Source organism: Falco cherrug, chromosome 17 (genome assembly GCF_023634085.1).
Source record: "Falco cherrug isolate bFalChe1 chromosome 17, bFalChe1.pri, whole genome shotgun sequence".
NCBI lineage: Eukaryota > Metazoa > Chordata > Aves > Falconiformes > Falconidae > Falco > Falco cherrug.
In genome coordinates, this window is record NC_073713.1 from 6,646,251 (window position 1) to 6,768,146 (window position 121,896).

The 121,896-nt window shown below is 50.3% G+C and overlaps 8 protein-coding genes across 19 annotated transcripts; 6 read left to right on the forward strand and 2 right to left on the reverse strand.

Moving 5' to 3' along the window:
* The first annotated feature begins 54,439 nt into the window (after window positions 1–54,439).
* TMPRSS5 (transmembrane serine protease 5) lies at window positions 54,440–59,332 on the forward strand. Its single transcript, XM_027803147.2, has 13 exons — window positions 54,440–54,712; window positions 54,849–54,975; window positions 55,201–55,308; window positions 55,627–55,749; window positions 56,215–56,350; window positions 56,673–56,786; window positions 56,993–57,036; window positions 57,187–57,349; window positions 57,458–57,636; window positions 58,010–58,108; window positions 58,398–58,540; window positions 58,904–59,056; window positions 59,221–59,332. The coding sequence occupies exons 1-13, from the start codon at window positions 54,710–54,712 to the stop codon at window positions 59,227–59,229; spliced, it is 1,401 nt and encodes a 466-aa protein (XP_027658948.2). The 5' UTR covers window positions 54,440–54,709; the 3' UTR covers window positions 59,230–59,332.
* A 28-nt stretch (window positions 59,333–59,360) lies between these two features.
* ZW10 (zw10 kinetochore protein) lies at window positions 59,361–73,107 on the reverse strand. Its single transcript, XM_055728536.1, has 16 exons — window positions 72,900–73,107; window positions 72,558–72,688; window positions 71,621–71,722; window positions 71,364–71,441; window positions 71,079–71,238; window positions 70,227–70,376; window positions 69,362–69,553; window positions 68,544–68,707; window positions 67,565–67,747; window positions 66,825–67,063; window positions 65,752–65,823; window positions 64,848–65,017; window positions 64,082–64,212; window positions 63,453–63,584; window positions 62,300–62,502; window positions 59,361–61,308 (listed from the first exon to the last, which is right to left on the reverse strand). Exons 1-16 carry the CDS (start codon window positions 73,018–73,020, stop codon window positions 61,188–61,190), a joined length of 2,349 nt encoding a protein of 782 aa, XP_055584511.1. The 5' UTR covers window positions 73,021–73,107; the 3' UTR covers window positions 59,361–61,187.
* A 765-nt stretch (window positions 73,108–73,872) lies between these two features.
* On the forward strand, window positions 73,873–77,248 carry LOC102052093 (T-cell surface glycoprotein CD3 gamma chain). The gene is made up of 5 exons (XM_005437678.4): window positions 73,873–74,180; window positions 75,265–75,477; window positions 75,963–76,094; window positions 76,509–76,552; window positions 76,928–77,248. Exons 1-5 carry the CDS (start codon window positions 74,108–74,110, stop codon window positions 76,988–76,990), a joined length of 525 nt encoding a protein of 174 aa, XP_005437735.1. The 5' UTR covers window positions 73,873–74,107; the 3' UTR covers window positions 76,991–77,248.
* Window positions 77,249–81,128: 3,880 nt separating this feature from the next.
* On the reverse strand, window positions 81,129–86,797 carry LOC102052256 (T-cell surface glycoprotein CD3 epsilon chain). 2 transcript variants are annotated; one of them, XM_014278735.3, is made up of 8 exons: window positions 86,642–86,797; window positions 86,415–86,524; window positions 84,963–84,983; window positions 84,645–84,665; window positions 83,920–84,117; window positions 82,976–83,128; window positions 81,789–81,835; window positions 81,129–81,433 (listed from the first exon to the last, which is right to left on the reverse strand). In XM_014278735.3, exons 1-8 carry the CDS (start codon window positions 86,704–86,706, stop codon window positions 81,377–81,379), a joined length of 672 nt encoding a protein of 223 aa, XP_014134210.3. In that variant the 5' UTR covers window positions 86,707–86,797; the 3' UTR covers window positions 81,129–81,376. The 2 variants fall into 2 exon arrangements, with proteins under 2 accessions (XP_014134210.3, XP_027658980.2); XM_027803179.2 differs by having other exon boundaries at window positions 86,619–86,659.
* Window positions 86,798–89,069: 2,272 nt separating this feature from the next.
* MPZL2 (myelin protein zero like 2) lies at window positions 89,070–96,334 on the forward strand. The gene is made up of 6 exons (XM_005437622.3): window positions 89,070–89,718; window positions 91,874–92,040; window positions 92,682–92,892; window positions 93,144–93,288; window positions 93,753–93,840; window positions 94,387–96,334. The coding sequence occupies exons 1-5, from the start codon at window positions 89,640–89,642 to the stop codon at window positions 93,811–93,813; spliced, it is 663 nt and encodes a 220-aa protein (XP_005437679.2). The 5' UTR covers window positions 89,070–89,639; the 3' UTR covers window positions 93,814–93,840; window positions 94,387–96,334.
* Window positions 96,335–96,525: 191 nt separating this feature from the next.
* On the forward strand, window positions 96,526–104,189 carry MPZL3 (myelin protein zero like 3). 2 transcript variants are annotated; one of them, XM_055728635.1, is made up of 6 exons: window positions 96,526–96,692; window positions 98,122–98,288; window positions 99,309–99,519; window positions 100,155–100,320; window positions 100,927–100,990; window positions 103,037–104,189. In XM_055728635.1, the coding sequence occupies exons 1-6, from the start codon at window positions 96,683–96,685 to the stop codon at window positions 103,061–103,063; spliced, it is 645 nt and encodes a 214-aa protein (XP_055584610.1). In that variant the 5' UTR covers window positions 96,526–96,682; the 3' UTR covers window positions 103,064–104,189. The 2 variants fall into 2 exon arrangements, with proteins under 2 accessions (XP_055584610.1, XP_055584609.1); XM_055728634.1 differs by having other exon boundaries at window positions 96,527–96,758.
* A 1,227-nt stretch (window positions 104,190–105,416) lies between these two features.
* Window positions 105,417–112,363, forward strand: JAML (junction adhesion molecule like). 9 transcript variants are annotated; one of them, XM_055728631.1, is made up of 9 exons: window positions 105,417–105,605; window positions 106,983–107,245; window positions 107,908–108,135; window positions 109,467–109,630; window positions 109,981–110,206; window positions 110,356–110,485; window positions 110,842–110,902; window positions 111,571–111,666; window positions 111,880–112,363. In XM_055728631.1, exons 3-9 carry the CDS (start codon window positions 108,093–108,095, stop codon window positions 112,039–112,041), a joined length of 882 nt encoding a protein of 293 aa, XP_055584606.1. In that variant the 5' UTR covers window positions 105,417–105,605; window positions 106,983–107,245; window positions 107,908–108,092; the 3' UTR covers window positions 112,042–112,363. The 9 variants fall into 9 exon arrangements, with proteins under 9 accessions (XP_055584606.1, XP_055584605.1, XP_055584607.1 ...); XM_055728630.1 differs by having other exon boundaries at window positions 106,983–107,223; window positions 107,849–108,135; XM_055728632.1 differs by having other exon boundaries at window positions 106,983–107,223.
* Window positions 112,364–113,809: 1,446 nt separating this feature from the next.
* On the forward strand, window positions 113,810–120,699 carry SCN2B (sodium voltage-gated channel beta subunit 2). Of its 2 annotated transcripts, XM_027803204.2 has the most exons (5): window positions 113,810–114,491; window positions 116,017–116,165; window positions 117,191–117,357; window positions 117,799–118,009; window positions 118,184–120,699. In XM_027803204.2, exons 1-5 carry the CDS (start codon window positions 114,322–114,324, stop codon window positions 118,381–118,383), a joined length of 897 nt encoding a protein of 298 aa, XP_027659005.1. In that variant the 5' UTR covers window positions 113,810–114,321; the 3' UTR covers window positions 118,384–120,699. The 2 variants fall into 2 exon arrangements, with proteins under 2 accessions (XP_027659005.1, XP_005437680.1); XM_005437623.3 differs by lacking the exon at window positions 116,017–116,165 and having other exon boundaries at window positions 114,383–114,491; window positions 118,184–120,697.
* Window positions 120,700–121,896: the final 1,197 nt, after the last annotated feature.

Genomic DNA, 121,896 nt, shown 5'->3' on the forward strand with positions numbered 1-121,896 from the left:
CAAAATATTTATTCTAAAAGTAATTGTGGTGGGTTGACCTTGGCTGGAGGCCAGGTGCCCACCAAGCTGCTCTATCACTTCCCTCCTCAGCAGAACAGGGAGGTGAGAAAATAAGATGGGAAAAAACCTCCACCTTGTATGTCAAAACAAAGGCAGTTTAATGAAGCAATAGCAAATGTCACACGGGTGGAAGCAAAGGAAAAGACATTATTCTCTACTTCCCATCAGCAGGTGATGTTTGGCTACTTCCCGGGAAGCAGGGCTACAGGACACATAACAGTTGTTCCAGAAGACACATTTTGTAAATAACAAATGCCCCCACCTTCCCCTTCTTTCTCTTAGCTTTTATATCTGAGCAGGCGACATATGGTATGGAATATCTCTTTGGTCACTTTGGGTCAGCTGTCCTGGCTACGTCCCCTCCCAAGATCTTGCCCACCCCCAGCCTGCTGGTGAGGAGGGGAGCGGGGGGCTGGGGAGACAGCCTTGGTGCTGTGCGAGCACTGCTCAGCAGCAGCCAAAACACTTTCTAGCTACCAACACAAGCACAGCGCTACGGGGGCTGCCATGGGGCTCAGCCAGGCAACACAGCACCAGAAAGTTCTAATAATAGAGAGAGGACTGGGAAAAGGGAGCTCTGACCTGCCTCTGCCACCAAGTTACTGTGGGGCACTGGGCAAGTTTTTGCCTTTTCTCTGTCTTAGCCTAAAGTTAGGACCAAGTTTCTGGGTTGCTATGGGCTTGGAGTTTACATATTAATCAGCATCTCACATGTTCAGCCAAGATTCAGCCCAGTCTGCGTTCTCTCCCTGTTTCAGTCAATAAAGTCTGTCTCCTGGCAGACAAAGTTCCTGCTAAATACTTGATCTGGACAACGTGACTCAAACTGCCCTCTATGCCATTAGTGAGTAGCCTGGCACAACCAGCCATAGGTGGCCAGACTTGGCCCTGCTATTTTAAGCTGAGGCCACAAAATTTTGAAACACTATGTAAGTGCAAGTATGGTGAACACATTGCCATTCATCTCTCTGCCATGGATTTCCTTTCCTTGGCATAAGAATAATAAAACTCACATTTACTTTAATGCACCGGGTAGTCTGAAGGCTTTGTCACTCCATTTTACTTATTAAAATATCCCTGAAGCTAGAAGAGCACTACACAACTTCTGTTGTTTCTCTTTTGATCATTTACTATTTCCTATAGTGGCTTTTATCCTCTAAAGTGGTCTGGTCAATTCCCACAGGATCCCTGACTGGGGAAACGCTATCAGTGCACATCCAAACAAAATAAAATTTGCTGTAGCTGTGTTAAAAAAATATTGGCTTAGCTCTTTAGAAAGCAAATCCAGGTTTGATGCAGAGGGTCAATAATAATTTGTAAGTGAATAAAGGGTTGAAATATGCATACTGACACCCTGGAACTTGCAGAGCACACTCTTCTTTCTCAGAGTAGCTTTTTGGAAACTAAAAACTCAGTTAATTTCCTTCTTGTGGATAAGTATAAAAGATGCACTGCTGAAAGGGGTCAAGATTTCATGGCATTGCCATTGTTCTTCACCAGTTGGTGCCTTTTGTGCTGCATACTCATCTCACTGCAATATTTTTAACAAGAGATAAGGACAAGACTATGATGATTTAGAAGCACCTGTCTAGGTGCAGTTTATGAATTCTGATTAACCTTAAAAAAATTCAGTACTTAAATATGCCAGTGCCGATGGAGCTGATCAGGTGCTGTCAGACCTGTGTCACACATGCTTCACATCAGGGAAGCAGAGACATGTTAAACTGTGATGGCTCTCCTTCAGCTGGAGACACTTGTCATGTACATGCATAAATGTCCCAAATTCTGAATGTTAAAGAGAGAAGAGTCTTCCTGTTCTCTCCATCTTTTGTCTGGTGCTTTTTGTCTGCTAACAAAAGCCCTTGGGAACCTTGAGTGTTGGCAATCAGCTTGGAAAAATTCACCTGGATTGCAAGAGCCTCTTTTCTGCCTTTCCCTTTTTTTCACCTCCTTGTTATTTTTCCAAAGCTCGGCAGCCAGTGGAGACATGTAATTAAAGTTAATTGTGATTGCTCAGTGATGCAACAGCCCCCTCAGTCACATGGCTTCAGGGTGCCTCTGGCTCACATAGGGCTACTGCCTTCGAGCATGAGTGGGCATGCTTCAGGGCTACAAGTCTGAAAAAAAAACCAAACCACTCTTCTCTCCAAGCCACCACAGCCCTGTGCCAGCATCCTCTGTTGTCCAGCCACTGGCACCGTTTGCTTTTGGGCACAGGAAAGTCCCTCCTGGCGCTCTGTTCCCAGAGGGAGGTGGGCAATGCCACCTTGTCCCCCAGGAGTCTCCATTTGCATGATGATCAAGTCAGGCCACGTTGTCAGCACCTGACAAAGTGGAAGGCTAAGGTGCTGGTCTGGCACTGAAGAAAATGATGGCTGTGAGTACACTGCAGCAACACTGGGAACCAGTGGAATTCCGTTTCCTCAGGGTTTTCATGCCTGCTTTTCGTGGCTGCCTGTGATGGATCTATGGTAGAGCCTCTGGTACTAATCAAGACTTCAGCTGCAATTTTTCTTCCCCAAGGCAGAGGAGGAGACTGACACCGCTTTGATATAGGATGAAAGACAATCCTGCCATGTCCCACAGTTATATACCAAATCCAAAGCTGACTTCTGGCCTTTTGCCAATCCAGAGCTCACTGGGAATGTTGCTCTGTTGTGCCTCTTTGACACACCATAATTTCAGAAGTATCTGCATTAAATAACCTGTCTTGGTTTCTGGGAAAAAAAACAACAAAACAAACACATACCTAAATAGTCCTCCAAAGAGCGATTTTCGCATCATTATGAGCTGGTGTAGCGGCTACTCAGTGGGCTGCAACACAGTCAGTGTAAAGCAAGGCAGTGCTTCAATGGCCCTTCACCGTGCTGACAGCAAGCGCATCAGCTCTTGCTGATGGGTGAATTAATTGCTGGATTCTTTTTAAATGAGGCCCACAAATAGGACGCAAATTCCATTCTGACACTAGAATGAAGGTTTGGTGGCAACGTTAAATTGCCACTAGACAGGTAATAACATAGTGCCAAATTCAGCCTCACAAGGGACTGTCCTGAAGAAATGTTCATCTGCAGTGAGCTTTTCCTTCCTAATGAAAAACAGAGCCACAGCCAGCTCCCGGTAATGAAGGAGTCGGTAAACCTGATTACGCAAAAGAAAGGTTAGACAATGATTTGCAAGAAGTGATCAATAAAGGACACAGCAATGAGCCAAACAGAAGAGCCAGTAAATACACGGTACAAGATGTATTTGCCTCAGTAGCTAAGAGGTCTTTATCCATGTGGCATGGAGCTCAGCAAGCTTCTCTGCCAGACATCAGCCATGGTATACCACCTCCAGAAAAGTAGCTACACATGGGCAAAAGTCACCGTGTCTGTATCTAGCAGTAATGGCACTGCAAGCAGCACAGGCTAAGGCTCTGGCACAGTGAGTAGCACAAGCTCAAGAAAGCCCAAAAGGGAGGCACAGGCTCACGTCATCTTCTCCGTACCATCTGCGGTCACCTACAGTTTGTGTCCCAGAAGTTTAGACACATGCCAACGACGGGTTCACACCTGTGCTCCAAAGGCAGTATCAATTTTGCTATTGTTTCATGCATCCCTAACTAATGTGATTGCTGCTTTCATTAAAGTGCCAGTGGAATTGGCTGGTAAGAGGTACAGGGTAATCTGGGCAGTGCTGTGCAGGGTTCTGGGTTCAAATTCTTCATTTTGCTGTGAATTAGAGAGGAGCAGAATGAAGGAGTGCAGAAGGGCCCACCTTGGTGCCACACACACATCATCCAGTATGTAAAAGAAGCAAAACACTTAACTAGGAGTGGAAAATGGGGGTGCAGCTCAGGTACTGCAGAGCTGAGGAGGCTGAGAGCCCTAGGAAAAGCATATTCACAACCAGGCAGAAAAGCTGCAGGTGCTCAATATTAGGAGAAACTCCAGGGATTGGTACCCACAGAGAGGACAGCTAGCTCCTAATAGGCTGGGAGAAAAAGCCCATCAAAAGTTGGATGACATTAAGTTTTCAGACCCCACAGCAGATTCAGCACATCACACTGGGAGGGCCCTGCTGCACACAGTGAGTATCAGCTGCAAAGAAGATTCTCTGAGAGCTCTGCATATTGCTGCTAGATCAAACATAATCTTCCTTACCCTGGCTAGCCTCTAATTGCTGTAGTTTATTTCCCCAGATTGCCTTTTTAGCAATTTCCCTGCAGACACAGTAAGTATAAAGTTTGTATTAATCACAATGATTAACATTTATTGGTGCAGTAAGTCCTTGCGAAGGAAACAAGTTTTGTCTTCTGTGTTTTGCAATCAACGGCCAAGCTGCTTAATTAACAGCCTGGTCTAGCAGAAATCCGTTCCCTGCCTGCCTCATATCCAAATACTAACTACCCAAATTTACTTTTTCAGGATTACAAAGACCTTTCCCAACCCCGAACCCGGCGCTTTCCCGCAGCTTGCGCAGAGGGCGCCCTGCCAGCAGTTTTTCAGAAATGAGATTCACGAGCTACCTGGATCCTCTTTGCAGTTAGGGAAATAATTACTTTACGCGATATAATTTGCTTAAAACCATGACAGTTTTAACTATAGTTTAAGGCTAAATGACTGTTCAGCAAGACAGCTGATAAAATTCACCCTGTAATAAGACTGAAGCAATGTAAACAAGCCCAGCCCATTTAGGGCTTTGAGTTAATATAGATGTCAAATACTTCTTTCAATATCTAAATTTCCCGAGCCATCAGATATTTTCCCCCTTTATAAATGTATTCATAATAGATCTCATCCTTTATCACCTAAACCCACAACATATGGCTGTCCTAAATGCCTATAATTGGTTATGTTGGAATATAAATTAACCTCAGAAGAAACATCATCTAATTTGTTGAAATACTACAGGCACCTGTGAGACAGTGTAATGGGAACTGCTGCAGCACAGCTTTGGGGAGCTCCAGGCCTGGCTCCCTTCTTACTTGGAGTGTGGCTGCTCCAAAGAAAACGCAGCCTGAAGCAGCCAAAAATGTCAGGGCTTTGCCCTTTAGAATAAAACGTGCCCCGAGATATTTTTCTCTGCTCTGCCAGGCTCCTGCAGCAGCTGTGCTCTGCTTAAATGTAAGATGTTATCTGAGTTTACCTTCTCTTGGATGCCTGGCTGTAATAAGGAGCTCCTTTTAAGAGCCACCTGGAGGAACGGTGACACTTCCCAGGCATTTGCACAAGGGCACGATGCACAGAAAGCCAAGGTCACCTTTATGTACAGGTTCTCATGTGCTCTGCTGAGCCACGCTCGGGACCGTAGAAAACCGTAGCTGATTAAGGGTGACAACCCACCCGGCTTTGGGCAAGAGGGGCTGGAAGAGTTTTTCAGCTCCGATTATGATAATTTCAATAAATGGGGGATTAGGACTTGGTTTACTTGGTATCAGTAGATATCAAGGTTTACTGGTGTCAGCAGAAAGGCTGCTATTTGCTTCCACGTGCTTTGCATCAGGTCTTTGGAGTGAATCAGCCCAAAAGCAGAACACCAGGCTGGTGGAAATCATACCTGTAGAGAAGCTGAGTCAAATTACTAAAAACTAAACCCCTTCCCCTGCAGCCTCTCAGCAGGCTAAGTAATGCCAAATAATTCTAATGTAAATCACAACCAGCAGGGAAGTATCTCTGGGGCCTGATGTCCTCTATCCTGCTCGGTTAGTAACAGCCATACAATTGCAATTGCGGTGATAAAGCTCAAAATTCATTTGCAGTTGCTTGAGTTGTGGTGATTTATTGTTTGGTAATTATCCTGCTGGAGCCTTAAGGGTGGAGTAATGTCCCCGATTTACATAATCAAGGTATCAAAGTCTTTAGAGCAGGGCATGCTATCAGCAGATGGCCCTACCACGTGTAGTAGGGTCCCATTTTTTTAATAGCTCGTGTTGCACTCAATCTCTATCTGTTTGCCTTTAGGAAAAGTTCACTGTCTTCTACTAATTAAGCGTCATTTACATTAACACAGAGAATTCTTCCTGCTTTACTGTCAGCCAGCTAAAGGCCCGTTCAGTGGCAGTCCTGACCCATCTCTGTGGCCGAACAGGGGGTGTAAGCGGCAGGATCTGTGCAGGCAAGACAAAGCTGGAAATCTACTCTGAGGACTTGACCACTGTGGACTCTGCATTTCCACAGCAGATAGAGTTGAAAAGGAAAATCAGAACAATAGCTTTGTCAAAAGCTGGTAGAACAAAACAGGAAGATCTAAATTCACGGGCAGAACAAGTACGTGGATCTTTTTTTATTATGGCTTAGTTTGTGTCACTAACACAGTAGGTGTTGGGTTTAGAAGGGTTCTTGGTGTAGCTGTACCGAACACCACCAGATACCAAAATCCTTCCTGGCATTCTATAAAGCTCTTAGAGCCCCTCCTTCCCCAGCACAAGCCACACATTATGGTCAGTTGCAGGAAAAGAAGATGAATGACATCAGGACATATCAGGTCGCTGCAATAACACAAAATTTGTGAGGCTGCACCATGCAAGTACTTTGATCTGGGCCTGTTTCCACTTAGAGTGCTATTGAAACTGACTTTTTTTTTTATTTTTTTTCCTCTCATTGCTCCTGTAAAATTATTTGCGTTTCTCACAATAAATACAGAGCCAAAAAAAAAAATCTGGTTTTCTTAATATTTTTGTAAAATGAAGTGCATTTTTCAATCTGAGTAAAAAAAAAAAAAACCACACAGAAAAAAAAACCCCACAAAAAAACCCACCCAACTTACAAATACCCAGCTGCTGACCAAATCTCAGCTGTATGGTTTTTCTTTGACTGAACTGTTGGAACACTTCTGTGGGCCCCCATCAAGTGTTCAGAAAGTGCAGCTTAACCTTGGGGAATAAACTGCTGAAAGATAAAAATCTTTCTGTTGAGCTTTAATAACAGGCTAAGTGATAGCCTTTAAGACTATCTGGCATTGGGTCTTTTTCCTTTTTTCTGTAATATTTCTGGCTTCAAAAAGAATGTTCCTTGTGGAGGGAGAGACATGAGAAGTTACTGTGGGAAAATAATTAATAACAAAAAACAAAATATCTGGGGGGCATCTACTGCACTGGAAGGAACATGTAACGTTTTCCTTGACTAAAATGAATATTTGAGGGAACTTGGGTGCCTGTGCCCCATGGTGAGCACTGAGGGGCAAAAGGTTCTTCCCAGCTGTCGGGAGATGTGTAAAGGACTTTCTCCCTCCTGGTGGGGCTCTGTCGGAGCCGTAGGCATGCATGGTGGGGGCATGCTGAGCTGAGGTGGGAAAGGGATGGGGTGATTCTGGAGGAAGGGAGTGAGAAAGGAAATAAGAAGACAAATCTCAAAAAAAAAACCCAAAACCAAAAAAAAAGTAGGCCAGCATGAACGATTACTGCTTTCTATCATCCCTGCTCTGACAGTAATTCTCTCCCTCTGGGGATGTCTTGCAATTTGATGATCTCAGCCCTGCGCCCTCCCTCCTTGGCAGTGGCTGGCACAGAAGGAGGAAGAGGCATCGTGTGGAGCATCGAGGCAAGAGTGAGCGAGCCCAGAGGAGCGTCGTCGGGCTGAAGAGTGGGCAGGAGCGAGGTGTTCTGGGCAAAGGGCCCTCTGTGGCGTCACCAGGGCCCGGTGATGTGTAGGCTTTGCGCTGGGTGACCTTCCTCGGTCTTTGCTTTTGTGGTCGTTGGTCTTTTGGTGCCTTGCTCCTTCGGCTGCCCGGAGCGAGTGGCCACCCTGTAAGGAGGGGAGAGCCACCGCCTCCACAGCCGAGGGGGAAACGGAACTCCCTGGTCCCCAAGGCCACCCTGTCTGCAGGGGAGGGCTGTTTCCTCGCTCAGCCCCAGCGGTGTGGTCAGTGTGACAGCTCTGTACCTGGGGCACATGTGTCACAAGCCGTGGAGCCCCAGTCTCTGGAAGAACATGTTCTGGAGGAGCATATCTGCTGCCTAAACTAGTTTCAGTCCTGTAGAGGAGTGAAGGCAGTGGGTTGATTAGCACTGATAACATGCAGCTGTGGCCTTGCCTGAAGGCGGTGGGTTGATTGACATGGACGATGTGGATGTGCAGCTGTAGCTTGTTCCCACTAAGTAGTTAAATAGCCCTGAGGCTGGTGGGAGAAGGGGTTGGAGGGAGGAGGAGCATTGTGGTCTGGCCTCTGGAGGAAGGAGAACCACCATGATGGTAGAATCTGATAGTAAAAACCTTGTTGCAGCCTACTAGCCTGTCTGTGCTGCAACACTGTCCTTTTCCCATTTGGCTAATATTATGTTGACTGAACAAAATTATTATTTTTTTTCCACTCTGGTTTATTTGTAGCTGCTCTTATGCACAGCTCTGCTTTTATTTATGCTGCATACAATTTTAAGTTTGCATCAAAGTCTTTGCAGTTGCGAGGCTGTATGTGCTTGTCCCAGGTGTTTGCAAAGGGAATCCTTAGGGATGGGACAGTAATTTCCAGAGATGAGTTTCGTAGCTTGATGAGTACAAGAGTACTTGTTTTGTCTAGGGTGGAGTTTCATAGTTTCTATGCAGCTCAGTTTGCATTTAGTTGTGAGTAGTGGAATATCTTATGCCTGAATCTCTGTGACTTTGTAACTTATGTTGTGCGGGCGCGTTTGTACTACCAGCTTTATTCCAGTGAGAGCTGGCAGCTGGGCTGTCCGCTCTTCTACTGCTCGGCTCGTTTTCTGAAGCCCATCAACAAAGGTTCTACCTTGCATGTCATTAAGAGTTTGTCAGTTTTATTTGAAATGGGGCTGCTGGGGCTGTGTGTGCATTAGGAAGGAAAAGGTGGGTAGAATCACAGAACTGTGGAGGTTGGGACAGACCTTTGTGATCGTAGAGTCCAACTGTTAACCCGGCAGTACCAAGTCCAGTGCTAACCCAGGCCCACAGGTAATGACTCCCTTAGTGCAGGTTGGCAGAGCCCACCCAAAAGAGCACTCCCAAGGCATTTGTACTGATGGGTGGGACCTGCAAATGTGGGGCTGGGACCACTGCTTCCAACGTTGCAATAATAATTTTCAGAGCTGTAAAGTTTGCCTAGAAGTGAAAGGGGAGAAAATGCTGGAAAAGGTCTTGTCTGCAAAGCTTTGAAAAGTCAAAATAACAGAAAACAGATCACCTTGTTCATCACTACACATCGCAGCCACAAACCTCTGTGAATATTGAAACTTGCTTCTTTTAGATGGGCTCTTTTCTCTTCTGTCTTGTCAACGTGGCTTCAGGTACCTGCCTTGTGATGTCCCTTGCTGTGTGTGATCCCTGCCACATAGGGATGCTTCCCTGCCTGAGGTGAGCACAAAGATAGAGACCACATTTCAGAAGAATTCCTTGCAGCGTGTTTTCCTTGGGTTTGGTATACAGCACTCCTTCCAATCACCATACAGAGGTTTGTATGAGGGCAGAAGCCTGTAAGCTGCACTTCCTTGTGTGGAAGAGCTCACTTCTGTGCACCACGTGGCTCCCTTACTCCCAAGGCAGCTGGGGAAATCAACAGCAATGCAGAAAACATGGTTTGTACAGAACTGAACTGAGTATATATCTTAAGGAACAACACATTGCCCTTTGAAAAGGGCATTTGCATCTTTCTTGAAGTATGTAAACCAGAAAGATGACTCAAAAAAACTGCAGGAAATTAAACTATTCCTTTTAGTTGATAAGCTGGCAATGGGAAAAAAGGTGTAGAGTATTACAGCAAAACAGAATTGCACCCCTGAAGTTTCACAAGCCCCCAGTGAGAATGCAGCTTTCCCTACGGCAGGCACAGAGCAACCGACTGAAAGGGCTCTCACAGAGAGCTACAGTAAAGGATGGAGTGCTGTCCCTGGAGTCATACACAAATGGGGAAATAATACGGCATCTACTGCCCCAGAACACTGCTCAGATGCAGGTATGTGCTCTGTGTTGAGCTGCTGCTGATTCAGGGTGATCACGTCTGAAGTTCTAGGTGCTTGCAAATACAGCCAGCTGGTGATGTACTGAGCAAGAGAAATTAAATGCTCAAGACCAAACCTTCCTCCATGTTCAGGTTTCCTCTGCATATACTTACTAGCATCATCTCTTCTGCCAACTTTAGCCCTCACATCAGCTCTGCACTTTTTCCAGAGTCCTGGTATTGTCTGAGCCTCTTGATAAATCACCCTCTAGCCCAGAAGCCTGGCAGCGTTCCTCACTGTTTGACTGAGCTGTTGCTTTATCTCATGTCTTTTGGTATCCCACTTTTAGACAGGAGTCATGGTGACCACAGACTGCAGTGGGTTTGTTTTGTTTGGGTTTTTTTTAATATAAGGCTTTTTATTTTATATCAAAGAATTTTAAAAATCTCAAAAATTACTACAGAGGGCTGGGTCAGAGTTGTAGTCTGACTGTACCCTTGCAGGGAAGAAACAAGATACAACAGCAACAAAAAAATACAATTTATAAAAGAAAGCTATTCCAGCTTGTCATTAGATTAAAACCCACACATATAAAAGGCTTGGAATTGTATTTTAGGATGAAATTTTGACTTGACATTTCTGAGCCTTGTAACTCTGTGCCTAAAAAATGACACCAGCACTTTTCATCTGCTTTTAGCATTGGCTTTATACCAATAATTACCACCACCTTGTAATTAGCTGAGTGTTCTGAATCTCTCTGCTTGTCATTACATAAATTAGGTTGCTCCCATGAAAGCGTGAGCATTCATGTGTTCTTATTTGCGTGAAGTCTCTGAGTTTTCCATTCTTGATTCAAATGTTTGTTGTTAAGGCCACTGCATATAAAGCAGCAATCATCAAAAACTGTAACTCTCATTAGACTCATTCAGGGATATTTCATCTTCATGACTTTATGGAGGATGGGAAGAAGGGAAGTTACGTATGAAAACACAGATTTCTAGACTATATACTTTTATCTGCAGTGCAGATGATTTTTTTTCTCAGTACAACCTCAGACACCCTGTGTGTGTTTCTTCCCAGGGTCCCTCTGTATTTCCCATTGATCCCAGCATGACCTGCCAGGGCCGGTGTCCTGATACTACAAGACAAGATGAGCAATGAGTAATACAGGTTGCCTTGCTCCTTGCACGCTTGTGCCTTGTGGTTGTGTTCTTGGCTTGCGCTCTGAGAGAGGATTCCCCTGCGACTGAGAGTTTTGCCCTGACTTCTCCAAAGGGGTGCACTGATGTCCAGCAATGCCACTGGATTTCTGAAGGGCCTTTTTTCTGCTGGGATACTGATTTGGAGCACTCTTCTTTACTCAGCTTCAGACTTCCATTAAATGGATAGAAATACTTTCTTTGAGAGTCCTTTCTGACTGTCAGGTTAGTTTGAAGTCGGCTGAGGGGCTCAGAGATTGCTAAAGCGAACTAAAACCGTTTTGTGGGTGGACTCATGGACAGCCAGATCGTGTTTTTATTAGAAACTGGGGAGAGGAAAAAACCAAAAAGGAAGGAAAGCAATGGCACACCTTGAAACAATGTTATTTATTATTATAATAGAGTTAATGTCTATCCAATGTTTTGCTACCCAAATTGGAGGAGTGAGCAAAGCAATATTTGATACATTGCCAAGGGTAACATGTAACATGAGTGTTAATTAGCTCTTACAGAACCAAAATTAATTTTCACTGTCCCTATTCGCATCCTAATTAAGTAGCACTGTCAAAGATGGCCCACCTGCACTCTTGGTTAAACAAAGTCATTCCTTGAATGTGGCACAGCAGTGTGTGCCTCCCTTGCCTATCACTAAGCGCATTGCTTCCTGCTCCGTGTTAATTTGCAGAGCCTTTCTGGATTCCTTTTCAAGAGATAAAATTATGAGCATCTGAGACAAGGCTTAAATGATTTCTCAAGAGATTGGAAGATAGAGACGTACAACTTAGCCTTGAAAGAGGAGTTTGCTTCGATTGTTCAAGATCATATTAATTCAGCTATATCTGTTTCCAAAGGACTTACCAGTGTAGTTCTTCTCATGCAATCTTGCTTTTAAACTGACGTTCAAAGGATTTTTATTCCCTTAAATGGGAAAGTAGGAGAAAACCTTTTTTTTAAGCGTAATTTTAAATTATGCTTCTAATTAGGGGAAAACTGTCATAGAAATTATGCCTTTGCATTGTCACACACAGAAAATTCAGTGCCAAGTTCACACTCCTATTGTTCCTGCCTTTGCCTAACAATTTGGATAGCTGTTATACCTGGAGCATTTTGTTGTGCTAACGTAGCCTGTGAAATGCAAAATCCCTGTGCTCAGGATCCTGAGATGCTCTGAGTGAGGGAGACTGGAAGCAGAGGATACAAAGCCGGGGCTGCCTTTCCACCTAGCTTGTTCCGTTATTGAGAAGACGTGAGCTATTTATTGTGCTTGTATCAATATTGGAAGAACCTTTGTCAGTGGAAGAAAAACCCAGTCTGAACACAGCTTAGGCTGGATTCTAGCTCTGCTTATGAGGCTGCCCCAGGTAGCACCTGGCCTGCAGAGACCTTTCTGTTCTAAGTGTCCCTTCACTTGGCTCCTTGTTCTGTGAAAACGAAAGGGACGGACGGGGCTGTGGTTTTACCAGCCAGCCTCTGGGCACTGAACTGGAAGGTTTCTCTTCGACCTTCCCAAGCCTGCTCTCCCATTGGAGGTGGAGCTGCAGGCAGCAAAGTTTGCTGGTGGGCTTATGGAACTTCACAGCAGGGCGATCTCAGCCCTCCGTTCTGCAGGACTGAAAAATGGGTCATATATGATTTATTTAAAGAACAGGTGTGCTCATGTTTATCTGAGGAGACCCTTATTGTTGACTTGAAGATATACTAAATCTCTGAACGGGTGACACGGGGAGTGTGCTAGTTGTCCAGGCATGAGATATGTTAATGTCGTTAACTTGAAGATGCACTAGGTCCTTGAATGGGAATGTGCTAATTGTCCAGGTACAAGATATGTTAATGAGGTCCCGTAAAGTTAATGAATAGGTATGAGTGATTTGTATAAAGAGGGGGCTGAAAGGTTCCCTTGGGGTGCATGACTTTGGTGGAGCCATCCCCCATGCACCCAGCGCTGCTGAGTAAAGATAACCTCCGCTCACTCGAATATTGGTGACTGATTTGATCAGGACACAGCCCAGGCTAACCACCAGGATGTCTTTTAAGACCTTCTACTGTAAAAGCGGTGCTTGTTTCTATGAGCAATATGCCCTATAGTCCATTTTCTGTGTGAAGATCTTCATTTGGGGTATGTTTGAAATTATATAGCTGATCCTACAGCTTCAAGTGGCTTAGACCCATCAGTGTCAGCTACCCAGCAGCTTCCCACACAAAGACAACACGTGTCCAGATCCAGGAAGAACCATTTTGCTGCTTCAGAAACATCGTTCTGCAAAGAGATACTGATTTAAAGAATCAGTCACCAATATTCGAGTGAGCGGAGGTTATCTTTATTGGGCAGCGCTGGGTGCGTGGGGGATGGCTCCACCACGGTCATGCACACCGAGGGGATTTTTCAGTCCCCTCTTTATACAAGCAACTCGGACCTATTCATTAACTTTCCAAGAACTCATTTACTTATCTCACTAAACTAGTGACCATGATTTAAGTCCTTGTCTTTGCCACATTGTATAAACAACAGGAACTTAGGACCAGATAGCCTTTTTAAAGATGACAAATCCAAGGACTTAGCAATTAGTACATCTGTCATGTTGGCAATAAGGGCCCTTGGACGTTTCCCAACTTTTAGATAAACAGAAGTACATCATCCTATAGATAAGTGGCAAATCATTCATCATTCAATACGCAGTTGTGTCTGACACCAGCGTGCCCTACCGGAGAACTCCTGTGGGCTATAGGGACCCTGAGAGCAATAGTGGTAGGCTGGGCATGCACTGCCGTCACCCTTGGGTTTAGCACTGTAGCTCCTGTTATACATTTTTACATTTTAGACATTTATATTTTTACATATTATACATTTACATTTTACCAGGTCTAAGTAGCTCCCTTCTCAAACCAGACCTGATATTGGGGAAGAACAATTCCAGAAGTAGCAGCTGCAACATAGATCTGAGCTCTTTTAGACCTTAGCGGACCTAAAAGTTAATCTTTTGCTTTAACTTTAATAGCAAATCAAAAGCCTAGCAGTTAAGCCTGTAGACCATCTGGGTCTTTTCCTAGAGTCTACAGAGCTTTTCACCCTTGTAAATCCATTCATGCTTTGAAGAACGAGTGACATGTTGCTGGGGGCTAAAGGATCCTTTATATTGTATGAAACTTTTCCTGTAAGTCCTTCCCAGAGTGGCAGGGAATGCGACACGGTGCTGGGTTTGACTGTTGCTGGGTAGGCAAGCTAAGAAAGTCTTCTCCTCATAATCATCAGTCTGCATTTGAAAGGCACGCTGGGGTTGAAGCTGCAGCCTCTGCTTGTTTCCAGGGCACGCATGAAGGGGTTACAGGGCTCGGATGCTCATCCCGAACACGCGCCTTTGTCTCTCCACTGGGAATCTCTGCAAAGTTCAGGAAGAGACTCCTCTCTGTTTACAGTGAGCTCACCTGCTGTGATGAGCCCAAGCTTCCCTCCCATAGGAGACTCTCATTCTGGTTAAATAAAAGCCAGTAAAGGTCAATGCCGCATGCCAGATTAGTTAGGTTGGAACTTGCAGGATTTTACCTGAGAGATGAGTTGACTTCGGGTGTCCTGCATTTGAGGCCAGCATCCCAGAGCCCAGGCTTTTCTTCTGCTCTCTCCCTTAAGTTTTGTTGAAACTCACAGCTAAACTGTAAAACCCAGCATATTTAGGAAAAAACATCTTCTCAGGAACATTCCAACCATCCCCATTTACCAATTCCTCCCGCCTCTGGTAAGAGCAAAGGGTTGTTTTATAAGTTAGTAAATCACTTTTAATAGGCAAATTGGTGCTTGGAGATAATCTGCACATTTTTTTCCTTTTATTTTGCATTCATTTCAGGCTTAACCATCAAGTCTGCAGAATGTATCACTGCCGCGATCAGAATACTTATGTTATTAAAAAAAGGAGAAGGATTTAACGGCTAATTGCGGAGAAATATTCTGCAGTATGCACCTCGCATCTAATTTAGATTAAATCAGCAGATAAATATGGTAACAGGCTGCTTTTTATTGAACCAACAAACAAGAAAACTCTCTCTCTTGGAGCTGGCTGCAAAGCTGTGTGAGCAGTCAGTACTGACTGGACAAAAATTCACCTGGCTGGAAGTCTTAGGCAAGGCTCCAGAAATGCTGTGTGAGAGGGAGTGCTGTTCCTTGCCACTCTGGACACATCTTTCCAGGCTCAACAATTTTTCATTGCAGCCAACTTTATTTCTTTATGGTGTTAGCATTGTTGTTGTTATCAACTGGGAATGGTGAAAGGGGTGCCAGGAAGAGCTGCTCTTCCTTTGGACTCCATGGGTTTGTTGCTGTCTTCAGGCTGAAGCTCTTGGGCTGACAGTGAAGGTTCAGGATATTTGCCTGCTGTGGGATGTTCCTGGGTGTACGGCTGGGTACCACGAGGACTCGTCTTCTGCTGACCCTTGAAAAACATCCCCTCACTCAACTGTTTACAGAAGAGGCTAGCCAGTGACAGCTGCATTAGGTGATAGAGATATTCATGCTAGAGAGCTCTTTGGTAGGTGATTTCATATCATTTGTTGTGCAAGAAGTTGGCGCTTCTGATTAGAGAGCAGGGGATCTGAGCTGATTTGAAAGTCTCTGGTGCGAACTTCCCGCATGGCTGTGTCTCTTCAAACTTTGAGTTCCCAACCTTAAAATAAGTCGATGACAATAACGTTTCTGACCTTACAGAGACCTAGGCAGGAATAATCTCACTGGAGGTGAAGCAGTGCTCGGCAGTACGAGGTCTGGTGCCTTGGGCTGCCGGCTCTCCAGGGAAGAGGGCTGGTTCCCATTACGTGTCTGTACAGGACCCTGTAAAATGAGGCTTCACTTTCAGCTGCGAGCCTGGGCACTGCTGTTGTGCAACACTGCACATAGTGTAGGAAACACCTGTCTGTGTAAGGAACTTACCTTGCATTCACAAGGTAAGCTGCTACCTTTATTTGATTCCTCTTCCTCTATTAATACATCCCTGGTGCTCAGTTTGTTCATGGCCAGCACAGTTTACTGGAACACGCAGAGTTCTTGTCCGGCTGCTGGGGTGTAATAAGGGAAGCAGGAGATTCTGTCAAGCAACTTTGCAGCACCCAGGATATCTCCAAGCTTTTCTCTCTGTCTGTGACATCTTGGGCTGCCTATCCACTTCACTTAACAAGACCAAAACCCCTTCCCCTGCTTGCTTCTGTCTCTGCTCTGCCCCTGTCCTCTTGTCCTGCAGCTGGCCTGTGGCAGTCAGAAATTGCCTCTGATCCCAGAACTGGTGAGCACGTGAGCCTGTACTGATCAGTTGGACTTGATGATCTTAAAGACCTTTTCCAACCTAAACAATTCTATGATTTCAATATGATTTCCAAAAAGCACACCCGCTCTGGGAAACTGGTTATTCTGTGGGAAAGCAACTAAAGAGAACAAATATATATGAGCTCTGGCAAACATGGAAGCTGAAGGGTACGTTACCAGAAAAGCCAGCAGGCTGTTTTCCAAATGCCTGTTCCTGGCCAGGACTGGAGCAGATCCGAAATACCCCGACAGGGCATGCGCAAACGGCATCCTTCCCTCTGTGACTCACCACCATAGCCTGTGCGTACCCTGCATCTCAGCTGCCGAACCTCCTGATTCTAGCCGGTGTTCAGCACAAGGTCAGTGCAAAATAATCCCTTCTCCACATCCCAAAATGCTCAGGTGTTGTTTTCCTTGTTGACATTAATAGTAACTCTGGAAGGCAGAAAAGAGGAACAGAAAGACAGGCCAACGAGCAGGGTGAATATTGCCCTGCCTTACTTGAGCTTGTGCAGGAAAGGAGCTGCAAGGTCAGAGGATGCCAGGACCAAAGCTCCCATGGCTTCCCTGGAAAGCTGCACTGGGGCACCAGTCGGTCCCACTGCCCTACAGATGGAGCAGCACTGCACGTCGCGGGAGTCACAGACCTGTCTGCTCCCTGCACGACCCTCGACAGGCGAGTGTGAGCTGGAAATGTCCAGCGCTGCAGACGCGTGTCCGAGCAGTCTGTAGGCAGGCATCTGGTGCCAGTTTGTTCTGGAACAGTGGTCCTAGCTGTTACCGCTTTAGTTGCTTCTTGGTTTAATGAGAGGCTTCACAAATTGCTGTGGAAAGGGGAGCCTGAGTTAAGCTGGGGTTTGGGTCAAATAGGTTTGATGCCTTCCTCTGACACAGGCTTTTCCGGTGTTCTTTGCCCTGTCGCTTATTCCCCCTGCACCTTGGTTCTGCAGTGATGAAAGTAACGACAAGCATCCTTTGTTCCTGCTGTAAATGAGTGCTGTGCAGATGACAGACAGGGCTGTGAGGCACTGAGATGCTATGGTAACAGCTGGATAAGTATCATAGATGAATGAAAATTGCTTTAGCACTGCCATTATTTGTTGGGAGATGAGATGCCTTCCACTTTCCGGGTGTCCTTTGTGTTAAGATTTGCCCCGATATTATAAAAAGAAATCTCAGTGCCATTAAACAGTGCACAAAATAGGCTACATGGATATTGGCAGCCAGTGTCAATGAGCTTAATTAGAAAAATATTTTCAAATTAGAACTCTAAACTAGGGACTTCTATTAACCCTGCAGCAGTCCACCTCCGCTCAGCATACTGAGCAGGCCATCAATGAAAAAAATACCAACTTGTTAAAGCAATAATGTAACTAGTTCTAGTTATAATTGCTGAAATGTGAAGCCATCCTGCAGCAAGGCGTCTGTGGTTCGTATGACTTACAGTCATCACCAACTGCCCAGGGCCCTTGGCTGCAGACATGTGCCAAACCGCAGCGAAAGCAACGAGTTAGCTGTGGAGCAGCTCTTTAGTAAGGGGCTCTTGCTTTTATCTGTGGAATCTGCAGGCTGCTGCAGGCTCGCTGTTGACTCACTGGTCTGGCCAGCTGATGCAGCAATAAAGCAGGAAAGTTGTCAGATTTAACCACAAAAACTTACGTGTGAATGTATCAGCATGGGTGTCCTCTACAGGTCCAGTCATTTCAGAGGGAAGTGCAACACCCTCTGCAGTTGCAGGATTATTTAACCAGGGGAAGTTTTCTTCTCCCTGCTGGTGGAGGACTGACACCTTGAAGCAGGAAGGTTGCTATTCTAAAGCATCCAAGTTTCTAATCAATTTTCACAGTTAAGAAAGTGCTCATCTGGACATCCCACGTCATGTTCATTCCACGGCTTTGGCACTTCCCATTTCCCACTTGCTGTACTTGTCCTGGACATGTGTTTTTTGCAGAAAATCAAATAATAGTTGCTGACTGTTTCTTTTTTCTCCAATTGGTTTTCCAGCACCAGGGAAAAATACAAAAATCAGTGGCAGGAAGGAAAGGGAGCTAATTGGGTAACAAGACCTAATTAGCCAGGGATCTCACAGGGGAGTCCTCCCTGGGTAATTGCTACTCATTTTCAGCTGTGAATACAGGAAGACAAAATAGTTTTAAGAAGCTTAATCAAGTCCTTGCAAAATACTGCTAGCACCCAGTAGCTGAACCATACTTGATCAGTGCTTGAGTGGGGAGGGTAAAAAGAATGTATTTACAAAGGGCTCTTGAAAAGCTCTCTGAGTATCTAATTAGACAGATTTCCACTAGCAGCTCTCCCAGGACCTGATTTCTGGTCCTTTGGTAAACATTCAGAAACCAGCCGAGTGGTTTCAGCAGTTGTGTTTTGGGGCAAGTTGGTTTCTTCTCCACTTGGGGAATATCCTTCTGGACCGAAACCACCATCCCAAGAAGCCCCAGGACCGCAGCCTGGAAGTCGTGGGGAGCAGCCTGCAGTTGGCCTGAGGTGGTGGGTGATCCTGAGCACAGGGCAGTGCTGGGAGGAAGGACGGGAGCCTGCACTGCTCTTCTGCAGCAGAGAGAAAGGTATGCATTGCATTTGGAGCATCAATAATGCAGCAGCTACACACAGAGCTTGAAGCTGGGTTTTGTCTGTTCTGACCCCAGGTCTCAAGTACCTGGTCACATTTGTCTAACGCTTGCACACCAAAAAGGTGATTTTGGGGTGCTGGGCAAGGGGATACCAAAGGATTTGCCTCCAGCGTCTCCTGGTTATCGTGCAAGTGCCAGATGCTGCTGTGTACAAGAGTGTCTGGTGCTATAACACAAACCCATTTTCTTTAGAAATATCGTAGTCTGAATTGAATTAGCAGCAGGACTGCTCCTGACCTAGCACAGACCACCCTCAAAATGCCAGAGAGGGAGGCAATTGTGGGGCTACACAGTGTCAGGCACAACAGAGCCGCTGACAGTAGCCAAACCATCCCAGTTTGCTTACTGGTATAACTGCTTCTACTCCTTGCAGAACAAACCCAGCAGTGTTACAGCTGCAAAAGGCATGTGTGTTCTTGCAGCTCATGACTCTAACCCTGTGAGCGACTTATTCTGTTAGCATGATAAATACATGCTGTAGAGGAACGGTACTAATTATGACCCTGTCACCTTCATCAGCTCCCCACTAATTGTTTTGGCTTTTTTTAATCTCAGTGCCTGGAGATGAAACATGATGTTTGGTTCTGCAAAGGAGTTGAAAAGAAAAGAGAAGAAAGAATTGCATTTTAAAATAGAATCATCAGGTAGATCTTTCTGTTGGATTTGAAATTCAAATGACAGAAATTATAACTAATTTTTGTGTTATTAAAATAAGGCACAGGAAATTTTTAGAGGACTTTCTGGGACTGCCCATATTGACTCTCAGTCCACTGACCCCACCTTGCTTTGCGCTCACGTAATGCTCCCAGCCCAGAAAAGTCTCCGTGTCATATCATAATAAAACTTTCCCAAATCTCTCCAGGCATTGTCAGTTCAGAAACCTCTCCGGTAGTGACTCTCTTCCTAGATTTTGAGGATGAAGGGTAATGCCAGCTTGTCATGAAGTCTGTGGATCCTGGAAGAACAAGGATTAGGATTCAAGCCTGCAGGTTAGGGGGGAAAAAATAGGATTTGTTCCTCCAATCCACCCAAAATAACAAGTCAATGGAGCAGTATCGGAATTTTCTGCTGGACATTGCTGCAGGGTGATGTGCAGCTGTTCAAGACCATATAAGACCAGTGCGCAAGCAAAAGACCAAATACCTCACAAAGTGAAAATCAGCACTAAGATTTATTTAGGGGTGACACTGGCACTGAAAAAATCTTCCCAGGTGCCCTTCAAAAGATCTGCTTACAAGAACAGTCATCTCACTGCCGTGGGCAAGTTCTGTCACTGCGCCAAGACCAGAGTGTAAGCAAGTCAGCAGTAGCTGCTGTGTTGACTTTCATGGCTCAGAAATGGTTTGAAAATGATCTCCAAGATTTCTGTGGGAAAAGAGGATCTCTGGACGCTGTTAGCAAACCTTGCAGAGAAATTTTCAGCCACTTGACGATGGCAATGAGGATGTTACTGCTGCTGCGAGAGCGGCGAAGTTTCTGGAGCATCTGAGCACGGTGTAGATCAGACTATAACAGTGCTCAGCTCTTAGCAGAAAGCTTAACACAGAGTGAGGCGGGTTTTATTTTCAGCTGTTCTATGCTTTGCTTATCTGGGAGTTTGTTTCCTTTTTTTCCTGGATGAAGCTACAAAACATTTTATGTCATGTCAAGGCTTTAACTCGTGTTCCGGTTTGTTTTGTGCAAGCCTCTAAAGGCATGTTGTAGCCACAGTTGGAGAAATTGATAGATATCACCCGCTGCGGAAATGTATAGCAGCATTTTGAAGGGCCATACAGCAAGATGGATGGGCAGAGCTTTCAACGCCTGCTTTATCAGTTTTATTTATTGCTTTTACCACTTTCTCAGCCATCTACAAGCTCCCTCTTACGGGACCGCCTTTGTCAGCAGAGGCAGGTGTGAAAGGCGCTGTTCTGCCTTTTCCAGAGCAGGATGGGGAAGGTGCTCACCTGACACAGACCCACCATGGGACACCCTCGACTTCAGCTCTCTGCTCCTCTTCTAACCTTTAGGTCTGCCATAACCTGTCAGACTTGAAGTTCGCTGGAAGAGGAGCCTGTCTCCCTGCACCTGCCCACCACAGCAGCGTTCGTGTGGACCCTGGTGCCAGACAGCACAGCACGCTGACAGCTCCTTGCTACGAGGCCAGCTGAACGGGGGATTACCTTTCTTCTCCGAGCTCATTGGGAAATCAACTTTACTCGTGATTTGAAGGTGCCTTGCAAGGCACCTTTACTGACAATTTTGTGGCCTCATCCTTCATAGCTATTGAGCATTGATTTAATGTCTAGGCATGTACTCCCTGGCTGGTGTGGTTTCCTTTGGAAAGAGCAGCACAGCAAAAATATCAGCACAAGGCCTGGTACTCTCCACCCCCGTGAGATTTAATGTGGCAAATGACCTAATGATTTAATTGGCTTGTTCAGGTCTTGGTACAAATACTTCTATGAAAAAAGTGCCAAGATACCCATAAAGAAATGAAGCCAACCATATAAATAATGATGAAAGGTGTAATTGCAATCCTCCTGCACGAAGCACATGAGTCCAGGCCTGATTTCCCGTGGCTGCCTCAATCTCCACGAGCCGCTGCTTCAAGCAGCCTATGAAAGAAAAGGAACTTGGTATGTGAATGCAGCGTTTTGCACTTGTACACGTTTCTGTTTTACCACGTATTTATAATGGAAAGGGAATGTTTCTGTCTGCTGAACCTGTAGCAGAGTTACCATTTTCAGAAACACTTCCCCCTGAATGGAGGATGCAGGGGAGTGAGTGTGGATGACAGAAGAACCCGTGTCCTTTCCCATCCATCTCCCAGTCTACAGCCAGGGGAGCTTTGACAATAAGAGGCACAAAGAAGGTAATGTATGAAAATGTGCTCTGCTAGTTCTGCTGCTCACAGATTGTTACATGCAAGGCTGAGACTGGCTATTTTTAGCTGTTGCAAGGTATGCAAACAGAGGAACATCAGGATGCAAACAGAGGAACATCAGGATGTTGACCAGGAATCAGGAGATGTGTCTGTCTCTAGATCCAAACGAAGAGGCTCAGCCTGTGCTTCTTGTGAATTGGCATGGTTTGGAGGCAGAGTCATGCATATACATGATTTGCTCTGCAATTGACGCACAGCAATCAAATGCAAAGTCATTTATATTTTAAAATCCGGCCTTTAATTGCCAGCCCACGTTTATCTATGTGTGTAGGCAGAAGGGAGAACTCTTCACCCAGCTACATTTGGATGCTGGCTTTTGGGAGGGAAAGAATTGCTAAGAGCTGCCTCCATCCAAGGCTGAAGCTTTTTTTGCAGAAAGCCTTGTGCAAAAAGTCACAAGCCTGAAGGGGGCTGTTATCTTTCAGGAATCATCTTCCATCTAGCTAAGCCCCTTGCTGAGGCCACAAGCTATTTTGTCATGCCTCTAACTTTAAATACAGGTTCGCCAGCCTTTCTTGCTCCAGTCACTATCCCAGGCTACCTTGTCTTAAGGTTTTATATTCAATTTTCAGATCTTTAAATCCCATCACACACAGATGCGTTGCCCTTCCTAGCCACGTGTTAAAATATAATTCAACTTCTTTGTCACACGTGTGCATGTGTACACACACACTCTCTCTCTCTCTCCTTCCTCCAGTGACTCAGCCTTCCCACACTACGTAGACAAGCTGGTTTCATGAAGCCTTCCTGCTCGGACCTGCATGACACCATGTCACCACCAGCTCACACAACCCAGCTCCAAACCTGTCTGAATCGCACCAAACCCCAGGCCCATGGGCTTGAGTGGTGTGTCAGCAGCAAGAGGGGGAGCCTATGGACCCTGAGAGCAGGGGAGAGACAGAGTTATTCATGATTTAAGGGTAAGGCTGGAAGGTTTGGAGGTGAGAGGAAACTGTGATAACTTGGGAGACCTTGTCAAAGGCTGATGACTAGAAAAGTGAGAGAAATAAGGCCATTCAGAACCTCGTCTGTGGTGCTAGTGCAAGAAGAGGTTCACTCTGCCTTGGGGCTCAGCTGCTTTCCAGTCTAATAGTAAGAGATGGGCGCATTTTCAAAGTGCTTGTTAAACCTCCACATCCTTCTGGTTTGGTCAGTATTTCACTGGGTTAGCAGAAATGTGTATGCCCTGGGATCACTGGTGTTCCTAGGTAGCCTTTCAACCTTCACAAGTTCAGTACCTTGTTTTTCAGTGCAAGTACCGGCTTTCTCTCCGAGATGCCAGGAGCCTGGCTAGCCTGTCTGCTGGGTGGGCTCTCCAGGGGACCCAGCAACCGCTTCAGTCTTCCTAATTCTACATCCCTTTGCTTATCCAGCCTAGTGCCCATGTCTTAACACCAGATACAGCAGTGGAAATCTTTCTTTTGCCACGTCTTGTTCATAACAGGTCTTTTTCTCAGAAGAGCTGAGACACAATGGAGTGAAGCCTTCCAGCTGCGTTGGTGCATTTCTACCGGGCAGTGCTGGAGATTTCAGTCTTTTCTTCTCTGTGCCACAGCCAAGCTGTTCATGGAGATCTCATTTCCACCTCAAAAGCATAAGGACTGTCCCACTTGTGTTGCATGTCAGGTACTGAAAAGGAAGATCAGAACAACAATTAAAAAAATGTATATTAAAATTCTCTGAGTGAAGTTCAGCGCTGCTGAGTGCGGCAGAATTGAGAGGAGGGTGATCTCTGTGATATGGCTCGTTACCCTTACCTTGTCCTTTTCTTTCTAGAACCAAATTAGAAGTTAATTGTTGTATAAACTGGCCGAATGGGAAGGACAGCAGATGTGGCGCTTAGGGATAGGGTTGGTGGTGGACTTGGCAGTGCTGGGTTAGTGCTTGGACTCGATGATCTTAAAGGTTTTTTCCACTCTAAGGGATTCCTTGGTGCTGTGACAGGTGAGGCTCAACCCCAGGCAGCCCCGTCACACTGGGACTGTGCTTTACAGCCAGAAAGTCAGGACCCCTCCTAAACGGAGTATGTGCTGCCTGGGGAAGCCTTGTACAAGCATCTCGTCTCTTATCAAGGTTCTGGTCAGCCACTCTCTTGCATGATTAAGCAAAACAATCTTCAACTCTGCAAAGGAATGAGGCAGTGGTCATTCAGGTGCCAGATCTCATCTTTCAGGCTTGTGGAGGGACATTTATCTCGGTAACTTTATTTTTTAGCTTGAAAAGATTCCTTTCCTTTTTGATGGGTAATCCAGGCGTGGGGAAAGATGACAGCCATTCATGGTTTTTTGGCTATCCCAGCCAAAACCAGTACAAATACCAAAAGCAAACTTCCAGGTGAGCAGGGCACTGTCCAGAGACCAGGGAGTTGCTTTCATCCAGGGCCTGGCTGGATACACCTTCAGTGAATGAGGAAAAGGGCTTTTGTTATGCACCATTTTGAGTAAAATTGATCCCTCTTCTCGACAGCGATCGAAGAAATCGAATCGGGATGGGCAGGTACTGTAAGTCTCGTTCACTCAGATTAATTCCATGCACCTAATTCCTCATAGAACCTGGCAGCACCATTTCATCCGTATTGAAAATAATGCCTGGTAAAGCCATGTATAGTTATGTAACTTCATTAATTCGGATGAAAGAAGCTAATTCCATATTTCCTATAACTTTTTTCTCATTGCCTTTGGCGGCCAACCAGCAAAGCAAACGAACTGTCCTCTGATTGATTTTCTAAGAATAAACCCCTATTATCCTGTCTCTGGCTAAACCCAGTTTAGTGCCCTGAACTGGGAAGCCATCTAGAGGCAAAGGAGAAATACTTCACACTTCCATGGGTTTAGGGGAGGGTGGTAGAGCATCGTTTTTGCACACATCCACGCTGGCAGTGGTGTTTGTCTCTGCCAGCCTCCCTGGCTGTACTGGGCAGCCCCTTGCCCAGCACCGCTGCGTTCCCTTTCTCCTCACCTGGTCTCGTGCTGGGCTTGGTCTGGCCAAGGTGTAAGACAAGCGTTTAATTTTCCAGCCACTTGTGAATGCACCAGAGATTTTGCTGCACTTTATTCTTATGGAATGGCTCCCAATAGCTAGTAATACTGCGAGCACCTGAAAATTATTTTTTTTAGTCACAGCCTAAACCACAGCTTGGACTTCTCTCTCTGGCTTACTGTCAATATTTTGGCAAAATATCTGAGCTGCCTCTTCCCAGCCTGCTTCCCTCTCCCTGGTGCCTCCTGGCAAATGGATGTGGATCTGTTCAGCACCACAGGCAAGCCTCAGGGGGGAGGGGAAGATTAATTGAAGACTTAATTTCTTCTATTTTCATTTGATTAGCTAAGTGGAAGAGGCGTGAGTCCCTGCTTATGTGCTACTGGGGGCCTCACGTCAGCCGTGAATCACAGCTCCCAGCTGCCACAGTCTGGTTGCATGTCAGGTTAATTACGATATTGTAGTAAATAGTCTTGCAGGCAGAGTCCATCAATTATAGCCCTCCACATGCAAGCTGCACAACTCATTCTCCATCACTTACCCAAGACAGGACAAAGATGAGAAAAAGGAGTTCAAATAAAACTGGGATGGGTCAGGGGTTCAGGAATGTCTCCAGCAGGAGGGTTGGGAGAGTGGAACAGGTCTGAAGGGTCCAATTCTCCAACAGGCAGCAGCAGCCAGCTGGAGCCAAAGGAGCTGAACTCATTTGGCCAGACTGTCTTGGGTACAGTAAATAAATCAAAGTTAGCCAGCGATCGATAAAATGAAATGTGCTTGCACAGAGTCTTACAGGAAAGCTAGATAATCCCCAACGTGTGAGGGCCCAGCAAACAAGGAAACAGATTTTCCTTCTTCTCCGTCTTGACAGCCTAACATCAAGCTGCTGTTATTGCCTTGGTACCACAATACCATCCAGCTCCTGCCCTTCCAGACTGTTGCAAATCAAAATTTCTTTTTGTGGCTTAATACTGTTCTATGAGTGCCTTGAACTAGGATTGGCCTAATCGATGCCCAGCAGGGCCGTCAGCAGAACAAAACCATAAGCATCACTACTGCGTGCAGTGAATGCTTTTCAAAAACTAGAGCTTTACTCTGTGCAGTGTGAATGCCAGAAGCCCTTATGTTTCCCCTTCCCCATTTTGCCACAGGCCTCTCGTTCTCTCTGTTAGCAAGTTGGTGCTGATTTCTTTCTGGTTTTCATTGCCCTTATCTTAATTTTAGAGCCTGGTACATCACAAATAATATTTTATTGGTGTTTGTTTAGAGACAGATGGAGGGGCAATGAGAAGGTACAGTGAGGAGTTACTGTCACCTTCCTTTTCATTATTAATCCTGCAACTGAATCAATTAGTCGCTAGCATGTTGGTAGCTTTTGACAAACCTCCCGCTGCACTCCATCTCCTGAGCTGTGTCTCATGCCAGGGACTAGCACTCTTAAAGGAGACTTCCACTGAATTGACTACTTTCATCTTCCGTGCATTGCCCAGAATCTTCTGGCCATGCTGGCCTGTGCATCAGCCCCAGTGAATGCTAAACATTTAATTTGTGGCCAGGAGGGAGCACAGGCCAGCCTTGGTTAGCTCAGCCTGATGGCTGCAAACACACAGGCCACCATATGCCATAATTTCAGCCACCCCATATATAGCTCTCTTAAAATACCAGCCACCTCTGCCCTTCCGCACTGTGCAGTGCGTGCCTCCCAGGAAAAAGATTTTCCAAAGATGTATTCAAATCTGGCCACCAAGGAACCCTACCTGGTAACATTTTGCCTCCCGGATCTCCCTCCTGTTTTGTCCATTTGCTTATTTTCCCCATCAGCAGAGGGTTTTCCAGTGGAAAAGCGTTGCAGCCCTCCCTGGAATTCAAATCCTAAGGAGAAGCAACGAGCACACAGAGCCTCCATCCCTGACGAAAAAGCAGGGACTCCAGCTGGCAAGAGAAATCCAGGCTGAGAGCTGCCTAAGGCTTTCTTGGAGATTTAGAGTAATTACAGGGAACAAAAAACTTCATACTTTAAAATGTCAAGCAGTGTTTATCTGAAATTCTTCCCAGCTAAGGGAAAATGAAAGAAGATGCAGCAATAAAAAGGAGGGGTGTCAAATCCGGCAGCCTGGAAAGGCGTGGGCTGGATGGATCGCCTGCCAGACTGACCCTCTGGGCTCTAATCCATAAGCACCATCCAGTCCTCCCTGGGGTCACAGAGGGGTGTTAACACCCCCAATTTCAGGGAGCATCTTAGAGTCAGCACTCTAACAATTTTTTTTCTGCCTCAGTTTCACTTTTCTGTGCATGTAAGGTCAGAAACCTCCACTTATCCACAGATGCCAGAAGAATGAGTCTGGAAAAGAGAGCCCAAGGCCACCTCACTCGGAGACACGTGGTTCGAGGCAGCGGTGAACCTTCCCATACTGAGCGAACTGGGATGTGATGTGCCCATCGTATGACTGGACCAAAGAGAGGTTGAGCATCGTGTCTTCCTCACACTGCAGCTGAGCCTCAGCCACCAGCCTGGCTGGGAAACGGCGAAGGGCAGGGTGATGCGGAGTGACAGAAGGTAACTATATTGCAAAGCTCCTCGGAGCATTAGATTTGAAAGATTGTCTCGGAATGTATGAAATGCTCCAGTGCTTGTTACAGCCCTGAGAGAATGCCAGGCGTGACGCAAAGCAGAATTGCAGCTACCATTGATATCTGGCAGCGGTGTCTGGGCACAGGGGGCTGTTGTGGGAGATTAAATCCCCCAGCCTGGGATGTCTCTTCTGGGCAGTGAGCGCTACCACGTCTGTGCTTGCAGAATCCAACAGCACCAGGAATTTGGCTGCTCCTCAGACAGCAGATTCCCAGATTCCTCTTTGATCCAGGCAATGACATTTGGGCCACCCTTCTGCACAGGAGAGCCAAACCGGGCGATCAGCTGATGGCAGCAGGTCTGGGAGGACAGCACCCCTACCTGCAGCTGCCACCCCGCGCACAGAGCTTTTTAAATCCTTACTCTGGCCTCAACAAAAAAGCCTTTGGTTCATGGTTTCCGCTGAGGCCAGCGCAAAGACGTGCAAAGCTCTTTGTACAAATGGACCTGGGCATCTGGCATTTCAAGGCAAACCCCCACATCAGTCCCATGGGCTGCAGTCGGGGGCTGCACAGCATTTAGTGTCTGCAATGCCCGATGGCCTGCCAAGGATGCCAGGGACACGCTTGCTGTGCTGCTCCTGCCCGGTGTGCTGCTCTCCTTGCCAGCTTCTGAGCAAATAAAATCAGCTCTCGGAGGGCATCCGCTGGGTAAAAATGCTGTATTTTGCATGCATCACCTCCCTGCTGCTACCAAAAGAATCCATGGTGTTTATAAAAGCCTTTTCGTACTTACTACCCTGCACACCCTTTACCTTGTATTTGAGGAAGAAAATCTGAGAATAACGTCTGAAACAGACAACTGAAGTGGGTGAGCTCTGCAAACACTGACCTAGAAGGTGTTTCAGGCCATGAACAGGCATCGACTCAGTCAGATAGCTGCTTGCTCATGTCCCATCAGACAGCTGCTTGCTCATGTCCCAAAGCGGCAGGCTTGGCCACGCGTTTGTTCCAGCCCAGGTGCTGGAAGCAGACAGACCCATGAGACTGCATCTTCCCAGCCCAGTTCCACTGGCATGAGACTGGATTTCAGGGGCAGCAATACCCAGTGAAGAATCCTGTTCCTGAGGAGGGCTAGTCCTCACCATCCTGAGTCAGGAGCAGCATCTCTGCTGGTATGCCGGCGATCCCAGCTGCATGCGCTAAAACCCAGGAGTGCAACACACTCCTCCTTTCCAGGAGTTATCCGATGTTTGTGAGGTGCTTGAGCTCAATGTTGCCCAGAGTGTATAGGAAGAAACTTCTTAAATGGTAGTTACGTGGCGGGGAAAGTGGAGAGGATGTGGTATAGGCGCATCACAAATTTATTTGATTTTTATTTAGCAAATGTGTTTAGGTGCCATAATTCCATGAACACACTTCATATCACTGTGTTCTACTACACGAGCGTCCCTTTGGGAGAGCTGTTATGTTCCTAATACAGATGCTGAGAGAGAGACAGTCACGTTTGCTGCACTAATGAGACTATGAATTTCAAACTTACCCAAATAAATGTTGCCGTTAGGATCCCACATTTATTTTCTTTTATGTGAGGATGCTGAGTACCTATTGATTGGATTTGCGTACACAGTGGTACATTGTGTTTTCAGCAGGTATATTTGCATATGCAATTGAATTAATATGCTCCTGTGAGTGCAGTGATTGCTGTATGAGTCTGGTGACGTATTTGTCTCTGACTAAGAGAAATTTGGGCTTTCTATCTTGTTGAATGGATCTAGCTGCTACAGGTCGTATGGAAGCAGGAACCAGATAGTAAGATGGAGGTGCATGATTGCATACTGGCAGCGTAAGAGCATCTTGTTGAGCAAGAGTCCTGTTTTGGCAGATCCTGCCAACACAGACGTTTTGAGACAGTCTGAAAGACAGGGAAAAGACAAGCCAAGAAGGGATGTACGTGAGTACAGCAATAAGCAGGAACAAACAATGTTCTTCTGTCATACAAATAGTCTAAGGCAGTGTGTGGAGGAGAGTTGGCCTCTCCCAGCTCCTGTCGCAGGAGCTTCCCCCACTAAATCTCTTAGTCTTTGCTTGTGACTGCTCCCAGCCCATAATCGTATCATCGTATCCCTTCACCATTTCCAGCTCTGACGAAACAGTAGTTCTTCCCGTTAAAGCCTTTTGTCTGGACACAGAGAAGATGGTGTCAGCATGGATGGATGGTGGACAATTCTTTTGCGTTTATTTAGCTGCGTTACAGAGCACAAGGCATTGCTGTCCTGGCCGCACCATGCTTCTGGTCACAGTACACACGGATGGCAAGAGGTGGGCTTTGTCCCCAGGGGTTTACACATTTCCCTGAAGGTCCTTCACCTCCCAGGTTCACTGGCACCCTGGGCAAGCCTTGGGCAAGCTGTTGGGTGGCAGCAAAAATGCCCCTCTGGAGAACATTGCAAAGGTCCTCGGTGTTCCATACTGTTTCCAACTGAGAGTTGATCCGCGTCTCTGACCCTGCAGCAGGCGACCGGTGGGGATCCCCCCCAGGATTGTCTCTCTGTCAGTTCCAGCTTTACACAACAGGACAAATTTGCTGCCTCTGCTTTGTTGCGTGTTGCCAAGTGATAGCGGTTTTGCAGGAAAGAAACACATAGGAAAATAGACCCTTGAGATGAGCCCAGAGGAGGTGGCAAACTTCATAAAGGCAAAGCTAATGAACTGGAAACCGGCAGCAAGGCAAGACTCTGCCAAGTTGCAGTTAAAATAATATCAAATAAACAAGGTCTCTTGCGTACAAAGAATAAAAGTCCCATGTGGAGAGAAGAGCCTGCCTTGTTCTGTTGCACAGCAGGAACTTCAGAAGGATTTTTTTCGCCTTTTTGCTCAGAAGTTTAACTTTCCCCTGAGGCTTTGGCGTCTGTGGGCATGGAGACAGTTTTTTTGTCTGTTGCAAACCACTGTTACATCCTCCCTCACCTTACTTCTCTGTCCACAAAACATGCAGCCTCACTACAACAGACAATTTATTGGTCTTCTCAGTACTTTGCTGCTGCTAGCAACTTTTGGAAGGTTATTTGTCCTTAAGTACTTGTAATTCTTCCTCTGCAGGAGCATAATCAGTCATTATTAGCAGCAGTTTCAGACTCTAATCATAAAGCTGTTATTTCTGCTTAATCCTAATCATGCTAAATATTAATTTAACATCTAATCCTCCAGGTATCTAGCAATATTTTGCTGCTGCTATCATTATTATTATTATTGTTGTTGTTATTATTGTTACTATTACTATTATTCCTATTAATGTGACACAGTGAAAAACTAGCACTGTAGTAATCGCATCCTTATTTATTTACCATTGCATACATCTGGCTGTCTCTCTTGTCACCCTGTGTCATGCAGTCTCTCAGTGCAACATCCACAAAAGAGCATCCCACATGTGGGAGGACACCCGGAGCAAGGGACAGGGTGATGCCCTTAAGGAAAGAGCCTGGCAGCACAAGGGAGGGTGCAGGCACCTGATCCCACACCGTTGCAGTCCCTCAAAGAGCAAAGGGTGAGGGCACAGGGTGCCCAGAGCTGGTGGCAGACACCCCATGTCCCTGCTTCGCTGTTTTTTTCTCTCTCACCTGAATCATCATCTAAATGGTTAGAGTTGAATTTGGATCTGATATATATGATCATGGTTTGTGGGAAAATGTCACTCCAAACGCACTCTGCTTTTCTTCTTCCTCTACCATCTTTTTTTTTTTTAAAAAAAGGGGGGGGGGGCATAGCAAACTTGTTAAGCTTTCAAACACAAAGCAGCAATTTACTATCACCGATGGAGAAGTGACAAAGCCACTGCAGTAAATTTCACAGTAGGAGCATTTACCAGGAGTGCCATTATTAACAGGTAATTATCTGCTGTGATCAATAAAGCTATTTTACAAATGAAAATTCAGAAGCCCTTAAAAACTGGTGAGGGAGCAGGTAGCAGCCTGCTGCAGGCTCCTTTCATGTGTGGGAAATGCCATCATTTCCCTAAAACAAGAGGCTGAAGAGCTCTTTTTGATGCGGTGATGCTCTGAAGATGTGGTCCGGTATTCTGTCCATCTTTGAAAAGCGCAGGAGGGCAGCTGTGCCAGACATCCCATCCTTCAGTGAACTCGGTCCCTGCTGCTGCTCCGTAACGTCGGCACAGAAAAGGGAAGGAACCAGAGGGAGACACTGCATTTCATGCCAAATCAAACCCTCCTGACCCCTCAGACCCTATGACTCAGTCCAACCTCTATTTCTCCACATGTACTGACCTAACAGTCCTTTCTAACGGGAGCATCAAGAGTCTTCCCTTCTCCAGACACATTTAGTGAGGGATGAGAATCACTGCGACCTCTAAAGCATCAGCACCGAGCACAAAAGGCAAAAAGACCTCCTAGTGGCTGACCTTGTGCCATTATTTAGCACTCGCTGTGCAAAACATGGCTATTTGTCACAGCCCCTTCCTTCTTTTTGCTCCATCATCATCTTTGAAATGAGTTACGAGGACCCAGAGCCATGAGGCAGCGCTGACCCTGGGCAACGAGCAGTGCAGACAGTCCCAGGGCCCCTCGGGGGACTGCTGGTCCATGCCTGACACCCCCCTCCCCCACCCCACCCCCAGCTGCTCTTTGGAGGGTCTCTGACACACCAGCTACAATATTTGATCAGTATCTGACAGTCGTGCATCCTTGCTGTTATTTTCCTTGCTTTAACAATGACATCTAACGCAGGAAATGTACCTGGGGATTCTTGCGTTTATTTTTACAATAAAACCTGTGATTTCTACTTGAGGCTGCGAAAGAGCAGCCAAGTGACACAGAGGTTGGTTCATGTGATTTGGACTTTGTTGCAGTGTCCAGGAGCCTGGTGTCCCTGCTAAGCAGCACTTCCTTTACTATTTGGCAGATGTAAGATGAACCACCTAGACCACAGGAGGAAATTTGCTCCTTCTGTGGTTGGGAGTGAGGATACAGCAGCATCCAACTCCTCATTTCATTCCCTGTTCAGAAAATAGAGCCATTCTTTGGGGGCAGCTCCCCTGATTAGCGACAGAGTTGCCTGGGATCCCACCACCAACTTTCTGGAGCTTCCAGACAAACCCCGCAGCTTCTCCCCACGCTCTCTCACCTTCCCCCCCGGTGTGAGTGAGCCTCTGCAACCGGGAACCCACCGCTCACCAGACCCTGATCAAACACCCTGGTAAGTGGACGTCTCTCTTCCCCTGATCAGGATGGAAGGGGCAACAGTGCCATTTTGATTATTTTCAGTCTGATGACTTGCTTTTTAGGACATAAAGAGCTGGAATTAAGCGGCAGTGAAATGTTTGTGTGGGTTATTGCCCACGGGGAGGGTAGCAGAGTAGGGGGTGCCTGTGCACAGCGAAGATGTGAATCTCTTGGGGTCTGCCGGTGCCGCAGGCTGGCCCTCTGCGACGGCATGGAGCGTTCCTGCTGCCAGCACCCACGTTGCTGCCAGCACCCAGGTCAATGTGCAGTTACTCACCCCACAAGCCAGCCGTCGTGCCAGCAGTGTGCCAGGCAGGGCGTGCACATGGTGACACGTGTGCACAGAAGGACACACACGCCGCAGCGCAGCTGTGCCGCCGGTGCTGCCGAGCTGGGCACTGGAGAGTAAAAGAAAACCAGCAGGAAGCTTGCAAGCAGCAGCTCCCTTTGTATGAATTATGATACAGTCTTTGTTACGTGATTATATGGTAGGGTATTTCTTAACCAGAGAAGAAAAAGACCTCATTCCCAGCACTGTCTAAATTCTGAACGTATAACTTTGAAAGCTTAATCATATCCTTTTCACAGTGCTTTATGGTTTATATATATTTGGGTTTTTGTTGCTTTTTTGTATTCACTCCTTTCGCTGTCAATTTAAGCTTAATATTATTAAAATTGCTCTGGTTCGCTCTGCTTAAAATTCTCCAGTTACAGTGTTTTTTGGAAAGAAGTGCTAAGTCAAATTCTTTCTCCTAGTTCTTATTTGTCTTTAATGACTCATTAGATTAGCACCTTTGAAATTGCCAGCAGGAAGCAATAAGCCCGCTTATCAGGAAGAGCCTTGCAGGAGCCAGCAGCAGGGAGCTTTGCAGGGACAGGACCATGCACTGGACCTCTGGGCTGGGGAGCTGATCTTCTCTCAGGACATAAATACACGCCACAGATGTGTGACGTGACTAGCGCTCCTGAGGAGATGCTACAGGGTGCAGGCAGCAGTGGGTTAAAGACAGCACCCTGCAGCCTTCTCCTGCACAGCAGGGTCAAAGGCTTTTTGATCTCTTTGCAGGGTGAAGAGGATAAATCATCCCCAGAGCCCTGCCACCTCACCCGGGGGATCTGTGTGTTGCTGGTGGGATGCGATGGAGCTAATTTGCCTCCTGAAGGGAAGACAGGCAGGAGAGAGCAGCATGTGCCTGCAGGCAGGGCAGGAGGCAGAGCTGCTGGGATGCTCATTGCCCTCAGCTGGAACAGGGGCTGCACCAGGGCCCTGTAAAAGGCCAGGGGGAAGGATTCCCTCTCTCAGGTGTGGGCTGAGCTGAGGACAGAGGTGATCCCAGTGGCCGCGATGGTGAGTGCTCTGCAGGGTCAAGGTAGACCCAGGGTCCTGCCAAGAGCTATAGGGCAGCCCTGCCGCACCGGTCCTCTTGCTGGTCCTCAGCTAGGCAGTGCGCTGGCGTCACTGGGGATGGGGGAACGGGGACTTCTGCCACCCCGAGGTGCTTCCCACCTGCTCCTGCCCTCGAGTTCCTCCCGTCCCGTGGCCAAGGGCTCCGAGGCAGCTGGCTGTGCCCCAGCCCAGCGCTGCGGCTGGCAGCCATCGGGGGCTGTGCTTCGCTGGGGCTGGGGTCAGCCTTAGTGGTGGTGAGAAGGTGCTCAAAAGCTTTAATCAATGCCAGAAGGCAAAAAAAAAAAAAAGTAACAGGCGCCTCATCAGCAGACATGTGTCCCTGTCAGGAGGCAAAACTGACTTTGCAGAAATACGTCGTTGTACGTGCTGTGGTTTCTGGCCTTATGGAAATGTCTTTTTTCAAAGGGTGACAGTAACAGCATCCCTGTTACAACAGCTGCTACCCCTTTCCCTGGGGTGCTCGGAGCAAAACCCAGCTCTGGGCTGTGAAAAACATGACAAATGTCAAAAGTCTTTGTTCGTTGCCTCCCTTTCATTTCACAAAGCCTGACAAACCTCGCTAGGACGAGAAGGAAGGAGGGGAATCTGTTCACGGGCAAAGGCAGCCCTTGACTGCGGCACCCAAACCTTACCGAGGGCAGCGGGCGTGCTCGGAGCTGAACCTGGAGCAGTTGCGCGGCTCAGCACGCTGCCCTGGGCGGCGAGGGGACGGGGCTGGCCGCAGTCCTACGGCTGCGCATTGCCGCAGCAAAAAGCAGCTCCCAAGAGGATTTGTAAGTGCAGATAAAGAACTTTTTTCTTTCCTTGCCTGCAAACATGGGGCTGACTCATAATCTCACAGATGACAAAAGCAAAGTTTTTCCCTTGGCATTGGGAAAAATGATGGGGTTTTTGCATGTGCAAGCTGTAATACTGGGGTTTCAGTAAGAAAAACAATCTTGAGGCTGAAATAACATCAATTTTTTTCCACTGTTGTGTTAGAGGTGATTTATTGGCAAGCTGCTTTTCTAAACTTAGAGCCTTTACCGAGTGAGTTAAATACGTGAGTAACGTTTGCTGTATAACAGGGATCTGGTAAATCTTGTGCAGCTGGTGCCTGTTGCAGAACAGGCACTGGTTGCATTACTGGAGTAGTCAAAATACTTAATGTCCTTCGTCCAGCTTCATACCAGTTAGCTGAAAGGCAGCTCTGGTAAAGAACTACATAGCAGATAAATACTGCCGTGTAGAAAAATGTCACGCTCAGGCCACTGTGTTGTTCACAGCAGGCAAAAAAATCCCCATCCTGTGACTGACAGTGTTGGCTTCTGAACACTTTGCCCTCTGGTTCATTAGCATTTAATTAGGCACTACCAGTGCAGCATAATACTTAAGTGAGTTTTACTGAGTCACATCCCCTGAGCTTAAGCTGCTGGAAAGCTGTGATGTTAGCTGTCACCCATCACTCAACCCCCCCTCTGCCAGCTCCACAGCGGGGCTCTGTGCCGAGCCGGGGACAGCAGATGATGGCACTGGTCTCTGCTGGGGTGTGTGGGACCTGCCGGTCGGAGGCCTTGTGAAGAAGCCGTGCAAGGCACAGAGCAAGGTGGGAAGGGATGCTCGGTGCTGGTCCGAGTGGCTAGTGCAGGCTCACGGGGGCTAGCTGTGGCACAGCTCCTGGGAGACTGGCAGGACTCCAGAAAGAACCTTACCCTGAAACCAGGCCCTGGGGTTAAACCACAACAACCTTAAGCCAGGTAACTGGGCGTGTAAACACAGCACCTTGTGAGCTTTACAGTTTATGCTGACTTTTGAAACTGTCTCTCTGGTTCAAAAATTAAAGATATCTGCATCGTCGGGACTTACTACAAGATCTGTCTGTCTGTGAGGGCTGCAGTGCCGAAAAGGCGAGCCCCAGCTGGCAGCCGAACCAAGGCTGTCCCCTGCCCCAAAGGACTGCACAACCCAGCAGTGCCCAGGGGCTCCCTGTTGGGTTCATTGATCCTTCGTTATATCAAACGCACAGGAAGAAAGGAGAGAAAGAGAGAAAAAAGGAAAAAGAAGAGAGAAAAAAAGAAATGGTTGATGCTCACAGCATGTAGTTTGGTTTCCTCCTTAGCTCAGTACTTTTTGGAGTAATTATATAAGAAATATTTCTTAATATTCAAATTTCTCGGATGTTTTTATTCTAACTGTGGTGTCATTACTAATATTTCTGGAAAATGTCAAATACCCACTGTGGAAATATGAACATTTTATGATGCGATGCATCCCCTTTCCACATCAGAACGTGGTGTGAGGAAAGGCTGTGGAATACACGTGTCCAGGCAATAAGCCCTGGACATTTTGCTTTTCCTGCTGAATGCCATCGCTTGTGTAGTAATTAAAGTCTTGCCCTTTCTGTCAGCCCCGTGCAGCCCTGACTGACGGGATGTGAAATGGCTTTGTTACCCCCAACCTGGGTTCTTCATCCCCTGTGTGAAAGCCAAAATACCAGGTGTTGGGTGTCTGCGCAGAGATGGGGGCTCGGTGGTGCAAACACGTGGCAAAACATTTTATGAACAATTGTTTACAATTACGTTTAGTCCCGCTTAATTCTCACTGGTTCTTAACAAGCCTCCTCTCCACTTAAAGGTAGTGTTCTTATTTTTCACTGCTCCTGGTCTGTGGTGAGGTGGCTTTGGTAGTAGGGGGCTCTCTTTGCTCCAGGGTGGATCTTTTAGTGTGCTAATAAGGGTAGTTCACACATAGTTCAAATAACTTTCTCTTTTAGTCTCGTTAACCATTTGGTTCTCCTTGAGCTTATCTTGTGCCTCAGCTTGACATATTTATGGTGTCTGTCCCTTCTCCCCGGGCCCGTTCGGTGAACTGTTTGTAAGGATTAACTAACATCCTCCGTTTTTCAAATGAGTTCTTGTTTTTCACTATAGATGTGTAAATATCTCCCCCCCCCCCACTTTTTTTTTTTTCTTTTTAAAGTGAAAACTTCTTTTATCTGCTTCAAGAAGCAGAACTCAAATCTTGACTGAGCTTGGAAAATGGGTGAAGTTGGAAAATATTTTTCATGTGTCATTCATGCATTTGCATAAGAATTAACTGTTATTGATGCTCAACAGTCCTTCCCCGGCTGATAGCTCGGGCTCCAGGAGAGCTGCTGCCTGGGCCCTAGGCTTTGCAAAAGGGCTGGGTGCCTTTCCCACACCCAGTGGCATCACCAGAGATGTTAATGCTCTCAGCGAGACTCTTGCTGCCTGCCCACACTTGACCAGCGGCAAACCCACCGTGGTGGGATGCCAGTGGAGTGGTTCGTGTGAGCCCATACTTGCTGGTGGAAATGCTGCGTAGCATCCTCCTCCCCGTCACATAGGACTTCAGCTCCTAACTCTGCTGCCAGCATCCTTGGAGAAGTAGCTCAGGGTAACGTTTTCATGCAATTTATTTCCCCACCGCTCCACTCCATGCACGACAGCCTTCCCTGCTGGATGCACTCGCAGGAAGGGGAGCAGCACAAGAGCCTCACCGCAAAGGAGGCGTTTGCTGGTAAGCTGTTACACATTTAAAATCTAATTATTAATATCGCTGTAGCTTTAGTCTATTTGCAAAGCTTTGTTACCAAATTATGCCTAGTGAAACAAACATAATAATTAGCCGCCTTGGAAATAGGGTGGAAATAATAGGCCATTTTTCTACACTTGTGCTATTTATGCCTCAAGGATAACTGTTCTTTGCTGGGAGAAATGCTGAGGGTGTGTTGTTGTCTGGACTGGGGCTTAATATTGTGGTGATGGGAAAAGATGTTGAAGATGATAAACGGCGGCTCAGTGGCTCGTGGTGCAGCCCAGATGCAGGCTGAATGGTGTTGGGGGATGTGTCCCCCCCTCCCCAGCCCCCAGGACTCTTCTGACAGTGATGCGTATGTTTGCTACTGGGAGAGCGGAGGAGGAAAGGGCAAAGCTGTTCATGGTTTATGCAGGGCTGTAGTTTATTGCTAATATTTGCCATCTGCATCTTGACTATCCCTGTCTCGCCTAGATGTATTGCTTAGTAGCACAAACTGCATTTCAGCCTGGAACGGAGGGGCTCAGCTGCGGTCACACAGCCAGCCGTGCACCTAAGGTAGGCTGGAGGTGAGCAATTAGTCACATCCAGGAGTTACATATTTCAACCCAAGACCAATTTGTTGTGTGAACCATTTCCAGCTGACAGAGCTCAGCGCCTCATCCTTTTCTAAGATGATACGCTTTTTACCTCTGAAGGCTCTGTGGGATATGATTTCTCTTCCCCCTAACTGTGCAGCAAAAGAAAAATCACCATCTCCCGCAGGTGTGTATATATATATTGTGACTAGTATGAGGTGCGTTATTACGTGACATAGGACTGACCCTAGCACAAAGGTGGATCCTTTTTCCTCAAGCGGTTGCTGGAAGGACTGTCTGGCAGGGCCAGAAAGAAGGCGAAGGTGCTGCCCTGCGGGTGGGATGGCAGCTTTGCTGGAGGGGGGCAGCAGGAGCAGGCTATTGCCCCCCCAGCGTGCGGCTCAGCTGGCTGTGGGTGCCCTCTGGACGCCGCTCGAGCAGCAGCGGCATGGCAGGAAGCTTAGAACCGCTCCTGGTGGGAGCAGGACCCGGGTGACACGTGTGGCTGTGGGGCAGGGTTGCAGCAGCTGCTCAGGGTGGGCAGTGGCAGCACCGCAGGGTCCAGTGGGTGCCTCAGGAGAGGGGAAATATCCAGTATCTTTGCTGCAAAAGGAGTGCTTAGGAGCACAGGAATGGGCAGTTCAGAGGGAGGCTCTGCATCCAGAAGACATCAAGGTGGAAAACATCTATGAAGCCAAAGAAAGTGATAGGAACTGAGAAGGCATGTGGAAGTAGTCAGTGCCAAGGATGTTTTGTCATGTAGAGAAATGTCCTTGTTTCCTTCAAGTCTCGCACTTGATGAGAGCACTGACTTCTGAAGAGCATTTTTTCTCCTGGCAAACAGCCAAGTCTCTTGTTTCAGGAGAGTAAATTGTGATGATATGCATCTGATGCAATGATTAGGTACTGTAGCAGTTTCAAAGTGACCCCCCCCCCCCCCCTTTTCTTTTTTTCCTTTCCTAGTTGGCACCCACTGCTCCCACAAATCTGTTAATTCCTGAGCTGCAGAAAGCCCGCTTGCCCTGAGGAAGGGTGCCTTTGCCAAACTGCTTGCATGCAGAAAGAAAATAGCCAGAGACAAGGGAAAAATTTTGTTCAAGTTTTAGGTGATCCTTTGGGGAGGAATCAAGGCCACTGCTTTAAATCCGAGCTCTTAGTAATGACCTCATCTGAATTTATGGGAAGAACATAAATAAGAAAGGTTAATGAAAGGCTACTTTGAAATTTTACTCCCCTAAATATTGTGCCTTAGAGCATCGCTGCTGGCCCTAGCATTGGGAAATAATAGAGCATCATTGCTGGCATAAGGGGGAGCTCGGTTCTGCGTCTAGATGCATCAGAGATTTTTCACTTTGTAGCTTGGGGAAATGCAGACTGGCTCCAGGGGGACAAGGGGATCCTTGGTGCAAAAGAAGATGTCGGGCTGCACACACGTGCAGGCTGGTCCAGCCGGGTGTAAAGGGCTTGAGACCTGCAGGGATTTCTGCAGCCCTGTCTTCTCTCTCAGGACTTACCATGGTGGTGCATCCCACGCCTGACAGAATTCCTAACACTTAAGTTAGCTAATTCCTAACTTTCGAAGTGCTGCTGTAGTGTTTGAGAGGTGTTGCTCCTCTCCCGCACTCTGCCCCTTCTAGCACCACAGCAGTGCATGTAGAAATGCCTCTCTGGGGCAGGAGAGCAACTACTTCACCTGTCCGAGGCGCTCCTACAGGGAGCCTGGTTTCACAAGCAAATTCAAGTGATTCGTACTGTCACGCCAAAGTTATGCCAGGTTTTCCATCGGCCTCGGTGATGCTGGGGGCCTCAGAGCCGAGGTAGCAGACCTTGCTGGCTCTGCCAGGAGAACAGAGAACACAGTAAGATCCACCCTCCCGATCCTTCCGTCCCCATCCTTGCTGCTTGCTCCTTCCCACGATGCCACTTGGACTGATTCGTGGTTGTGGGAGTTTTCTGGCTTGATGGTTACCGCGTGGACTGGGGCCAGGCAGAAGCTCTCCGAAGCGGTTTTTGCTTTAACTGAATCTGTACTTCATAACAGCTTTCTCCTTGTTCTGCAATTACAAAAAATTATTTTGTAAGTAGGGACTGCAATTACAGTTAATTAAAATGTATAATTAGTTAATTAGGATCCATACTGTGGACTAAAAACCAGGCTGTATGAGTGAGTTTCAAGACAGATGGTTTTGGTTAATGGCACTGGCCATGACTTTGTGTCCCATTGTGGTGGAGGGGAAGTAAGTCACACAGCCAGGCAGCGAGTACCGGAAAAATGACACTGCTGGCTGGGGAAACCTTTCATTTTTTTTCTCTCTCAAGAAGCAAGGCGGTTTGAGTAGCCTCTGACTCAAACATCTTGCAAGGCAAGGTTGGCAGGAATCCGCCTACTACTGGATACAGCTTTTTCTTGCTGAATGAGAAGATGCTGAGCTGAATAATGACAGATTTACATGGAATACTGTCAAGTTAACTGTGCAGAAAAAGTGAAAGCTCCCCTTGAATGCACGGAGTTAATTTTATCAGGTTGTTTAGCAGGCTCTAATGAGAATCAAGAGACCTACATATCTTTGCAGGTGGCTAATGTTCTAGTAGGACCTTGATTGCAACTAGATTTTATACCCTACAGACCCACAGCCCTGCCAAGGATGGGTCCCCAGGGAAGCGCTTGATGCAAAAACGTTCTGCAAATGCAACAGTTCTCAATCTTTAGAAAGAACCAGAAATACTAAAATTCTGCAGCCCCTGGCATGGACTTCAGTGACCCCTCTGGGAGCAGAAGACCAGAGCAGAGAGCAGTTTTCGTGTAGCTGTGTCCCGCAGATGTAGTTAGGGAGCACCATCGGCCTCTGTGGATGCTGCAGAGGGTGAGGAGGGCACAGCCTGGCTTTGGGGAGCCCTGCTGGCCACAAATGCGCCACGCTAAGTGTCTTAGAAATGCTTACGTTCCAAATGAGCCCATGTTAGCGCTCCTTATTGGAAATCAGACAGCACCTGTTTTACTAATGTGGACTGTTCAACGACTGGGATGAAATCCCGGGAGAAACATCCCCAGCTCGGCCTCTGCAGAGCAGCACGAAGGCAGGAGAGCAAGGGCTGAGGTTCACTAAAAACATCTGCTGGAACTGTAGGCTCTGACAGTTGATAAAGATTTTGCTGACCCTCGCCTCCCCCTTGCCCCCTGGGGAGAGGAGAAGCTAATGGAGTGGAAGACTCCATGCCAGAAGGCCAAGGGCTCCGCAGGTCAGGCAGATGTCTTGCTGCTGGGTTTGGTCAGGCTGCAGAGTTCCCTGCGGGGGGAACGTGTAGGCTGCGGAGGCTGCCAGATATCTGTCTGCGCGCAGGTGGTGGCATGAGCAGAGCTGCTCTCCCTGGCCTGAGCCACCTGCGTCAGGCTTCCCCCTGACACCCCGCTTTGGGAGCACCTTCAGGCTGCAGGATGAGGGTCTCCTGTGTGACAAGTGGTCAGTGCCAGCATCGCCCTTGCCTTTCCCTCCTTCGCTTGCAGTAGGTCCATGTCGCTGTGTGCTTGAGTCGCTCTTCCTGCTCTTGCAGCTTCGTGGGGGGGCTTAGCTGCAGAGGTGCACCTTAGAGGTGGGACTGGAGCATCTCTTCTCACACAAAAAAAAAGGCAAGTCTGTAAAGCTTTAGACCCACTGCAGCTAGAACTATCAGCCAGCACCACGTGGAGTACATGGTGAATAACCCGAAGTCATGCTCAGCCTGTGGGTAATAATGGCAAAAGTAAATGTGCTTTTGGTAGCAAGAAAAAGCCTTTAGCAAAAGTGCACTAAACAAACACAAAACACATGCAAGTCACCTGCTTGGGGGGCTGAGCAATGGTCTGTAGTCTCAGTCTTGGAGCAGGGCTGCCAGGAGCGGGGTGACTGCCAGCACCCCACTGCCATGGGCTTTGCAGAGCAAAAGGACAAAGGGATGAAAGGGATGATTAGCAGAGTCTTTGACCATGGGATTGCTTTGGAAAGACTAATATCTGCTTGTCAGTATGACATGCTACATCTCTGATGGCCGTTGACATGAGGATGTGTGTTAATTAAAATTTGTGCCATTTGTCTGCACCTGGGCACCAAACGAAAGCAACAGCCCACAGAGACACCTCACGCTGCTGAACCAGAGACCCTCCGCACCTGCCATTTCCCCCTACTCCTAAAGCCCACAAGCACAGAACAAGTTTTTTCCCTTTTTTTGTTCGTTATTCAAAACAATTTTTTGTTTCGATTCAACTCTTCAGCTTCGCTTCTGTAGGCATTTAAATGCAGTTCTTGGGGGGACGCTGGGTGCTGTGCATGCCTGAGAAGCCAGCGCTTTGGCTTTGGTGTATGGTTCAACAAGTATTCCTGCAGTCAGTCCGGCATCGCTCGAGCAACGTAGCGGGCTGCTGACCCTCCCAGCACGAATGTGGGGTGTAGGGGTGTTTACTGAGTGACCTTCAAGAGGTCACCTTGGGTGGCCTTTCCTATCGCCCAGTACTGCCTGTACCGTCAGGTGCTTGTGCCCATCTCTAAGCATCGCAGGGTGGAATTTAGCATGTCTGGAAAGATTTTAAAGAGTTGAGTGAGGACATGGAAGACTGTTGTGGGATTTGCTGCTTTGAAATTGCTTAGATTGCATGACCTTTCTGCTGGGGATGGACTTGCTGTGGAAGGAAAAGGGGGGAAATTTGCAGCTGGAGAATCAGTGTGGAAAAGTCAGCGTGCTGGCAAGGGCTGGACTCCGAAGGAATGGAATTGGTAGTTGTGTAATTGTACTGAACAAATCTGACCCAAAAGGAGTTTTCAGAGCAGGTTTAACATATGGTGTCAGAGTCCAGGGGTACAATTTCGTGAGATTACTGCACTCTCCAGGTTCGTGAAGGACGTCCCTGCCCCTGTTAAAGCAACATCAGGGAACACAGAGCCAGGGTAAGTGACTCGGATGAATACTACTCCCTCCCCAAACAACTGAGCTTCAGGAAGAAATTAAGCTACTTAGAAATTCTGATCAAATTTGGGAGATAACTTTGGTGGGAGGAAAGTTCATGCGTTCACTGCGTAACATTTGCAGTAAGTGAGGGGCTTTCAGTGGGTAAGAATAGAAGTGTGATGAGCTGCTAAAAGTTTTATCCAGCAAGCTTGTCCCAGGGGAGGCAGCAGATGTTGATAACCTCACCAGCATAGTGGGCCACTCACACTGAAGACAATTCAACCTGGGAAAGAAGGGGAGGAATAACCCCCCCTAAGCCTGGTGTAGCTTGTTTAGCCGAGTAAAATGAAGGGTGAGAGGAGATATGATTGCGGGTTATAAATGGACGTAGGGCTTGAAGGAGAAGAACAAACTCCACAGAGAAGGAAAACTTGAAGGATAAAGCTATGCTGACACAAGTACCCTCCAGTATAAAGTGTATGCGAGAAGAAAATTAGGACATTGTGAACCACCAGAACTCCAAGGCTCTGCTGCAGCTTGCTAACTTGGAGTCTTGGCAGTCAGCAATCTAACAGTTTAAAGATGGTATTTGATAAAGACAAGAGGAGGATAATATGCTGATTAGCAGAGATAAGGCCGGGCTGCACCCCAGCATGCAGGAGGTGCCTTTCAGCCAAGTTTCTGAAAGAAAGTCCTGTGTTGACCAGGGTGTGAGCAAGGTGCTTCCAGATCTTTTTGTCAGTCCTGTATCTGTTTTTCTATCTCTAAGCCAAGCGCGTCTGCAGCCCCAGAGGCAATTTATTATGAGCTTTCCCTCCTGTCGATGCAAATAAACAGTGTAGTGTCACCTGCTGGAAAGCACCCGGGGGGAAGGGTGTTCTCAGCATCCTCAAATCATGTGGTGAAAGGCACACCGTGCAGGTTCCCAGGGCTCAGACTGGTTCTGCAGGATGCCAAGAGCCTAAATTACAGCATGCACAGGGAAAGGAGGGGGAAAAAAAATAAAGTATATGCCATCCCAGTACCTGCAGGCAGTACATTTAAGGATGTTTTTAGGATCCAGGCAAGTATATCTGTTTAGCTGTCCTCTGATGGGACAGTAGCACAGGTCCAGCTGCAGGACCCCAGGCTGCTCCCTCATGGCTCTCAGTGCCGTCTTACAGAGGGTTTATGAGCTGAACTCTTAATTCTGCTGCAGTGCCCTTGGTTGCTCTTGGATAGCTGCTCTGAAGGGGGCTGCCACACATCTGGGTTTCCTCTTCAGTCTTCTGCAAGCCTTGGCAGGGCAGAGCAGAAGGATTACTTGTATTTTTCCCTGGTGTACCTCAGGCCAGTCAAATTAAGAAATTGCTGAAAACTTCAGAGTTGGGGTGTTTTCTGCGCTTTTTTGTGTGGTGGTTTGTTTTTGGGTGGTTTTTTTTTTTTGATAGGGGAAGAAGTTGGCTAGAGCAGGTTTGGCTCCCTGCTGCAAGCAAGACAGTAATACTGTGCAGCAGCAGGCAAGACCCGCAGCCCCTGAGCCGGCATTACATCAGCGGGTGACTTCATCCAGGCTGTCAGAAGAGCAAGGGGAGCTGTATTTAACAGCGCAGTGGCAGGCTGCCTGTCTGGGCCAGGCTGCAGCCGCTGGCGGGGACGCGAGGCCAGCCCGGGTCACCGTTTGGCTCTGCCCGGTCTCCTGCTGGTCCTTCCTGTGCCATCTTCAGTGGTGAATTGCTGCAGCTTGCAGATGGCAATAGCGATGCTGGGCTGTGCCCCAAGAAGGCAAGGGGCTGTAAGGTGTTGCTGATGGGCCTGACTGAGCCAAACCGAGCACAGGCTCCTCTGGCCGTGGTCTTGTCACCAATATCAGGAATGTGAAAACTCTTACACGTGGCCCCAGGGCAGCACGAAGAAGCAGGCATTCCTTTATTGTGGTGCTGGATGCACGGGGGATCGTTCCACTTAGCGTGTGTGCCATGCGCTACGTTCAGGCAAGATTATACAGATCATATATATATGTTTATGCATTACATTTCTTGGAAAAATCATGCGCATTCATTCCATAGGTGGTACTGTATTAGTTAAGCATTGTGCATGCTCCTTACAGGTATTTTTAGAAAACCTCTGGGGGTCTCAGACAGTGGTCACCTCTCTAGTTACAGATGATCGAGGACTGAACCTCCTTTACCTTTCCCTGTATGGACTTGTCTTGACCACAGTTCAGCTGCTTCTGGCAAGTTTGGTTTCATTTCCATCTTTGCAAGAAGATATTTCTTTTTTTAGTTCCTTCCTGGACTTCCTGATTAACCTTCCCTTAACAATACCATGTTGCACAGCTGCTGTTCGATGCTAACGATCGAAGCTAACAGCTTGAGGCACGGGAGCCGACTGACAGGGCTTTCTCTACTGTGCTGTCACCCTGGTCCCCGTGTAACCGAAAATCTTAACCAGGAGAACTCTCCAAACCAAATGGCATTTCAGAAAGCTGACATCGGTTTATTGCAGCACTGGGTGCATGGGGGATCTTTCCTCCTAACACACCCCAGGCTGCTTGGGGGCACACTATAGACAGTGAAGTACTTGTATATTCATAGTAATCACATATACATTTTCATTTACACAAAGGATTAATTACAAGTTTCTCACTTCTAATGCAATTAGTGCGCATCCTCAGACAGCACTGCTGAAGTTTTTTCCAGCTGCATGTGCTCCCGGAGCGGGGAAGGGGGGTTGCCCTTGCTCGGGAGCTCTGTTGGACTGGAGGTCGCGATCTCCCGTTACCGCAATTACCTTTGTCCTACTTGCAACTGATTTTCTGTGGGCTGCAGCACCTTGTCTCCTCTTGCAGCCAGAGCTTCCTCGCTTGGAGGCTTCTTTCTGCACAATTTAGATAACGGTGTTCTTATCACTACCTCTTCCCTGTTTCCCAAGGCTGACTCTCTTGATTAGAAGTCCTTTTGTTCATTAATTTTGAGGACTGGAGAGGGTGGGTCAGTTTGACCTAAACTCTGTGCACATACTTCTGTAACATACAGTTAAACGCTAAATCAGAATTCAGTAATTCAGGAGTTCGGGCAACACCTGTAGAGTTCCTCAAGGTACCCAGCGGAGGTGGCCCTGCAAGGACCAGCCACCCAGGGTGGGCGCGAGGCCAGAGCATGGATCAGCCTCCAGCATCGGTTCCCGCACAGGCGTAGCCTGATCATCTGGCCTCTGCCTTTCCCGTGATGCCCATCACATCCCCATTTTCAGGACCTCTCCGGCGGTTCGGGTGAGCCCAGCTCATGGGTGAGCCGTCAGGCAGCAGCCACTGTGCCCGGGACTCTGCCGCTCAGCGCAGTGTCTGCGATGCTGCAGGGCTTGTCCCGTGTCCCAGACACTGTCCCCACGCGGCTGCCACTCGTGGGGTAACCCCCCTGCGCTGCACCAGGGCTGCGACTGACTGCAGAGGGCACGGGTACAGCAGGGGGAGAAATGCCAGCCAGTGTCCTGACTGCGTCTTTCCCTTTTCCCTTCCTGGGGTTTAGTGGGTCCTCGGCAACTTGGAAGGACAGAGTCAGCCGACAAAGTGACAAAATGAGCTGTGTTTGGGAATGGAGAAGAATGAACATAATATTAATTGCTCCTTAACAGTGATTCCTCTTTGACTCATCTCTGAGAAGAATTCCCTCAGGATAGCTTTGCGCTGGAACATGATACAGCTAATGAAACCATTTTATCCCTGACATCTTTAAATTCTACATTCATTAGGCAATTGATGAGAATCCAGGGCCCAGCCCTCTTCTGACTGCCAGTCCTCTGAAGAAGCACGAAGACGTGAGTACCGAGTAAATCTGCGTCTTGTGAGTCACCTGTGAGAATGGCAGTCATAACCTGGAAGGTGCAGCAGATGAAAATACCCTGCTCAAGGTTAGCAGTGAGAGCTTCCAACGCTTCTCATCGTTACAGTGTCCAGTGGAGCTGGGACACATTTCTCTGTGCTCCTCTGACGAAAGAGGTGAGGAAACAGGCTGCAGAGCTCCCTGGCTCATTGCGTTTCTCTGCTGTAATAGTACTTTTCCTTTCCAGGCTTTAATTTAGCTTAGCCTCTGGCCTTTTGCTTTACATCCAGCAGGGTGTAAAGCTTCTTATGCGGGAAGCGCAAGGTGTCTGAAGGGAATGACAGCCGCGAGACCTGCTGTTCCCCGAGACACGGGAACACGGGAGGGCGGCGAGGGCAGGTGTGTGGTCACAGGGGCTGTGAGTTGTCACCCTTTCCCTCGGCAGTCTTGAGATTTGCTTCTCTGCAGCAAGAGCCTCTGGTCTCTGCAGCATGCAAGACACAGCTCCTGCCCGTGCCCCAGACCTGGGGAAGGTGGTGCTGTCTCTGCAGAGAAGAGAATTGCCTCTAAATTGTCTCTGCTTGCTTCATATAGTGCCATCAGCTTTTAAGATAAATGATTGTATTGGGTTGTTATGGTAGTTCCTCTATTCAATTCCTTCTGCAGAGAAACTCATTTTCCTGAAATTGCTTTCTCTCAACTCTATAATCATTACATAGCAAATTACCTGGGGAAAGGGGCTGGCACAGGCCAGCAGCCAGTTTCTGCTTGCCATGCAGCTCCGTGCCGCAGCGGGAGATGCACCAGGCAGGTCCGTGTCCAGCTGCCCGTGGGACAAGGACTGCTCGTGCCCTGGGAGCCGCAGGGATGCTGCCCATGGAGGAGCGGCACGGGGCAGCGTTCCGCTGGCGAGAGGGCGCGCAGGGCTCAGCACCCAGCGTCACCCAGTGGGTAGCGTCCCAAAAAGATTTTTCTCTCATTTTCAGTGGCTGAGGCTACCCGAGCTGTGCATCCCTGCCCAAAAGCTGACTCTTATCAGCCTGATCCTGGTGTAATGGAGCAAGGCCAAGAAGCAGGCGAGTACTCACGCGAAGCCTGAACGCAGTGCAGGGCGCTTCGCCCGAAGCCAACCCACGAGGCTGCAGCCTGCCTGCTCCAGCAAGGGGTCTCTGTCCAGGCCTCTGGCTGGAAAGGGAAGGGTGGGCTAACCCCACGTTTGTGGGAGCTTTGGGGTCACCCCTTTCTCCCCTGCCTGCAGCACCCCCTGGGCTTCCCAGTGGGGTCTCAGAGCAGAGCCCAAACCACTGGGCACGGCAGGTACCAGGGACCAGCAGCTCTGATGGAGGCAACATACTCTTTCATTCTGGGCATTCGTGAGCCTTTTCCTCTGCCAGTTCCTATGCTGGCTTCTTAACAATTTCTTTGACACAGGACTTCGCTCACTCTCTTTGGGGTGATCACTCCAACGGCACAAGGTATGAAATAAGCCATTTCCATGAGCAATATGGTGGCAATGAGTCAAGTTTAGAGCAACAGCTTTTTGCTCCGTGGAAATGTCCACATAGGATTGGATATTCGTATGAAATACAGAAAGATGCGTGTTCCATTCAACAGGGTAAATGTGTGCAGCATATAAACTATTTTCCTTCACGTCGGTACATCCCGCTGCCTGGGGTTAAAAAGAGTCTTAGTGAATAATTTCCCATTAGGAGGTTTGAGATGGCAGCTTGTCTTAGAGACAAGATGCAAGGTGGGAGGGATGTTAGTCAGATCTGGTCTGGCAGGTCTTATTTCTTGTGGTGACGCGAGTGTGGTGCTTTGTGAGTCTGAGATTAAACTCCGCCATAACTGCAGCGGCGGGTCTAGGGCAAACTGTTCTACCTCCTTCCAGAGATAGCTAAATCCTGCTAGAGACAGTAATAATTGGGGCTGGGGACAGGCAGGTAGTGCTGACAAAGGGTTAGGAAACCCTTGGGGGGTGTGGGGGTTGGAAGGCTATTTGGGAGTTTATTGTTAATTTAAATTTTTTTTTCTTTTTTTTTTCTGACCACAGCATCACTGCTGGGAAACACAATCTGGACATCCAGGACTCATTATCCATTATGAGATTTGGCAGACAGCTACCAGGATCAGGCAGGTTTGAGGCTGTTGCTTTTGGCCATTTCTCTCATTACAGGCTTACAGCAGCTATCTTATCTCACACTTTTATTAGATAGGAGACTAAAGGGAGAAAGAGAAGAAATGATGTAGGGAAGGAAATGATCCAACAGAGGGTCAGAGGCTCAGACAAAGTGATGTCCTGAGGTGGTGGCCACGTTGCCTTGTTCCATCTCTGGACACAGCCCTGTTTAGGCCAGGGTGGGAGCAATCCAGAGGGTTTGGCCAGCTTTCCTGCAAAGAAACGCTGAGCACGTGCAAGCCCCAGCAGTGCTGCACAGAGCAGCAGCCCCGGGCTGGGCAAGGGGCACACAAGCCTCCCCTCCCGCGGAGCTCTGGGCTGGCCAATGTTCCTCAAAGCTGCCGACGTGGAAGCTCCTGGGGCTGTGGCTGGGCACAGTGCCTGCAAGGCTGCTGCTCGTGGCCTTGGCGCAGCAGGAGAGCCTGGGGTCTGCCCTTGCCTCTGCAGACCCCCGGAGCTGGGGGGGGGTCTTGCTGCTGCAGCCGTGCCAGCGCTGGGGCTGTGGCACTTGGGTGCTCAGATGATCTGATTTTTCTCTCACTTCTCCACTCATCACAGAATGGTCAGGGTTGGAAGAGGGACCTTTGGAGACTGTCTAGTCCAACCTGATTTTTTTATTATTTTTTTTTTTTAAATCCATAGGAGCGCAACCTCCTGCTGCTGCTTTTTCCCAGTCGGTACGGGATCGTGCAGCGCTGGGGTGCACGTCTGCTCTCCCTCCTAAACACAAATGCCCCGACAGCAATGAGCTGCCTCTGCCCGGTGCTGGGCTCTCGTTGCACCATCTGCCACTGCACCAGCTCCTCTTTGCATGGAGTTTTGTGCCATGGTACCCACCAGGCAGATGGAACAGGCAGGAAGACCCTGTAAAGTCCAGCTACCAGACTAAAGAAATTATTTGTTCTCATTTACACCCCACCTTCACCCCCTGCCCCCAGCTATTGCAGAGCGTTTTGCTTTAGCAGGCTAGGAGCATGAGACTGAATGAGCTTTCATCCTAGATCAAATGAATCCTGCCTTGCTTGATGTTTATTTGGCTGGTTTTTATTGGGTCTTCTCTTCCTGAGTTCCTCTGGGGTAAGTACAGAGATTTTTCAGGCTTCCAGGGTTTTGTATTGGTAGTCTGCAACTTCACACTTCAGTGCTTCATATGCAAGAACTTAAACACTGGATCTCCTCAGAGCACAAAACAGGAGCTCACATATTGTTTTTCAAAAGGCAAGCTTGCTTGGCACCTGGTAAGCAGCAGACACCTCGGCTTGGATGCAGTCTGAGGCACTGAGTCCAGCAAATATTGCTGGGAGCTCCCAGCCCTAATTAAAAGTGAAATACTGGTTTGCTCCTGCCAGGGTTGCCCAGCTGTGACAGTCTGAATGGGACAGCTCAGAGACTGCAGGAAGGATTTTAAAATGTCTCCTTGAGACAGGAGACAGAACCTGTATCAGCTAGAGAGGTGCTTTAAATCCTGATGAGTGAAACTGATTTTTTTTTTTTATTATTTTCCTTTCTAGCACTCTTTTGGAGGCTTAGAGTCCCTCTGGACATCCCCAAGGAAGATCTCAGCTTCTGTATGGGAAAGGAGTAATCTGAGCACAGGCTAAATCAAAGAATTAAAGCAATCGATATTCAGCAATCAGCTATTAAAGCTGCTCTGAAAAATTCATGTATTAGGCATACAGGCTAGAATTCACGCCAGGGTGAAAGCTGGGTGGAGGGAGGCTTGTTCTTGATTCCTTCATCCTGCACCCAGCCCAGAGGGGCACAGTTTGGGATGCTCCCGCACACCCACAGGCAGGAGCTGCCGTCCGCATCCCCAAAGCCCCCAGTAAGGCAGCGCCCAGAGCTGGACGGCCGCTGGGAAGCGAGCTGGGAGAGTTGTGCAGCGGGGCACTGTGGGGAGGTGGCTGGCTGGAGAAGAGCTCTGGGCTTGGGCTGGATTCGCATCCCAGCTTGGAAATGCCCAGCAGCCTCCGAGCTGAGCTTGGAGAAGACCTCACCAAGGCCAGGTGTTCGATGCGCAGTTTTCCGTGCCGGTAAGTGACCCTGTCTCACTAATCTCAGCAGGACTGAATAACTGGAGAGGATTTTTGCTTGTTATTGCCCAAGCTCAAAGGATGTCATCCGACAAACCGCAGGCCAGCCCTTCCCGATGCTGTGCATAGCTGTGACTGCATCAGCTCTGGCGGTACAGCAAGAGGAGCCAACATCTGGCGTGTTGCTCTGCAGCTGTGCTCTGCTTGCTGCTCCCAGGTGGGAAAGGGGAATCTGTTTCGATGGGAATGAGTTAGAAAAATGACAAAGAAAATGTCTTATGCCTCACAGCATCCTTGCCACCTGTCAGGTACTCATGTAACACATGGGCATTTCAGTGCTTGTCAAAGTCTGTAATCGCTGCTGCTGTTTTTTGATTTTGTCTAAAGCACCACAGAAAAATGATGAAAACGAGGAGGCAAAAGCTGTGCTGCTGTTCTCCTTCCTGCCTTTTCCATCTGGGTGTCAATGTTTAATTTTGAAAGCGCTCTCATTTTAGTCACTATTTCCTTATTGCAGGCAAGCAGGATTGATAGAAATATTGACCTTCTTTTAAGAGGTTTTAAAAGAAAAAAGTGAGCGTGACTCAGAGCAGCGAGGTAGTGTAGACTGATTGATGTGTCTTATTTTTTAAGTGCTACTGATGCACCTTATTTGAATTTGCTCTGTTTTATCATTTTCCTTGTGCAGACTGATACTTGCTCATTGTGTTTATTGCTTGCAGCGAAGGTGTTCGCCTTTCTCTGGCTGTGGTCACATCCTGCGCTTTCATTTAACTTTTGCAAAGGTTGGCTCTCCCACAGCCCCAGGGCTTGGGATGCTCAGAAGGGTGATGACCTGAACTGGTCCTGCAGGGGCCTTGGGCTGGCCCTTGGCAGCAGGGAGGAGAAGCCTGGGTGGGTCCTTCTAGCCCCAGAACAGGGCAGCTGCCAGCAAAGGATTGCAGGCTGGGTTTTGCACACCTTGGCTGTTGCCTCGTTTCCCACTGGTGCTTCTTAGTCCTCCAGCACCATCTACAGTCCTCCATAGACTGAGGAGATGCTCCAGTGCCACCAGGCACAGCCCAACCTCGAGCAGGGAAGGCTCAGCCGCCGAGCCAAGGCTGTGACCTGGAGGATGTTTGCAGCCTTGTCCATCGCTGCTCAGCTCGCTGGTGTAATCACTACATGAGGTAGGGGTCCTGGAGAAAACCGGATCAAAACCAAACAAAACATTTCCCCAGTTTTCACAGCAGCTGAGTGGTTGCAAGGCCACCAGGCTATGGAAGGAGCCCAACCTCAGGGACCCGTAGCTGGTCTCAAGCAGTGTTGCAGCCCGCAGCTGGCGCGGTGCTGGGGTGGCTGCTCCCCGGGAGCCACCACCATGCCTGGTGCTCAGATGGGTTAGATTTGTGGCACAACACACGCGGTGCTCTTCATCAACAGCGTGAAACCTCAGCTCGAACCTGCAAGGCAGGGCTATCATAAAACACTCATGGGAGTTTCCTTAAGTAAATAGCATTTAAAATTCATTGGTATTTTGAGCAACAAGCCATCAGCTGTATCTTTGGGGGACGGAGAAGTATGTAAATAAGAAAAGTCTGTCTTTCATGAGACAGCTATTTAAGTCTGCTTCAGTTGCCTTTTGGTTTTGAGACATGCTGGAATCAATACTCAGCCTCACCTCTCCCAAAGGGGAAGTTAGGCTTCTAACTCAGCGGGAGAAGCCCATCCTAGTATTTCTGGGTAGGATAAGGCCATCCTAGTGTTTCTGGGTGGGATACAGGCAGCCAGAGAAAGCACCAGCAGAGCTCCTGAGCTGCTGGTGCAGCCAGGGCCGTGCGATGCACTGGGAACCTGGGGCTCTTCGCAGGGACTAGGGATGCTGCTGCAGTAAAGGCATCTCTGCTGGTGGTGACAAGCTCTGACTGTGCAGCTCGCTGCCTGCATCTAATTTCCGTAATGATGTTTGAGCTTGTATCTGGGCATTGGGAATTTGACAACTTTTACAAACTTGGCCACGAGTCTGGAGTGTTTCTGTCTGGTGGTGTGACAGGGGCTGCAAGCCGGCTGTGGTCAGGATGGTTTCTAGTGCCAAGCAGGCGAGAGGCAGGTTTTATGCACAAAATGAGCTGTGTGTTCCCCTGCCCTGTGCCCGCAGCTGCCGGTGCTGCTCTGGGGTCAGCTCTGCCTCCAGCTGAACGGGTCAGTGGGAAGGAGCCTGGGGATCGCGCTCTGCTGGGGCATCTGCACCCACCTCTGCTGTGGGCTGTAACTGGGGTCTCCCAGAGGTTTGGTGTGGTTTGCCCCTCGCTTTCCTGGGCAGTGCAGTGAAGGTGATCCTGGTGGTGTCCCCACTCAGCTCCCTGCCCAGTGCAGCGTGCCAGCTTGGGACTGGTAACACTCACCCACCCCGGGTGTGATGCTGCGGCGGAGCATCTGCTGGGTCAGAGAAAAAAGAGCAGATGCAACAGCACAAGCAATTTCTGTTCCACCTCCGCCACGAGAGCTCTGCGTTGACAAGAAAAGCATCTCGCACCCCAACACGGGCCAGCTGGTACCCAAACCGCAGGCGAGAAAGCCTCCCCTTCCCACAGGCTGCCAGCCAGGCATCTTCCAGCAACAAGAAATTACATCGAAAGTCAGAAGCCAAACGCAGAGCTGCTGTTTGACCTTCATTGCTCTTTGTGTCCTACAGCCAAAAGACCACAGGGAAAATCCAGCACCCAGGGCAGTGGGGCTGTGTCTGCACAGTTACCCCCTAACCAGATCCCTAGTGCAGCCTGCAGGCAGGAAAGTCATCTTCCATGCATCACAGCTGGCAGGCACTTGGCGTGAGATGTGAGGGTGATGAGGAGCAGCTGCAGGCTCTTTTCTGATCTGTTCCAGTTTAGGATGTTTTCTTCCCCAAGGTCTTGTCTCCCCAGACGTAACACGGGGTGGTTGGTCGGTTGGTCAGCAGCCCTCCTGCTGCCCATGCCGAGGTCTGTCCGTGCCTCGGAGCCCACCGCTGGCAGGGCTGGCCGCCAGCCCGCAGCCCCCCTGCTCGCACCCCCAGCCTGGGGCTGCTGCTGCTGCTCTGCGGCAGGGCTTGGTGTGTCTCCTACGGCCGAGCAAAATAATGGGAGGGGGAAGGGAGGGGGGCCCAGCAGGTGGAAGATGGGTTCGAGAGCCGAGGCAACTCCGCAGCTGCTGATCTCGCTTGGCGCTGTACCAGGGAGGGAGAGGAGCGTTCCCCTTGGGGGTCCCCAGCCCGAGCAGCGGGCGATGGGGGGCAGGCGGGGGCTGCTGAGCCATCACCCCCCACCTGCTGCGAGGGTCCTGTCGGCGGGAGGGCTGGGGGTCCCTGAAACAAGGAGTCCCTTCAGCACGGCCCCGGGCACGGTGCGCGTGCACGGCATGGTGCCGGGAGCGTGCGAAGGGAAACTCGAGCTGGTTTGCTGAAGCCCCGTGTGCTCAGCTCCCGCGGAGCAGCCAGACCAGCAGCTGCCCTGCTCCTCGCCGTCATGGTGAGATGTGTGTCCCCGCCTCGCTGCCCCCGCTGCAGCGGGCAGCCTGGGCAGCAGTGGCATCACTTGAAACCTGTCCCCTGCCACGGGACCTGACCTCTGCTGCTGATCTGCTCCCCGGGACTCCTCTCCCTAGAGCCCAGCCTTTGGTAAGCAGTTTCCTGATAACCCGCCTGGCGCTGAGGATGCCATGCAAAGCCGCAAGAGCTGGACAGCAGAGCCAAGGAGGGAAGCAAGGAGAACATGGGCCTCCCCGGCACACGGTGGGTGAGCCATTCATGGGCTTTGGGAACAGGGGGGCCCTCCAAGTCTTGATTTCCCACAGAATCCGTGCCCTTAGCTCACCTCCTCCTGGCATTGCAGGGAGAGGACCAGATGAGTCCTAGCAATAGGTGTATAAGGATCCAGGAGCTTCACCAGGGGCTTGCCAGTGCTGTGAGAGACCAGCAAGGCTGTGTTAATCCCCTCTCTTTCTCTGTTTCTTAAAGATTCTGCTAATGCATGTCTCAAACCTCTCTGCACCGTCAAGAGGCTGTTCCTGCTGCTCGGGGTCACCGGGCTGCTGGCGGGGACAGCAGCGGGGGCATGGCTCCTAGGTCAGTGGCTCCTCCGGGACAGCCTGCCGCTGCCGGCAGAGCCCAGCCGCCAAACCGGCAAGCGAGTTTGGGGTGCTGCCGGCAGAGGTGGTGGTGGAGCTCCTTGGTCACTGAACTGCAGCTTGGGATGGGGGAACATGGCTTCTGCGGGCTCTGCTGCTGGTCACTGTGGCCCCAGCAGCGAGCTGCAGCTTCACCCAGTGAGGGGCCCGTCGCCTCTGCCAGTGGGCAGCTCAGGATCGTTCCTAATGTTGTGCATCTTTGGATGCTGCCCAGGCTGTGTGAGCCCACCTCCCCTCCCTTCTCTCTTTGCTGAAGTGAAACACCTGAGGAAGCCTCAGCGAGACCAGGGCTTCACCTTGCTGCAGGAGCCAGACGCGATGCCAGTGTGCAGTGATGGTGAAGAGGAAGACCCCGTGGTCCGTGGGGCTCCCAGTAGAGGTTTCCGTCTTTGCTTGCTGCCAGAGGGTGGGGAGAGGGGAGCAGTGTGCAGGCCAGTGCCTGCCAAGCCTGCCAAAAGATGCTGTTCAATAATGAATACCTCCTGCTGATCCACTAGCTTCTTTCAGCTGTGTTTTGCAATTGTTTCGCTTTAAGTCCTGCTGCATCCCCCAGCGTTACGGCTTTGTCACATGGCGTGATCCTACAGCAAAGGCAACGCTTGCAGGACTCCTTTGCATGTGATCAGTCACTCAGCAGAGCTGCCATGCAGGTGCTGGGAATATGCTTACGGGTTTATGTATCATTTATAACTGCTTCAGATGGCTCCTTCTGGGGTTTTTAGCTGGTTTGGTTTTGGGTTTTTTTTTTTCGCTTGAGATTTCCATGACCATCCACTGCGCTGACGCTGCACAAAGCGCTGCAAGGATGGGAGCTTGCTGGTTGTCTTTAATGGAATGGCTTTAGTGTCTTTCAGGATAAATGTGGCCAACTCCTTGCTGGAAGCACAGATGGAAGGCCACCCCGGCTGGCTCCTGGTGTGCCATGAGCACTGGAGTCTCTCCCTGGGCACCCTGCTCTGCCGGCAGCTCGGGTATCTCAGGTGGGCACGGTGGAAGCAGCCGCTTGGACCCCTACTCGCCCCTTTCTGAGGGAGTTCATTTGGCAAAGGCAGGTGCTTCGAGGCTGGGAGGTTTGTGGGGACAGCAGTCCCAGCTCCCTGGTGGATGCAGGGTGGAAAGTGGGGCTCGGGCTGGCATGCGGACCTGCGAGAAGAGCTGCAGGAGACCCATCCTGCCAAGGAGGTTCATTCCTGGCTACCAGAGCGGCCGGGCTGTGGACTGCTGTTCCCAGGGCAGGGTTACTTTCCTGATGCCCTAGCAGGTCCTCAGCCCCTTGCTGAGAGTTTACTGTTGCTTCTGCAGGATGACCCATCAGAAAGGAGTGAACCTGACAGATGTCAAGGTGAACAACACTCAGGAGTTTGTTCAGGTGAGACCCCACCAGGAAGGCAGCCTGGAAGACATGTGGCAGGTCAGGTAAGGGCAGCTCTGGAGGAAGCAGAGTTCGCTGGGGGTGGGCTGAGACAGGGATGGTTTTGTCTGGCTGTAAGAGCATAGAAGCCCAGCCTGGTTTTGTGTGGTAAGCAGCTCCACTGGGGGCTGCCGCAGGTGCCCTGGAGCTCCTTGGTGCCCCAGGGATTTTAGTTCATGTGTATTCTGACCAGAGGCTTATTCCTGCACAGGAGCAGCTGTCAATCAGGTCGAATTGCGGCTCTGAAATGCTCAGGTGAGGGCCTCCATCCTCCCCTGTGTCCCCATGATCTCTGCCTGGATCTAGCGGCTTCTTTGCTCCCTTTCCACCCCCTTCCCTCACCCTCCAGCCCGAGGGTCTGAGACCTGGAGCTTCACCTAACGGTGCTGCCCGGCTGCCTTGCAGAGTGTGGGCTGCGCCGCGGGGCTGCGCGGGTGGTGGGGGGCGCAGACGTGCCCCCAGGGCGCTGGCCCTGGCAGGTCAGCGTGTACCATGGCTCCCAGCACCACTGCGGAGGCTCCGTGCTGGCACACGAGTGGATTGTCACAGCAGCTCACTGCGTGCACAGGTACTGCCGGGCTCCCATGCCCAGCCTCCGACGTGCTGCGGCTCTGTGCTTAGCCCGGTGCTGGTGCTTGTTGCCCTGCGGTAAGAGGCGTGCTGTCCTTGTGCTCAGTTACAGGTGGCTTCAGGCCTCTGCCTGGCTGGTTTTCGCAGGCGTTATCACCCACGGCTCCATCAAGCAGGAGGCTGGGGTATCGGTAAAGAAAATAATTTATCACCCGCTTTATAACGACAACAGCCTTGACTATGACATTGCTCTGCTGAAGCTCCAGGTCCCCCTGAATTTCTCAGGTAAGATGCTGCCGTGGTGCTGTTGTGTCCTTCTCCCACCTGTGGAGTTGTCTGTCTTATCCCATAATCCAGAGGTGGCCAAACCCCGTCTCTCCTGAACCTGCCATTTGAGAGCAGCTCCCACGGGCCGTCCAGCCGCCCTGGTAGGCAGCGCACGCAGCAGTGCGGGGCTTTGAGCTATGCCAGGGCTGTGAAGGACCGGCAAGGCGGCTGTGCGAGCTGAAGTCCCAGAGCGCTGGCCCGAGAGCCTTTCCCTTCAGCACGGCCAGGCTGGGTGGCTCTGCAGGCCGGTAGCGCCGCAGCCCTTCCCTGGCTGCTCGTGCTCGACACCGCACGAAGCCATCCCGGCGCTTACCTGTCACCGCCTCAGCAGATGCCGTCCGTGCCGTGTGTCTGCCGCCCGCCCAGCAGGACCTCTTCCAGGGCACGCAGTGCTGGGTGTCCGGCTGGGGCTATACCAGACCAGACCAAGGTAAGCGCCCGTCTTGCCCCTGCCGCTCCCCTTTCCCCTTGCTCCCCACCGGCCCTGTCCAGCCCCTTCCATGCCGCGTGTGATCTTGCAAACCCCCCTCCTGCTTCATCCCACCTCTGCTCCAGCAGCTCCACAACCCGCACCCACACCTCCCGTGTGGTTATATTTAATCCCATCAGGTAATTCCATTTCCCTCCGTCTTCTGACTACCCCAGCTAGTGCCCTGCTCTTCCCCTCTCGCTCCCTGCACAACTTGTTTCCCTCTTGGCTTCTCTTTCTCCCTCTCCAGCACAGGTTACCGAGACACTGAAGGAAGCACTCGTTCCCTTGATCGGTACCAAGCGGTGCAACAGCTCGTGCATGTACGCCGGCGAGCTCACTGCCAGGATGCTGTGTGCCGGCTACCTGCACGGGAAAATCGACGCGTGCCAGGTAACGGGAGGGAGCGTGTGGCACGTGGGCTGTGCACAGCAGGTGTGGAAAGGACCGATACGTCCCTGGTTTGCTCCAGCAAATGCCGGGTTTTGTGGCAATACCTCGCAGTAGGATCCGTGTCGGGTAGTGCTGGGCCCATTGCATCCTACGCTGCAACACGGAGCCCGCAGTGCCCCGGTGCACAGATGTCAGGCTGAGATGTAGCTCTTTCTAGAAGGAACACAGAAACCTTGCAGAGGCACGCCCCGTGGGTACCCGCAGTTCAGCTTCTTGTCCAGACCAAAGCCACGCGGGAGAAGCCCACCTGCCCTGCACCCCCGCGGGCTGCGCTGCTTCACTAGCTCTTGCTCTGCCCTGCAGGGTGACAGCGGGGGGCCCCTGGTCTGCCAGGATGAAGCCGCCTGGCGCTTAGTAGGCATCGTGAGCTGGGGGCAGGGCTGCGCGGAGCCCAACCACCCTGGGGTTTATACCAATGTGGCCCAGCTCCTGCCTTGGATTCATCACGTCACTGAGGTAAGTAGTGCAAGCAAAGGCGTGAGCCCAGCCACGCGTCGCGCAGACAAATCCCAGCACTAGCATCCTTCACTACCCTACGCTCGCCCTTGATGCATGAACCTCTGGGAGAACCTTTCACGGTACTGATTCCTTTCTTTATTTTGTTTCTCCTTTTGGATTAGATCTACTAGAAATAAGGCAAGGAGACTTCACAGTGCAACGCTTTGCCCCTTCCACCTAGTAAGTGGCAAACGGTCCAGGACTAATTCATACCATGTTACTACAAACCTAAGAGAATCCCCAGAGAACATTAGAAAAGATGCTCAGTATAAATAGTTTATTAAAGAAAATAGCAAATTACATTTCTGTGAACGATCCACATGGGAAAAGTGTCTTTCAAAATATGTGTTTTGGATTGCTATGTGTAAAGGGGCAGGGGATCCCACGAGATGCAAGTGTGGCAGGAGCACCCTCAGCCTTCAAATAAATTACTTGGAGGGGAAGAAAAGAAAAAACTGGAGTTTTAACTGGCAGTCAGATTTTGCTTCAGTATCTCCTTTCCTTGCTGCGTTCCCATGTGCTGGACTCAGTCTAACTGCGTGACGGTGCCTGCCCCCCCCCCCGCCAGGTAAAGGCAGAAGCCAAAGGGTTCCTCACCCCCTGCCACGGCTGCGCTCGGCTGACCCAGCAGGCAGAACGGCTGTTCCATTCCGCAGTGACTTAGGGGCAACGTGAAAGCCGGCTGCGATTCAGGCCCTGCACGAACACTCGCACGCGTGAACAGAAGTCAGACAAAAGTGCACACAAAAAGGGTACAACAGTAGGTAACAGATTAAAACATTACGCTCTGATCGAAACTTTTGTAAACAGGTTGTAAGCACTATGTGGTAGGAAATGCTTTGTTCCACATGTGAAGCAACCAGCCCGTCTCGGCCTCTGGGCTACATTTTAATGAATGCTTTTGGTGAGTTTTTCAATTAAAAGACATCTATGTTTCTCAAAGTCTCAAACATAGCCTTTTGTAACTTAAAAGATGCTGCTATGACTGCACACTTCATTCCCTTTTTATATTCACATATATTTCTCTTATTATTCTTAAAGGACAGAAAATTTACTACCAGAAAGACAACAGATCCCAGACCTACCTAGTTCACACAAACCAAAAAGGTAAAGGAAGGAGCTGAACTGGCTTTTACAGTTGGTAAAGCGAGACTGAAAAATTCTAAGTCAGTTTTAAGGTATTTTCCATGAAAAATAAAGCCGTGAGTTTTGCCACTTGCGCAAAACCTCGTGACACAATAAAACAGTTCACTCAGAACAGGATCTCCTCTCCCCCTCCTCCCTCAACCAAATTTTCCTTCTCTTGAGGCCTGCTCTTCAGGGAAACCTGAGGTGGGAAAGAGCAGATTTGGCACTTCAGCATTCCTAGAAGGATATCAAAAGGTATCCAAGTCTGTGGGTTTCACATGTAATTTGCAGGGACAGAAGAGGTAACGCACAAAGGGGCTATGTGCCCCCTGCTGTAAAACTGCATAGATAAGGTTCACTACTGAGAAAGAAAAACCCTCTACGAGACCCTTAAGCAAGCAAGCTTGAGATGTTACACAGTGCCTTGCATGAGAGGCCCAGCCAACAGCAGTGCCTGTTCTCACCAAAGGATGCTGGATACAAGAGTCGATTTATTTCCCTACGCTGGGCTTAACCAGGAGATGAAATCCTAGGGAACGGAAATGAACAAACATCACAAGAAGTGTCTCTCTTTCACCAGGGCTGTATACCCACCAGCTCACGGAGGAAAACTTGGATCTGGACAGAACACTGCTGGGGAGCATGGCAGGAGACTGAATTTTGGAGCCCAAATTCCATCTGCCTAGCAGCTGGAGCAGGAGCAGTTAGTGTCCATGTGTTGACGAAGTACCCACCTTTGATTTTTCTGGTCCCAGACTCACAGAGCCATCCTCTTTGCCCTACAAACACTGAGCTAGGAAATGCTTCTTATCCCTCAGTCAAGCCTCCACGAAGCACTTGCCTAATGCTAAACCTTCTTTATAACAGTACAAATAGTAAGGGTCAAATCCGAGAAGTATTTGAAAGACGCAGTTTGCTCTTGCTTTATCAGAAGATGCAACGTGTAGGAGTAAACACAGAGTTACTTAATTTTGGCCAGCGCTGCTGCTCTCCTTTCCGTGTTCTGGAACAAGGCTCGGATCAGACTCTTCACTTCAGCTGCTGAGAATGCAGCTGCGAGAGGCCCCTTCCCATCTGCCCACCTACAGGGGAGAGAAAGATGTTTATTTAACCAAACAGCACAGAAATGTCATGTTAAAAATAAACCTTCTGAGCACTCGTTAACAGTAGTAAGTCTGTAGGCAAAACAATTCCAGTTAGCAGCCTATTAGCTGTGTGCCAGTTGAGCCCAGAACTGTTTAGCTAGGGGTACAAAGCAACAGGCTGTGATTTTTGCACTCACTACAAACTCTATTTTCCTTCTCCAAAATAAGCCTTGTCTGCAAAATTCCCACTCACCTCCTGAACAACGGGGGTGGGGAAGTGGTTTATGCATGGGTGGAAGTAGAGCTGGGAACCTCTGGTGTCTAACACGGTTCCAACAGCAGCAACGAGCAGGGCACAGACAAGGAACTGCCCTCCCTAAGCGCTTTCTCCACGGCTGGTGCCTTTCCAGCTCAGCCTGCTGAGGACCGTGTGTGTTCTTGCCATTCAGACGCATGTGTGAGGCAGCTGTGAACAGGGAATGTCTAGCTTCTGACAGCTCATGGCAGCTAAAGTAAGAGAGGTAATTATGCAAATCCTCATGTATAATTCAGATGAATACCCCTTGCAAGTTAAAGGAAGCATCTAAAAAGCAGAGGTCAATCACGTGGAACGACTGCAGCAGCAAGGCACAGCAAACATCAAAGGCAGCAGGCAAAATGCCAGACTGCTTACCGGGAAATACTTCTGAATGTAAGAGAAGCCAAGGGGGACGCACAATCACTGTGGTCAGCTCTCCCATGGCACTTGTATTTTTATCATTGCCTTGTCCTTCCCAGGAAGCAGCTGAATGTATGAACAACCTTGAACCGGGCTATAAACACACAGCCAAGAAACAGCCCCGGGAGCAGTTATCTGATCCTTTGTTACGGTGACTGCCTTTCATCTGAACAGAGTCCCCCGAGTGCAGTGCCCTGCTGATGTCAGACCACGTCCCAGCTGCCTGTTACTGGGGTGAAGAACTGAAAAGAAAGAAAGGAAGACACCTACTGATCTACTATTTCTTGGAGGTTGGCTTGCAAGATGATCATCAGTTCTTTGAATGTCATCCATTTCTGCACATAGATTGGAACCTCCTCTTGGTATTTCTTATTCTTGTCGTTCTCAGGTAGTGGGGTGAAAACTTGGGGTCCTTCCTCCACCATGGTCCTACAGAGGGAGTATAACCTATCTGCATCTTCTGCAGAGATATCCTAGAATTGAACCAATGTTAACAGGGGAGCGGTTAGATATGTTTTTGGAGTGCCAGGCAGCAAGTGAAATGGAAAAAAGGTGGCTGTGTGCGTGAAGAAGAAAGCAATGGTTTAGATCACTTTTAACATCCTCAAGCTAACACAACTTATAGGGGTTTAGTGCAATAGCAAGCATTTTACTGCAAAGTAGAGGTGTTACGATGAAGGTCTGAATGGTTTACAAGGAAATGGCTCAGGCACCACCAGGCCAATGATGAAAGCCAAGCTTTTTGGCAGGCATAGCCTAGGGAAGTGTCCTGTAAACCAGCTGTTACAGGAAAAAGAGGACTTATTGGACTAATGCACAGCGGGAAGGCTCTTCGGATTGTAGACTACAACTAGAACAGATGCACTCACGTATTTCTATCATTTGCCGTGAAAACATATTTTAATTAAGAGATGTAACAGGACAGTTGTACTTGACCCAAGGTAACCTGACAATCACTCAAACTGGGAGTCAAACAGAGCTTTAAACAGATAAGAATTTCAGTTTGAAATGTCACAGGTATTTCAGCACCTGGTGCCTAGATAGGGTGGAGAGGTTCACTAGAGATGCACAGATTGAAAATGTGTCAGGAAAGATGGAGATTGAGACAACCAGTTAACTTCTGAACAAAGAAAAAGATACTGATTCATATAAATGTTTATAGTAGGAGTAACACACCTAAACCCAAATGAAGGTGAAATCACAGCCACTTCCCTGACTCTCCCCATGACTACAGAGTCATGGAATTGCTGGAAGAGCAATAATATGGTCTTAACCAGATGGGAGTTACTGGCATCTCAAATGTTTCTCGTAGACAGGGCAACAATTACCATTTCTGTGAAAGGTAACTGTTCCCCTGAAACCCAGTCTTGGAAAGAACTTCTAGAGCTCACAAATGCCTGGCATGTCCATCTCATGCAGTTACCTCCAGGGCAGCAATCCTAGTGACAATCTCTGTGAGAGCGGTGTTCAGTAAAGTCCCCATGGCCTTGCAGTACACGTTCACTGGAAGGACATCTTGCCAGACTTTCCCCAGTCTTTTCAACTGATGCAGTACCTGGAAGATGACAGCTATGCATTATCTACATCTTATCAAAAAGAACATTAAGAGAGGCACCAAATGATAAGGTGACTACACATGGTCAGAAACTCGCTTGAAAAAGCAAAAGGCAATAAAGTACCTTGCTATCACATAGAGCAGGAATTCCTGGGGAAAAACACAACGTTTTCAGTTTGCATTAAGGCTTATCAAAAGTGTGATAGACCCTTTCTCTGAAAAATGAAAAATGTTATAAATGTACTGTAAACAAAAGTTCAAAATTAGGAAGCTTTTCATTTCAACTTGCAGCAAGAGGAACTGAACTCAGCATGCTTCCATTTTACCAGAAGACACAGCACAGGGACAAAAAATAATCAGGCCAGAAAACTGTGGTTTTAAGAAGTTCCACTCTGCTGAAACAGTGCCCAGTTCTCGGGACTGTGACTACATACCATACCTTCCCAAGGACAATGTCCAAAGACAATGGGATATCTGGCACCGATTGCCTTGCTTACCTGCCTTATTGCTTTGTTTGCTGCACAGTAATTTTCCTCATCATCCATATTAGAAAAATTCCTGGCACTTGACAGCCTCTCCAGGATCTCTCCTCTCTGCACTCGCATCTGGGCCAGAAAACACTCCATCCCTTTAGGAACAAAAACAAGCAGAGAGAAGTAATTAAGCAATTACGAAACCAATTTAGAGACTGTAAGTGCCAAATAATGAACTTGCTATAATATTTATTTTTAAAGGAATTTCCAGTCTCTAAACAGTCTCATAGAGTGAATTTAACCAGGCCCAGTCACATATTCAGTAAGCTCTTGCACAGCTTGCATTGCTACGACACTTGAAAAAAACCAGCTGAGTGGCAGAATTAACTATGGATGACAGGCTCCTATTAGGCTCATACAAATTTATCTCAGAATTTGATTCCATAGCTTATTAGCTAAAGAAAATACCACAGGTCTGAGCAGCAGATCCCAAAATATCTGAGTGTCACCACATCTCACTGGGTAACGAACTGTTTTTGGACCTATGTGCTAGACAAGAAGAGTCGGGTTTCAGAAAGTCAAGCTCTAAACAGCTATATTGCCTAGAGTTGTAATGCTCTGTCACACTTGGCAGTCTAGAAAATGCCCTGGCTGCTTGTTTAGAACTCTTCAATAACAATCCACTGCTCCAGCCAGTGGCCACACTTACATTACACCATTCAGCAACAAATGCCAGGATCAGTTACCACGTCATCCATCGACATATTTCAGTACTAAAAGGTAAAATTACCAAGTCTCCTAAAACCAGGTACCAGGTCAACAAAAGTAGCTGGTCCATTGCACAGGATGTTAGTCAGGCGGTAACGGAACTGGTGTCCCAGGGTGAGCAAGTGGTGCGCAATATACATGCAGTTGTTGTGGTGAATGGCTGCCAGCTGGGGTAATTTCTGAAGGTTCTCCCTATCCCAGGAAGGAGGAAGAGAAAAGGAAGAACTGCATTTATTTGGACTCGGCTCTGCTAAATAAAACTGTCACGCCCACCCTAGAGAAAGTCACTGTTTCAGAACAGATGTGGCAAGTAACTAAACGTGCGCAATGCCTGATAAAGACATCAGTTGGAATAAAAATATTTAACCTCCTGTTGCATCCACACAAGAACTTACAGGGAAGGAGTTTCACAGCTAGTGAAACGGCACTTTGACATTTGAACCATGTGTAATGTCCACATTATTTCTAGCAATGGACTTTCAAACAGGAAAATACTTTGTTATAGCAAAGTTACGATAAGGAAAAGAGAAGTCCTTCTCAGCAATACCCCAGTGTTTTCTGACAGAACTGTATTCTTCCAGTCTTCATTGCTGCTCTTTTTCACATGAAAAACATCATGAAAAACCTGTACATGAGACCTCAGGTCAAAGCTGCATGGCTGGATTCAAACGCAGCATTGTAAGAACTGCACCTATCTCCTCAGTCATAAGACTGCCAACCCAGAAACTCTCAAGCACCTATTTTGCAGCAGGTACGACTTCATAATAGACTAAGAGTACTAGCTTTTTGCTGCTGCAGAGAGCCCTTTAGTAGTCTCTGGCTGTGGTAGACAAACTGGGGAGAAGTGGAGCTGTGCCAGTAACATTTTTCTCTCTCCAAAACAGGCCCTAGGTTACACACACACACACACACACACACACACTTACTTGTGGTACGTTGGCACTACATCATAGAACAGCTGGAATATATTCCGTACAGAGTAGAAGAGCTGTATACAGCTACAAGAAAAATAAGACTCACGTTAGTTTGTCAGTGGAATTAACATCTTGGTCACAAGAGTCCCTCAACCTTTTCCAAAACAAGGTTTTACTAGTAGCGAAGCACTGGCAGTGAAGTAGCGGCACAAAGAGTAGATTGTTCAGAATCAATTACAGCGATGTCAACAAAGGCAACATTCTGGAAAAATTCAAAAATGCTGTGATGACCTTGTAAGTTCAGTGTGGAAAAGACAAGTTTCAGACCACATGTCAGAAGTGAGATACATGAAACCCCAGGAACAAAGGGGACAGTGTCCCTTCCCCACCAGGTGTGCATAAATAGTCAGCCCTCTCTGCCACGGTACACTGAAGGGCATTCAGTACCTAGGCAGCTCTCCTTCTTCAGAGTTGCGGTCTCCAGTTTTTAAAGCAGACTGTATGCAGTTCCTCAAAACACTTAATTGTTTTTCCTCTGAAGAGCCCTGCCAGATGCAGAGCTGGAGTTCTTTGCTTTCACCCAGCACAAAGAAAGCAAGAGCTTCTCTCCGAATGGGTGCTATCACTTATCATTTGGTTTGAAAAAAAAAGAGATGGTTTTGGTTTTTCTAAAGAACTGACAGCAAGAGTACAATAAAACATTGAGGTGAACACTGCAGTAGCATCTCTCCCAACTAGAAGACTGAAGCCATGAACTACACTGTGCCCACTAGGGAGTTTACCATGTTTTCCCTGCTTTAATGGCTAAAATACAATAAAGTGTACCTGAATATTCCCTGACAATGTCAGTCTGAAAGGCTGCTTAACCCAAGTATTCCAGGGAACATAGTGCGCAGCTGTTCCTGCTGTACCAGTCTACCATACGAACTCCAGCCGAAACAGCGAGTAACTTGAATGACTAATTCTAATTTTTAAGCATCTTCTGTTCTTTTAAAGTTCTTTTTGTCTATTAACAGATGCTTGGTGCTGCCAAAGGCAGTAAGTATCTGACACCCAAGAGTTACCCGCTGGTATATAATTCCTACCACTGATCTGTGCTGACTGTAGCCTCCAACAGCGTCTGATAAGCCAGCTCCATCAGCTTCTCCACTGATGAACTGATGCGGCACGTAGGCAGAGAAAATGTGTACGGGCTCAATTTAGTCTCATTCTCCAAATTCACCATGTTGTTATGCAGAAGTTCAGAAGGTTTTTGCATTTTTAAGTGATCTCCTGCCCCAGGATCAGGAAGCCTTGGTAGGGCTACACAGGAATCGGGTGTGATCTAAGGGAAAACAAGAGAAAGGTATAATGTAATTTAGAGCACATAGAAAGGAAACTGCACAAGACTACAAAACATTGAACGATGGAGGTTATTTAAGACTCAAGATAAACACAAGGCTGCAGAAGTCCCCTAAGGCTGCTGGAAGTCTCCTGGCAGCACAACAGCCAGATTGACACAGCAGACCACAAAATAGCCTATATGGCGTTGCATGCATAGAAGCAACTCTGTAAGTAATCCTCTTGATTTTTCTTACGCTTATGACACTAGCTGGAACAGCCCATGCAAGCAAACGTCAAGTATTTTAAGAAACATCTTGTTAGTGAAACAACCTTCTTGAGCACTATTAAAAAAGGTTTTGAAACTGTTGGTTGCCAAGATACCCAAATAATTGAGAGTATTCAGCGCTCCACAAAAAACCAAAGGACTCGACTGTTGTAAACAAGCCTTCTTCAACAGCTAAGCTGGTCTCCACATAGAAAAACAGCGTATCACAACAGTCACCTTTACAGTATTGTGTATTTCTGAGGTCATCAGATTTCTGGCTGCCACAATCACATCCTGGCACTTCTTGTTAGCAAAGTGGGAATTGACATTACGGGCATATTTCAGTAAATCAGTCATGTCGCCTTTCAAAAACTGCATGTTCTTCAAGGCTTTTTCAAATTCCTCTGTGGATTTAATCACCTGAAAAGCGCAGACACATATACCACATTAACACAGTTTGTAAAATCAAATAATAAAACAAAAGTTGGGTATAAATTCTTCCATTCAGCTGAAATGAAAGGATGAAACTAGGTTTTACAGGGCACTAACAATCCAACAGCTTTTCAGCAATCTTGGAAAAATCTGGCTCAGCTAGCATCCATGACCACACAATAACACAGTGTTTGAACTGCAGGTCTGTTCCCCCTGACAACCTAGTACAAAACTAGTGCTGGCAACCTAGTACAAAAACCAGAGGAGCAAGACGATCAAATTTCATTATGCTGGGCTACCTAGGGCAAAAAGACTGGGAGGTTTATCCCACGACTGCTTCTGTTTGAAACAGCCCCCTCTTCAGGAAAAGGAGCCCTTGGCATTCTTCACTAGCAATAAGTCCTCCTTTATGTACGTAGTTTAAAAATATAATTATGTGGCCTATGCAAGAAAACCCTACGATCATTAGCAACAAATACAAACAGAGCAATCAGTCCTCAGGAAGCCAGCTGAGCAAGCAGCGCTGTCACATCATCATCTTCGGCCTCTCACAGAGGCTCAGAAAAGTGCCTCACACCGCACGCCCTGAAAGTCTCCAGGTCTTGGCTAAATTTGGCACTGACTTCCACAGATCAGACACCTAGCACACTTTTACATGACAGGAAGCACAAGCCACAACTTAACAGAGAAATACACAAATCCAGATCAGCAAAACATAGCTTTTTGTTCAAGCTGGCCACCTGGCATTTCCACCACATGGATCTGAAAGATTTTTGAGACCTACCTCTATATACTGCTCTAGTTTGCTGCTGTTGGTTGGGATTGAATTCACCAGACAGTTCTTAATGAGGCAGTCTGACAATTCTTCCCATATCATATCACCTAGCAGTTCTGCAAGCGTGACTCTGCAATCCTTTTTATCTTCCGCAGGATCCTCAAGAGGTATATCTGAATTCAAGAGTACACAAATGGATTTTAATACATTAAATTTAATACTGGACCAGACCCTTCACCAGTTCACTCAGTCCTTCCTATCAGAACAGAATTTACCAGCTGTTCCATAAGGACATATCCTTCTTCTTCAGGCCATGTGCTGGGCCTGTGGAATTGCCCACCCAACCAAAAGACAACTGAATGTCTGCATAAAATGAGACCTTTTTCCCAGCATGTTTACTTCATGAAATGCTAGCAAAGCCTAGGCCAGGTTGTAGCCAATAGATGACCCTGCAGGTGACCAGCCTGACCGAGGGAATTCCCTGGATTGCATCAAGACTTCAGCCTTTTAGACCTGCTGCATGCAAGGATCTTCAATGCAGTGAGTGGCTCGTAAGAAAAAACATTTACCAAAAAATTAATTCCTTGATCCCTTTGACACAAAGTACTGTCCTCCTTCATTTTCCCAGCTCTGCGAATGCTGGGTCCAGTTTCACAAGGTGCCAAGCTGTCCAAGAGCACAGCATAGCAAGTTAACATTAAAAGCTGCTTAGACCTTACACATAATTCAGTGCTGCTTAATCACTAGATATTCTACAAAGCTTCCACTCCAATTACATGAACAAAGTACCAATCTCAGTCTAATTCCAAAAGGGAGAAACTACCTACTTAGCAGATACTTGTGGAGAACTTCAAAAATAAGCCTGATCTTGTCAAAAACCTCCATAGGAGAGGAATGACCCAAGTTAGGCTCCTTGGACATAAAACGCAGGATGAACACATCTGACTGTTCCTCTGTGAATGGCTGAAGAGATGGGTATAGAATCAGCGGCTTGAGGATGTATTTCAGCAACAACTGGCCTGAGAAATGAAAAAAATATGTTTTCCAACAGCAGGAGGCAGGCAGTTTGCTCTAGTGAGGCCCAACCATCACTATTCTGGATGTAGTTTCTTTCCATGAAGTGGGAGAAACACTCTCTTGATTAGCTCTGTCAGGGAACAGCTAACGGGGTAAAACACTGGGTTGAGTTTCCACTAAAGACTATTTTACTCACGTAAAACACATACTGAGGCCTAACAAAGAGCAGTATATTTAATGTAAAGTGAAAACCAACTTAAACAGCTGGAAGCATGAAATCCTGTCCTAGTACCTGCCATGCTTACCAATTTATTTTAACAACACATGAGAACGCTGAAGCCCAGAGGCTGCCTGTAAACAACAGTCTTACTCCTGGTAGATGAGGAGGCTGTAACTGGAAAAACCCTTTCAACACTAGGCCATGAAACCATGTAGCCACAGATCAAAACTACACCAGAGTAAATTGACAAGAAAGGATAAATAATAGGATAAATAATTTCCTACTGATAAGAATCAGAGCATTTACTTCATGTTTAGTGGGAAACACAAGCTAAGACAGAAATAAGTCTTCCAGTGTACAGCTGAAGTGAACTGGATCTTGATACACATCTTACAAAATCTCATCCACTTCGGCTTACTATATCTACGTTTATCTCAACCTACAGTCTGTCTTACCAAAAATCTTCAGCTTGGTGTGCAGTTCTCCTAGGACAGCAAATGCCTGCAGCACAGAAGCAACAGGTGGGCCAGCAATCTCCTCCTCTTTTGATGGCACTGTGTGTAAGTGCAGTTCTGAATGCATCGCTGAGTCCAGGCTGCTGCCCTCTAAAGAGAAAGAAGAACCATCTCTCTGACAGAGCGCAGGCTGAGATACAGCAGATCTGAGAAACCACTGCATTCCCCAGGAGGCAGCTAAAGCAATATGCTACCTCTTCCCATTTCCACAGTTCTTGTAAAGCAGCATCAGAAGAGGGTACAGAGTTCCCTGTGTGACAGTGCAGGACAACAGAATGAGAATCACTCTCTCCTAAGAGCCAGAATTCTCATTTCAGTCACCCTTCAATTGAATGACATTGGTGACTATCGCTTTCATTCCCCTCTTCTCCTCATTTCAAGTCAAAGTGAAAGGAAAAGATATTTTTTTTCCAAGGGAAAAGTTTGGGTTTCAATGAAGACAGCAACTTACAGACTTGAGCAGTTCTTACAATTAGCTGTTCTGATCTCTGCTTCCACATTGTCTATGAAATATGACAGATGAGGCAGATGAACCTTGAAAACTCTGTTTAAAATCTATCGACTACATTGCATTGCTTTTGGTAGCACCTAAATACACCAGGAGTGGAGCCATATCCAAAGAACACTGGCACAGATCACTCCCACTGATGAGGTTATGCAAATGGCAGGAAGAGCTCCTTAAAACAACCTCAGTTCAACAGTATTACCGCATTTCCTATCTTGTAGTTGCTTGAAATCAGGCATTTCAAACAGTAAAGCACAAACAGTGAAACAAACTAGAACTGTGAGTACCTTTTGAATGAGGAAGCTTCCATACAGCCAATTTCTGCCATTCTTCTCCTAGATGATAGAGCATGTTCTGTGTCTGCACTGTGAGCTCTGTGCCTAATGCCTTCAGGATCTTCAGCTCAAAGCCCTTGCGGGATTCCAGCATTTTCAGGATGCTTCGTGCCTGATGGTGAAGAACAAACACAAAAAATGGGTAACTGTTGCCCGTGCTTAAGGAAAAGCATCTTGTGACATTTGTTGAAAGTATGTATGAACGATACTGTCATATGCTTAAGAAGTCATTATTACCTTTTCCAGTTGCTGAGCTGCTGCAACATACTTCTTTTCCAGCAATGCAGCATTGTACTCTTTAATAGCTGTATCAAACTGCAACAAATAGATTCATATGTCACTGTACATCTGCTACTAGATTTTTTAGACAATTTTTTAAACACGGCTAGAGACAGGAGCTCAAAAGAGAAGCCCAGAATAATGCCACAGACTGCAGAGCAGAGGATGACTACTGCCTAATGATCTTAAGGCACTCCCCCACCTCCCCTCCTCACCTCCTGCAGCTTTTTCAGAATGCTCAGAACCAGCGTATCTCGCTCCAACTGCTGCTTCAACTCAGTAAATTCGGCAACAGCGACATTTAGATCTCGCTGAACCTAAAATAACAAAACTTCTCAGTTCACTTACAGCAAGCAAATGTTCTCCGACACACTTCCTCTTACAAGTGATAAAAACATGTAAAGTACTTCTGTTACTAGAATAACTTTGTGAGGCGGAAAAAGGTTCTATCCATTTTATTCATTGCTAGGAAGATCCTTAAAAAAGAAAGAAGCTGATAAGTGTTTCCAATGCTTCTAACAAATTACATGTTTTTTAAAGGCAGTGCAAGGAAATTCAGCCTCAGAAGGCAGTCAAAAGGACTTCAGTGCTCCTTTAACACAGCCATTTAAACTGCAAGAATGCTTAAACTGAGCCAAAAGTTAATTCTCAATTAACACTGCTATAGAATGCCCAATGTTGGAAAAAGAATCAAAGGAGCAAAAAACAGAGTGTGGGTCTGCAGCAGCTGCTCACATTCTCCTTAAAGACGTCAGTGAACATGCACAGGTGTGATTTAGGCTCCCACTCTGCCCCAGATCACGGTGGGATCAACACTCAGCCAGCCGATTACCATGCCACGCCTCACGGCAGCGCGCAAGGCTGCTCCTTCTCCCCTTCTGAAGGCAAGACGCGTGACACAATTTTGCAGCTGTACAACAGCGAGCAAGAGCAAACCACGGCCAATCCCTTAATGACAGCTCCTCACTCACCCCACCTCTGCAGCGTGTGTCACCTAAGAGCGCTTTTTAGGGGTGATATCATCCAGAGTTCTTAGGCAGGAGCCCTCCTCCCCCCATCCCCTCGCACCACGCGGACATGGCAGGGGGTACAGGTGTGGGGTGGCAGTGCCGCAGGATCGAGGGGAGCCCCCAGGGAAGCCCCCGCCGGCACCTCGTTCTCAATCCTGGCCTTCAGCAGGTCGATGTTGGCCGACAGCCCGTCCACCTGCGCCACCAAGTCCTCGGCGCTCTCCAAGCTGGGCAGGAACTCGTTGTACTTCTTGTTAATCATGTTGCAGACTTCTCCCTGAGGAAAAGGGAGCGTTGGGACACCGGCACCCGGGGGGGGTGCTTCCCCAGCTGCGCTACGGGCTCTCCCAGGCCCGGGGGCCGCCCGAGCGCCCAGCGGAGAGAGGCCGAGAGCGGCTCCGCTCAGGCCGGGCCTGAGGTAACCACGGGCCGGGCGCCCCCCGAGCTCCGCCCGTGCCCTCCAGCCCCGCTCCCGGCCCCGGACCTGCCTTCAGCTCCTCCACGCGGCGGGACAGACGCCCGATGCGGCTGCCCAGGTCCTCCTTCTCCAGGCGGCCCGAGTGGGTCAGCACGGCCGCCACCAGCGAGCCCGCGGGTACCGCCATGGCCGCGCTGCCGCCCGCCGCCGCGCAGCACCACGGGACGGCGCCGGCGCCAGGGCCGCTACGGCGTCCGCAGAGCGACACACTTCCTCGGGGGGGAGGGGCGCGGAGCGGCTCCGGGGGACCCGGGGGTGCCGGGGCTGCGGGGGCACCGAGGCTGTGGGGGGACACGTGGGTGCTGGGGCTCCTGCTCCTGGGGATGCACTCGTAGGTGATGGGGGACCCGTGGGTGCTGGGGCTGCGGGGGCACCTGTGGGTGCTGGGACTCCGGGGGGACCCGTGGGTGCTGGGGCTCCGGGGGGACCCGTGGGTGCTGGGGCTGCGGGGGCACCTGTGGGTGCTGGGGCTCCGGGGGGACCCGTGGGTGCTGGGGCTCCCACTCCTGGGGACGCACTCGTAGGTGATGGGGGATCCATGGGTGCTGGGGCTCGCGATCCTGTGCGGGGACCTATGGGTTCTGGGGCTCCCTGGCTGTGGGGGGACCCACGGGGGCTGGGGCTCTGTGCCTCTGGGGGTGCTTGTGGGTGCTGGGGTTCTGTGGCTGCAGGGGAACCCGTGGGTGCCAGGGCTCCGTAGCTGGGGGGGGGGTCCCATGGGTGCCAGGGCTGCGTGGCTTGTGGGGGACCCATACGTGCTGGGGCTCCACGGCTCTGGGTGCTGGGTCTCTGTGGCTGCGGGGGCACCCGTGGGTGCTGGGGCTTTGTGGCTTATGGGTACCCATGGGTGCTGGGTCTCTGTAGCTGCAGGGGCACCCATGGGTGCTGGAGCTTTATGGCTCTGGGGTGCTTGTGGGTGCTGGGTCTCTGTGGGTGCTGGGGTGCTGTGGGGCTCCCCAGCTGCTGCAGGCTCTGTGTCTGCAGGGGGCTCCCTGGCTGCTGAGGAACCCACCACCTCAAGCCCAGCTGTCTTCCCCTGCCCTTCTGTGGGTGTCGTGGCTGGGGCGAGGAGGCAGGCCCAGGGCGCCTCCGACACCCTCGGGTGCTGGGGGGGGCGGCTCCAGCCCCGGCATCCGGCACCTGGGGCGCCCGGCGGTGAGGAGCGCGCTCCATCCTCTCCCTGGGCAGGGTGCCCAGCCGCCACCACCTGCGCCATGCGGAGGGGAAGGGCCCTGGGTGCCTGGGTGCTCGTTGCCAGCCTGGCCGTGGTGAGCTGGGGGGTCCGAGGTAAGTCCCTGGGTGCCAGACACCCTAACGGGGCTGGGGCCGTGTGGCACGTGGTGCCCCCCCGGCGTGGCGCGCCCACAGGACCCCGCACAGATGGCGAGGCTGCGGCTGGTCCCGCACACGTCACCATGGGCCGTGGGGACTGTCACCCTTAGTGCTTACCCCGGGGGCTCGCAGGGTGGCCGGGAAGCAGGTCCCGCCGCTCGCTGGGGTTCACCGTCATGGCGCCTCGGTGAGCGGTTCGTAAACATCGATGGGGAGAAGGGAGTGAATCGGTGCAGCCGTTCCTGGGGACGAGGTGGTGCTGAGGGGTTTGCCTGCCCTAGACCACTGCGGTGACAGCCTGGAGCTTGTGCGTGGCGCCGTGGCTGTCTGTGGCGGCTCAGACCTGCAATGACGGGCCATGGCAAGTCGGGCTTGGTGGAACCGTGGTGTCAGACCGAAGCAGCCGTGGGCTTTGTGCCAAACATGCAAGGAGAGGTTGCGTTCTGTGCTCTGCTCCGCCGCTCACAAACGAGACGGCAAATCTACTCTCCATTTGCAGACTGAAGTCTTTGGGCCAAGGAGGGAATTCAGTGTGGTTTTTTGGCAAGCTTTCCACCAAAGTTGTTTTTTACTAGGGGGTAAAAACCCAAATGGGTTTTTGTCTCCCCATTTGGGCTCAGCTCCTGTCCCCGCTCATGAAAACATTTCACTTTCTATTGAACTGTCTCTCGTTGCAGTTGCACTTTAATACCAATGCAATCCTGTGCGGGATGCGGCTCACGCACATACAGCCTGCATGGGGTTCGGGTGGACGCCTGGTTCCAGTTAGTTTTCACTGTAAGGGAATCTGGATCTCTAAACTACCCAGAGCCGCGTTAATGTAACCACCAGCCGAACACTTATCTGCGTTTCCGCTGGGTAGTCTGTTTTTTTCCAGAGTTTTTTTGTTTGCAGCGTCCTTTCCACTGCTCGGGGGACGGCCCAGTGTGATGCTCTCTGCACTAGCCGTCTCCGTGAATGAGATCTCTTGAGTTCTGTACCACCATGGGGTTTGAGAACACAGCTGTGAAGCTCTGCTCTCCTCTTCTTTTTTTTGCAGGACAGAAAGTAAAGGTGAAAGAAGCCAGCGGGAAGGTGTTCCTGCACTGTGAAACAAGCAGCCGAGGTCCAATCATCTGGCTGAAAAATGGGGATATGATAGCAAACGCAACCCAGCTGGATTTGGGTACAGCGTATGACGATCCCAGAGGCACTTATGCATGTGAAATAGAAAATGGAAAGACAAGTCCCCCCTTCCAGGTGCACTATCGAAGTAAGTGTTGCAAACCTAGTTTCTAGAGCCAGAACTGCTCACCCAAGCAAATTTTTGAGGGAACTACTGATCTCCCAGGGTTTGAGGGTGGCTCCATCAGTTTGTGGCGGTCCTGCCAGCTCCTGTGCCAGGTTGCCTTTGGGAACAGCCAAGCTGCACCTTCCCCAGCTTCTGGTGTCCCCATGAGAGCTCTGTAGTGCTGTAACTGGCACGCCTGCTGCCTCGCCACTAGCCGCTCGCTGGCCCTGCTGTGGCCTGCCCTCAGCGCTGGGACACGTGGCAGCTCGCGCCGCTGCCTTGGGTCACGTAGCAAGCCAGATTTAATCCCTGGTCTCTCTTGCCCTGGGACTGGGAGCCTGCCTGGACTGGTGGAGCTGGCTGAGCACTTTGGGCTCGGGCTGGACCTGGCAGCAGGGTGGAGGTGGCCACGGGGCAGGGTCCTGGTCGTGGCCCCGCTTTGAGTGTGTGTCTGTTCGGGCTTCCAGTGTGCCAGAACTGCATCGAAGTGGATGCTCCCACCATCTCGGGGATCGTGGTCGCAGATGTGGTTGCCACCATCTTCCTGGCAGTTGCCGTGTATTGCATCACTGGCCAGGACAAGGGACGCATGTCACGAGGTGAGCGGAGAACCCCGCTGGCTGCCCACAGGTGGGGACGGGAAGTGCCTGGCCATCTCCAGGAGCTGCCTGGTACCCAGGGACTTTCCATCACTGCCCACAGAGCCCAGTCACTGCAAGCTGCAGGCAGCACCTGGCATGTCTGGGGTAGGAATCCACGTGAGCGCTCCGCATACCCTTCCTGCCCCTAGCTTGGCTTCCCAGTAGAAGCCAGTGCATGCACAAGGTTAACCAAAACATCATCCCAGGGACAGCAGCTGGTGACACAGGGACATCGGAGGCCTTGCAGGGGCTTTCCGCCCAGCCTCCAAGAGGAAGTAAAAGCACAGGGCTGAAAGTAGCTGGCTGCTTGGATTTGGTTGCAATTGTTCACCCCACTGCCCTGATCCTTGACCACCTTCTTTCTTTGTTTAGCTTCTGACAGGCAGAACCTGATTGCCAACGAGCAGCTTTACCAGGTGAGCATGGATGCACGTGTGTGTTTGTGTGTGTGCATCAGCACCTCGGTGTGGTGTGGGGCTGCATGGTGGGACCGGTGGGACCATGATGGCACCACGGCTAGGGGGTACTCAATGCCTTGAGGCACTGAGCTGTGTTGGAGGTTGCTCTATGTGGGGGCATTCGCTGCTGCCTGCCCCTGAGTGACCCATAGGACGGGTCACGCTCACCCACCCCCTGCCTCTGACCCTCTGGAGCTGTTAATCTCTGCATGTGGGGAGGGAGAGTTTGCCAAAAGCTTGTCCAAGAGAGGGCTGGGCCAGCTTTCCCTGTACCCTCCCTCCCAGGGCTGGACAGACACGGCTGTAGTTCATCTCACCTTTTTTTCCTCCTAGCCCCTGGGCGAGCGGGATGATGAACAGTACAGCCAGCTGGCACCTGCTAAGGCCCGAAAGTGAAGTGGGAAGATGCTGGGGCTTGGAACTCCTTCACACCAGGAGTGATTTTACAGTAAAGCCACCGGCAGCGCCCCAGGGCACTGGTACCCTGCCCTGCGCCTGCCTTCGTAAGCTCCCTGCTAGCAGAAGGCAGTGCGGGATTTTGCCTAGAGAGCCCTCCGGCTCATCGCCAGGGTGGGCTGCTCGTAGCGCTCCGCTCTTTGCATGGCCTCTTGCACTTCTCTGTATTCCTCTCATTAAAGACAAACCTGTCCCATAGCCTCCCTGCTCCATGGTTGTGTTGAGGCTGGGGAAGCCGTGCAGTCGCTGGGGGTGGCGCGTGCTGGATGCAGCGTGCCCGCAGAGCCGTATGGCTCCTGCCTGTCCCCGTAGGACACTGCTGTGCCAGTGCAGGCAGGTGCCCATGCCTGTGCCACCTCTGCATGTCAGGATCAACATGGCATCCGAGTCCGTTGCTGGAGGTGAGGATGGGGGACCTTGTGAAGCTAGCAGAGGCTTTGTGTCATTTAACTCCTTTTCCAGAATGTGGAGCAGGAGCACCAGGAGCGCAGCGACACTCAGCAGGGTCTGCGTCACCCCTGCAAAGTGCCTGCATGCCTCAGAGCTGGGGGGCTGGCAGGAAGGGCATTTCTGCTGTGCGTGCAGGGGTTGGCATCTAATTGCAGTCTCCAAACCGCAAGGAGTTGCCAGGTCCCGGGCACCCGGCCAGGCTGCAGGGTGCCTCGGTGCTTAGGGGGGTGAAGCGTGAGCACAGCAGCAAGCTGCGCTGGCTCCCCAGAAAGGCTCACGGGGGGCTGGGCTCAAAGAGGAAATGGAAACAGCAGAGAGGATGAAAACTGCAGCAGAGATCATGCAAAACACGTGGCAGCAGGGTTGGCCAGGCAGCGAAGGCCAGAGGCAGCCCACACCCCCTGCACCCCCGATGTTCCTGGGGGGCTCTGCCACCCTCCTCTGCCTCTGCAGCCCACCGGAGAGCAACTCACCTTTGTGGCCAGGCATTGGCAACCCCTCTTTCAGGCTCACTAGCCAGTGCACGCAATTTCAGAGTCTTTCCCAGCTCAACCACCTTGTCAGACACTGAGCAGCACGGGGGTCTCCCTGCTCCTCCTGGCAAGGTCGCCGCTCCCCTGCTCGGAGCAGAAACAGCTCATGTGGCCCAAAACAGGAGGCAGGTAACAGAGGGGATCAGATAGCAGCTCGAAACCTCAGAAACCAGGTCACCCTCCGTGTGCCGGTTGTACACAACTGTAAGTTGTGTTTTTCCTGCTTTTCTAAAAATCCAGGTGACAGGCTTTAGAGAGTACCAGGCTGTGAATTGCCTTGTGGCTCAGTAGTATAAATTAAGCACCAAAAGAGTTAACACTTGATAAAAACTGACCACAAATCTTTGACACATCTGACACAGCAAACACCATGCAGGCTGTGCAAAGCTGCGGGTGCACCCCATGTGCTTTTACGGGAACCGGTGTGTGACCAGCCTTGCGGACAGCGAACAAGCAAAGGGCCTGTTCTCCTACGATCTCGGCTCTTTACGCAACAACGTTTTGCTCTTCGCAGCAGCAGAATAATGTCTTGGTGTTTTTTCTGCCCTAGCTTGCTCCAGTGAAGGGTGAGCCTGCTATTGCTGTCGCAGGTAGAATATGCCAATACCCACCTTCGCTCTGTAAAGCCATCTAGGTAGGACCTTATAAAAAAAGTGACCAGCAAACTGCCTAGTTGGTGGGCTTTCACCACCATCAGCTCTCAAAGGTGGCTTGCCACACCCCAAGAGCAGGAGAAACCGGGGGCAGTGAGTAGGTATGCTCTGCACCGATCAAAGAGCCAGCAGAGGCAACTTTTACAACTCCTCTACTCTGAGAGGCTCCTCAGCACCTCACCCTTGGGAGGACAAAGAAAACATTTCTGTAACACAGCTAAGCACAGAGGCAAGGAAGTGTTGTCGCTGGATGGGTGCTGATCCCACCGAGATAAGGAGAGCATGGGATGGCACAAGCTGGAGCAAGCACGCAGCACTGTAAATGATGTCCAAAGCACCAGGGTGCAGCTTGAAGCAAAATTTAGACCTTGTACACCCGGAGTGGTCCGAGTGTCTCACAGCCCATTCGTGGCAATGGGCCGTACGGCTGGGCTAAGCAAGCATCCCCGGTGCAGTGATGTTTTGCAGAAGCTGAGAACGTGGCCCAGAGTGGTTTTAGAGCTGCCAGGGGTTAGTGGTCTTTTTATCTTGCAATCTCCTTGCTGCCAGGGGTTAGTGGTCTTTTTATCTTGCAATCTCCCTCCTAGACGTTTAGCGCCTTGTATGGCGAACCCAGCTGTGCTCCCTTTAAAACCACATCCTGCACGGTAAGTACAGCACTCTGAAGCATGAAACTTGCTGGGTGTTTATCTCCCCATTCTGAAATTCAAGGGTTAAACCACCCCCAGCCCCCATCACTGCTGCTGCTTCCTTCCTTCAGAGTTGTTGCTCTACAGAGCAACAGAAATGGGGCTCGCTCAGCTCATGTTAGACCAGAAATGTTCCCAGGCACCGCAGCATCTCTTGGGCCCTTCCTAAGTTACTACCTGTCCCGTGGCTGATGCTTTGGAAGCCACAGCTTTTAAAATCAGGCAGATTTGAAAGCAGTTTGTTGAGCGTGTGGGACCTCAGCTGTTTCACTTGCCCCCAGATAGCCACCCCCACGCCACTGCCCAGCTCCTGTTGCTCCTAGCCCACTCTCAGGTCCCCTCCCCTGGGCACAGCACTGCACTTTTGGATGTGTAGCTGTGCCCCCACCACGCCGGCACAGCCTGCGCCCAGACCCCACGTAGGCTGCTGCAAGGTGAGTCAACACAGACCCACAGAAGCTCTCACTCTCTCAGACTACTCCTGACCTGAGAAGTCCCCTTAAGGGAAAGAGTTTTTCTTTAATAGAGACAAAACCACAGAGGAAATCTTTCGCAATGCATACCTGGGGGTGCTGTCTCCCATTTTATTAATATATTACAGTTTTTAAATGTATATAAAAAAGTTAAAACGGATCTTTACCCGTGGCGAAGAAGCCTGCTGTCTTCCTAACAGAACCCAGGCAGAACTCAAGTTACAGAGCTGGAATGAGGAGAGAAAGGGCAGCAGCAAAGGACAAATCTTTAAGCATCAAAAGACAAGCATCTCTAAGAGCGACAGCTCTGGAAAATGAAACTCCTCCAGCAAATGTACTTGTACACCCCTTAGGGTACAATGCACTCAAAGAAATGTGTTTATCCTGGACTACGCTATAGAATATCCATAAAAACGGAGTCCGTGAAGTCTCTGGGATGCAAAGGACAGCTTAGCAAAAGGGTTTCATGCTCTTTTGGATTGTGTAGGTCCTGCGCTTTATCTCTGTGGCTGCAACGCATTCATTTCAGTTCCAGTGAAGCAGCCGTTGCAGAGCAGAATGCTAGTCCTGGGGCTGAGCCAAAGGGTCTCAGTTCCAGTCTGGGAAACATGAAAATCCCTGTTGTGCTGCCCCAGTCAGACTGCAAGGCTGGCACTCGGTTGCTAAGTGGGGCTTCACATCTTAGCTGAAATATCAAAGAGCCCCACTATTTAACAGCGACAAAGATTTAAACCAAGCACTTAGATTTCCTAATAGGAGGCCTTCAGACGGCTTGGGAAAGTGCCAGATCTTCACGTGACGCTGTGAGGATGCTCTGCCAAAGGTCTGAGACACAGAGGTCACTGGGTGCAGGGTGGTACTCGGCCCCACTCATTTCCTACAGGAGAGGGGCTGGGGGATGGACAGGTCAGTCCGCACATATGGGTATGAATGCTCGTGTTTTTTAAAGGAAAAACTGCTCTCTTTGAAATATTTTCATTCAAAGCAGTGGCTTTTCTATGAAAATGTACCATTTTGTTTTTATTATGCTGACCGCCTCAGTTCCTTTTGTTAAAGTCCAGGACAGCAGAATGAAGGTGAGTTATGAACGTGAGAGGGGGACAAGGTCAGAGGCCAGTCATCCTGGGAAGGACTCCTCTTCGCCCACTAGCCACCCAGGGAGACACGGGGAGCAAGTGGAGGCACTCCAGGCAGAAATTAAATGGAAGGGAGGGAAAACCAGAGCGTGCAACTGAAGCAGAGAAAAAAGTGTGAAGGAAAAGGAGGCCAGGAACCGCCAGTGAGGCTGCAGTCCTTTAATGAGAAGGAAAACTTCTCTTGCCAATGTGCTTGTTCGTTTCTTTTCTCTAATATCAAACCGAAGGCTGAAGGCGCACATCAGGGTGGGACAGCGGATGGCAGCAGGGTGCCTGTCCCGTGTAGCTGCCTGGCTTACCCCAGACCCCCGGGGTCTCAGCAAGCCTGCAGAGGAGCAGTACCCAGCTGGGCAGAAGTGCTGCTGTTTTCCAACCTGAAATCCATGGGAATTTCAGAAGCCCCTGGATTCCAGGCCTGCATACACTTCTCGCTGGCCTTTCCGGATGGGCTGTGGGAACAGCAGAGATGTTAGTTTGGGAATCCTTATTTCAGACAGCCTCAAACACCACCAGAGTCTTGGTCCACACCATGCGTGGAGAAAACCACAACCGAGCACACCAGTGCAGTGCTGCTCAGGCAGCGTGCACAGTGTGCTGGAAGCTGCTGCTCTGCCCCAGCTCCCTGTGGCAGCACCAGGAAAAGGGGCTCCAACCGCACCACCTTTTTCCTCCCCTCCCGGGAAAGCTTGGAGGTTGACTGGATGCTTCTTCAAAGGAGCAAAAAGGATAAATGCTACAGATGCACAGTGCTGGCTATCCCTCCCCAAGCAGCAAGAGAATGGAAAAGATGCAGGTGCTCCGTACCTCATAGTCCGGGTTTGGAACAGGGGGAGGACGCTGCGTCTTCTGACCTGCAACAGAGGCAGGAGGTCATCCTTGGTGGTGGCTCAAATAACACAGCACGAGGGGCTTTCACGGAAGTGATCACAGGGTAGTGCATACCATGGGTCACCACACATGGCTTTGTTATGAGCTTAGAGCTTTTAAAGACCCAACTGGTGCATTGGGTTTGGGTTTGGTTTTCTTTTTTATTATTATTATTATTATCATTTAGGAGGAAATCAGCTTTCTTTTGGAAAAGGTAAATTTCTAGCTTTCCTGGTGGTGAAGAAACACTTGAAAACAAGAAAACCCCGTAAGCTGTGCTTATGCCATAACGCCCAGGCTACGGCTCCACAGTACAGACACCAAATCCATCCTCCTCTGCCGCAGCAAGCTGCACAGGCACGAACGCATCATCACATTTCTGCTGAACCCAGCACACAACATGCACGCTAAGCACACAACAGGGAATTTAGACTTGCTAAAAGATTTATATCGGCTTTGTGGATGCTCAGGTAAAAGTGGCAGTGCCCGATGTGCACAAAGCCTGGCTGGTGAGTACCTATGGTATTTGGCTGGCTGGCAGCCTCCTGCTCCAAATGTCACTGCCAACACTTCTTGAACAAATCTGAACTGGCATCATGAGGTCAGCACCCTGCATCACTTTACCCCAGCATTTATAACCCATAAGCCCCACTGCTGGACCCACTGGGTCACCAAACCATGGCCTCAGAGGCCAGAAATTCAAATTTATAGTTTTAATAATGCCGTAATTTCTGATTACATGTTCTGTGAGGGGCCATAATTCTTGGTCTTTGATTGCCTGAGACAGCAGCTGAGCGGGCCAGGGCCAGGCTGGGTTTGCAGCTACACTTGCAAGCTGAGTACGCGCCGCACAGTTTGCTTCGGCACAGACTCGAGGCTGCTGCACAGCAGCCTGTGAAATGGTTTCCTATGGGCAGAAAGCCTATGACACAACACGGCAGCCACATCCATCCTGTACAAGAAGGCAGCCCGGAGCAACAGATGTGGCAAGCAGGAGCGTTGTTTGGCAAGGTATTGGAGGCTTGGGGGAAACAGTGGATGCTCCATCACCCAGCAGGGGCAAGTGCTTAATTCAGTGCTCAGCGGATGCCACAGGGAGCAGACAGCCCTGAAATGGCTCGTACCTCGTGGCCGACTGCCAGCGCCAGCACTCGCTCTCCCCTTCCTGTTTTTGCTGAAGTAATAGACGAGAATCAGAACCCCGAAGGTGATGAGAAGATCCGCAGTGATGATCCCTGTCACTGCCAAGGCATCCAGCTCCTCACAGTTTGCGCATACTGCCGAGAGGAGAGATGAAGGTGCTCAGAGACGGGCACCCTTCCTTTCCAAGCAAGGAAAGTCCAGGTCTCTCTCACCTGCTCAGTGCTAGAAGAGATACAGCTCTGGGTGGGAAGAGGAAACGAGCAAACAGAAGGGAAGGGGGACAGCACAGCCCGCTCCATCCCACCACTTCGGTCTGCAGACAGGCACAACCAGGAGGCTGGCATGTGCAACCTCCTCCGCTACCTCTGCTGTTTGCATGGCCTGAGCCCAAGGGTGCAAAACATCTCCCAGCTCATTGCCCCCCCGCCCCCTCTGCCTGCTCTGGACTCTTCAGCCCTGAATGCAGAGCAAGCAGCTGCCCGAATTTCAAATGGCTCAGAGGCTTAAATCACTCTGTCAGGGTGGGGGTAAACTCCCCCCAGCCGATGGGTCACAGGCTGTGTGCTCCAGATGGGAGGTTTCCACTCTGCGAGAGAAGAAATGCCTCTGGCCCTTGAGACAGACATTGCTCTTGCCCTGCAGCACGGCAGAAGCCGTAGAAGTCGTAGAAGAGATTAGCGCAGTGTATACGTGGGACCCATTGACCCACAGCCAGCCTGAGGACTGCAGAAGGGAAAGGCGTAGAAAGCGGGGTGATTCCTTTTGCCCAAAATGTGCTCTCGGACCCTTTTACTTCCACATACAGCGGGAATGGCCTCAGCAGCGTTGCATTCACCCAGCCCTGAAAATCCGGTCTCAGTTCCTAATACCAATCACTGAAATGTGCAAACTTCATCTTTAGCCCGTAGGCTGCTTTGTCACTCACCTCTGACATTCAGGTACATTTCATACTTCTTTTCACCTGCCGAACAGCTCACGTAGCCGGGAGAGCTGTCGTGATTCTCTATAACATACTTTCTCTCGTGGCTGGGTGATGGTGTCCCGAATAACTCCCAGGACATTCTGACTTCAGTCAAGGGACATGTGATAGTCACCGTGGTTCCAGAAATCTCCACCAGGAATTCTTTATTGGAAGATGAGCCAACGAGAAGGGAAACCAGCATTACAAACAGCTTCCCTGCCCACCCTTGATCCCACCATGACAGTTTGCTCTGCAAAATCTTTGATTTCATGTAGTAATGTAAATTATATAAAAAAATGCCCTGCACACCTGTCTTCCACATGCATGTTTTTCTTCAGTTTTTTACACCGACACTTTGCAATGCCAAACAGTATCAAAACCATCACAGAGTGCTCCACCTCTGTCAGAGAGCCTGGCCACCTGCCATGCATCGTTCTGTTTATCCATGTGCTTGCTGCTCTCTGCAAATGGCCAACCCATCTCACAGACCACTAATGGCAATTAGGGGCAACTCATTATAGCTGATTTTTCTGATTGGTGATGATAGCAGCACGTAACAGGAATCTTTTTCCTCCTAAAATACTGCTTAAACTCAAATATTTCGCTCTGCCTTTTAGTCCTCACCTGTGAAGCATTTGCAGTCTTTTTATCATGCTAAATAGATAAGAATGCTGGTAAAATACACTTACCCCCCTGTGCTTCAATATCATCTGCAAAGGAGAGAATATTAAGTGTTAACAAATTGGCCCACTATTACCTTACTGCTTGTTGCTGTTGGAAAATGCCCAACCCTGCTTGGCGATCACTAGCAATAATTCGGGACAATTCACAACAACCAGTTTTTCAAGTCAGTGAGATCAGTTACAGTTAATGAACCCGAATTTCTTCCTATCCTACAATATTTGCAAAATTCAAATATTTCTATGTGGCTTCTAGTCCTCACTCGTGAGACATAGTTGGCCTTTTTATTATACTAAAAGTTAAGAATGCTGATAAAATACACTTACCCTGCTGAGCTGCAGTGCCAGCTACAAAAGAAAGAATAGTAAATATTAAGTAATTTAGCTACTGGTATCACACACCTTTCCTACTTCAAGGGAATCCTGAACTCAGCTGCGTGAAAGAGTTGTTTATACTCCTATATTTGTGCTAAAGGCATTAGAAGCATTCTGTTAGCTGCAGCAGGATGTTGTTTTGAAATGAAGTGTTTTCCTTTGGAAGCCATTTTTAACACAGACTAACGCAGAATGGAAAATTGAATGATTTTCCGACCCAGTTTTGGGGTTATTGCAAGCTGTATACTCAACAATTTTGCTTTATTATCGTGGACCAAAGACTGCTGGAAAATCGTAACCGTGTTCCGCAGTAAGAACCACTGTCCTCTGCACGAGGACTGGACCCTGATGCATGTTTTAATGCTATAAAGCAGTTTATCGCTGTGATTTTTCTCTCTTGGTAGGAAACAAGTAGCTCCATTGAGGTCTCAGGAGCTGGAGTATTACAGAAACAGCTTTTGGGAGATGTGAATCAGGCTTGTGATTGGCTTTAAAGATACTTGTCAATAAAAAGTAACATAAATAAATAAAGGAATGAACCGTATTCAGTACTGTTGTCTCATCTCATCTCTGGTCATGCTTGCTTTACAATAGGAGTTACCTGTAACAAAATTAGAGATTTGAAATTCCACAGGCATAGGACTTGGCTGGAGAGAAGTGGATCTGATGCTTTTTTTCTTTATATAAGACCAATTTAAATGTGAAAAAAGAACAGGCCATTGCTAAACCAAATGTTTTGAATCTTCTCAAGGAATAGCAATTGGTGTTTGCAGCACATTGGCAGAGTAGCTCCAGTCTTACTGTAGTATCTTTTAATTATCTTTCAAACTTACCTTTTATAGTCACCAGCTTCTTTATAGTCTTGATAGACACTCTGCATTTCATCCTAAACCAGCTTTCTGAAGGCTGCTCAGTTCAGATGGGTGACATGGAAATTGTTGCCACTCCCATGCTATCACAGTGAGACTGATCCAAAGTTATTTACCTCCAGTCACAAAACAGTTTAGGAAACGTGGACGAACAAAGCATAAAAATAAAATTAAAGCCACAACACTTTATAGTTCACACCACTGCATAAAGCAGTGCACCGAGCTCCAGCCCTGCTGCGTGGCGTTTGGAGACCAAGTGTCTTGGTGGATCAGCTAGCAAGCAAAAATTCCCGAGGACCTCTGGTTCCTTTCTCTAGCCTAGGACTGCTGGACCCCCGTTTCTCTGTCCCTGCAACCTGCTCTCTGAGGGGAACACTCCCACTGGAGAGCAGCTGCTGTACATGCGAGCTGCAGAAGACGTGGCTGCAGGTACTTTGTAAAAGCAGCCACGCGCCCCTGTGCTTTGCTCTCCCCCCTGCAGCCCCGGGGTGGCCACCCCTCTGGTCCCCGTGGGCTCCTGGCCAGCGCTACTCACCCACACACAGCAGGAGCCCCACGAGGGGCAAGGACCGCTCCAGCCCCATCCTTGTGCTCCTCCTGCTCTTGCTTTTCTCTACCACGTCAGATTGGCATCGCTGAGGGTGGCTGCGAGGGAAGAAAGAACACATCGGCGTTTCAAGTTGTTGCTTACAAGAAAGAGGCCCACAATTTTTTCCCAGAATTGTGTACGGCAACGAACTGAGCAGTGCTGGGGAGACTCACTGTTTCCAGTGAAACCTGCAAGCAGCCAAGAAAGACACGGAACACCTATGATAAAATAAGCCCATGTCAGGAAGTGTGGAGGCTCAAAACGTCTAGGCAGGACGTCACGGACAGCAAGGGGCGGCTGCTCACACCAGCCCGGCTCAAGCCTCAGGAGACCCGTTGTGACTGTGCCAGGAGCAGGAGGAGATAAACGAGACCAGATTAAATTCGTCATCAGAACCTTCCTAAGCATTTTTCAAAGCGAGTGTCTCTGAAGTTCAGACTACTGCAAGCAACTGAACATAGGAGGGAATAAACAAAGGAACCAGAAGCGCTACAAGCGGCTCAGCACCAGAGATGCGGTGCAGCCAGCAGCAGTGAGCCTGTAAGCGCCAGGCTGTAACACCTGTAAAACCCGGGGCTTTTAGTCACGGATGGTGCAGCCTGGACTCCACTTCTGTTACTTTCCTCTAACGCAACCATTTATTCCTGCTGCCTCTTCAAGAGTGGCATTTGCCTGCTCCTCATGCAGACCCTGCAGGCATCCGGACGGTGAGGAGCGCGGCGGCAGCCTGGGTTGCAAGCCTCTGGTCTGCTGCTAACGCTCTGCACCCCCAGCCCCTCCATGACTCATGTTCGGGGGGGGGGTGTGAATGTGCCTCATTGAGTGGCTGCTCCTCCTCAGTTCTGACATCAGACTTCAACAGCTGTTCTACCTCGTCACGCACCGTTCGCACCCCTGTTATGAACTGCACCTACAACACAACCAGCTTTACTGCTGTAAATGCCCTTTGCCCGCCTGCTGGCCCATTAGCAGCCCCCACAGCAGGTCAGTGCTGGGGGGAAGGCCAAGGCTGCCGGGGGGAAGGCTCTGCCAGAAGCAGGAGGGGACACGGTGCAGAAAGCCGCCCCCCCCCCCCCCCCCCGAAAGCCTGAGCCCACCCCGGCCTGTGCCACCCCTCGAGGCTGTGCCCCGCAGCCCCCCCGCTGGCCCCCAGGGAGGCTCTGCAGGGACGTCCCGGAGCGCTCCCCGCGGGGTTGCGGCCCCAGGCTCCGCTAGGGGGCGCTCCCTGCCCGACCTTGCCCTTGCCCTTGCCCTTGCCCTTGCCCTTGCCCTTGCCCTTGGGTGTGCAGAGCCCAGGCACTGCTTCCAGCGGTGCAGCGGGCAGGGGGATTCACTATTACATCCTTGGCCGTACATGATTCCTGCTATTAAACAGCGCCGCTTCCATCCCATGCGGAGTGTCTCACAGAAGGGGTGAAGGACCAAATTCAGGTGAGGCTTGCCTACGGAATGACGAGACGTGCTGGATACTCTTACGATACTGAACAATTCAGGTTAACTAAAACTAGGTCTTGTCTAAACTGTTCAGAGATTTCTTGTCTTAACTGTTCAGAGATTTAACTGTAACAGAAAAATAACCAGTTTGTGGTTTGGTTTGGGTTTTGTGTATTGCTTTATTAACCTTAATATCATTAAGATAGAAAAATTCTCTAGAAAGAAATCAAGGAGGTTCAGTGTACCTTCTGAACTGGTCACTTCTGGTCTTTTGCACGCATTCTTCCTTAGTCCCAAGGTAAATGTGTACTACAGGGTTCAAAGAGCATCTGGATGATATGGTTTAGTTTTAGGTATCACACACCTGTGATCACTCCTATGAAAAGCAGGGAGTTGGAGCTGATAATCCTTATGGGTCCCTTCCAACTCAAGATTTGTAACTCGAACTTTAAAAGTTAAAAATAAATTCAGTATTCTCCATAGAAATTGCTGCAAGGATGTTACAACAGCAAATGGGAGGAGAGATGTCCACGTGGTTGCTCATTAGCTGGAAACCTGAGAGTCCCACTGCTGCCCTCTTTCCACCAAAACCTTGTTCTGAACAGCCCTGACACCCTCTCAAGTGTGTTCCCAGTAATGTGAAGCATCCCGATCGGAGCCCGCACTGCTGCACAAAGAGCGTGCCCTCCCTCTGTCCTGAGCTCGGAGCTGGAGGCAGCCCCTCATGCCACCCAGAGGCTGCGGCATCCTCCCCATCCCTGCCTCGGCACCACCATGAGCAAGATCAGCATCAGGCTCAATGAAAGCTCCTAACCTGGGATGACTTCTTGGAACTAGACCATGGACCAGACACAAACACAGCTGCAGCCAGCAGCAGGTTTTGCTGTTGAAGTGATTTACGGCTTTCGAATGCAAACATCCGTATTTTGCCAGCGCACATGCACAGCTCGCTTTCGTGCTCTCACAACTGCCACGTGCCTCCAGGAAAGTACTTTGTATTGCACTGAGCTTCTGTAGCGCCTTGTGCTGCTTGCTAAGCACAGTGAGGTTTCCCCAGCCATGCCTGGACTCCCACCGGGCTGGATTCCTCTCCAATGTAATTGTCTTTTGACTTTTCCAAGAACTTGACCAGCACCAGTTAACGCCGTCTCCCGATTCTTCTGTGGGATGGCTGCGAACAAGGAACATTAAAATGATCCCTTCGTTTCACTGTAGGTGCCTGTGTTTCAGCAGGACATTTCCATCCTCTGGCTGTGTGCCCACACTGCTGCCACAGACTGTTTCAGGTTGCTTTTTGGATCATTTACAGGTTTTGAAATAAATAAGAAGGAAAAAAAGGGCCCCCATTCCTTCAAGCTATCTCTAAACACCTTGAGGCAAATTTTCTTTTAGGAGCGAAATTACCTCCCACAAGGGGGGAGTGGTTTCAGGTGGAAGCTGGGAGGAGGGATGATTGCAACACAAAAGAACAAAGGAATACAGGAGGCAGAATAAATTAATCTTACCTTGAAAACCCCCCTGTTTTACACAGAAGGTGAGCTGTGCTGGCCGCACCTCGCCTCTCAGTGCGAGGGCAGGGAGCGCGCTCTGACTCAAGCAGGAAAGAGCGCTCACATTGCCTTGCAGGCTGAGAGACAGGAATTTGCTCTGCTGTGCTGGGGAGGCTTTGAGAAACTCATCTTTCGTCCAGTTATACCAAACCTGAAAGGAATTTCTCTTTTCGGCACTGCTCAACCCATGGCGTACGGACTTGCCTTCCCGATGCACGGCCCCAAGTGGCTGGGTGCTGTGCTTTTCCTTGGGGTACAGCTCCGAGGTAAGGAAACCTGGTACTGCCTGGCCTCCATTGCCATCTTGACTTTCCTCTTCTGATCCCTTAATTATCATCCTCATTAAGGCAGCGACTTTGTAGGCGTCTCGGGTGTTTGCTGTGGACGATCGCTGCGGTTCTTTCACTCTGGGGTTCACTGCAAGTGGCACGAAGTGATTGAGTTTCTTGGACAAACAGGTTTAGGTGTGTTCAGGCGGAAGAAGAACACTGGTCTCGTTCTGAGCTCTGGTTACACATCTTACTCTTTCCTGCCAGGAATCTGGACTTTAGTCCTAGATGTTTTTTTCCACTATCTTTGTTACGAGACAGTCAAGAGATTGTTAAGCAGCACTGGGTTTAGATCCTTTACACAGCAACGATTCTGGGCTGATGATAAACTTGCTTGAATTTCCAGTGGTTTTTATTTCAAGACCACCACGTCCTCCTTTCCCAAATGCATCTGCACACAGATACGCCCAGTAGCTTGTCTTGAAAAAAAGTATTTCACGCTTATTTCCCATGCTTGTTCTTTTAAAGGTGTTTAAAATGAAGACATTTGACACTGATTCTTCGGATGAGAAACATGATCTCTGCCAAGGAAGTTTTTCAAATGTGAACAATGTTTGGGCATTTCAAATCCCTTCTCCTTTGAGAAAATAAATTGTTTCGTAAGGAAGTCTTTGGTTATAGATTATTTTCAAATGCAAGAAATGTATTGATCATCTTTATTATGAAACCATATTTTACAACCCCAAATAATCTTTTTCTTTTTTTTTTTTCTGTCTTGAATCACACTGGGGTGAGTTCACTTATCTTCCTAAAGCAACAGGAAATTATTAAAATTTTCTTTTTCTGCTGGATTAGTTTGGCCAGTAAGGAAAAGGAAACTTAAGAGGACATGACCAGGAACAGGGAGGACTGTCCCTTTCGGCAGCAGCAAGATTTTTAGCCCAGCACTGCTGTTTTGTGGAAACTAACCCACTAACTCGGGGAGTTAAAGCAGACAGGCAAGCAACACAGTGATCGGGGGTGGGGGGGTGGGGGCCGAAAGCAAGAGCTTGCAGCACCACTGTTTTGGTAGCACCAACCTGCCAGAATGATTGAACTCTGTCTGGAACAGCAGGGCAAGGCAGAGGACTAGGGCTCAGCTGTGAGAGGTGTCTTCACCAGCAGCCCTTTGGCTTTCCTATTTTTCGTTATCCTTCCTTCTGTGTCTTGATGCTCCCTCTCTTGCTGACCATCTCTCTCTCAGGGTAGCATCGAGGTAGCGATGCTAACTTATTTTTAAAGCAACAGCTGTGGTGGTTTAGTTAACAAAGGATGCTTCTTTGACAAACAAGTGCTTACTGATTTATCTGGAGGATTTCCTGCAGAGTTCCTCAGCCTGACTACATTTGACTGCAGTTGGCCAGCTGGACTATTAACCTTCTACCAGGCACTGCTTACACCAATCCGGGCAGTTTTCACCATGGTGTGCATGACACTTGGGCTGATAAAACAAAGTGTATAAAGGAAAGTTCTAGCATGGGAAATAGCAGTTGTGTGTTGGGGCTCAGCAGTCCTAGCTGAAAGGGCAGGACCGCTCTTCTGAAGAAATCTTGGGGAACTGAGTGCAGCAGAGTGTAATCACATGTGAAAATGTGACCGTGAAAAGTTATATGGTACCTTTAGTGCCAGTCAGGAGTGAGTAGATATTTAAGGAAGGGTGGCATTTACAACCACATTGCACCTCCTAGATGTCAAGTTTGCTCATGCCTGAAAAGAGGCAATTCCCACAAAACAAGGTCTGTTGTCCCTATAGGCAAGTCCTTCTCAGCAGTTCCTTCTCAACCAGTTATCAGATCTGTAAACGTTTAACTGTGCAGCCACAAAACAACAAAGCAAGCACTGTACCGGCAGTTCAGATGAATACAAACTCCCTTGAAACCCCCACTGTTCAGCTGGCTTATCAACTGACAAAATCCATGAAGACCAGGGGATCTCCTGGATTCTGCATACGCAGGATCACCCTGTATCTGTGTTCTGGAGGCTGCCAGGTTAAACATCGACAGGGACAGATAAAGCAGGCTCCCAAACAGAGTAAATGCAGATAAGGAAAAGTGATGAGCTTACTCCAAGACAGTAGTTTTCTTTACCTCTAATCCCTGCTGTTTTCTTGCAGCCCTGTGGCCTGCGGTAGCCGTGGAAGTTCACACTTCCAGGGAGGTGGACGCTGTGAACGGCACTAACCTGCGGTTAAAATGCACCTTTTCCAGCAGCAGCCCCATTAGCCAGCACCTGTCTGTGACCTGGAACTTCCAGCCCGAGGACCTGGGCTCTCACGAGCCGGTGAGTGGGAACTTTACACTCCATTTCATGGAGGCACACTTGCCCAAACAAACCAGTCCCAAGGTCCAGCACTGGCTAAGCCCACTGACTGTGACAATTCCAGATGTGGGTATGGGCAAACACAGCTGGAACACACAAGTATGTACATCTTGAGCCTTTCCCCTGCTACTCAGAATCACTACGCTGAACAAGAAGTTCTGTTTACAGACCTTGGCTAAAGGCACATTCTGTTTAGTTTGGGGTAATTGGGGTTAAAATATCTGGGGCCTGATGAAAATGTACCCACTTACACCACGGCTGAACTCTATGTCTTAGCTGCTGTCCCACACCTGATGCGACCTACAGAATGTTTTAGCTTGGCCAGCATGGCAGGGCAAGCAGCTCACCTAGCACTGCCATATAACTGAAAGACAGCTGAACACAACCTAACGAAGCCTTAGGCTTGAGCAGGACAGAGCTCGCATGGCTGCTGGAGCAAAGGCACCGTCTTTTGAAATGCCCTCAGAGTCTATCTGAGAGCGACGGGGCCAACGCAGCTCCCCACAGCCTACCTCAGCCAGTGCCACTCCACTTCCACGTGCTGCTTCCATCGCAAAGACTGCACAGTGTGTAGGAATGACGGCTCCCTCTCTTTCTTGTAGGTATTTTATTACCTGAAGGAGCCCTACAAGCTGTCTGCTGGGCGGTTTAAAGAGCGAGTCACCTGGGATGGGAATATTGAGCGTAATGATGTTTCCATCGTTATCTGGAACTTGCAGCCCACTGACAACGGGACGTTCACCTGCCAGGTGAAGAACCCACCAGATGTCGATGGCACAATTGGTGAAGTGCGACTCAGAGTTGTGCAGAAAGGTGAGAAGCCAAGAACCCCACCAGAGGTCATGTGAATTTGGCCAGTGCGAAGCATTGGCAGATCTTCCTCCACCGTGGGGAAAATGTGTGGAAGAAAAGGGATTATAAAGAGAAGGCATGAGGGTAATTAATGGACACAAGGGAAAAAGGAGCCTGAGGAAAGGTTGTATTCACGGATGCAGGTTCCCAGCCTCATCCCAAGAGCCGCCTGTGTGTCCCTCCTGTTCATTTATCTGTTTCTCTCCATGCAGTGCATTTCTCAGAAATCCACTTCCTGGCGGTGGCCATTGGGTCTGCTTGTGTTCTGATGATCATTGTGGTGACAGTTGTGATTATCTGTCGACACCATCAGAAGAAAGAGCAAGAGAAGAGGATCAAGGTGGCAGACACTGAACTGTAAGGACAGAGGACAGAGAGAGAAAGGCTTCTGGGAAAGCTTGTCGAATACATCTTCATAGCTATTCAGAATTCTTGGCTTGGACCCTACACTAAGCATCTACAATGCAAAGCTGCAAACACTATCAGCAGGAATTGGCTGCTTACTTGCAGTCAGAACAGAGCCCCAGGACGAACATGTTTTGGAGTCCTCATTTTCCTCTTGCCCTTCACAGTGGCTTCTCACTCTGAGAAGTATCCAGCTGTCGTGGTGGTAGTTGGCAGATGATCGCTCTGTTCCATCAACGTGACACATGTGGTCACCATGCATGTAGCATGCTTACTGTCTTACCATGTAACTCCCTGTCATATGTTCTATATGCTGTATGTAATGCAGAATGTGACTCTGTTGCTCAGGATATCTGATTATTTTTTTTTCTGTTTTCTCTCCTTCCCCCCCCCCCCCCCCCCCCTTTTTATAACAGTAGAGAAAAGGAGAATCTGAAGATTAGAGAAGAAAAGGAAGCCAGCCCGTTAGAAGACTAGGGGTCTTTTATGGTATATACAATGCAGGTATCCATTCAAATGTTCTCTAACTAATGTCTTGGTGTTGCCGTAGACTTTCTAAGACAATTTTACTTGGGCATTTCACTTTCCTTCACAGCCAACAGGTCTTGGTAGCCATAAGCAGAAACTACTGAGACCACAGTCACTCTTCGCTCCTGAGGAGCCTTCAGAGAGACTGACAACTGAACAGGCAGTGGAGGCAGAACTGCCTCTTAACTGTAGAAGAGATTTCTCCACCCTAGGGTTGGGGATCATTTGCAGGAAAGCTGTTGCTGCTTTTCATGACATGCCTGCTTTGTACATAAAGAGGAGTGAATTAGTTTCCTTTCACGAGTTTTGAGTCTGCTTTTTGATTAATTTAATCTTTATTGTTTTAAAATTGCTACAGGAAGACTGACGCTGTTTCCAGATTTGTTTGCTTTGCTGAAACATTTCAGCATAATTTTTACGCACTCCATTTCTGAGGTCAGCAGTTGCCTCTACTATTTTTGTTTTCAACAATAACCCTGAGTAATGAATTTGTTCTGGTTTTCTTATGATCCTTCTTCTTAGGTACTTCTAATGCAGATGGTGGAAGCTTGTAATTTTGGATGTTAGAACAAAGCTGAATTACAGACGCCTCATGCTGTGAGTGTGGTATCTCTGCTCAACCTGAATTTCTTGCAAGGAAAGAGAGTGACATTAACATAAGTTGTAAACTTCCTTCACTGAAGCAAAGCAGGAGGAACCTGTCCCGTGTACAAGGAACTTTCTTTAATCTTCACACCTGCAGAATGTGAAGAAGGCTGCTCTGAAGATGAAAAAATGCCAAAAGATTTGAACAAATTCCAAGATAACTGACTGAACAGTGTTTTTCAAAGCGTCTGAGCACATGCACTCTTGCACCTTAAAAATTGCAATGTGCATTTGTGTTGCCCTATTTTTCCTCCCTCAGAATCCTCTTTGTCATCATGAAAAGGAAGACTGACAACATGAGGGATCAGAGAAGTAGCTAGTTGCTACAACATACTTTGAATCTCTTTGGTACTTTAAATGGGAAGTATTACAGTTCGGGAATGTATGCTGTTTCTTATTAGGGATAACGTTTACCAGTGGGTGTGGTTTTCATATTGATCTCTTAAAGCTTACAGGCTTTGTAACTACGGTAGCTGAGGACATTGCCTTCTGCTGTGCAGCGTGTGGCCACACACTTCGGCAGCCCCCCTCCTCTTCCCACTCCCACCCTGCCAGTACGCTGACCTTCCAAGGGAGCACACCACCGCCGGGTGGGATGCTTCTTCCCCCGTCTCAGCAGCCTTACACCCACCGCTGCAGGCACCCCAGAACTTCGGCTGGCTGCGGTTAAAGCTCAGAGGCTGCCCTGGGCAAGCGGTGCTGTGGTGGTGCACTGTCCCGCTGCTGCTTGGCATGGTAGCAGTGCTCAGTGGCTGCTAGCATGGTATCGGGCTGCCAACAGCAGCAATATCCCACTGTCTCTGCCTGCTGTTCACTGCCCAGGTGACCACCAGTGCATCTCGCTCCTGCATTCCCCTGTACTTGCACAGGCTCAGTCTCTCAAAGGCAAACAAAGCCCTAAATCATTGAAACCGCAGAGCTGTTACAGTATTTAACCAGCACCAAACCAAATCAGCCCGTTTGTTTAAAGAACATCTTTATGACTTTATAACTGTAATGTGCTGGCCACATTATCTCTTTGTATGTTTTCATTTTTGATCCTGTGTCATAAATAAAGGCGCCTTGTGGAAAGCAGTGACAGTGTCATAGATGTGCCGTGACATGGAAGTTACACAGTGCTGCCACAACACTGGAGACACCCAGTCCCACTGTGACACGGGAGATGCTCAGTCCTGCCGTGACATGGGACATGCACAGTCCCACTGTGACATGGGAGATGTTTAGACATGCAGTCCTGACACAACACGGGAGATGCACTGTCCCACTGTGACACAAGAGACACGCAGTCCTGCTGTGACACAGGAGATGCGCAGTGCAGCCGTGACACGGGAGATGCTCAGTCCTGCTGTGATGTGGGAGACACACAGTCCTGCCGTGACATGGGAGATACTCAGACATGCAGTCCTGCTGTGACACAGGAGATGCACAGGCCTGCCGTGACATGGAAGACACGCAGTCCTGCCGTGACACAGGAGATGGCTCAGGCACACAGTCCTGCTGTGACATGGGAGCTGCACAGTCCTGCTGTGACATAGGAGACACGCAGTCCTGGTGTGACACCGGAGATGCTCAGATGCGCAGTGCTGCCATGACATGGGAGAAACACGCTCCTGCCATGACATGGGAGATGCTCTGACATGCAGTCCTGACATGACACAGGACATGCTCTGACATGCAATCCTGCCATGACATGGGACATGCTCAGACACGCGGTCCTGGTTTAACACGGGACACGCTCAGGTGCGCAGTCCCACCGCACCCTTGGCACCTCAGATGAGTGGGTTTTAGCTTGGAAAAGCAGGAAAAGCAGCAAGCGGGCTCTGGCGGAACGGGCCAGCGCGGGGGCTCCGGGCCGGGCCCACTCCCCACGACAGGCAGGGGCCCGGAGCCGCGGGGGCCCGGAGCTGCGGGGGGGCGGAGCCCGCAGGGGCCCGGAGCTGTGCGGGGCTCGGAGCCGCGGGGGGCCGGAGCCCGCAGGGGGCCCGGAGCCGCAGGGCCCCGCCGTGGCCGCCCGCCCCGCTCCGCTCCCCGCGACCCGCCAGGCCCGCGGCCGCCCAGGTGCGAGGCCGCCGGTCGCCATGGCGACGCGGGGCGGCCATCTTGGGGCTGCCCCCGCCCTCACCTGCGCGGCCTTCAGGTGAGCCGCCATGTTGCGGCCCTGAGCGCAGCCGGGATGCGGTGCGGTGAGGCGGTGGCCGGCGGCGGCCTTCTCCTCCTCCCCCTCCCGCGGGGGGTCCTGCTTCTGCTCGGTAACGGGGGCTCTCCGGCAGCGGCGCCTCTCGCCCCCGGGGGCTGCCGCGGCGGCGGGCGGTGACGGACCCGGCCCGGCCCTGTCCGCGGTGGGGCCCGGCTGGGAGCCCCGGAGCCGAGCCGGGCTGCGGCCAGCGGGGAGGCGGCTGCGGCCAGCGGGGAGGCGGCTGCGGCCAGCGGGGAGGCGGCTGCGGCTGGCGGCCCCCGCAGCGCGGGCGGTCTGCGTGGCGGTGCTGGCCTCGGGGGCTCCGGGAGGGACCGTACCGGAGGGGGCGGGGGGCGGCTGCGGGCCGCTCCGGGCCCCGGCGGGGCTGTGCGGGCCCCGCGGTGAGCACCGTGCCGGGTGCTGGTGGGGCAGGAGCCGGGCGGTGCGCGGGGGGCAGCGGGGGCCTCCAGCAGGGCGCGGGGGGCGGCGGGTGTGCCCTCACCCTGCGCTCTGCCCGCTGCCCGCAGCCGGGGCACGGCCACCAGCGTCCCACCTCCACGGGTGCCAGGCCCCCACCTCTGCTAGCACCCAAGGCGCGGGTGCCAGTGTCCCACCTCTGCTCGCTCTGCTAAGGCCCAGCTATCTGCTCTCTGAGATTTCCAGACTTTCAGTTGGTAGCGAAAGGAGCGCGTTGTCAAAACCCTTGGTTTTTTTTACATTGGTAGCTGCGGAACAGGCGTGTGATGCCAGAAACTTGCACGGGAACTGGCAAATCTGAATCTGTGCCTGCTCCTTCTGAGCCTGCACAGCAGAGGAGTCAGCTGTAGGAATTGGAGCAGAACTTCATGCGGAGTATCACCGTAATAAATCTTCATAAGCCAGGAGCAGGACATTTGTGAAAGGGAGTACTCGAATGATGCTTCTGCTCGATGCTGGGCAGGCTGACCTCATCCCTGGCTGGAGCATCACACTAGATGAATGAGGCAGAAGTTGTTACAGTCACTGAAAACAAGAAATAAAGAGTATTGCTGCTGCTGACTCTTGGCTCAGTGCATGTGTGATTTACTGGCGGTATCACTTTGGGGCAACACATGCAGAGCCAGAGCTGCCTTGAAGTCCAAAGCTGGCATTTTGCAACTCATCAGAGTGTCAGCTGATTCGTTTCTCAGCTCTTCATACTTAAATATCTGTAGGCTTTTGGTGGTATTTTCCAGGTAAATACTTTAATTGGGGCTAGTTCCAGTCCCACAGAGAATAGGTTAGGTAAGCTGTCTGCTTGTCTTTAAATTTCAGTATGGGGGAGGTAGCCACTACTGCGCTTCAGTCTTTGGACTGTAGTTGACCTGCACATGCATCAATACCTTTGGGACATCGTCACTCCTGTGCCTCACATGTAACAGCAAACTAATCCTCATCTTTTGTGCTTGCTCCATCAGGTGTCTGCAGTGCTCTTTCCCTGGAAATTAAAGCCAGTCCTAAAGTGCAAGCTTTCATCGGTGAACAAGTATTGCTGAAATGCTCATTCAAATCCAGTTCCCCCATGACTGAGAGCCTGACAGTAGACTGGACGTACCGGCCTCTCACAGGTGGTCAGATGGAGACAGTAAGTGGAACAGGGACTCTTTTTCTAGTGGATACTGACCAGACCTCTGTGCATGCTGAAAAATCTGATGATATTTTTTCTGTTTGCCTTGCTGTGCTGCTTCATCACTGTGGGGTTTGGGACTCACGTTGCTGCCACCTTTCCTGTGTGAAATTTCATTAGTGTTCTTTGGGCAAAAAATATTCTGTGTAAGCTCATAATAGCATAATGATGATAAAGGACATAAATTTTGGGGTTTGACACAAGTGATGCGTTTTATGCTGTAGCTATGTGTAGAATGACTGTGAAGCGTTTGGTTGGTCACTTTCTTGAAGGCAGCTGTACCGTAGTAGTTCTGTCATGCAATCTACTGCTGATAGATCTTGGAGTGGCAACAACATGTGTGCAATGACAGTCTGAAGACAGCGATGATGACAGCCTCTGAGGTTTATGGGCTGCTACTCGCTGTTTTGTTGGCAGCATTTTGAAATCTAAGCATAAATACGTAAGTCTGAAAGCCCACTGAAAATCTCTCATGCGAGGTGGAAACAGAGAATGAATAACTTTGCAGATTATCAGTGACTTCTGCTGCCTGAAGAGTTTGGACTCTCAGGGGTGTGCTTGTGTCTGGAACAAAAGGATGCTGCTTGTATGGAGTGAGGTCTGCCAAGTCCCTACTCATAGGACAGCAAGGGCAGAAGTGCAAGAAGCAAAACCTGAAGAATGGCAGTGTTCTGTCTTGCATGAGACAAGAAGCCTGCTCTGCTTCTCAGCTGAAGATCTGCAGAAGGGAATGAGTTGGTCAGAATGGTGATGGTGACATCTGAAAGCTGAGGCTGGTAGATAAAAGCGTTGGAAAGCTAGTGAAGTGGGACTGACTCAGAATAACCAAATAGGAACTTGAAAAGGTCTCCTGTATAAGAAGTATTCTTTCTGACTTCTTAATGTGTACTTCTTCATATTTACAATCCAGAAAATAGTTTATTTTGCTTTCTTAGATGAGGTTTTATTGGCGCAATTATTGTCTTTGCCTCCTTTTAGGTTTTTCATTATCAGTCTGTTCCATACCCAACAACAATGGGAAAATTCAAAGACAGGATATCCTGGGTCGGGAATGTTGCCAGGGGTGATGCTTCCATTGCTATCCAAAGCCCAGTGATGAGTGACAATGGGACGTTCATCTGCAGTGTGAAGAATCCTCCAGACGTGTACCATAACATTCCCCAGACAATTCTGATAGTTACAGAGAGGGGTAAGCTGCCATTTCAATAGCATGTCCTCATCTACGTGATACAGCTGCATTGCAGCTTTGTCAGGATCTTAAAGTCTGAGCATCACGTGTGAAATGGGTGAATTTCAGCAAGAGTTACCTCAGCCCTTCTTTCTGAGCTAAATACATTGAGAACTATTGAATTTATTTGGGGCAGGAAGGGACAGAGGAAGCTGTGGTGATAAGAGGAATCAAAAGCGTGCATTTGTTCAGGAGTTCTGGTCTCCACATACTGCAGCAGTAGAACAAACTGAACATTTAGGAGATACTAGTCTAAAAATAGCTGTCAGATCACAAACATTGATTCTCAGTAATACTTAATTTCCTCTTCTGCCCTGTGTGTGAGAGCTGCCCCAAATTTGCAGTTTAGACATGGCGATAGATCTGTGTTGTGACCTGCCTGTCTTTGTCATTTTTTGCATATATGGCACCCTACTGTGTTGGAGACTTGATATGAATCCTACAGATTCAGTGACAAGCTGTTTCAAATCTGCCAGCCTTGTGTTTTATATGAAAAGCCTGGCAGCCTGTGTCCTGGATGGACGTTTGTCACAGAGACTGAAGAAAACTGTATTTTACTACTGGTACATCTGGGCTGCTGTTTCTCTTTCCTGCAGGTTTTTTCTTCCAGCTAACTTCAGCAACACTGCTGTCCATTTTAGTCTTTCTGCCTTCCATCATTGTGGTTGTTCTGCTGTTGGTGAGGATGGGAAGAAAATTTGGAGTGCTAAAGGAGAAAAAAAAATCCGGCTGTAAGAAATCTTCCATTGAAGTGTCTGATGAGTAAGTTCTGGCTGCAACCCAAAGTCTGTGTTTCTTTGGCTTGTTGACATGGGGAACTTGGGGTTAGACAGTCGTTCACTTCTGTAATGCCATTTATTTCAGCCTAAATCGGCAAGATATTTTGCTTATGTGGGCTTTGTGTGTTGCATTTTGGTTTGAAGTATCTGTAACAGCAAAACAAACTGAATAATGCAAACTGGTTCCCCTGTGATGGCCTGAGCAGAGGTGCCAGGTACTGAATGAGCCTTGGAGACTGAACTCCCTTCTAAAGTGGAGAGGGTTCTGTTCTGGGAAGGTTCAGTAGTGAGAACAATAAGGTAACAGTGCTGCTGCTGGAGCTGCATTGTTCTTGCAGTGGGTTCAGTACCACAATTTCTTGCAGAATGTGTTTTTAATCCTGTGTTCTGATTAGTGCTGTAGGATTTGCCAGCCAAATAGCAACTCATGTTGTATTCCTCATGGCACTTAAATGAAATATCTCCCTTCAAAATTAAGGGACCTGACATTCTTCCTGGTTTTGCTGTGCAAAGTGGTGAAAAGCCTTCAGTTCCGTGTGGTAGAACTAGGATCTGAAGTCCACAAGCTAATCCTGTGCTTTTTCTGCAGGCCCGAACAGACAGAGACAGACAGCTGCTTGGGGAAACTCAGAGACTGGTGTCTGAACTGTGTGGTAAGTGAAAGCTGGTTGTCATAAGTGGTTTTGTCAACTTTGATTCTCAGAGGAGATGCTAAGAGCAGCAGGTAGGGCTTGTCGTAACACCTCTAGATGTCAAATAACTGTCCCAAATGGCTAGACTTCATGCTCCTGCCACGTATGGGCTTATAGGGGGTGAGAACTGCTGGCCATACTGCATTACTGGCAGGGGAAGTTGACTTGAGATCCACCAAACTGATTTTTCTTTTGACTTTATTGAAATCAAAGCTGACATTTTAAGATGAAAACTCGTAATTTTAAGGGCTAGCTGCTGTGCTGTGTAGTTTCTTTAAAGGCTCTGCAAAATCAGTTTGGGTTTTGACAGTGCTACTGTGGGGAATGGAGGCAGTGATATCTCAATCCACTATGTTTCTTGTAAAGATGGTAGTGTGCAGTGTTGCCTCTTTTTTTGGAGATCTTCCTACTTACACCGTTTTTGTTGCAACAGAGTCCTGCTAAACTCTTGTAGTTTGTTTGTTTCTGGCTTTTTCTTTGTTTTGTTTTGTAAAGTGGTTGATTGTCTTCTAATTCTGCTTTTTCGCTTGCTACCCTATCAGCAAGCTTCTGTTAATCAGATGTGCTGTGCTGAAACTACTGAGTGTTTTTGCCACCTGCTGTACTTGTTTTGTAAAATGTGCCACCACATTCTGTGTGCTGGCATTAGCAGCCACAGCCGTGATGTGGCACATTCCAGAGTAAGCTCGCTAAGATACCTAATTTGAGAGTGCTTTCTCTCTCCCCCACCCCCTGCCCCTGCAACTTTGTCCAACAGAACCAGCTTACCTCAGACCCACCTTTACATCTGTTGTACATGGTCAGGAAGTACGTTAAGGGGGATTTAAATATGTGTTGCTTGATTGACTATTTTAATGCCAGTGATTCAAAATGTACTAAATGCATAAGCCTTCAGATAGATGTGTGCTGATCGTTTCTACTTTACTAGATACAGAATGAAAAACAAGCAATTATGCAAGTTACCTATGAAATATTTACAGTTCTTCATAACACAGAGCACTTACAATGCAGCAGTATTGGGAGCAAGAGTTTTGGGAGGTGCAGAAAGCAGCAAATGCCTTATACAAAAGGGGGAGTTGCCACAGGAGATGGAAAGGCAGTTGCAAGTGATCTACTGGGGAGCAGGGAGGCACCATTGCCTTATTGCAGGTGGGGAGATGGGAAAGGCTGGGAGCCGCCATTTGGTGAGACAAATGCTGTCAGACAGTTAGAGATTTTAAAAATTGAAAAATGTCTTCTCATCCTTTGAGAGAAGGCAAATTTGAATGCTGTAATCCTGCTGCTTTGATATTGACTATTTTGTCATCTGTTTGATTCTTCACTCTCTGATAGAGAAATACTTAGCTTACTGAGTTTCTGGACATCCTGTCTTAGTCACCTTAACGATTCTGCATTTTTGAGTTTTCTGTAATGTACTTTTCCCATGCTTAGTATGTTACCAAATAATTAAAATTGGGAAATTAGTGAAAATCTGTTTGGACTTGAAATGGCTGGAAGTTTAGTTGGGATCTCTCTTATGGAGCTGTTGTGCTTGAGTTTCTTTCAAGTTGAGAGCTGCTGAGCTGGATTGTGGGGACACCATCAGATGATTGCTGTGGTTAAAATAATAGACAATGGGGATCTGAAAGTATGTTGTTGGCTGTGGCTAAAAAAACAACAGCTTGTGCTGTTCTGGACCTTCTCTGGAGGGACTGGTAGTGCTTTTTAAGGTGGCTGTCTGCACTTTATGGTTTGTCTTTTGCTTGAGTTTTAGCTGCTACTTCTCCTAAAACACACTGCATGTGTTATATAGTAGCAATTCATCTGCATGTCTATGATAAGTCAAACAGATTTTGCTGCAAGTGCTTATACAACTACAAGTCCTGTGGCTTATTCAAGCACAGCAGCATTTTGGGAAATGTTTAAGCTCTTGGTAGAAGCCTAGCAGACTCAAAATTTGTTGAACTCATAACATGGTTCATGTCTTCATATGTAGGCTCAGTTTCTCTCTCCATACTCCCTGTTTAGGACACGGATGAGGAAGTCCCATACTAATGAAAGACTAAAAAGCTATGGATAAAGAACAAAATTACAGCACTGAAAATCATGGCTAGATGGGTATGAAGGCTGCGGGATAACCGGTGCAGATTGAGGGACCTGCTCTAATCCTGGATTGGAAGAACAACGCCAGTGGGATAATTCCGTCTTATTTAAGCACAAAAGAGTGATTTTTGAAATCTTTCTAATTTATTGGAAAAAACAATCTCTTAACCTCACTTCTCCAGTGCCTATAGAAGCCTCAGTGCCTACAGCTGCACAGCCTGTTTCCTACCAGCAGTCCGACAGTGCCATGCTTCTTGGTTTACGTGCAGATTTGTTTCCTTTACTATGGGTGACATCCCTGTGCCCTTGAATTTGAATTGCCTGACGCGTAGGCTACTCCAGAGTGAATCAGCTCTAAGGTGATCATCACTGGGTATTGACAATATTTGCTTCTCCATTTTTTGGGAATGTATTTGCTAAGAACTCGGAACGGTTTGATTAAGTTGGTATATGGCATCCTTTGTCTGGGAGCGAAGAGAACCTACTGCTTTTTAACTATTCCGTGGTTCAGCTGCCACTTAATTACAGGATTAATTTTGTTCCTACTGTTTTCTGATCCTATTTTTGAGTGACTGACTGCACAGTGGTGTTGCCTTATATCGTTGTTTTCTCTTTCCTTTTTTTTTAATTTTATTATTTGCCCAACAGCTGCATTACTAGGTACATCTCCTTCTACTTGTAGAAGTGAAGCACAATTCATACAAACCTAATCTTTTTAAATCAGGAATGCAAATGGGGACTCTGTATCTGGGGAAACATAACCCCATCTACCTCAACCATTGACTCAAGCTGTGTCCAAAGGAATGTTATGTGTGCAGAACAGTCACGTTCTTTCTTTTTCTTGGTACCACTTTAGGGAAACAGCTGAAAGTGCCTAAGAGTACTTTCTCTTTCACCAACCTTGTCCAATAATGGCTGGCAGAGAGCGGTGGAATTTATGCCTGCTCAATACCTAAACAGCTGCTGTTTTCTGCTTCCTTTCTGTGTGTAGCGGTTGGTCAAATAGTCTCTTATGTATGTGTTATATAAGTTTACTGTGGACTTTGATGTGCCATTACCAATAAATTCCTTTGTTTCATTCTGGGCTGTGGCTTTATTTGGCTAAATATAGTTGAACTGACAAAACTGCCATCCTGAGTTGTTGTTTTAGCTATAGAAATTGTCATATGATGATGGGTAAAGGTGTTTAGGGAACAGATTTAACTCAAAAGGGAACATGTACCGAGTCCCCCTTTAGCAGTCTGATGATGCCTGCCAATTACAGGTGTGTTGAAGCTCCTGACTGCAAAGCAGGTTGGTTGTAGATCTGTGTCTCCAGATAAAGAAATAGATTTTTGTCCTGTCTACTATAAAGCAATATTTAAAACAGCATGTGCTTCCTGATGATACCATGTCTCCCAAGCAAAACTTGCCTGAGAGGATGTTGGTAGGATGTGCAGCCTAGAGGAAGTGGCTTTGTTGTTCCACTTTCAGCAGTAACGCATCACTTGAGTTCTTTGTGGAAGTGAATGACTTGTCTGCAAAATGTTGCCTTCAACTCTGAGCCCTTTGCAAAGAGTGGGCTAGATGCTGGGCACATCTCTTCCTGGTGCAAAGCTAAACTGCCACCTTGAAGCTAATAGCACTGTGGATTGTGAATGGTGTTGAGCACGAACAAGACTTAATTTTCTCTTCCTTTGCTAGCCGTATGGCAGTTGCTCTGTGTGCCATTAAAACTACTGATATTAGGGTTAGAGACCTGCGATTGTCATGGTACTCCAGAAGAAGAGGAAGGATAAAAACATGCTTTCAAAGTGACTGGTGGGGAAGATGCCAGCTGAAAGCGGTCCATGCCGTGTGTCTTGTGTGTGTTTCAAAAGGGAGCAGCCAACTGTGCTGTGAAAAGTGTGTTGACAATGGCCCTTTTGCCCTGAAGATGCCTGCGGCTCCTGGTAGCACCAGGAGCAGGACTCAGCAAAGTTTCTTGGTGTCATGTGTTGCCGGTACCTCGTGAGGACAAGGTCCTGTCTGCAGGAGTGGTAGTTCTTTAATCAGGTCTGATCCCCAGAAACAAACCAGAAGGGAGCACAGGCTGCAAAAGGGTTGCTTGCCAAGCATCTCTCTGTCCTTGCCTTACCACATAACGACTGATCAGATCAGTCTGCCACGATGGCAGGACCGAACCCTATCTTGTACCTCCGAAGCATCTTCTGATGAAGCTGCATGCCCATCATCTGCTCGCAGACATGGACATCTGTAGTTCTCCTCAACGTTTCTAGCAGTCCCTTCTGATTTGTCAGTACCTCAGACTAGCTCTTAACTTCCTCTTCTAAGTTGAAAGCGACCACCAAAATGAACCTGAAGTAAGAGACTCGAAACCAAAGACTGGTAAGGCAAATGTCTCGCAAGTACAGCCTCAAGACGATTAAGCAACTGATTTTTTTAAGATACTCCAAATTAACCACTGAAGAACTCATTGTGCAAGAGACAAGCTGACTGTCCCAAGCCACACTACGTGAGTATTGTTTGCCATATTTACTTTTTTTTCATTTATTTTTCCTGAAAAGAGAACTAGGGAAGCACAGAAGTCCTGAGGATTCAGATACCATGTGCAAAAGCAGAAGAATGTGAAGGCAGTGTGCTATCATGTATTTTCCCCCTGCAACGTGTTTAGTAAAGGCAATTATCCTGCAGGAGGATTTGGATATGTCAGCACCGTAATATATAACAGCCTGGGTGAGTGGGTGCTGTCTTCAGCTGGTGCATGCACAGCACCCACTTCCTCACGCATGTCACGGAGGGAAACCCTGCAAAAATGTTTTTCACAGACAGGACCAGAATTTATTCTGAGAAACAGCATAATAAGTCCAGGAAGGATCTGATGACAGGTAAGGACCAGAACCTCAATAGCTCAGCTACAGAGAAATCGTGAAGTTCTGAGTGCAGACATCCCGGTACGCAGGCTTCTGTGTGCTGAGGACTTATTTCTCTCTCTTTTTTTTTTTTTTTTTTTTTTTTTTTTCAATCTAGCTCCTATTTTGGGTCCTGCATGGGGGTGCTCCTGGGAGGGCGTAGCTCTGCTTGAGTGCTGCAGCTTTTGGCAGCATAGCTGGAAAGTAGGATGCTGTGGCCTGCTGCAGTGAGATATGCTGCACTGGCTGAGAGCTTTGGAGCTGAGCATGAATTCTGCAGTGTTTGTAGGTCGTGTGTGCCCAAGCGCAGGTTGTACAGCAAACTGTGTCATGGCAGAGCTGCAAAGCGCAGTCAAACCGCACAGCTCCCCCCTCCACCTCCAAAAAACCCAACCCCCAAACGGGTTGTCTTGTTTGAAAGGCAAACTTAAGAGAATTCCAGAAGGCTTGCTGCTGCTTTTCAGGATTTTGTTTGTGGGAAGGGCAGAGGTGGTTTTACTCACCAACTGCAGGCAGGAATGCCAGGCACTGACTGGAAAGCTGTAGTAACTGTTTCTCAGCCTAGAACAGATCTGTGGGTCCCCCAGCAGCTAATTCAGGGTCTGTCATCCCAGTCTGAGCCTGTCTCAGGGTGTTTCTGAGCTTCCTTCACCGAGAAAAATGTATTTGGAAAGAAACATGAATTAGCAAACACATTTGGCCATGTAAAGAGGCAGAAGCTTTCTTAGGGGATGAGCAGTGGCAGGGAGGAGGCTTTCCCTGCTCACTGCTTGCACTCTGCAGAGCTGCAGGAGCTGTTCCTGCCATTCCACAGTGCCTGCACAGAGCTGGCACGTCCCCTCTCACCACCCTGCTGCCCTTTGCACCTGGTGTTACTGTCGCCATCGGTTCTGCGTGGAGTGCCAAGGGCGTAGGCGCTGCCCTGGGAAACTTGGTGTCCCAGGAGCACAGATCTGTCACTGTGGCTTTCTGCTCCACAGCACCAAAGGGAACCTCGGAGAGTGACAGGAATAATGGCAGATGGTCACCTTACCTATTTCCTCTTAAGTCCTTTCACGGCTGTTTCCTGGGGAGAAATATGTGGGACCTTTTCCACTTCCAAGCCATACTGAAGCTGGTCTAGAGATGCTCTGACTTGCGTGATGGCAGGAAAAGGAGAGAAGCTAGCAAGATTTCAGAGATGATTCAGCTCTTGTTGTCTTTCTATTTCTGCAGCAAAGTGTATGTATTGGAAAACGTGCTGGTAAGGGCAGCCTCAAATTCAACTGTAATGTACAGGTTCTCCAGGTGGGAGGGCTTCTCTCAATAACCTTTTGCCCTTAAATGTTTATAACTTTTGAATGGGCATAGCTTTGAATCATGGAGCAGGGACGCAGCAAGCAGGGTACTGACTTTTGCCTTGCTGTGATGCCAGCACTGGCTGGCATCTTCCTAATGATGACAGCCAGCCCTTCCTCGGGCTGCCGGGGATGTCTGTGTGTGGAAAGGAGATGTTGGCTTTATTTTGAGCAATGTGCAACAGGTCAAACTGAATACAGCGACCCAACGTGGCACTGTCTGAACAGACCCTGAAGGGTTCCAGCAGTTCTCACCATGGGCAGTGCCCTGGAGCAAGGGGGTTATTTCTAGAGTACAGGGTCTGCGTTTTTAGGGCCCAAGTTCTCTGAGCGTGTAGTAGGAAAAACATCCTATTGCTTTCTGAGCAGAGTTAACATCTATGAACATCTCTGTTCAGATGCTAGAGACTCGACCCCCAAACCACCGGAAAGTTTCATTACTTAGGGGAAAATGCAAAGTTTTTTCAGGCTGAGAGCCCTCCCCCCCTACGCTCTCTCTTCCTTTCCAGGGCTCAGAGCAGTCTCAAACCAGAGACATATCTGACATCTGTGCTTCACTGAGTTTCAGGCTCTCAGCTGGAATAGTGGCAAACTTGAGAGGCTGAACATCCAGGCAGCAAAGACCGTGTCCCTCTCCGAAGAACTGAAGGAAAGCTTTTTCTGACCTTGGGGATCAGTTGTGTTGCAAGTTGGTGTCCTGCCCCAGGGGAAACCGATGCAAGGCATCACCTCTGCTGTTCTTTTTAGAATAAGATGAAGGTGTTGCTGAGCCTGACTCTGGTGCTGACATGGTTGGGTAAGCTGTAAGCCATTCTGGTGGTCTTATTTACCTTGCCTGCTTTGCCTTTGCTGAAAGACCTTTGGCTCCTCTCTTCCTGCAGTGGGAACCCTTTGGGGTTCCACAGGCGCACAGAGCTGGAAGCTCCTGGGTACCATTAACCCCTCTGGTCTCTGGGTGCTGCATGTTCCCTTCCTGCAGAGCTCACACTCTGAGAATCTAGGCTTCAAATTGAAACAGCATCCCTGGATGGAGTCCTGTACTTAGCTCTGCCGGGCTCCAAGTCTAAATACAGGGAAAGGTTTCCAAGGTATTGATTTTGGCTCTGCTCGAGGCAACTGGCTCCCTTGGTCTTCTCCGCTGGCAAATATTTGTCATTTTCAGCTGCACAGCTGGTCAAGACCAAAAGAAACCTGTTTGAGAAGCTGTAGCACTTTGCATATATTATTTACAGGGCATCAGACAAGTACTTGGTACTTGGCCAGGGCCGAGCCCGTGGTGGCTTGTGGACAGACTGAGCAGAGCGGCTAAGACACCTGGAGAAGTCTACCTGTCTGAGCAGCTCCCCACTGACTCAGCTCACCTAGTTCTTGACAAACAAGTGCCAGAGCCTCAGCCTGGTGACTTACTAGGTGTTGCCAGTGCAAACTCTGAGGCATGTGGGGTTTTTATTGACGAGCTCCAGTGGCGTTTTCTGCCCCACTTGTTTCCCCTTCCTGTTGCACACTTTGCAGCCCGCCATGTCGGCAGCTGCTTCATGCTGGTGGTGTCACCTCTGCGCTCTTTGATGTTTCTCTGTTTTGTTTTTCTTTCCCCACACTGTCCGGCTTCTCTAGAAGCCCTAAGCAGTAGTTATGTGGCCAGACAAGTCTAAGCCCAGGTCAGGAGCCTGTGAGCAAGGGCTAAGGAAGCCAAATGAGCAGGTTGTGAAAGAGGAACTTCGTGCAAAGCAGCTGAATTGCCCCTGGCCTGGTGTAAATGAGAGCAGCACTGGTTCTCCCAGCCAGTGACTCACAGGAACAACCCTGCAGGAGCTACAGGCTTTGGCTCGGAGACGCAGAGGGCTGGGGTTGTGCTTCCCCACTTCCCTTCTGTGTGGCTTGTTCAGCGAGCGCAGCAGCCCTTGCTCTGGCGGCTGGGAGGATGTGCTGCCCTGCATCCCAGGCACGCCAAAAGCAGGGCTCAGGGAGAGGCTTTGCCCGCACACGGAGCAGGGCCTCCCTGTTGTGCTCTGGACTGGTCAGTGCCATTAGCCCCAGGCTTATCTGGAGAGGAGATATCTATGGGAATAGGCAGGTTGCATCTGGCTGTCCTCCCTGGACTCATCCTGCTGTCCTTGTCCCTGGCAGAGCGATGCAGCGGGCTGGCTGGCTGGGTGTTCATGGAGCCTCAGCTTCGAGCTAGCGCTGGGGACTCTGTCCTGCTGCAGTGCCTCTTCCTAGACCCAGTGGCCAGGGGCTGGACGATGGCCAAAGTGGACTGGCTGCGCATGGCAGGAGCCGGCACGCAGAAGGTGGGTCAGAACCGTGGGGTGGGTGGTGGAGAAGGGCAGGGGTGGAGGCAGCAGGGGAGGGTGAGCGAGACAGCCTTGCTGCTCTTGGGAGGCTGTGGGGAAATCCATCTGCCTGGCCCAGGCCATGAGAGGGGGAGAAAGGTTCCCCGTGTGGCAGCAGACACCTCCGCTACTCCCTGTGGCCCTGCACTGCAGGGGAACCACAGCACTGGGTGCTTCGTCCTGGTGGCAAGTGCCTCTAGGGGAGAGGGGTCCGAGCGCAGATCGGAGGGCTCTTGAGCAGGGAAGAAACGCAGGGCAGTGTCCTTCTGTGGGGCTCCTTTCAGCTGATGCTGTCTGTGCCCTGGCAGGAGGAGGTGGTGCTTTATTACTACAGCAACCATAGCATCCCTGTGGGTCATTACCGGGACCGGGCACAGTGGCGAGGGGACGTATCCCACTGGGATGGCTCTATTCAGCTGCAGGACGTACAGGTGAATGACAGCGGCACGTACGTTTGTGAGATCCGGCTGCTCCAGTGCAGCAGCATCTTCAAGAACCACACAGTGCTGCACGTCAGCCCCACGGGACAGAGAGGTACATGCCCTGTGACTCCCATTGCCCTGTTTTGGCCCCACACAGAGGGGCTGTAGAGGCTCTGGAGCCTTTCAGACCTCCACTATGGTTCTTCTGCAGTAGAGCCGGGGTCCCTGTGTGTAATACCCCCTGCCTTGGTGTCTCTCCAGCAGGACAAGGAGCAGCAGGCGCCCAGGATGCTGCAGCCCCGGGAAACACTGCATTTTGGCCTGTGACCGTGGGCTGTGGCAGTGTGGCTGTTGTGCTGGCTTTCCTGGCCGGACTCAGCCTGAGGAAGAGGTACCGACGCTAGCTCTGGGTTTGTGGGGCTGAGCAAAGCACCTCCTTGAAGCCTTCCTGCACTGTTCTCCCCGGCCGAGTGCCAGCCTGCCATGCCCCGAGCAGGGCTGGGCTGTGGGAACCAGAAGGTTCATCTCCGTGGGGTGCAGGTTCCTGCTGCCCTCTGGTGTCACGCCGCCCTGGCCCGTCTCCCCTTTGCTCCCAAACCTCCTGGGCTCCTGGTGGGCCAGCAGCGGGGCTGGCCTGGCCGAGGCATGTGCAAAGGGATCCCAGCATCCCAGAAGAGGGAGGGCAGGGATGGAAGGAGTAGGCAATGCTTCTTGCCAGAGATGACACCGCCATTGCCTTCTCTCAAGGTCTACAGCCAACACAGCCCTGGAGAGGACTGGAAATGGTGGCAGCAAGAGCAAAGCAGAGGTGAGAGCTGAGGCTGGGCTGAGCGGTGGGCAGGGTGTGCCTGCTGTGCCCTGGGATGCTGCCACAACCACAGGAACTGAAGAGAGGGAGGAGAGGTGGGAGAAGGGGAGGGATTGGGGCATGCAAGGCTGCAGGCACTGAGTGTGCCCGGCTGTGCACACACCGTGGCACATGGCTGGCTACCCCCAGCTAGGGACATGGCATGCACAGGGGAGCTGCGGGGTCCTTGCTGTGCTGCTGGCCGCATGCGGTGGTTAGAATGAGCTGCTGGTCCTGCCATTTGGCTTGAAGTTTAACTTCAAGAGGAAGCGCTGATGGAGCAAACGCTCCTGCAGTAGCCAAATGCCTGGGAGCCAAGAGGTTTGCCAGGGGGAGATGGGGTCCTGGGCCTCCCTCTGAGGCTGAAGCCAGGGTTATCTCCATGCAGGATGGTTGCTGTCTCATCACTAGCTAAGGCTGTGTGTCATCGGGACACAGAAGGATCACTGACATGGGGTGTATGGGCTGGGGAGGCTGAGGGAGGGGATCCCGCGCTGGCCGAGCACGAGGTGCTGTTTGCCGGCCGGCCACAGCTGTGGCTCCTGGTGCCAGCCCTGTGACTGGGATAAGGTGGCCCTCGTGTATTTGGGGACCACTCAGTTCCAAGCATCCTGATCTCCCCCTCATAGGAAGCACTTTACTCCTCAATCCCCGGAGCTGAGGTTCCCAAGGCTGAACGGGATGCAGGGAAGAAGAGGAGAGCCGAGGAGACGTACATAACCATGGTGAGCAGGCAAGCAGCTGCCCTGAGCCGCGGCAGGCACCAGCAAGGCATGCAGCTGTAGGGCTGGGGTGACCCCTTACATCACTGGTCCCCTCGCCAGGGCGAGAGCACCTCACTCCCCCCACCAGCCAGCAGCATCCCTTGCCTTCTGAGCCCCCCAAATGGGCTGTGATACCCGTGGTGAGACTCACACCCTGCCCCTTGTTCCTTGCAGCACCCCTCTCCCTTCCAGGAGAACGGTGTCTACGTGGAGCTGGCCAAGAGGGTGATCCCAGCAGAATGGATGAGAGAGGGGAGACAGGATAATGGACGAAGTGAGGAACCCTCCAGCAGACCAGAGGCAGCACTTCTCTGGGCTCCAGAAGGGGAGAAATAGCTGTGCTGGGGGATGCAAGCCCCTTAGCCAGCAGGTGTGTGTGAGACATCTTTTGTCCCTTTGGGCAGGCCAGCATTCTGCTGCTGTCAGCCCTTCCTCTGAGAAGCTGTGCTGCTTCACTGCATGCTGCAGTCCAGGGCCATTGCTGGGGGACATCCCACCCCGGCTGCCTGCTGGGGGACCCGGGGAGATGTGTCTCCAAGGCCAGCCTGGCCGAGGGAGGAAGGGGGAGATACAGCTGGAGCCAATGCAGGCAATGCCAATGGTTTCTTCTGAAGATAATAAAGCTCAGGGAGTCTTCCCTGTTCCTGGCTTCCTTTTACCTCCTGCTTAAGCTTGTGATGTCCAAGTGTGCCAAAACCTGACTGGCCCAGGGCCTGGGAGCCCCTGCACCCACGTGCATCCTGGCACGCAGCACCCATGCCTGCCCTGCCAGCTCCAGGGAGCAGTGAAGACCAGCGGGCTGCAAAGGGGGGCTCTTTGCCACAGGAAAGAGCCCACCTGGGCTGTGCTGAGCCCCCCCTGCCCCGGCTCTGCAGGGGATGGAGGGGAGCGGGGTCCCCCACGTGCCTGTGCTCTCACATGTCTCCCACCCAGCTGCTCACCCTTGGGTGAGCACCGCAGAGTGCACCCTACACCTGGGACACGCTGCCCTGGCCGGGGGGGTGGTCCAGCAACCCCTCCCGGGCCTCTGGGGCAGCGTCTTGGCGTGCGTTGACTCTTCTCCTGCACTATATATAGATGTTTGACACCTCCAGGTGCAGCTGGGAGCTGGGGACCACCTCCCACCCAGCTCTGCTAGATGGGAGACTGCAGCACAGCCTGCTCCGGCTGCACTCCTTCGTTTCACGTTGACACCCTACTCCCTTTTCCTGGATGAAGCCAAGGAACGGGATTACAGGAGAAACCGGCAACCAGAGATGGTGTTGGGGGGTTACGTATGACCCCTGCTGCCTCTGTGGGGTTGTGGGAGCCGTTGCAGCAGAGCAGGGTGGGCTCTGCCTGCCCAGTGTGGTTGGGAAACTGCGCTGTGTGTGCAGCGTGTTTGCTGAGTGGGTTTTCCTGTGTTCGCTTCCCTGATGCCTTCTCTCCTGGCTGCCCAGTTTCCCCTTCTAAAGCTGGTCAGGCAGCAGAGCACCTCTGTATCCCTCATCCCTCCCTCCCCAAGACTCTCATGCACAGCAACTGAGATGTGCTCTGCCTTCAGGGCATCCCTCGCCTTTCTCCTTACCTTACTGGTGCTGCTGCAGCAAACCCCACCGTCCTGCATCCCAGAGCATGAGAACTAGGTGCCTGAGCAGCTGCTGTCACCAGCTTTCTGGTCTCCGTGAGATCATTTGGCATGTCCCTCCTGCACCCATCCCTGCAGCCTGATTCCAGGCTTGGAGTCCATGGCCCAAAGGCTTCCTTGACCGGTGGTGTGAAAGGGACCAATGACCTTTTCTAGCCCTGTTACTGCTGGGCAGAGCCTCCCCATCCCGAGGGCTGGATGAGGAGAGGGTGTTGCCCCGGGGCAGCATGCTGCGGAGGAAGGTGCCAGCACAGCCTGGCACCCCTGGGAGGCGAGGGGGCTGCCCTCGCGTCAGCACGGCAGCGGGCTGGCTGTGCTTCTGCCCACTGCCCATGGCTGTGCCTGCTCCTGGGCACGCTGACCGAGCTGCTGTGCAAGCTGCCTCCTTGGCACCCTCTGCTCTTCCCGGGCCAGATCAGTCCCTCTGCTCTCTGCCTGGCTCCGGGAGCACGGTCCTGATGTGCCTGGGCCCAGCTAGCGTCTCAAGAATGGGAACTGCTGCTGTGAATGGTGCGAGCAGGGCTGGTCGCCAGCCTCCAGCAGGGCAGAGGTGGCACATCTGCATGGTCCCACTGAAATCAGGGGACATGAGCCTATCAGGTACCGGGGGAGGGGGGACGGACAGACGGGACAGCACCCTCAGGGGCATTGGTGGAGTCTCTGGGCTCCGGGAGGAAGAGGAGCCCTGAGCACTGCTTGCTCCAAGGGCAACTTTCATGGCCGGAGGGAGTCCCAGCAGAAACCTGCTCCTCGGCTGTCCTGGGCTCAGCACGCTGCAGGAGATGTGCTGTGACACAGCCTGTGACCAGACCTCGGAGGAAGGAGCAGGAGTGCCAGGAGCAGTCGCCTTCTGTTCAGGGGAAAATTTTTCTGCCCTCCCACTTCTCCAGCTGAAATCCACCAACCATAGCATTTACCAATTTTTTCCGACCCAGCACCACTCCAGCCAGCCATATTGGGCTGTGGAAATAAAGCAGCTCTAATGTTGTATGTCACCTGCAAATAACCCGGCCGTTCGAAAAAAGCAAACCACCACCACCAAAACCCACACCAACACCAGGTCCTCTCCATACACAAAAGTCCTTCAAAATGAGCCTGGAAGCTTGGCTCCCGCAGCCCACCTTGTTCCTCACTGGCCTCAGCTTGCTCCTTTCGCTGGGTAAGTGTCGACCTGACCCCTTGCATGCACACGGCTGCCAGGGGATGGCACCCAGGCTGGGGAGAAGCACCCTGTCTGGCCAGGAGCCCCCTCCCCACATCCCAGCCCCCAGAAGCCCCTCCTGTCGCCGGGGATGCGGCGAGCCAGCGAGAAACGCTGTGCCGCAGGGATGGGGACAGCGGTGGTCCGAAATGCACCCTGCTGCGATCCGCCAGCCAGGGTGACCTGCTTTGAGGCAGGGTCGGGGGTACGTTGCAACTGCATCTTCTCTTAAAAAAGCCGTGCGTCTTGCTTGCCGGAGGTTTTGCCGAAGCGCGAGGCTGTTTGCATGGCAGGCAGAGGTGTGGGCTGCGGTGGGGAGAGGGGGCAGCTGTGGCTTTGCCTGGCTGGCGCGGCGGTGGCTGGTGGGCTACGGGTGGCTTGTGACTGTCCTTTGCTTTGTGGCGGGCTCTGGGCTGGCGGTGCTGCATGGGCTGCGGGGGGGAACTGTGGTCTCTGCGATTCTGCCCTGCCCCGCAGCAGCAGCGTGTGTCAGCAGGTTCGGGTCTATATTGATTGGAAAAGGGAACGCATCGCTTCTTTGAAGTGCTCGTCGCACTGTCCTGGAGCTCCTGGTGGGCTGCCTTTGCCTTAGGAGCGAGCCTGGGAAATGGAGGATAAAAAGCCCAGTGAGGTCTGCTTTAGAGGCTGCGTGGAATTTTACCTCTGAGCCCTGGGTGCAGAGTATAGAGTGACAGAGCGTTTGGGACTCTGCAGCACCAAAGGACACAGCCCGGATGGTCGGTCCCAGGGATTTTAGCGGTTTCTTTTCCCACCTCTCCTGTCCCGCGGTGCTGGGTGCCCGGGCCATGGCAGGGTTTGGACCCACGCTCCCAGGACACGTGCCTGTCGCGTGCTGCCTGCCTGCGAGGACCCTCTGGCTGCGGTGCGGTCCTGCCATACCAGCTGGTAGGGCAAAGCCCTGGCCAGGGCTGTCCGGGCGCTGCAGAGCCCAGGGGAGCTCCTGGTGGCATCTCAGCCCTCTGCAGAGCCCTGGGGCACCCCAAGGATGCAGCACTAAACCGTGCCACCCAACTGTAGGCACACAGGGCACAGTGCTGCCAGGCACTGAACCCACAGACTGTGCTGGGACCCCTCCAGCCAGGTCTGCTGGGCTGTGTCTGTGGCGGGGGTCCCGGGACGGTCAGGCTGCTGGCTCATCCACCCCTACAAGGTTTTCTTGAAAGCATCTAAGGGTATGGGCAGCGATGGGGCAGCAAGGCTGGGACACCGGCTCGGCCTGGACACTTCTGTCTTCCTTGGGTGCTGTGACTTGTCCTCATGTACCAGCTTTCTCCATCCCTGTCTCCCTGCACCCTGTGGGGAGCCCTCCCCACGCTGGGGCTGGATGGAGGGTGCTCACCACAGCCCCTCTGTCCCCAAAGAGCCAGCTTCAGGATGCTGCTGGTTTGCACCTTGCAGCAAGACCTGTGGCTCAAAACAGCCATATCTGCAATTTGGAAAAGCCTCTTTTCCCTGGCTGCAGGGCCTGGCCCCTTTCCTGCCCTGCTTGCAGACGGAGCGGATTAGCCAGCGGAGCAGCCTTGACATGCATCCAGCTTGGCCACAGGGCTGGACCCAAGAGCACCTCAGGAAGAAGGTTTGAGAGCAAAGAGCAGCAGCCAAAGGGGAGAGGTGAGGTGATCGGAAAAGCACCTGCTGCCATTGTCACTGTCCCTACCCCGTGGGGTGCAGCAGCCCCCCTTTACAGCCTCATCCCTCCCAGGGCTCTCCATCCCTGTGCTTCTCGGGGCTTTGCCTCAGATTTTGCAGCTAGTCGGCTGCACAGGAGCCTGCCTCGGTGTGCGCACCCTCCCCTTTGCAGCCTGGGGAGAGCATGCCGGATGCAGGCGCTGAGTTTCAGGTGCTTCTGGGGCAGGGGAGCTGCAGGAAAGGGGTGGAAGAGGGAGCAGGGCACAGACACCCCATCCCTGCCCATGCCCCAGCTGAGTCCTGCCCTGCAGAGTGCACCAGGTGACACCCCTGTTTCTCTGCCACAGCAAAGCTGGGGTGCGGGGACTGGCCTTGTGCCCCCAGGAGTGACTGAGATCTTGACCGGGTCATTCCCAGCTGGAGAATCCTTGTGTGATCACCACTAGCAGAGGGGAGCATCTGCATTCCTGCTGCAGCCCCCAGGGGCTGGCCCGGGCAGATCCCAGCCCTCGCTGCTGTAGCGCGTCCTGCTGGGGATGAAATCTGATGAGCGCAGCCATAAATTCCTCAGCGGACGTGGCGCTGAGCCCTTCGTGCTGACGCTGCATTCAGCCCTTTGCACGGCGTTATCGATTCTGCAGCAGGAGAGCCTCGTTTAAATGGCAAGGAGCGGGGCTTGCCCCAGGTCAGCAGAATTAAGCACCGGGCAGAATCGTGGCAGAGAGGGTCATCAGCCCTTGCAGAGCACGGCGGATGCTCTTTCTGTCCAGCCAAGGGATGCTCTGGGGGGAACTGCTCCCTTCTTGTCCCCTGTCACTGCTGTGCAGGGAAACCCTGGTCCTGTTGGCCACGTGAATGTGCCTGAGAGACAGTCCCAGGCCCCAGGGTGAGCTCTGTGCAACCAGGCAGCTGCAGGGTGGGATGGGGAGACAGGCTCAGCCAGCAGGATGGCTCCTTGCGCCCCCATCCTAACTCATTTCTGCTCTGGCTCTCTGTGCTTGTGGCAGCGCCCACAGGGTTGGGCATGGAGGTCATGGCTCCCGCCACCATCAGTGCCTTGAATGGCTCCTCGGTGAAGCTCTCCTGCACCTTCAACTCCTGCTACAAGGTGGAAAACAAGCAGTTCTCCCTCAACTGGACATACCAGGAGTGCAGAAACTGCTCTGAGGAGCTGGTAAGTCTCACTGGGGCTGGGGATCTGCTGTGAGGTCCTGGGACCAGCTTGAAGCAGTTGTCTGCATTCCCTGGGGTCCTGAGCCTTCCCCTAATGTGTGCTCCTGCTGTCTGGCACCCCTCCACCACAGGGAGAAATAGCAACCCACTGCCTAAAGAACCAGCAGTTGGGGCAGCTTCCTGGATGTGGTAGGACAGGCAGGCGTGAGTGGGGGGCAGTGCCATGAGGAGACCCCATCCCTGACCCCTGTTGTGGCCTGAGCTGAGCAGGGACCAATGCTGCTTGTGGAGCTGAGTGGGTGCTGCCCTGCTCGGGGTGAGCGTGCGGCGTGGGCGCGCAGCCGGGGCAGTACGTGCAGGGGAGGAGGGTGCCTAGCTGGGGCAGGCAAGCGTGTGGGGTGCCAAACACTGTCTCACCTCCTCTCCCACGTGGGCTGCCCAGTTCCTCCAGTTCCGGACGAAGATCATGAACAAGCAGCTGGACCGCTTTGGGAACCGAGTGGAGTTCACCGGGAACCCTGCCAAGTACGATGTGTCCTTCACCCTCAAAAACGTGCAGCTGGAGGACGAGGGCACCTACAATTGCTATGTCCTGAACCCCCCGGACCGGCATCGGGGCCACGCCAGCATCAGCCTGAAGGTGCTCACCAAAGGTCAGTGGTACAGTGGTCCTCTCTGCTGTTGGGCACCCGTGGGTGATGCTGGGCTGGCTCTCTGCTCTGCCTCGTGCCCTGCCGTCACGTGCAGGATCTGCTCCCTGGCGGTGGCAGTCAGAGCCCTGCCTGTTCCCTGTTGCTCTGTCCTGAGCCCGTGCCCTGTCTCCCTAGAGCCCCCGAAGCACGACTCAACAGTGGCTGTCATCGTGGGTGCCTCTGTAGGTGGCTTCTTGGCCGTTGTGATCCTGGTGCTGATGGTGGTGAAATGTGTGCGTCGGAAAAAGCAGCAGAGGCTGAACACGGACGACCAGAAGACAGAGGAGGAAGGGAAGACAGATGGAGAAGGCAACCCGGACGAGGGCACCAAGTAATGCCCCCCTGCCCACCCCTCCCTTTTCTGCCCTGTACAGCGTGACCCCCTTGATGTGCTTCCCAGAGCAAGGATTTCTGTCTCCCCAGAGCATCCCTCCTTCCATCCAAATACCCAACCCCGCCTGGAGCAGGACGTAGGGAGAAGGTCCCCGGAGCCTGGCCACGGCAGCAGGGCTGGAGGGGTGGCTGAAGCGCATCGAGGCTGCCCCTGAGGCTGAGCTGGGACTCTTGTCCCCCGCTCTGAGTGCCAGAGCAGCGCGTGGGGCCATGGGGGTGCTGGGGGCAGGGCGGCACAGGAGAGGGGGGAACAGCACAGTCATCACGCACAGAGGGGCTGGAGCAGGGGGTGCCAGGAGGGGCAGAGGGGGTTGGGCAGCCTCATGCCCACATGTCCGTACCCTATCCCACTAGAAAAAGAAAACAGAGGCCAGTGGCCAGCAGTTGTGTACCCTTAGGGCCCCATCTCCCCCCCAAGGTGTGCTCCTGCTGCGCCCAGGGCACGGGCACTGGTGTACCTGTCCCTGAGGGGTCCCCGATCCATCTCCTCCTTGTGAGTCCTGTGTGCCAGTGCTGAGGGTGCTGCGACAAGAAGCTCATGCTCCTTGGGGACTGTCCCAGCCTGCTCAGGAGCTGATGGCTGGGTAATGACCATTAGCCTACATGGTGCCTCTGACCTTTGCTGGTTTTTGGAACTGCTAATGGCTCATGATGGTGTAATGGATGTACCCTTCTGCCTCTTGGGCTATTTTTGGGTCTGAGCACCTCAGCCAAAGGTGCTTGGGCTGACTTTTTTGTGCTCATTTCCTTCCTGGGGAGGGTAATTCTAATGGAAAATGTTCTGCTGATGTGCCAAGCCCAGGTGGTAGGGAGCGGCAGGATGTGGCTGCTAGGGACAAAGAGCTGCTGGGAGGAAGAGGAGGTTTGGGCGCTTACTGGGAAGGACTGGGCACAACCGTGAGCCCAGAGGCAGGATGGTGCTGTCACCCTTGAGCAACCCTGTGATGCTGAGACTGCCTCCTCCAGCCTCCCTGCAGAGCACTGCACAATCCATAACTGCCACGCGAAGCACTGCCAGCCTGCCCAGCCGCGAGCCCCACAGTGCCGGCTGCTGCCTGCCTCAGCCCCGTCCATGGGCCGTGGTGCCTGCCCTGCTTGCGGCAGCTCCGCCAGCGCACCCCGGGAGCTGCCCTGCATCCTCTGCACTTCGTTATTAGCAGTGACCTGGGCAGCTTGGGGGGTGGTGAGGGCAGGCATGAGGAGCGGTGGTCCCAGCTGGTCCCACCCCGCTGGGGTGCAGGGGGCTGCGGTGAGCCCCAGGGGTGGCACTCGGTGGTCCTGCCTGCCTCGGGCTCAGCGCCTGCCCTGGGCAAGCCCCTGGCCTCCTGCACCAGCCCGGGCGGGTGAGCTGAGCTGGCCGAAGCATGCGGGGAGCTCGGCCTGGGGTCTCCTCTGGTTCAGACAGGGAAAATGACCCAAGGAAGTGTCCCCTGCCGCACCGTGTCCAGGCTTTTCTTCTCCCATGGCAGGCGGGACGTGGGGCAGGAGAGGGGCAGCACACAGAGCCCCAGGGGACACAGCCCAGGGCTTGGTGACAGAGGTCCCATCACCCACGTGCAGCGCTGCTAGGGGAGAAAGGAACCCTTCGCCACCCCACCCCCCACCCAGTGCTGCCACGACCCTGTGCGGGTGCCATCCCGGCAGCGCCACAGATGATGCCATCAGGCCCTGGGGATGAAGGGACAGCCGTGCGCTCCCTGCTCTGCCCCCATCGCTTCCTGCCCTGGCCCCGCGTGCCCTCTCCACCCTGCTCAACCTCGCTGGGCTCTGCACCGCTCCCCGTCCCGGCTGCAGCAGGAATGTGCCGTGTCTCGCCATGTGGCTTCCCCTGCTCCCGTGGGTTTTCCTGCCCGGGGGGCGCTGGGCTGAGGCTGCCGCCCCTGCGCCCCCCACCCAGTTGGCTTTCCCCGTACAGTGCCAGTGGGGAGCCGGCCACAAGGCTGGTTCCTGGGGCCGCCTGCTGCCTGCAGCCGGGCTGCGAGCGGCTCCACGTGGGACTGAGCTGGCAACTTTGCGGCCAAAGGCCTCTGACTGTTGCACATGACCAGTCTTGCATCTGCCTTTCATTTATTTCATGCACTATCCTTGGATTGCAACTTGCCAATGCATCTGTATGTACATAGCTGTACACAACAGAGAGAATCTCTACAAATATATATATATACACACAGGAGGCGCTGCTATCGGTCATGACTATAGTTTTGGGGTTGCGCCTTCTGATGGGTTTCTTTTGCCAAGCACTCTGCTGAGTGGAGGATGTTTTTATTGCTCTTTGTACAGTCAAACAAACAAAAGAACAACAAAACACAAACTCTGCACTCGGTGCTTTTGTGCTGCTGCCTGCCAGAGGGGCAGGACAGGGTCCCTTGTCTCTGCTCTGCCTGTGTATCTGTCCAGGGGGGTGAGAAGGCTCCTGTGTGCCCAGAGCTCGGTCCCGCCGTGGCGGCAGGTGCTTTGGGTGCCGAGGGAGCCCGGGGCTGCCTGCGCTTCCACAGCTCAGTCCCAGGAGCTGCCGCAGAGCCGGGTGCAGGCAGGGCAGTGCTGGGGGTGGGAGAGCCCCGAGATCTCGGGGGTGCTCTGTGTGCATTGCGGGGGTTCCAGCTGTGCTCCGGGGAGCTGCACCCTGCCGACTGCCCCACATTTGCTCCACAGACAGCCGGGGACGGCGGCTGCTCGGGGCAAGGCAGGTGAGGCTCAGCAGGCTCCAGCGGAGCCCAGGGCACGTGGCGGGTGATGGGCACCCATAAGCAGCCTGCTGTCCGATTTAGCAATCCAGCAATACCGTGCAGATGCACCGGAGCAGCGCGGCACAACTGGGGCACAGTTAATAGGCACATCCATCAATTTACCCGCCGTGGAGGCATGAGGGTGAGGGGAGCTCTGACAGCTGTGCTCCGTCGTGCATCTCCCGGCTGCCCTTCAACCAGGGCCACCGACCGCCTGCGCATCCCACATCGGCGCACAAGCGTGGTCTGCCCGGCACACCGCCCCCCACACCTACAACTGCCTCTTCCCTGGGCTAACACTGCCCGCCCTGCCTTACCCCAGCACCCCACCTCGCTCAGCCCACTGCTGCTGAGCAGCAGGGTAACAATGAGCAGCACAGACGGGCTCAGCTCTTCCCTGCACCGCCTGCCTGGCCCGGGCACTGCACCCTGCACACCTTGCCTTGTGCCCACGGGGTTAATTAACCATGTAGAAAACTCCCACCTCTCCCTCCCTGGGGCAAGGGCACCAAAATCACCTCCAGTGCCCCCGCACTGGCTCAATCCTACAGCGCTGGGCTGGTGCTGGGGGGCACAGCATTGGTACCTGGCTCATGGCAGGGAACAGCTTTGCTGCTGCAGAGGAGCAGCTGCCCAGAGAAGGACGCACGGGTCTCTGCCCCCCAGCTTCAGAGGGGGTCAGCCCGACGGAGGGGCCAGCACAGGGGATGGGGGACCCACAGGCTGGCA

Bases quoted from the DNA above. Each gene is read 5' to 3' on its own strand.
- TMPRSS5 (XM_027803147.2), top strand. The intron at 56,787-56,992 runs GTAAGGGCAGCT...ATTCCTGCACAG, and splicing joins GAAGACATGTGGCAGGTCAG to GAGCAGCTGTCAATCAGGTC. The intron at 57,037-57,186 runs GTGAGGGCCTCC...GCTGCCTTGCAG, and splicing joins TGCGGCTCTGAAATGCTCAG to AGTGTGGGCTGCGCCGCGGG.
- ZW10 (XM_055728536.1), bottom strand. From the start codon at position 73,020: ATGGCGGTACCCGCGGGCTCGCTGGTGGCGGCCGTGCTGACCCACTCG. The intron at 71,723-72,557 runs GTGCCGGCGGGG...TTGTTATTTTAG, and splicing joins AGGCCAGGATTGAGAACGAG to GTTCAGCGAGATCTAAATGT. The intron at 70,377-71,078 runs GTACTCACAGTT...CTTTCTCTTTAG, and splicing joins GAAGCTTCCTCATTCAAAAG to AGGGCAGCAGCCTGGACTCA.
- LOC102052093 (XM_005437678.4), top strand. From the start codon at position 74,108: ATGCGGAGGGGAAGGGCCCTGGGTGCCTGGGTGCTCGTTGCCAGCCTG. The intron at 74,181-75,264 runs GTAAGTCCCTGG...TTTTTTTTGCAG, and splicing joins GGTGAGCTGGGGGGTCCGAG to GACAGAAAGTAAAGGTGAAA. The intron at 75,478-75,962 runs GTAAGTGTTGCA...TCGGGCTTCCAG, and splicing joins CTTCCAGGTGCACTATCGAA to TGTGCCAGAACTGCATCGAA.
- LOC102052256 (XM_014278735.3), bottom strand. From the start codon at position 86,706: ATGGGCTTATTTTATCATAGGTGTTCCGTGTCTTTCTTGGCTGCTTGC. The intron at 86,525-86,641 runs GTGAGTCTCCCC...CTTCCCTCGCAG, and splicing joins TGCAGGTTTCACTGGAAACA to CCACCCTCAGCGATGCCAAT. The intron at 83,129-83,919 runs GTGAGTGACAAA...TCCTCTCGGCAG, and splicing joins AATGTACCTGAATGTCAGAG to TATGCGCAAACTGTGAGGAG.
- MPZL2 (XM_005437622.3), top strand. From the start codon at position 89,640: ATGGCGTACGGACTTGCCTTCCCGATGCACGGCCCCAAGTGGCTGGGT. The intron at 89,719-91,873 runs GTAAGGAAACCT...GTTTTCTTGCAG, and splicing joins CCTTGGGGTACAGCTCCGAG to CCCTGTGGCCTGCGGTAGCC. The intron at 92,893-93,143 runs GTGAGAAGCCAA...CTCTCCATGCAG, and splicing joins ACTCAGAGTTGTGCAGAAAG to TGCATTTCTCAGAAATCCAC.
- MPZL3 (XM_055728634.1), top strand. From the start codon at position 96,683: ATGCGGTGCGGTGAGGCGGTGGCCGGCGGCGGCCTTCTCCTCCTCCCC. The intron at 98,289-99,308 runs GTAAGTGGAACA...GCCTCCTTTTAG, and splicing joins CAGGTGGTCAGATGGAGACA to GTTTTTCATTATCAGTCTGT. The intron at 99,520-100,154 runs GTAAGCTGCCAT...TCTTTCCTGCAG, and splicing joins TCTGATAGTTACAGAGAGGG to GTTTTTTCTTCCAGCTAACT.
- JAML (XM_027803197.2), top strand. From the start codon at position 109,400: ATGGGAATAGGCAGGTTGCATCTGGCTGTCCTCCCTGGACTCATCCTG. The intron at 109,631-109,980 runs GTGGGTCAGAAC...GTGCCCTGGCAG, and splicing joins CAGGAGCCGGCACGCAGAAG to GAGGAGGTGGTGCTTTATTA. The intron at 110,903-111,570 runs GTGAGAGCTGAG...TCCCCCTCATAG, and splicing joins GCAGCAAGAGCAAAGCAGAG to GAAGCACTTTACTCCTCAAT.
- SCN2B (XM_027803204.2), top strand. From the start codon at position 114,322: ATGTCACCTGCAAATAACCCGGCCGTTCGAAAAAAGCAAACCACCACC. The intron at 114,492-116,016 runs GTAAGTGTCGAC...CCCTGGCTGCAG, and splicing joins CAGCTTGCTCCTTTCGCTGG to GGCCTGGCCCCTTTCCTGCC. The intron at 116,166-117,190 runs GTGAGGTGATCG...TGCTTGTGGCAG, and splicing joins GCAGCAGCCAAAGGGGAGAG to CGCCCACAGGGTTGGGCATG.